We start from the raw sequence: 140,680 nt of genomic DNA, 5'->3' as shown, positions 1-140,680 counted from the left end.
CAAGATTGTGGGTGGGGCTGGGGCAGTTGCTGCTGTTTTGGAAGTGGGGGCCACCGGCTCCATCCCTGCCCATTCCCCATCCTCCTGCAGAGAGCCATCAAGCAGGAATGTAATTTAGGAACTGGCGGTGAAAGTTACATTGCTCCACCTGCCAACAAATATACTAGGAGAGCTGGTTGCCCTCTCCCTCCCTTGTCCTCTATCCCCACCCACACCGGGGAGGCTGTGAGTTGGAGGTGCTAGAAGGAAATGCAGGTGCTTTAACAACATGCAAATGAACTTGTAAATACTTCTCTCCCCTCCCCGCCACCTGCCACCTGCTGCTCCAGGTCCCAACGGTCTCATGTGTTCCCGGCCCTCTGTCCCGGAAATCCATGTGAGGCCCTGGGGAAGGACACTGGGGCTAAACAATTCCCCCAACCCTGCCCAGCCTGGATCTCCCCTCATCAGATATAATCCGAGAGTTTGAGCAGAGTGGCTGGGAGCCGAACCTTGAAGGTGATGGTGGTGGCAGAGAGGAGGACGATGGTGATGGAGATGACGAGGATAATCATAATGGCAGTGGTGGGGGTGATGATGGTGGTGATGAAGGATGTGTCATTGCCTGAGAATGTGTGGCAGCAGTCCAGGCAGATGCGAGTGACGCCCCACGTCCCAGCGTGAGTCACTGACAACACGGGAACCAGAAATTGCTGGCCTGGCCCCTAGCCCCCAGCACTCCAGCCCCTCAGCCCTGTCAGTCAGCTCTGTCTGACAGTCTGGAAAGGCCTTGGAGAGCTCGAGGCCAGGAAACGTGCGGCAATCTCAGTGGAGCGGCCAATCAGAGATAGTCCAGTCTCCAGCTGGTCTGCCCCCATTCGGTGGGACAGGACACCAAATACCCCCAGTCACTTTATTTTCTGCTTTCAGCCTCCCTCTGCTACGGCTCCTGCCACTGAGGCCTATGGCTTGGAAGTGGGGTTGGCATCAGCGCAGAGAGGGATCTTGGAGGGGAACACAATGGCCTTGGAGCAAGAGGTGGGCAGCCAGGAGTCCACCCCGGGACACTCTAGGTGTGAGGATTTCCTCAAAATATTCTGTATGATGTCATTATGCAACGTTGCTAAACTGGCCTAACACAATATCGAAACGTACGTCAGTTGCTTCCGGGTCGGTAAAGGGGAGCCTGATATTCACGAGTGCTGGGAGGGGCCACATGCTCATAATTTATACATGGACACACACACGTGTACAAGCACACGGAGTCCTCGCAGGGTTATTTCAGTCACCAGGACACACAGAGGCTGTGGCAGTGGGACAGCCACCCCTCTCCCACCTCCCCAGCTTTTCCCTCCCTCCATCTCAAGCTGTCAGGGCTGCAGAGACCTGGCAGTGCCCTCCTTTCTCCCGCCCCCAGGGCATGGCAACAGCTCCTGGAAAAGGCCTCGCTCCTTGTGTTCAGATCACCAGCATAGACGTGCTTTTCCAGCCATGGCCCTCCCCATTGGTCCTCTCACTTCTAATAATAATAATAATAATTGTGGTATTTGTTAAGTGCTTACTATATGCCAGGTACTGTAATAAGCGCTGGGATGGATACAAGCTAATCAGGGAGCTCACAGTCTCAACGCCCATTTTACAGATGAGGTAACTGAGGCACAGAGAAGTGAAGTAACTTGTCCAAGGTCACACAGCAGACAAGTGTCAGGGCCGGGATTAGAACCCATGACCTTCTGACTCCCAGGTTGATGCTCTATCCACTATGCCATGCTGCTTCTCGCATGGCATAGGCGGCTGGGGCAGGGGACCGGGGGACCAGGCCAGGCTAGCCAGCCCTTGAGTCCATTCCCCTCCCCACTCCGAGACAGGTGGGCAGAGAGTGGGTCCAGAGGGTCCGCACTCTTTCCTCAACCCTCCTAACCCTCTTGGCACCTCAGGGAGGATCAGCATAAGGTCCCCAAGAGGCAGGGGGCATGGCCACGAAAAGGATCCCCCTCAGGGCTTTTGGGGGGGGGCAGATGGAAGGCCCCTCCTGCCGCTAAGTACCAGACTAAGGAGCTGAGATGGACTTGGTTAGGAGCAGGGTCGGCATGGAATGCAGCACAACAGCTCCCTCCCCAACAAGAGAAGCAGCATGGCCTAGTGGATAGAGCATGGGCCTGGGAGTCAGAAGGACCTGGATTCTAATCCCAGCTCCACCACTTGTCTGCTGGGTGGCCTTGGGCAAGTCATTAAATTTCTCTGTGCCTCAGTTACATCATCTGTAAAATAGGGTTTAAGACTGTGAGCACCCTGTGGGACATGGACTCTTTCCAACCTGACTAGTTTATATCTACCCTAGTACTTAGTTTGGTGCCAGACACATAGTAAGCGCTTAACAAATACTATAAAAAAAATAACAAACCATCCACCGCATCCAGAAGGCTTCCCCAGATTAGGTTGGGTCAAGAGAAGGCTCTTCCCACTTCAACTTTCCTGTCCCTTGTTCCTTGGCCCCCATCACGGCCTCAACATACTGGACCCATCAAACAGAACCTCTTTACCATTGGCTTTAAAGCACTAACTTAGCTCACCCTATCTTACTTCACCTCACTCATTTCCTACTACAACCCAGCCCTCACACTCCACTCCTCTACCTCCAGCTTACTCACTGTGCCCCAATCTAGTCTATCTCATCGCCAGTATCGTTCCCACTTCCTCCCTCTAGCCTGGAACTCCCTCCCTGTCCATACGCAGTAGACCACCACTCTTTCCACCTTCAAAGCCTTATTAAGGTCATATCTCCTCCAAGAGGCCTTCCCTGATTAAGCCCTCTTTTCCCCAGTTTGCTCTCCCTCTGGTTGTCTATGTTCTTGGATCTGTGACCTTTGAACATTTGATATTCGCACCACCCCAACCCCACAGCACTTACTTACATGTCTTTAAATTATATATTATAAATTATTTATTCATATTAGTGTGCGTCTCACCCTCCAGACTGTAAGTTCATTATGGGCATTTGTTAATTCTGTTGTACTCTCCCAAAAACTTAGTACAGTGCTCTGCACATAGTAAGCACTTAATGAATGCCACTGATTAATTAATTGATTGACCCTTGTCAATGGCCATCCCAGAAACCTGGTTTGGGTTGAACCCATCCTGGTCTCTTCCAGGCACCACTGAGATCCTTTCTCGACACCTGCAACCAGAGGACCCCGAGCCTGAGCGGAGTGGGAAGGCAAACTCAAGGATTTGACCACTCCCAGATTTTCCCACAGGAAATAGTTGTTCGCAGGGACAGACTGCCCCCCGCCTGGGCTGGTTGTACCTGCCCCCCATGGTCTGAACCTGCCAAAGCGAGGGTGGGGACAGAGCAAGATTCAGTCGCTTCAGTGGGGGAGGGGGATTACCCTGGGGCCAAAAGGACATAAGGGATCTGGCCTCATTCTCCCCGGCTTCACTGCACCAGAGCTGCCCTGCCAGCCACAGGTGCCTCCCATGATTTGGGCTTCAGGAACTCAACTCTGAGGAGGTTCCTCCTCCACTCTTCCCTCAGCTGGCTGGCCCCATCTTCCTGAGGCTCAAACGCCAGGTAAGAAAAAACCCTCTCCTCCCTGAAGGTTATGGGAAGGAAAAGAAGGTCTCTCCTATTTTATATGTGGTAAAAATGAGGGTCAGAGAGGTTTGGTCACTTGCCTGAGATCACTTAGTGAGACCCAGCAGGATCGGGGTTACCTCTAGATCACAAACCTCCCCTTTTTTCTATGGTATTTGTTAATCACTTACTATGAGCAAGGCACTGTACTAAGCGCTGAAGTAGATAATAAGCTAATCAGGTTGGACACAGTCCATGTCCCCCATGGGGCTCACGGTCTTAATCCTCATTTTACAGATGAGGTAACTGAGAAGTTAAGTGACTTGCCAAAGGTCACACAGCAGACAAGAGGTGGAGCTGGGATTAGAACTCAGGTCCTTCTGACTCCCAAGCCTGAGCTCTGTCCACTAGATCATGCTGCCTCTCAAACCGCATCCAGAGGTTTCTTCTCTCTGTCTGTTGGCCTGTCCATTAGGAGGTAGGAGCCAGGTTCCTGCTTTGGGCCAGAGACACTGGACTTGGACTGTCTTGCCGTCCAGAGCCTAGATCAATTCCTCAACAACATCCACTCTGAGCCACAGAAGAAGCAACATGATGCATGATTCTGGGAGTTTGAAGGTCATGGGTTCTAATCCCAGCTCCGTCACTTGTCTGCTGGGTGACCTTGGGCAAGTCACTTCATTTCTCTGGGCTTCAGTTACCCCATCTGCAAAATGGGGATTGAGACTGTGAGCCCCACATGGGACAGGGACTGTGTCAACCTAATTTGCTTGTATCCACCCCAGTGCTTAGAACAGTGCCTGGCACATAGTTAGCATTTAACAAATATCATTATTATTATTACTATTATTTCAGGAAGTGGACGGCTAGGCAAATGGGACAGACAGCTGGAGGTGGAGCTGCTCTCATCATCACAGAGCACTGAGTACTGTACTGGACACTGAGGAGGGTAAACAGAAGCCAAAAACACATCCCCTGCCTTCCAGGAACTTACAGTCAAACTGGGGAAGACAAGGAGATGAGTGGAAGCTGGGGAAAGCCTCAACTAATAATAACCAGAGTATGGAAAGACAGATAACTGGATAAATAAGGAGAGAGTCTGCCTCCCTCTCTAGATTGTAGCTCCTTGAGGAAAAGGGTCATGTCTGCTCATTTTATTGGACACTCCTAAGTGTTAATACTTCCCTAGTCTAGTATTACAGATTGAGCTAATGAATCACTATACTGTATACTGAAGCGCTTAGGATGACCATACAATATGTGCATAAGTGTTGAAGGTGATTATTGAGGTGACACAACCTTGATTGGAGACCACTGTATGACTGGATGAGGGAAAGAGGATCAATCCATCAATCAATAGTATTTATTGAGCTCTTACTGTGTGCAGAGCACTGTACTAATCACTTGGGAGAGTGCATTACAGAAGAGTTATACAATAGATGTGATCCCTGCCTTCAAGGAACTTATTGTTGGTATTCGTTGGTATTTGTTAAGTGCTTACTATGTGCAGAGCACTGTTCTAAGTGCTGGGAGAGATACAGGGTAATCAGTTGTCCCACATTAGGCTCACAGGTTAATCCCCATTTTACAGATGAGGTAACTGAGGCACAGAGAAGTTAAGTGACTTGCCCACAGTCATACAGCTGACAAGTGGCAGAGCTTACAGTTTAGTGTGTGTGTGCCTGTGCGGGAGTGTGGCTCCAGCGCTTAGAACAGTGCTTTGCACACAGTAAGCGCTTAACCAATGCCATTATTATTATTATTATGTCTCTAAGATGGGTTTGAGTTTATGTGTGAATAGAAGGGCATGGGTATGAATGTGTTCACATGTATGTACGTTTGAATGTGTGTGTGGAGTGTGTATGTAGGTATGGACTTGGGATTGTTGGTGTTGATGTCTGTGTTAGTGGTCAACTATGGGCGGGGCTCATAGTTGGGCTCCACTGGGGCACCAGAGCCTGTGACAATGCCTCCTGCCCACTGCCATCTCCTGGTCCTCCAGTGCTTAGGGGAGCTTCTCCCTATAATAATAATAATAATGTTGGTATTTGTTAAGCGCTTACTACATGCCGAGCACTGTTCTAAGCGCTGGGGTAGATATAGGGTAATCAGGTTGTCCCTCGTGAGGCTCACAGTTAATCCCCATTTTACAGATGAGGTAACTGAGGCACAGAGAAGTGAAGTGACTTGCCCACGGTCACACAGCTGACAAGTGGCAGATCCGGGAGTCGAACCCATGACCTCTGACTCCGAAGCCCAGGGTCTTTCCACTGAGCCACGCTGCTTCCCTATCCCATGGGAACATGGGGGTGGAATCTACCCTGAGAAGCAGTGTGGTCTAGTGCATAAAACATGGGCTTAGGAGTCAGAAGGACCTGGATTCTAATACTGGCTTGACCTCTAGTCTGCTTTGTGAGCGTGGGCAAGTCACTTAATTTCTCTGTGCCTCAGTTCCTTCATCTGTAAAATGGGTATTAAGACTATGAGCCCCATGTGGGTCATGGACATGACTGTGTCCGAACCGATGATCTTGTATCTACCCCAGTGCTTAGTAGAGTGCCTGGCAAAAGTAAGGGCTTAACAAATGTCTTTTTTTTTTTTTAAGTCACCACTATTAGAACTTTTGGGGAGGGTCTGCCTTCTCGGGCTAATTGTAGCCATCTCTGGCGAGAGAAGAAACTGAGGACTGTCCCCAGCTTCAAAATGGGCATAGATTCTGTCGATTCTCACTCACTGTGGTGATTAGAAGGACCAGGAGAAGAGGTGTAGAACAGTCAGAATGTCTGCTGGTGTTATGCCATCAACAGTGGAGGTTTCTGACCAAAGATCCATCTAGCAGTCTTGTCTGGTGAACAGATCCAGTAGAAATCTTGAAATAAAGTGGCTAATGTGGCCATTGTTGGGCAGGGATTGTTTCTATCTGTTGCCAAATTGTACCATCCAAGCACTTAGTTCAGCACTCTGCACACAGTAAGCACTCAATAAATACGATTGAATGAATGAATGAATGACAGGGAATTCCCCAGCAGCTCTTGGATGGTGAGCCTTGTGTGACTGGACAGGGGATAAAGGAATTGAGCTTACAGCAACCTGCAAGTCTGTGGTGCTATGGCACTGCATTAGACTTTGGCAGTAGCTATCCTGTGATCACCTCAACCGTCTGTGGGTCCTGCGCAACTATAACCTACGTGTGGACTCAGAAAAGTGCCGCCCCACTCCCTGCTCTCCATTTCCCAACTGATAGGGACAAACCACTGAACAAGCCACTGATATGGCCATAAATCCATTTCTTCCCCCAGCTCTTGGGCTGTGGCAACTGCTTCGAGGCTCATTTGTCATCTACAGATGTCATTAGAAATAATGATGACGATGATGGTGTGCGTTCATCTACGCTTATGGGTATTTGGGTGCAAGTCTCTAGTGGCTAGAGCACGGGCCTGGGAGTCAGAAGGCCATGGGTTCTAGTCCCGGATCTACTACTTGTCTGCTGAGTGACCTTGGGCAAGTCACTTCTCTGGGCCTCAGTTACCTCATCTGTGAAATGGGGATTAAGAATGTGAGCCCGATGCCGGACAGAGACTGTGTCTGACCTTATTTGCTTATATTCTCCCACACTGCTTAGTACAGTGCCTGGCATAGAGTAAGCGCTTAACAAATATCACAATTATTATCATTATCATTATTATTATTAAGGGACAGTGCATTTTCAACAGGTGTGTATGTGTGTGTGTTCTCAGCAGGGGTGACCTTGTACTGGAGTGCACAGGCTGGGGCCATCTGAGTCATGGGGCCCTCGGTCACTATAGGAAACCCAGATTAGGGAGGTGGAGGTGGTGATGCGGGGTGGCTGGTCCTCTCGTCCCCCACAATCATTGCTCCCTTTCCATCAGGTCCACCCCAGGGCCTCATCTCAGCGACTCAGCTGAACAGTGGCCAAATCCTGGCAGGGAGGGGAAGTCACCCCCCCCATCCCCTTGTCCCTGGTCCAGTGAGGCAACCCTCCCTGCTCCCTCCATAGCCCTGGTGTCCTGGACTGGCCCCATTGAGGAATTAGGTGTTGGGGGTGCTCAGTGAAGGTGAGGAAAGGGGCTCGAGTCAAATTTGGGGTGCCAGGTGCCATCTCAAGCCTCCCTTAGCCTGGCGTCTTGTGCCCATGGTTTCCCTTGTGGCGAGCTGGGTCAGACCCATTCCAAAAGGGAGGTGGTGCAGAGAGGTAGGAGGAGCCAGGAGGAGTGGGAGGGGAGGGGCCAGGAAGAGCCAGGTTCCCAGTGACTCAGCAGCTAGGAGTGGTGAGAAGAAACCTGTGTCCCTACGGCACATTCCTTGGCCCACACTCAGGCTCCAGCACGAGGGTGCTGGTGCATGACTAACACAGGAAGAGCCCAGGCCTCATTCCGGCCTCCACCGGACCTCCAGCCTGGGCCTCATTCCAGTCTCCTCTGGGACTCCAGACCGAGCCTCAATGCAGCCTCCACCAGGCCTCCAGCTTGGGTCTTATTCCAGCCTCCACCAGGCCTCATTTCAACATCCATTCAGCCTCCAGGACTCCTTTCAATATCCAAGAGGCTCCGAGACCTGGGCTTCATTTCAGTTTCCATTATTGGGCCTCCAGCTTCCAACCCAGTATCCTCTATGGAGCAAGCCTCAGAGCTTCCAAAAGGGGCAGGGAGGAGAACTAATGGGGGTTCACATAGAACCTCTGTTCTTTCCCACCTCATCTGGGGACCCAGAGGTGGAGGGAGGCAAGTTCAATTCTGAACCCCGACGTCCTGGTTCTGCCTCCCCTAAACAATCCCCCCAGCTCTGGAAAACTCCAGAGACTTGGGTGCTTCCCCTTGGCCAGTGGGAATCATAGTGGCTGAGGACCACACTCAAAAATAACACAAGCAACCGGCGAGTGCTACATGGGTTCCATAATGATCTCATAAGAATACACCAAAAGACTCTTTATGGAAAGCTACAGAATGTAGAGTTTATCCTCCTAGGTGGATAAATTTAAGTTTCCAGGTGCTCAGTGTATTGTGCCACACACAGTAAGCACCTAGGACAGTGCCCCGCACACAATAGCCACCTAATACAAGCTTCACCCACAGAAGGGACCCAATTTCTCTCTGTTCTCTATACATAGGGCCCAACACAGCAGCTGCGGATGCCGACAATGACAGTGATGATGATAATGATGAAGAAGAAGGTACCCCACTTTGCCAAACCCTAGATTGGGAGGGTGGAAGTATCCTGTACTGATGGATCACCTCTGAGCCAAAGCTTTCGTATCCTGGATGGGAAGAGAGAAGTGTTTGTGCCTCACATGTTCCTCCCTACCCTGCTCACATACCGGCAGGATTTTTACCAGGCTAGTTATAAATCCTCCTTAATGCCCATCTTTTCCAGGAAACTGTCCTAGGCCAATCCTTACTAATTCCGGCTCTCCATTCTCTGCCACCATCCCACTTCAGTCCTGTGAGCATTTATAATTAGGGTCTGTAGGTCTGTTCCCTGCCTGGATCCCGTTGCTTGTGCTGAATTTTACTCTTGGGTTTCCTCTCCCCTTCCTTTCTGACCCAGATCCTTGAAGGCAGGTCACTGGCTGTGATGAGGACCCAAGTCTGTTGCTCCTCTCTCTGAACCGTCCCCATAACCTTGCACAATATGTGTGTGTGTGTGTGTGTGTGTGTGTGTGAGAGAGAGAGAGAGACCTCCATCAGATTGACAGTCCCTTGAGGACAGGAATTCTATCTCTTCTTCCCTCTGTCTCTCGCCATGTCATCTTGAACCCAGGACAGTGTGTGTGTGTGCGCGCGTGTGTGCATGCGTGTGTGTGTGTGTGCATCTCTGCATCCATATAGGGCTCTATCCTCAGTCTGTTGACAGATACCAGCACTTCTCCCCTCTAAACTGTAAGCTCCCTTTGGGCTAGGGAAATGTCAACCAACTCTATTACACTGTACTCTCCCAAGCACATAGTACAATGCTCTGCACACAGTAAGGGCTCAATAAATATGATTGATTGATCTATTTCACACACACACACACACACACACACCCTATCCCCACCCCCAGTAAACCTGGGCAGGTGGAACAGCAGGTGTAGAGCCTGCATGGGACAGGCCAGATTGGGTGGGGCGGGGTGGAGTTGAGGCACCCAAGCCAGCCCAGCCCAGCCCAGTCCACCCTAGCCCAGCCTTGGTTTAGCCCCGTTCCCCGAGGGAGGAAATGCATCTTCAGAGACCCCTAAGTGGTCAGCTCGCTGTCTGGCCTCACCGCGGCATGTGGGGCTGAGGGACCAGACCAGGGAACCCCTGTTCTTTCCCTTCCCCCATCCCGACTTCCCTACCACTCAGTGACTAGGCCAAGCTGTGAGGGAATCCTGGCAGGGCAGGAGCCAGGGGGAAGCCTCCCACTGAAGTGCGGGAGGGGAATGGTCGTCCGATTGGGTCCCTGGTACGAAACAGGTACGCAAGATCAAGACTGCAGCAGGAGGGATTCGAGGTAGACTCACCGACCCTGAGTGTCGGGAGCTGGTGGAAAGGCGGAGCCAGATAGTGGGCGCCTCCTTCCTAGGGGACCTTGTCTGCTCGATCTGGGGAAGATGTCGATCATACCCAGAAGCTGGGGCCTGGAATAAATGAACTCTGAAGCCCCACCGGCCCAAAGTTCCTGTGGGACCGGTTTCTAGGGCTCCCCAAGCGGTCGCTCTGAGGCTCCTCCTCCCGGCTTTGGGGAGGGGCAGGCTCAGGGGCAAAGGGGCCGGGGTAAGGATGAGGCGCTGCAGACACTGCTCCCCTCCGGTCAGGCTAAGGCCCGCGGTCTGCCAAGCCTCTCCACCCAGTGCACCTGGGGCAGTCGAGGTCAGAGCCACCCACGGCGCCTGCACCAGGAGGCAGGAATCTGACTCCGGTGAGAAACCGGCTCTGATCGGCCTGAAACCTGTTCGGGTGGCTGGTTCTGGCGAACTTTCCAGAGGCTGCCCCGTCCCCTGCCTCTGGCCCTGCCACTGTTCACTGTAGAGCAGGACTGAGGCGGGGGACAGAGACAGAAAGACAGACACACAGGCAGACACGCAGAGACATAGGCAGAGACGGAGACCCTATAAGCTGCCTGTGAAGGGGACCAAACTCATCCTGCTTGATGGGGCTTATACATGGTTACGTGTGGGTATAAGGGGCGATTGTATGTGCATCTGTGTGGGTGGTTGTGAGTGTGTTTGGGTTGGTGAGTGTGAGCTTCTCTGTGGATGAGGGGGGTGTGCGCATGTGTATGTGGGTGAATGTGTGTGAATGAATGTGTTTCCCTGTGTGTTCCCGTGGGTGTTTCATGGACTGTATGAGTGTGCGTGTGTGTGTGTTTAAGGGGAAGCAATGTGGACTAATGGAAAGAGCACGGGCCTTGGTTACCTCATCTGTAAAATGGGGATTAAGACTGAGTCTTACGTGGGACATCGACCATGTCCAACCTGATTATCTTGTATCTTCCCCAATGCTACGCACAGTTCCTGGCTCATAGTAAGTGCTTAAAAATACCATTTAAAAAATCAGTCATAATTATGGGACTACTACAGGGCATTATACTGAAGGCTTGGGGGAGTATGCTAGAAGAATCAATCAATTAATCAATCATTTTTATTGAATGCTTAATGCAGAGCACCGGACTAAGTGGTTGGAAGAGTACAATATAACAATATAACACATTCCCTGCCCACAAGTGATCCCTGCCTGCAAGGAGTTTACAGTCCAGTGGGAGGGCTATGTGCTCACATAATGGAGCCTGTAAAATCATACTTACAAAACTGCTGAGAGCAAAAGTGATACGGTGGGGCAAAAGTGAGGAGCTGCTGGTAGGGAGGGCATGCCCTGGGGAGAAAAAAGGAGCCTTGTGAGGTGGGGAAGATGTTGTCTATGTCGGATCTATTCCAGGAGGAGGAAGGGCATGAGCACGTGGTCAGAGAGGGAGAATCGAGAAAGAGGCATGGTGAGGAGAGGCTGGGTAGAATGAAGAGTGTGAGCTGGGGTGTAGTAGGAGAAGAGAGTGGATAGGTAAGGGGGAGAATACTGATGGAGTTGTTGTTAGGTTAGGGGCATGGAGAGGGTATTTCAGGGTAGATACAAGATCATCAGGTTAGACACAGTCCCTGACCCACATGGGCCACACAGTCTAAATCAGAGGGAGGAGGATTTAATCCCCATTTTACAGATGAGGTAACTGAGGCAAAGAGAAATTGAGACTTGCCCAGGGTCAAATAGCAGACAAGCTTGTTGTGAGCAGGGAATGTGTCTGTTTATTGTTGTATTGTACTCTCCCAAGCGCTTAATACAGTGCTCTGCACACATTAAGTGCTCAATAAATATGATCGAATGAAATACGATTGAATGAATGAAATGGTGGATTCAGAATTGGAACGGAAGTCCTCTGGCCCCCAGGCCCATGCTCTAAACTGCCACACCTAATTGACTGATTGAGGGGAGAAGGTGGGGGAGGCTTGTGGTTTTAGGGGGCGAGGGGAAGCACCGGTCCGTCCTCCAAGCTAAGAGAAGCGGTTTCTGGCGACGAGGGGGCGGAGCAAAGGGGCGGAGCAAAGTGGGTTGTCGGTACCTGGGTCTTTTCGAATCTCTGTGCCTTTTCTTGTCTCACTGAACTCTGAGTTTCTTTGTGTCTCTCCGTGACTCTCTGCACGCTGAGTTTCTCTTTCTGTTCTGTGTCTCCGTTGTCCCTGGACCTTTTCTTGCCTCGCTGGGCTCTGAGTTTCTTTGGGTCTCTCCGTGACTCCGCCTTCTGAGTTTTGTTCAATCTACGCCCCTGGGTGTCTCTATCTCTGTACAGAGATCGTTCCCCTTTATCCGCCCGCCACGCCGGTGAAACACATTCACAAACCTAAGCAAAGGAAAAAAAGAAAAGACTTTCGATCCTTTCGTTTCTTTTGCTCCTGTCCTGCCCCAATCCCGGATTAAGTGGCCGAGGGTCGGAAGAGGGGCTACATTAGGAGAGATACGTCCTGTCCAGCGCTGGTCAGAGGACCCGAGAGAGTCGTCATCGCTCAGAGATCAGAGGTCTTCCTGGAAGGGGGAATCGCTGCTGACCCCTCAGACCACGTGCCCAGCAGGACCCGGAGGATGTGGGAAGCCCACCCACCCCTGGGCTACCCCGGCGGTCAGCGGCAGGGCCGCAAGCGCACCTGTCCGGGCTGCCAGGGGGCGGGGCCGGGCCGGTGGAGACCAAGGCGTGGCCGGCCAGGTCTGAAGGCATAAATAGCACCCGGCCCCGAGGAGCGGGGAGACTTCGACAGAGCTTCCGTGGCTCGGACCCGCCATTCCCAGCCCGTCCAGAGTCCAGGCCGGTTAGTGACCAGCCCTCCGGGAGGCAGAAGCGGAGGCACGAGGGGACCCGGCTGAGCCCCTCACCCCCACCCCCACATGGTCTCCAACCGCTGAGCCGCCTTCCTGCCCCATCCCCAGGTATCCAGGTAACTCTCCTCGACTACCGGGCTGGGCGGGGAAGAAGGGGCTGCTTTTCTCGGGGTCCTGTACCCCTCCCGGGCCTGGAGTTAGAGTTGGGGCGGGGGGGGAGGCTCTCACTCTTCCCCAAACCCTGGACTGGTCCGGTCCGGCTTTTTTTCCCAATGGAAATTCCTCATCCTCCCCGTTCCCCACCTGCTGACGTCACGAGCAGACTCACCGGCCACAGGCCCTGCCGTCACGACCGGAGCGGGGTGATTCCAAGCGCGGGAACGCCGGCGGGGGCGGGGTTCCCCATTTCCGATTAAGCGGCTCCGAAGACGCAGAGTAGGGGGACCCCCACACACCCCGGACAGGGACCATCCCCAGGGCTCACTGACTCCCCCCGCCAATTGGTTCCACGGATAATAATGATAATAATAATGATGGGATTTGTTAAGCGCGTACTATGTGCTAAGCCCTGTTCTAAGCGCTGGGGTAGGTAGATACAAGGTAATCGTGTTGTCCCACCTGGGGCTCAGTCTTAATCCCCATTTTATAGACGAGGTAACTGAGACACAGGGAAGCCCAAAGTCACACAGCTGACAAGTGGAGAAGGCGTGATTAGAACCCACTACCTTTTGACTCCCAAGCCCGTGTTCTTTCCACTAGGCCAAGCTGCTCTTCCTCGGGCTTGACCCGCATCCTGAGGGGCAGCCTGATAGCCAGGGATGAAGGGCATTGGTCTAGAGGACTGGGGATGGGGGGCAGAAGGCAGTAGGGGACCTGAATCCTGGTCTTGCTCAGCTCCCCTTCTGGCGGGGCGCCGCCCCCTACCCCCCAGGACCGCGGCGTGGTATGACCTTGGGCAGGTCACTAACTTCTTTGGGCCTCAGTTCCTTCATCCGTAAAATGGGGATCGAGACTGTGCGCCCCATGTGGGGCAGGGAGTGTGTCCAACCTGATTACCTTGTGTCTACCCCAGCGCTTAGAACAGTATTACCCTATTTATTTTGTTAATGAGGTGTACATCCCCTTGACTCTGTTTATCGTGATTATGTTGTCTTGTTTTTGTCCGTCTATCTCCCCAGATTAGACTTTGAGCCCATCATTGGGCAGGATGGTCTCTGTCTGTTGCCTAATTGTACATTCCAAGCGCTTAGTACAGTGTTCTGCACATAGTAAGCGCTCAATAAATACTATTGAATGAACAGTGCTTGGCGCATAGTAAGCACTTAACAAGTACCATAATAATAATAATAATAATTTTTATTAACCATAATAATAACTATTATTCTCCAATTCTCCCGGTCTGCCCCCCGTCCCCCCGACCCCCGTGGGCGAAATGGCTTTGCAGCACTGTCGGTCCCCTTGGCAGTGCCGGGGGGCGGGCGGTTGGACGGGGCAGGAGGAGCCGGCTCAGCTGGTTCCCCCGGGCAGGCGGGAGCCGGGACAGGAAATGCCCGCTCACTGCGGGGCCTGGGGCACTGGGGCGAGGGGCTGGGAAATCTTGGGGGAGGGACGGTGGCCGGGGGCGGGAGGGTAGAAGGGGGGATGGGAGATGCGGACTGCGCCCTAACCTTGCCTCCACTTCCTTTGTGTTCTCTTTTTAGCGGCACCCGCCCCCGCAAACCCACCGGCCATGACGGAACCGCAGCAGGTGTGGCACACCGACGTGCCACCCACCTCGCCCTCGGCCGCGCTTCCCATGATTCGCCTCCCCCAGGCCGCCGGCCCCGGCAGCCCCCAGGACCCCGAGAAGCCGGGGTCTCCTCTCGAGTGCTCCATCTGCTTCACCGGCTACGACAACGTCTTCAAGACGCCCAAACTGCTGGCCTGTTCGCACGCCTTCTGCCTGGAGTGCGTGGCCCGGCTGGTGGCGGCGCTGCCCGACGCGCTGGCCGAGCCCACCGTGCCCTGCCCCTTCTGCCGCCAGCCCACTGCGGTGCCCCTGGCCGGGGCCCCCGCCCTGCCGACCAGCCAGGACCTGCTGGCCGCCCTGCCCCCGCCGCTGAGATGCGCCCAGCCCGTCTGGATGGATGGGACCAGGTTGTGCTCGCAGCCTCCGGCTGCCGGAGGGTCCCACGAGTGCATCTGCGTGGACGTGGGGTTGAGCAAGGCCGCGGTCGGACCCGAGCTCCCCCCGCCTCCTCGGCCGCGCCGGGGCGTCCTGGGCCGCTGTTCGGCCTGCAGCGACTGGAAGCGGCTTGTCCTGATCACGGCGCTGCTCGTCTTACTCTTCTGCATCGTGCTGTGGCCAGTGCAGTGCGCGCTCAAGACGGGCAACCTGCGCTGCTTTGCGCGGCCGCATCCCGCCCCGCCGCCCACGCCCACGACCCTCTCCCTGGACATCCAGGAAGGCTAGGGGCGGCCCGGCCGCTGCGACCCCCGCCCCAACCAAGGCGTGGAGAGGCCAGGCCCAGACTGGACGGTCCCGCCACCCCCCTTCTCCCCCGGGACAGGCCGGGCCGGACTCCATTCACCTGCACTACTGTGACCCCCGCGGCGGCCGGTCCCGTCCGCAGTGACTGCCTCTTGGCTCGCCCCTTCGTCCCTCTCTCCTCTTGCCCCCCACCCCCGCCCCCCGCCCCAGTCCTGAGAAGGAAGGAAAAAGGAGGGAATATTTAATTTTCTATACTCGTTCGTATTTACATTTCATCCGACGCTGCTGTTCTCCACGTGCCCTCGTCCCTTCCTTGGGAGCCCCTGGAGGGGGCACGTTGACCCCGTCCGTCTAGGGACTCTTCGGAGAGCTGGACTCCAGCCTCCGCCCCGTCCTGGCCCTTGGCCTTGCCGTTTCTACAATAAATAATTTTGTACCAAAGACACCCGAGGAGCGGTCCTTTCTGCCCGGGACCCTCAGGCCCCGTCCCCCTCCCCCGGCTCTGAGGGAACGACCAGGTGCGTTTTTCAAGTGAAGAATTCTCCCTTTGGCCATACTCTGGGGCTAATCTGACCCTGCTCTGGGGTGATGATGTCAGGACGTCCACCTGACCGACCGGCTAAACCGGGGATGGAAGGCGAGTTCCTCCATCCGACACCCAGTCCTGATCCCTCTCCCCGCTGCCACCTCGGCAAGGCCGCCCTAAAGCCAGCCCCCAGATGCGACGTGGGTAGGGATGGAGGACCCTCTCTGCTGGAGAGAGCGGGCTGGGGCCCGTTTAATTCTTTCTGTTGTATTGGACAGAGAAGCAGCGTGGCTCAGTGGAAAGAGCAAGGGCTTGGGAGTCAGAGGTTATGGGTCCGAATCCCTACTCTGCCACTTGTCGTGTGGGTGACTGTGGGCAAGTCACTTAACTTCTCTGTGCCTCAGTTACCTCATCTGTAAAATGGGGATTAAGACTGTGAGCCTCACATGGGATAACCTGATTACCCTGTATCTACCCCAGCACTTAGAACAGTGCTCTGCACATAGTAAACTCTTAGCAAATACCAATATTATTATTATTATTATTAGACTCTCCCAAGTGTTTAGTACAGTGCTCTGGATACAGTAAGCGATCAATCCCTGCTCTGCCACTTGTCAGCTGTGTGACTGTGAGCAAGTCACTTACCTTCTCTGTGCCTCAGTTCCCTCATCTGGAAAATGAGGATGAAGTCTGTGAGCCCCACGTGGGACAACCTGATTCCCCTGTATCTACCCCAGCGCTTAGAACAGTGCTCTGCATATAGTAAGCACTTAACAAATGCCAACATTATTATAAATACCATCGATTGATTTACTGACTGATTCGCAATCCTCCGGGGCGTAAGGGAAAGTGCAGCGGGGGCGGCGGTAACGGCTAAATTAGAAGCCCGCGCCCGTTCAATCCTCCTCCTCCTCCCGCGACCCAGGGCGTTGTCCATTGACCCTCTAGATGGCGCCACGAGAGCGCGGAGCCTTCAGAATAATAACGATGATATTTGTTAAACGCTTACTATGTGCTGAGCGCTGTAATAATAATAATGGTGGTATTTGTTAAGCGCTTACTATGTGCAAATCACTGTTCTAAGCGCTGGGGGGATACAAGGTGATCAGGTTGGGGCTCACAGTCTTCATCCCCATTTTACAGATGAGGTAACTGAAGCCCAGAGAAGTTAAGTGACTTGCCCAAGGTCACACAGCTGACAAGTGGCAGAGCCGGGATTAGAACTCCTGACCTCTGACTCCCAAGCCCGTGCTCGTTCCACTGCACCACGCTGTACTAAGTGCTGGGGAAGATACACGATAATCAGGCAGGACACAGTCCCTGTCCCATACAGGACCAAGTCTAAGAAGGAAGAAGAACAAGTATTGGGTCCCCATTTTAATAATAATAATAATGGTATTTAAGCGCTTAAGCGCTTACTACGTGCCCAGCACTGTTCTAAGCACTGGAGTAGATGCAGGTAAGCAGGTTGCCCCACTTGGGGCTCCCAGCCTTAATCCCCATTTTACGGATGAGGTAACTGAGCCACAAAGAAATTGACTTTTTCTAGACTTTTTCTAGACTGTGAGCCCAGTGTTGGGTAGGGATTGTCTCTGTTGCCGAATTTTACTTTCCAAGCGCTTAGTACAGTGCTCTGCACACAGTAAGCACTCAATGAATACGATTGAATGAAAGTGAGTTGCCTAAGGTCACGTAGCAGAGGTCACACAGCAGATAAATGGAGTCGAGATTAGAACCCACGATCTCTGACTCTCAAACCCGTGCTCTTGCTACTAGCCTGCACAGTGCCTATCCCACATGGGGCTCACAGCCTCAATACCAATTTTTACAGCTGAAGAAACCGAGGCTTGGAGAAAAGTGATTTGCCAAAGGTCACACAGCAGGCAAGTGGCAGAGTCAGGATTAGAACCCAGGTCCGCTCTTTCTTACGTCCGGGCTCTTTCCATTAGACCACGCTGCCCACCCCAGGAAGACGTATCAGAGAAACGCTTGCCTACTAGCTACAATGTCGCATCCCTGGAGGGAAGGGACACATGCTAATACTTGAGGGTTTGGCTGTCCGACGGTCGTTACAACCGCGGGGGTTGAGTCGCATGTGAGACAGAGACTGCGTCTATTCCGTTTTGCATTTACCTCAGCGCTTAGCGGAGCGTTGGCACTGCCAAAGAGAAGCAGCGTGGCTTAGTGGAAAGAGCACGGGTTTGGAAGTCAGAGGTCATGGGTTCTAACCCCAGCTCCGCCACTTGTCAGCTGTGTGGCTTTGGGCAAATCACTCCAAACTTCTCTGTGCCTCAGTTACCTCATCAGGAAAAGGGGATTAAGACTGCGAGCCCCACGTGGGACAACCCCATGACCTTGTATCTACCCCAGCGCTTAGAACAGTGCTTGGCACATAGTAAGCTCTTAATAAATATCATCATTATTCTTCTCAAATATAATTGACGGGGGGGTCGGGGCAAATCCCAGGGCTCGGCCCAGATTGCGGAGTCACGGTGAGCAGGGACGGCCAAGGGACTCCTTGTCATTCTTGTCGCCACCGCCCTCGGAGGCTCAGGGAAACAACCTGTGCCCCGGGCCCGGCCTGGGGAATCCCAGCTCCGCGGGCACCGCCAAGGAGGAAGCCTCGCCCTCCTGCTCGGCTACTGCGACGCCCCTCGCCCTCCAGGCACCTCGCTTCTTGGGCGGGGCTCGGGCCAAGCCCAGAGGCCGCTGAGGGCAACAGGAGAGAGGGAAATTTCACAAACCCCCACCCGTCTCGACCAGAGAGGAGGCATGTGCAAAGTTCTCCAAACAGCCTTCCTGGGCTCCCTCCCCCACGCTTTCCCAGGGCACTGTGGCCTAGTGGATAAAGAACGGACCAGGAAGTCAAAAGGCCTTGGGTTCTAATCCCAGCGTCCCCATGTGCCGGCTGTTTGAGCCTGGACAAGTCACTTAATTTCTCTGGGCCTTATAATTGTAATAATAATTGTGGTATTTGTTGAGCACTTCCTATGTGCCAGACACTCTACTAAGTGCTGGGGTGGATTCAAGCAAATCTGGTTGGACACAGTAGCTGTCTAACGTGGGGCTCACAGTCTCAATCTCCATTTTACAAATGAGGTAACTGAGGCACAGAGAAGTAATTTGCCAAAGGTCACATAGCAGGCAAGTGGCAGAGTCAGGATTAGAAGCTAGGTCCTCTCATTCCTACGCCCGGGTAGACTCACTCAGCAGGTCTCACTCAGCAAACAAGTGGCACGGGAATAGACATGCATGGCTCAGTGGAAAGAGCACTGGTTTGGGAGTCAGAGAATGTGAGTTCTAATCCCAGCTCTGCCATTTGTCTGCTGTGTGACCTTGGGCAAGCCATTTTACGTTTCTGTACCTCAATCCCCACTTGCTTGGCACATTGTAAGTGCTTAACAAACATCACAGTTATTATTGTTATCCACTACACTGTGCCTCAGTTACCTCATCTGTAAAATGGGAATGAAGCCTCTGTGCCCCATGTGGGACAACCTGATTATCTTGTATCTACCCTAGCCCTTAGAACAATGCTTGGCATGAAGTAAGCGCTTAACAAATATCACAATTATTATTATTATTATCCACTACACCTTGCCTCAGTTACCTAACCTGTAAAATGCGGATGAAGGCTGTGAGGCCGACATGGGACAACCCTATTATCTTGCAGCCTGATACCTTGTACCTACCCCAGACCTTAGAACAGTGTTTGGCCCATAGTAAATGCTTAACAAATATCACAGTTATTTTTATTATCCACTACACCGTGCCTCAGTTATCTCATCTGTAAAATGGGCATTAAGACTGTGAGCCCCATGTGGGACATGGACTGTGTCCAACCTGCTTGGCTTGTACCTATCCCAGCCCTTAGTACAGTGTCCAGCCCATAACTTCCATTAAAAAAAGGTGGGGAGAGGACCTGCTGGGCCGGCACCTCCCTGGATTCCTCCCACCTGAGCTTCACTCCACCGCCAGAATGGAGAGGCGCAGACCAGTTAGCAGGTGGGGCTCAGAGGACGCTTTCCCACATGATGATGACCAGCTCAGCCGCTTGTCAGTCTGTGACTTTGGGCAAGTCACTTAACTTCTCTGTGCCTCCGTTACCTCATTTGTAAAATGGGGATTAAGACTGTGAGCTCCAAGTGGGACAACTTGATCACTTTGCATCCTTCCTAGCACTTAGAACAGAGCTTTGCACATAGTAAGCACTTAACAAATGCCATCATTATTATTATTTCTTAAGCCCTAACTACATGCTGAGCACTGTTCTAAGCACTGGGTTAAATATAAGGTTATCAGATTGTCCCACGTGGGGCTCACAGTTTTAATCCCCATTTTACAGACAAGGTAACTGAGGCCCAGAGAAGTGAAGTGACTAGCCCAAAGTCACACAGCTGACAAGTGGTGGATGCGGGATTAGAATCCATGACCTCTGACTCCCAAGCCCGTGCGCTTTCCACTGAGCCAAGTTGTTTCTCTAACATCTTCCCCCTACCCCTCTCATCCCTCTTTCCGACAGCCCATCCGCGGGAGTTGGGAGCCCGTTAGACTAACACAGGACGACATGGGATGGCGACTGACACCTTCTAGAGATCAGCCGGCTGCCGAGCTTACAAACTTTTTAATCAAAGTGCAACAAAGTATCGGAACAATCTGCGTGCGCCGCGGGAGCACTGGGCTCCGGCCACGCATGCTCTCACACTCACACATTGGTACTCACTCACGCACTCACACCTCGACCCAAGTCCAGAAGCCCCCTGCTTTCTCCCCCACTCCCGGAGGCGGAAGGCAACTCGAAGCTCTGGGACGAGAAAGCAAAACCACAGTCAGACCACAGCACGCCATGGGGCCGGGGTCAGGGGGCGTGGGGTTAACAGCTGCTGCTCCACGTTAAGGCCCAGCGCCTCCATTCCTGAGGACTCAGTGTCCCCCACGACGCTCTCGCACACATGGAGGGCACAAGGACTGGAAAAGCTCGCAGGAGGTTTTGCAAAAACCTTGAAAAATCTCCAAAGATGCCCACGGGCTGGGCTTCACTCCCCAGCCCCTTCACCAGAGGGGAGAACGGGGTCGGAGGGGGTGGGAGGAAGGGGTGTCATTCCCGGGAATAAGTTCGTCCGGGGTCGGGCCTCGACCGCCTCTCCCCTCCGTGCGGTCCCTCCATGCGGGGCTGAGCAGGAGCAGCGGGAGCAGGCGGTAGGCGAGGCGTGGGAAGGGCAGAGAGCGTAGGCCCCGGTCCTGAGGGCAGGGAGAAGGAAGAGGAGGGTGAGGGAAACCAGGGTTTGGCACTGCACCTTCTCCCCCATTCCCTAAGGGGTCAACTTTCTTCCCCTTCCCTCCCGCTCCTCCAAGTAGCATATAGGGCACTGGATAAACCCGAGAGAGTTGTTTTTTTCTAGATGCTAGCGTCCTCGGCAGGGAGGGCAGATGTCCTAACCCTCGTGGGGAAGGGTCGAGTGGCAGGATGGGGGCCGTTACCTGGAGGCTCTGTCCCGCGGGCCTTACCGCCCCGTGTTACCAGCACCAAAAACCTTAGTGCCCTGCAGGCTCAGGTTCTCGTAGACCGAGGCAGGGTCGTCGTCCATGCTGCGGGAAGGAGAAGGGCAAGGGAAAAACAGAAGGGCCGGGAACAGGGCGGGAAGGACCAGGCTGAGCCGACGTTGACGACTGGAGAGGGGATGCCCTCTGCCCCACGTCCAGCCCCCGGCTAACCCCTGGGCCAACCCCCCACCCGACAAAGCCCCGGACTTTGCTGGGCCCTGGTGGGGACAGTGAAGATTTCTCCAAGCCCCGGAGGGTAGTGCCAATCTTGCCCCAACCGGAATTTGGGGGTCGGGGTTCTGAGCAACAAATAAGGAAGCAAAACCAGAAGGGCGGCCTGCTATCTGTGGGAATATGCAAATATGCAGGCCTCTGCACATACTTGATGTGCCTTTCTCCCACTCTCCGCCCCCTCCCCACAATTCTCACTGCTGAGGCTCCACCCAAACCCAGGGGCTGTCTGACTGAGGGGTGGGCTCTCCCCATACGTCTCCCCTTCCCCTTGGCCCGGGGGTCCTCCGCATCTGCACTCACCCAGCCTGGGCTCGTGCCGGGGGTAGGTTTCCTTTCCCTCTGGCTCTGTCCAGGGGCTGGTAGCGGATGTTGAGGTATTCGCGCTCCTTCCTCTTGCTCCGCTGTGGAGTGGCAGGGAGGGGGGTGATGGGGCGGGATGGAGGACCCAAGATGGGAAGGCTCCGTGGGGGGGTGGGGGGCGAGGCCTGAGTCCCTGAGTCCCGCAAGATCCACCCTTTCCTCTCCATCCAAACCGCTACTTTCTTGGTACAATCTCTCATCATATCCCAACTGGATTACTGCATCGGCATCCTTTCTGATCTCCCAACCTCCTGTCTCTCCCCGCTTCAGCCTATACTTCACTCTGCTGCCCGGATTATCTTTCTACAGAAACGCTCTGGGCTTGTCACCCCCAACTCCCCCAAAATCTCCAGTGGTTGCCTATCAACCTTCACATCAAGCAAAAGCTCCTCACTATTGGCTTCAAAGCTCTCCATCACCTTGTCCCCTCCTACTTCACCTCCTTTCTCTCCTTCTACAGCCCAGCCTGCACACTCCACTCCTCTGCCACTAACCTCCTCACGGTGCCTCGTTCCCACCTGTCCCGCCGCCCAAGTCCTATCTCTGGCCTGGAATGCCCTCCCTCCTCACATCCGCCAAACTAGCTCTCTTCCCTCCTTCAAAGCCCTACTGAGAGCTCACCTTCTCCAGGAGGCCTTCCCAGACTGAGCCCCCCTTTTCCTCTGCTCCTCCTCCCCATCACCCTACTCCCTCCCTGTGCTCTAATCCCTTCCCCACCCCACAGCACTTGTATGTATTTGTACATATTATTCTATTAATTTTACTAATGATGATGCTTATATATCTATAATTCTATTTATCTGTTTTGATGCTATGGATGCCTGTCTACTTGTTTTGTGGTCTTTCTCCCCCTTCTAGACTATGAGTCAATTGTTGGGTAGGGATTCTCTCTCTGTTGCCGAATTGTACTTTCTAAGCGCTTAGTAAAGTGCTCTGCACACAGTAAGTGCTCAATAAATGCGATTGAATGAATGAATGAAAGGTGGGGAAGGCCCGAGCCTGAAGCTCGCTCACCTGCTCCTCTTCCAGCCTTTTTCTCTCGGTCTCGATGAACTGCTGCAGCGCCATGTAGACAAACTTGTACTGTGCCTCGGTCTGCACCATGCCCGAGCGCTGCCGCCGCACCATCTGGATGGTCTTGGGGATGTCAATGTCGCAGTCCAGTCCTGGGGAGCGGAGAACCCTTGAGGAGGGTGCCCAGGGAGAAGCTCCCGGCGCCCCCCCTCTGCCCCCAGGCTCCAGGAAGGGAAAACCCACCTGACCTCTGGGATACGGGCAGCAACTGGGGGGGTTAGGGGAAATGAGACAGCTGGGACCCTGGCGGAGTGGGGGGGTCAGGGCAGTGGCTGGGGAAGGGGCAGGGGCTTGGCTGGAACCACTGCAGGGTGGTGGGTAGGGGCTTTGGCTGAGGAGAGGTTGAACCAGTGTCAGAGTGAGGTGGGCCTAGGAGGGGCAGGATGGGAGTCCCAGACAGTGGTCAGCAGTTCCTGCTCTTTTTAAGACTGGCTTGTGGCAGCAGAAGGGCTTCTGTTCCTTCCTCCCACCCACCCCTCTCGCTAGCCAGTGTCAGGGGCCCTGGGGGGAGCCTACCTTGCCGGTGGATCACATCCACTAGGATGTCGATGACAATGATGGTTCCCGTCCGTCCTATGCCCGCGCTGAGGGTTGAGGCGTGTGAAGAGCTGCCGTGGCCCCATCTCCACCCCCGCTGAGGCCCCTCCCATAGATGGGGTGCGAGACCAAGCCCCCAGTAGCCCTGCAGACCCAGTGCCAGGAAGGCTCTTCCCCAACCCCACCATCACCCCCCCATGTGGTACCCGCAGGCTGTCCCCAGGGTTCAGCACCCACAGCTTGGGCAGACAGGCACGACCTTAAGTGGCCGACCAGAGGCTCCCGGGGGACTGAAACCAAGAGCTGACATCAGAACTAAGGTCGGGGTTGGGATCAGGGGCCAGGGAGAGGTCTCAGAGGCCCCACGAGCTGTGGAGATTTGAGCCCTGCCTGCGCCTTCTGTCTACGGCCAAGCTGGCCCACCTGCAGTGGACGATGATGGGGCCAGTGTTGACGTAGCCCCTTTGCGCCCGGTTCACTTGGTCCAGGAAGCTGAGGACGCCACCTGGCTCAGTGGGCACCCCGTGGTCTGGCCAGCTGAAGTACTGGTAATGTTTCACCTTCCGAGGCTGCTCCTCCTGACCAAGTACAAGTGGGTCAGCCTAGACACTCCTGGGGAGGGGAGTGCTGGCCAACAACACAGCCCCTGCCCCACCAGCCCCAAGACACCAGACCACAGGGAGAGTTGTCTAGCCTCCCAGCCTCCTCCTCCAAGACCCAGAGCAAGCAGGCCTCTCCCCTCCCTTTTCAGGCAGTCAGCCCAACCCCCTCCACTCCGTTGAAATCTCAGCAGGAGAGAGGGGCCAGATCCCTGCAGCACAGGGCCAGGAGGACGGATCTGCCAGTAGAGGGACAGATCAGCCAGTCGAGCGACAGTCAGTCGACAGCGTGACCTTCTCTCCTAGGGGAGGGTGGGTGTCTGGAGTGTCCAGAATAGCTCCAGGGGCCCGGGGAGGTAACCCAGGTGTGGTGGGGAGAGGGGCTCACCCTATCCGTACGCCTGATCTCCAGCTCCCGCAGTAAATAGCCCTGTGCTTCACGCTCTTCTGTATTCCGCACACAGATGCATCCAAACTCCTTGCTGGAGTCTCTGTCTGGCCAGTAACGGAAACACTTGTTCTGGTGGGAGATGGGGGAGGGGTACAGATTAGACAGGCCCAGCCTCAGGTGGCGGGGGGGAGGCTCCCATTGGTCCCAAAGCAGGATGTCTTGGGGGACAACAGCTCCATTACCAAGAAACAGAACTAGGCCCTTCTATGAGGGCCCAGGGAATTGTCTATACAAAGGCTAGGAAAGAATAGTAGAGGGTACCACATTCCAACAACCAGCCTGAGATTTGCATTTTGGCTATGCCACTTGTCTGCTGTGTGACCTAGGGCAAGTCACTTGTCTTCTCTGGGCCTCAGTTACCTCATCTGTAAAATGGGATTAAGACTGTGAGCTCTGTGTGGGACAGGGACTGTGTCCAACCTGATCAATTTGTATCTACCCCAGCACTTAGTACAATACCTGGTACATAGTAAGTACTTAAATACCATTAAAAAAAAAAAAAACCCACCACTTCTTTTTTTTAAACCAATGTACCTATGTCCTCCATTTCAGACTTCGCATATGGCCTCCTGGTCCCTATGGTGCCTTTGCCATACCCAGAGTCCCATGGGGCAAATGGGACTGGGGGTGGGGGAGAGATGGGGGAAGGAATGGGACAGAGCAGGATGGCAGGTAACCTGACTTCTCCCTGCCTGTGGTGTGAGGGGAGAGCACCTCCCTTGGGGAGAGAAGGCCCTTCTGATCCTTATTCATCTACATCCCAAAATCCCACTGGGGAGAGGTACAGCTCCAGGGATCCAAAGATGCTAGGAAAGGATGATCATGGGGAGACCAACACAAAAGCTCCAGTCTGGAGCCTGATCCGGGAAAGAGTCCAAGAGTCTTAGGCTCCAACCCCAATTCAGGCCCAGCCTACTCTGTAACTGTGGGCAAGACACTCATCCTCTCTGGTCTCATCCTGTACAAAGGGGAGAATCCTCCCAAACCTACCCCTATCCTCGCCCCTGCCTCTCCCCCAAGGGCTGTGTCAGCACTAGGAGACCCTCCAGGCCACCCCACTGACCCGTCCACGCTCCATCTCCTTGGTGGTCATGACGATAACGTGGCAATTCTCCTGATACACCATGGCCCAGAAGTCATTGACAGTGGTCTGCAGGCAACCCTGTGTGGCAATATACACCTTGTCCTGCTCCGAACTCTGCCCGTCTTCGCCAATATTCTGAAAAGAGGTGGGGGGGCGGGGGGGAAGGGGAGAAGTTCATTCATTCATTCAATAGTATTTATTGAGCGCTTACTATGTGCAGAGCACTGTACTAAGCGCTTGGGATGAACAAGTCGGCAACAGATAGAGACAGTCCCTGCCGTTTGACGGGCTTACAGTCTAATCTCCGTCTCTTGGCCCAATGGCCACTAGTCACTAGCCTCCTTCTCACAGGGGGAGAATGTCATCTGGGGAGTCATGATATAAAAATACTTCTCCTACAAGAGGCCTCCCCCTACTAAGCCCTTATTTCCCCTACTCCCTCTCCTTTCTGTATCACCCTCACACTTGAATTTGTACCCTTTTTTTTAATCCCACTCTTAGCACTTATGTCCATATCCATAATTTATTTTAAAGTCTGTCTCTCCCTCTAGACATTAAACTCCTTGTGGGCAGGGACTGTGTCTACCAATTCTGTTCTAATGTCCTCTCCCAAGCTCTTAGTACAGTGCTCTGCACACGGTGAGTGGCAAATTAATACAGTTGATTGATTGAGTGGGCTCCCGGCCCCAATATCCCCACAGAGAGACCAGTCCCCACTCCGAGATAGCTGGGGAGTGAGAGACCCTCATGTGATCAAGGCAACTCTAAATGATTCCATGCTTGCCCGGGGAGAAGTGGGGAAGTTAATACCAAAAGGCTCTGAGAGAAAGAGGCTGGGGGGGACTGGGTTTCTGTTCCCTCTGGAAGAAGCACACTCACTAGCTCCATTATTTTGGAAGTGGGGAGCTCTGCTGCAGAGGGCTGCGGGAAAGGGGTTGGTGTTGAGGACCCCTGACCTTAGGTCACTGCCAAATTATTCCAGGGAAAAATGGCCCCTCCTTTTCCCTGGGCTTCTCCGCAGCACCTCCTGGTCCCAGGGCAGGGCAGGGTCTCAGAATCCCAGAACCATACCCCAGCCCCTGCCCCCACCCTTACCTGGATGTAGTTGGCGTTGATGTAGTCGGCCCCTGGCACCCTGTGGTCCACCTCCTGGAGAGTCACCCGCGTCGTGTCAACTGGGAGAAGAAACCTCATGATTTGGGATGGAGGATGGGAACTGGGGGTGGTAGCTGAGTGGGGGTAGGGGGGCACAGGACCTGGTTTCAGGAACCTCCAGCCACACCCCCTCCCCATGGGAGTAGTTTGGGATAAAAGGAAGGCTGTCGGGGGACCAGGGCTGACAGACATCACCAACAGCTAATGGGAAAGATGGTGTTTGAGGCAGAGGTTCTCCGTTAGAGCCTGGGTTGAAGGGGAGGGGAGCAGGGGAGGTGGCTGGAGAACAAGGAAGAGGGTGTGGAGCTGGAGGAGGAGGGGAAATCGTACATGGGAGGATGTTCTTGTAGCGGTTCTTGGCCTTGTTCTCCGGCCGCTGCCCCTCCTTACGTGGGTACAACAGTTTGCACTCCTGCTGCTGCAGCATCTGTCAGGGGAGGAAGCAATGGTGTCCAGTGAGGAAGGGGCCTGTTTCCTGAAGGTGGGGTCTGCAGAGAGAGGGGCTTGTTTCCTGGGGGCTGCATCTGTGGAGGGAGGGGTCTCTCTTCCCTGGAGCATGAGAAGGGGCATAGGGAGGGAGGCGCATAAGTGGTGAGGGCACAGGGAATGGAGGCATGACTCCAGTACCATCTTCAGGCCTCTTATCCCCGTGTTGCCTCCCACCATTGTGCACAGGGGGACGCAGGGATTGTCCCAAGGTCACTCACTACATCTGGGGCAGTCCCAGAGCAGTGGCACCCAAGCCTATTTCCCTCCCCCTCTTTCCCCACTCCAGCTCCAAACTGGGGTCCGCCCACTTAGGTGCAGAACCTAGCCCAGCTCTCAAGGAGGAGCTCCAGGGCCTGGGGTTCTCCTATCCCCAGTTCTCCAGGCTCAGGCTGCCTGGCCTCTGTACCTCAAACTCCTCCCAGAAGCCTTGCTTGGCCTTCTCGCTCTGATCTGCCGTCTTGTTTAGCTCCTTCACCCGGTTCTCGATGTTGGCCGCGTTGATCCGCGTGGCGTTGAATGGCTGCAGGGAGGGGCATGCAGGGGGTCAGCCAGCCCAGGCAGCCCTGCTTTCCCTCCCCACCATAGTCCCTCTGCCCCTCACCATGGAGCCTCCCATCTTTGAGCAGTTGGAGCTCTCTGAAGTCAACCTGACCAGCCCCTTGCCCCCACCCAGATGTGGGCAGCTCTCCTCTTCTCCAAAGAGGACTCAATCTATCAATCAATCAGTGGTATTTGTTGAGCACTTATTAATAATAATAATGGCACTTGTTAAGTGCTTACTATGTGCCAAGCACTGTTCTTAGCACTGGGTTAGATACAACTTAATCAGGTTGAACACAGCCGCTGCCCCACATGAGGCTCACAGTCTTAATACCCTTAAGACCTTAATACAGTCTTTAATATAGGAATTTATAAGGTCTTATATAAGACCTTAATACAGTCTTATTGCTATTGTTCTTGTCTGTCCGTCTCCCCCGATTAGACTGTAAGCCCGTCAAAGGGCAGGGACTGTCTCTGTTACCGATTTGTACATTCCAAGCGCTTAGTACAGTGCTCTGCACATAGTAAGCGCTCAATAAATACTATTGAATACCCATTTTACAGATGAACTGAGACCCAGAGAAGTTAAGTGATTTGCCCAAGGTCACACAGCAGATATGTGGCAGAGCCAGGATTAGAACCTAGGTCCTTCTGACTCCCACGCCTGTGCTCTATCCACTAAGCCACGCTGCTTCTCGGATGAGGATGGTTTCCTTAGATTGACCTCTGGTTTATGGGCCCAGCATATTGTATGCAGAGCACACTACTAAGCACTTGGGAGAGTACAACGTAACAGAATTGGTAGACATTTTCCATGTAAACACATACGTAGGGAGCCTGTCATTTTGGGGACAATTAGGGGTGTAACAGGTTGTTCAGGACTAAGGGGCCATAGAGATCCAACTGGGGACTTGTTCTAGCCCTTCAGATGCCTTTGGGTCAGATTGGCAACTCAGAGTGAGTGAGACTGGAAGTCCTGCCCAGATAGCTGTGGGGAAACAATAGCTTCTCCGTACAGCTGGGATTCCCAAGGGTACCAGCCCCCATTGCCCCAACAGCTGGGATAATAGTAATAATAATATTTATAGTATTTGTTAAGTGCTTACTATCTGCCAAACACAGTACTAAGTGCTGGAGTAGACCCAAGTAAATCAGGCTGGATGCAGTCCCTTCAAAATCTAAGAAGTAGGGATTAGGATTTAATCCCCATTTTACAGATGAGAAAATTGAGGCTCAGATAATTTACATGACTTGTCCAAGGTTACACAGCAGGCAAGTGGCAGAACAGGATGAGAGCACAGGTCCTCTGACTCTTCTTTCCACTAGGCCATGTGGCTTCTCAGCTGGTGCCTTCAGATCTCTTAGAGTACCAGCCCCTATCACCAGAGCATATCACTCCCAACTTCACAACTTTTTCATCACCTAATAATAACAATGGTATTTGACAAACGCCTGCTAGTTGCCAAGCAAATCAAGTCAGATGTATTGTATTCTCCCAAGCACTTAGTACTATGCTCTGCACACAGTAAGTTCTCAATATATACCAGTGATGTATTGACTGGACATAGTCCCTGTCCCACAAAGGGAGGGAGAACAGGTATTTAATCCCCATTTTACAGATGAAGGAATTGAGGTCCAGACAAGTTAAGTGACTTATACAAGGTCACCTAGCAGACAAGTTGCAAAGCTGGAATTAGAACTCTGGTCCCCTGAATCTTGGGCCCATGTTCCTCACTAGGCCACACTGCTTCCCTCTTATGTAATTTATTTTCATATCTGTCTCCCCCTCTAGACTGTAAGCTACTTGTGGGTACTTGTTGCCCTGTACTCTTGCCAGTCCTTAGAACAGAGTATACAGGAAACACCCAATAAAACCATTCATTAATTATGTATACATCATTATATCCAATTACTTCCTTTTTTCTGTAATTTCTTTAAAAGTCTATCTCTTGAGCTAAATTGTAAACTTTTCAAGGGCAGGGATTGTACTTCCCTAAGGGCTTACTTAGTACAGTGTTCTGCACACAGTAAATGCTCTACAAATACAACCGGTTAATCAACTCTTCTGCAACATAGTAGATGATCAGTAAATGTTATTAATTGATGGATTGGCACCGGCCCCCATTATCTGCACAGTTGGGAACCCAAGTGGTAGCATGAGAAGCAGCTTGGCCTAATGGCAAGAGCATAGTATGGGGAATCAGGAGATCTGGATTCTAGTCCTTATGCTGCCATTTGCTTACTGTGTGATCTTGGGCAAGTCATTTAACTTCAATCAGTGGTATTTATTGAGTAGTTACTATGTGCAGAGGCTTGTCTGTGCTTCAGTTTCCTCATCTCTAGAATGGATGTCACCCCACTCCTCAAAAACTCCAGTGGTTGCCCCTCTGCCTCCACACCAAATAAAACTTCTCACCATCGGCTTTAAAGCACTCCACCACCTTGCCCCCTCTTACCGCACCTTGCCTCACTTCTCTCCTCTACAACCCAGCCCGCACACTTCACTCCTCTAGTGAGAACCGAACCTTCTCAGTGTATCTCAATATTGCCTATCTTGCCACCAACTCCTAGTCCATGTCCTTCCTCTGGCCTGGAATGCCCTCCTTCCTCAAATCCAACAGACAATTAGACAATTACTCTCCCATGACTTCAATGCCTTATTGAAGGCATATCTCCTCCAAGAAGCTTTACAAGACTAGGCGCCACTGTTCCTCATTTCCCTTCTGCGTCTGCCTTAATTGTTCCCTTTGCTCTTGCCCCCTCTCAGCCCCACAGCACTTGTGTTCATATCTGTAATTTTATTTATTTGTATTTATGTCTGTCTCCCCTGCTCTAGACTGTAAGCTTGTTGTGGGCAGGGAATGTGTCTAATATTGCATTGTACTATCCCAAGCACTTAGTACAGTGCTCTGCACACAGTAAGCACTCAATTATATGATTGAATGGATGAATGAATGAGTGAATGAGATTAAATGCCCGTTCCCCGTCCTGTAGTCTATCAGACCTAAGTGGGGCAGGAACTGATTGCAATTGTATTTGCTCCAGTGTCTAGCACAGTGCTGAATGCACAGCAAGCATTTAACAAACATCGCAGTTTTTACTCTGATTAGGTATTGGCCCCCATTCCCTGACCTCGACCTTCCCCTCAGGAACCTTATCCTGATGCTAAATCCAGATACCCCCTCCAGGTTTTTCCTCTTGTAGACTGAAAGCTCCTTGTGGGCAGGGAATGTGACTACTAACTCTGTTGTACTGTACTCTCCCAAGCACTTAGCACAGTGCTCCACACGCAGTAAGTATTCAATAAATACCATTGATTGAAGCCCAGTCCCCCTCCCCACAAACAGCCTGTCTCTGCCAGCTCCCACCAGTCTCTCCTTAACCTTCTCCTCTCCAGACCAGACATCCGGGGATTGGTGGTCCCCGCAACCCCCCAGGCCAGCAAAGTGGCTCCCCCGGCCCACTACCCAACTCCCAAGTTACCTGTTTGAGGTGAACCACAGCTCCTGACTTCTCCACCATCGGGTTCTTTTTGTAGTGCTCCACCAGGTCTGTGAGTGTGTCGAACCGCTCCCCGCCTCCCACGTCATATTTCCCATCAGCCTGGGGGGATGGGGCAGTCACTTAGGTGACCCCAAGTGCCCAACCTTCCACCCCCGCTCGGCCTCCCAAGTGCTCCTCCGCGACGCGGTCCCCCACCTGGAAGCGGATCATGACGTGGGTGACCCGGGCCTTGCGGTCCCCTGTGTCTGTCCTGTCCTCATGCGTCAGCACGGAGAGCACGAAGTCACCTGGTTTGCTCTGGCTCTCGCGCACCAGGAAGCTGCCCGCCTTGCCCTTCTCCGTGAGCAGTTTCTCTGCCTCCTTGCCAAACAGGTGGCCATGGTACCACCTGGCCAAGTGGGCGGGGGTGAGGCTCAGGGAAGAGCCGGACCCCGGGGACACACAGACACACACCACCCTCCCCCCATCCTCACACACACACACACACACACACACACACACAGAGTTGTAGTAGTAATAGTATTTATTAAGCATTATTGTGTACAGAGCACTGTATTAAGTTCTGGGGAAAAGAATACATACAAAGCAGCGTGGCCTAGTGGATAGAGCTTGGGTTGGGAATCAGAAGGACTGGGTTCTAACCCTGGCTCCGCCACGTGTCTGCTGTGTGACCTTGGGCAAATCACTTAACTTCTCTGGGCCTCAGTTACCTCATCTATAAAATGGGAATTAGGATTGTTAGCCCCAAGTGGGTTAGGAACTGTGTCCAACCTAATTACCTTGTATCTATTCCAGCACTTAGTACAGTGCCTGGCACACAGTAAGCTCTTCACAAATATCTTTAAAAAAAAAAAAGGTGGGAATTGGACAAGGAACTCACAATCTATGAATAAAGGTTTGGGAAGAGATTGGAGACAGGCATATCAGGAACATATGGGACAAAGACAAATACAATTTACATGCAAACACACACACACATGAAGACACACCACCCACACATGTACACAAACTTAGACTCACATCCCACAGACCCATACACACACACACACACACACACACACTGCAGTCCTCTTATCAAAATAGCTCACCCTGGATACCACCCACTTTGGGTTAATATGTATGTGCTCTTTGGATTCCTACACCCCCATCCTACACCCCCACCCCAGGCTCTCCTGCTCTCCAACACCCTGCACCCTGTGCCTCTGTCCCCTCTGCCATGACTGGATAAGACTGGCTTGCCCCTGGTCAGGTTGAGCTCCCAGCTGCAGTCAGCTCCTTGCAGTACTCTTTGTCTGGACATGTGAGAGAGGCTCATAGAAATCTAGTTGGGGTCATGACCTGCAGTGACCTACCACGACCCTCAAACCTCATCAGCAGGCACCCGATGGGCATGGGATGCCAAAGCAGCAGTGATCCGAGGCTATCAGACTGCTTCCACCCAACCAAGGACTTGGCCCATCACTGAAGTAGCCCCATGCCTAAGAGATATTCTCCCAACCACTCTGGAGAGAGGAGCCCCTTAATAGCAATAATAATAATTATTATAATAATAGTGGTATCTGTTAAGCGCTTACTGTATTCCAGGCATTGTACTAAGTGCTGGGGTGGATACAAGGAAGTCAGGTTGGACACCGTCCTTGTCCCATCTGGGGCTCATAATTTTAATCCCATTTTACAGATGAGGTAACTGAGCCACAGAGAAGTGAAGTGATTTGCCCAGAGCCTCCCAGAAGACAAGTGGTAAAGCTGGGATTAGAACCCATAACCTTCTGATTCCCAGGCCCCTGGTCTATCCACTATACCATGCTGCTTCCCCACTCTCCCTACCACTCTGAAGCGGGGAGCCCCATGCCTCAGAGACACTCTCCCAACCGCTCTGGAGAGGGGAGCCTCATGCCTCAGAGATATTCTCCCAGATGCTCTGGAGAGGGGAGCCCCAGGGCCCAGAGACACTCTCTTAACTTCTCTGGAGAATGCCCCAGAGACAATCTCCAGCCACTCTGGAGAGGGGAGCCTCATGCCCCATGCCCCAGAGACACTGGAAAGGGGAGCTCTGAGCGGCATGAGCAGCCAGCATGGGTGACTTCTCCAGGCTCCTCTGCTGCTCTGAGTCTTCATTAAGAAGCAGCATGGCCTAGTGGAAAGAGCAAGGGCCTGGGAGTTAGGAGACAAGTGGCAGAACCCGGATTAAAACTCAAATCCACTATGTGACCTTGGGCAAACCACTTATATGGTGGTATTTGTTAAGCGCTTACTATGTGCAAAGCACTGTTCTAAGCACTGGGGGATACAAGGTGATCAGGTCGTCCCAAGTGGGGCTCACAGTTTTAATCCCCATTTTACAGATGAGGTAACTGAGGCACAGAGAAGTTAAGTGACTTGCCCAAAGTCACACAGCTGGCCAGCGGTGGAGCCGGGATTAGAACCCACGACCTCTGACTCCCAAGCCCGCGCTCTTTCCACTGAGCCACGCTGCACTTAACTTCTCTCTGCTCACTACCTCATTTGTAAAATGGGGATTCAATCCTACTTACTCCTACTTAAAGTGTAAGCCCAATATGGGACAGGAACTGTGTGTCCAACCTGATTAACTTGTATCAAACTCAGGGCTTGGTATTGTAGGCGGTTAACAAATACCGTTATTACTATCGTTATTACTCCTCTGGTTTCGGGCCACTGCCCCTTGGTCACATCCCCTCCTTATCTTGCAGTTCTAAAAGAGACCACTAGATGGTAGCTGTACCTTGTCTGCATGTGGGTGGGGTAGGGCTGAGAAGGAGGCGATGCCCGGGAGGCGAAGGAGAGCGAGAGGGGTCGAAGGAAAGGTGGGCAGGGCATGTGGTCTGCCAGTTCTGTTATAGTACTCCTCCAAAGGTTTTTTTAGTGCTCTGCATAAAGAGAGCACTCAAATACCACTGACTGATTGATCAATCAGCTCTCTCTGTCCAACCTTACCTCTCTGACCTACTACTACAACCTAATCTAAGCACTTCACTCTTCTAACACTCTCTGAACCTTGATTTCATCTATCCTGCGGCCAATGTTCTCTCTATAGCTTGAAACTCCCTTCCACTTCATATCTGACAGTCCACCACTCTCCCCACCTTCAAAACCCTCCTAAAATTATATCCTAAAGAGGTCTTCCCTAAACCCTCATTTCCCCTCTCCCCGTATTACCTTAAGCACCTTGATACTCACTCTAGCCCCAGAGCACTTATTTATGTATCCTTATACTCTACTATACTCCCTATCTGTCATTTTTTTAATGTCTATCTGTCTCCTATAGATTGTAAGGACCTTTGTGAGCGAAGATTGTGTCTATCAACTGCACTGTATTGAATTTTCCCAAGCACTTAGTACAGTGCTCTGCACACAGTAAACACTTAATAAATACCATTGATTGATCCTCAAAAACCTCCAATGGTTGCCCATCCATCTCTGCATCAAGCAGAAACTTCTCACCAGTTAGTTTTAAGTCACTTCATCAATCCTCTTTCCCTTACTTATTTTCGGTTCTTTCATTAAATACTCCTGATTAATGGATGGAACCTCCCTTGGGTCAACACTGATCAGGCTTTCCCTAAGCTGTCAGAAACAGAGCTGTTTGCTGAGAACTACCACCGGCGAGAACCCCAAGATAGACAATCACTCGCTTCACAATTCACTCAGCGGACAGTGGGCCGTGTACCTGTTGACCAATCACTGCCCCCCACCTCGGCCCACCCTTTTCCACTCTAGTGGACTCCACCCTTGCCAGGCACTGCCCAACCAGGCTCTGCCCACCTCTCCGACGTGGGGTCCTGGCAATTGAGGGGGAACTTCAGCTCGATGACGTCGCCGTTCTTCTCCCGCAGCAGCCCTTGTTGCTCTGTGTAGTACTGCACCAGCTCTGCCAGAGTGGCAAACTTTTCCCCGCCATACAGATCATAGTAGTCCCCCGTGTTCTGGATCTTGATATGGGTCACCTCTTCATTCCGCCTGGAGGAGGGGCACATGCAATGTGGTAAAGGGGCACACACATCACGGAGGAGGGACAGGCATATTGTGGAAGAGGGTCCATACGTCATGAAGGAGGGGTACACACATGCTGGAGGAGGGGCACATATTGTAGAGGAGTGGGGGTTGCCTTGGTGCAGAGGATCAGAAAGGGCATTGCTGAGGGACTGATGGAGGAGGCGAGGTGAAGAAAGTACGAGGACTATTCTCCCCTGGAGGAAAGAACCAAGATGAACCCCCTCAGGTGCCTCTTGGGAAGACAGGGAGCAGTGCTTCATCTTTTACACTTCTCCCCTCCCCCATTCCTGAGGACGGCACTGCCCCTTCACTGCCCAGCACAAAGACGTCTTAGAGCCCAGCGGCCCGGGAGCCTAGGGGTTGAGGGGGAAGGGCACAGGAGACAAAGAATCAGAGAGGAAAACTTGAGTCACAGATCAGGGTCCCACCAGGGGTCGGGGATCAGGGCTTCCCCCAGTTCCCCCCAAACAGTCAGCCATTGTCCCCGCTCCACTTCATCTGCCCGCAGGAAAAAGTCCCTTCTGGGAGCCAAGAAGGGTCCAGACTGAGGCTGGGGGAGACTTGGCAGCTGGCTCCCTGCAGGTGTGTGGGTCGTGGCTGGGGCTAGGCCTTGGGCTTCTCTGGTTCAGTGGCCTGGGCTTGCCCTCGCCTTAGCATGATCACAGTGAGACGGCAAGTCTCTGGGGTCTGGTGAAAGATGGTCACTCTCCAGCCCTCATTCTGGTCCTGCCCCTTATCTCAATCCCTGTCCTCCCAGTCCGGCTCCTCAGCCCAGCCCCTCAAGTCTGGCCTCTCATCCAACCCACTGTCCCCCCAGTCTGGTCAGTCCCTCAGCCCAATCACTGCTCCCCAGTCCAGCCCCTCAATCCAATCTCTGTCCCCCATCCTGATCCTTCAGCCCAGTCCCTATCCCCCAGTCTGGCCCCTCAGTCCAGTTCCCTGCCTTCCTGTCTGGCCAGCCCCTCAGCCCCTCTGGACTGACTGCCCCCGAGTCCAGCCCCTTGGTCGAGTCCTAGCCCCCAGTCCAGGCCCTTGGCCAAGCCCCTGTCCCCAAGTCCAGCCAGTCCCTCAGTCCAATCGTTGCCCCTGACTCCAGCCTCTCAGGCCAGTCCCTGCCCCCAGGCCAGTTCCTCAGCCAAGCCCCTGCCCTCCAGTCCATCTCCTCAGCCAGGCACCCACCCCCAGTTCAGCCAGCCCCTCGGCCTAGGCCCTGTCCCCCACCTCCAATCTGGCCGGCCCCTTAGTCCAGTCTCTACCCCTAAGTCTGGCCCCTCAACCCAGTCCCTACCCCAGTTGGATTGCAGAAAGAACTACGGAGGCAGCGGCAACAAACAGGAAACGCCTCCCACTCCCAGCTCGACCAACTGGGGAGGGAGTGGGGGGTGTCAGTTCCTGACAGAGATGCCCCTGACCCCATAGAAGTAATTATTCTTTCCTCACTCCTCCCTCTGCAAGCACCCCCTTCCAGGAAGTGGCTTGGGGCTGGGGGGACCTGGAAGGCAGAGCTTTCACGAGTGTCTCTCCCACCCAGGGTTAGGGGACTCACAGACCCCCAGCCTCCGCCTCCACCTCTAGTGCAGCCCAGGGCAACAATTTAGCAGCCAGGTCCTCTACAAGCCTCGCTAGGACTCACCAACCCGCAACCAATGACAGGGAGATTCAGTTGACCCAGACGTCTCCCCCTTGACCAGATGGACCCACTCGCAGAGTGTTTGGGAAAGATCTGATAGGGAGGTGTGAAGGGAAGAGGTGTAAATAGGGGCTAGATGGACACTCGAGGTCACTCTCCATGGGTAACAAATTGTCTCTGGTAAGACCAAGACCAAACTGGTCATATGCATGGATCAGGGTCAGGCCAACCCTGGGAGTGGATAACCAGGACTGTGAAAGACAGGGATGGGGGCACAGGCAGAAGCCAAAGTGTAAGGGGGGAGGGTGCTTTCCCAGAGCAGAAGCCATCGCATAAACCAGGAAGGATGCTTTCCCGGGACTGAAGCTGATGGATAACTGGGAAGGACACTCTCCTAGGGCAGGAACAAATGGATAACCGCGGAAGGCACTTTTCTGGGGCCGGAGCTGATGGATAACCAGGGAGGGCACTTTTCCAAGGCAGGAGCCAGTGGATAACCAGTGCTGCTCCTGACTGATCAAGAGCGGAGACCCAGCAGCAGGAGAGATGCCTGGCTCTGCTTTCAGGCTGTGGGGTCATGGGGAGAGAGTACATGGCTGTGGGCCAGAACGCCTGAGCTCAGAACCCAGCATGGGTGTGATTTGGGGTGTGTGCCCACCCTCTTTGGGTCTCAGTCATCTTATCAGGCCAGTGGGGGAAATGGTCATCCCCCACTCACAGTTTGCAAGGAGGACTACACCCGCCCCTGGATGGAAGAGGTAGCCCTCTCCCCTGTCCTCAAACCCACCTGTCAGAGAGGGTAAGGACCCCCAGGATGGAAGAAGCAGATCCTCCCCCCTCCCATCCCTGCTGGAAGAGCCCCTTGCCTCACCTGATGGAAAGGGTGAAGTCCCCTTGGTTGGAAGAGGTGTCCCCTCCCCAACTGGAAGAGCCCCCAGCCCCACCTGACAGAAAGGGTGAGAACCCTCTGGATGGAAGAAGTATCCCCTCCCTCTTGCCCAACCCCAGCTGATGGAGAGGGTGAGAACGCCCTGGATAGAAGAGTGTCCCCTCCCCCACCACCCACTGGAATAGCCCTCAGCCCCACCTGACAGAGAGGGTGAAGTCCCCCAGGCTGCTCTTGCTTGGCCGTGCCAGGAAGCTGCCATGGCCTCCACGGGTCAGAAGCAGTTTCTCAGCTTCAATTCCGTTGATGTTGGGGTGAAACCACCTGTGAGCAGAGTGGGGAAAACAGCAATTAAATGGTGACTGTAGTCCCGTCCCCTCTGGCTCGGGATCAGAGTGGTCCACCTCCCGAACCCCAACTCTCCCTCCCCCTAACTGGAGCCCCCTTGAAAGGGGCAGAGGAGACGGGGAAAGAGTAGCAAAGGTTGGGAGGTTTTTTGTTTTCTTTTGTTTTTTATGGTATTTGTTAAGCACTTACTACATGCCAGGCACTGTTCTAAGCACTGGGATAGATACCAGCTAATCAGGTTGGACTCTAGACTGTACACTCATTGTGGGCAGGGAATATGTTTGTTTACTGATACATTTTACTGTCTCCAGCACTTACAACAGAGCTCTGCGCACAGTAAGCACTCAAAAAATAAATTGAATGAACACAGTCCATGTTCCCCATGGGCATCACAGTCTTAGTCCCCCTTTTACAGATGGGGTAACTGAGGAACAGAGAAATGAAGTGACTTGCCCAAGTTCACACAGCAAATAGTGGAGCTGGGACTAGAACCCAGGTCTTTCTGACTCCCAGGCCTGTGCTCTATCCACTAGGCCATACTGCTTCTCCAGGTTGACTGGAAATTAAGTTTCCAGCCTGGCCCCCGGATCCCGGCCTGGGACCAGCCCACCCCTGCTCCATCCCATTTTTCCTGAAACCGTGAGGCCACTGAGGCACTTAAGAGCTGGCCCAGGGCAGCCAGTCCCAAGAATCCGACCTCGGTTCCTATCACCCCCATCCCGGTCCTCTGCCCCCACTCCACCCCCAGCATCTTCCAGGAGTGGAAACTAGGCTCAAACGGAATTTACTTGAATGGGAGGGGAAGGGGGCGATGTCACCTGCACGTGTGGAAACTCATGGGTCCCGGGCAGCAGCCTCTGGGGTTTCCCTTTTCCATGGTTTGCATTTTATTCACATTTTCCACCGGCGCCCTGGGCGTTGCCCCATGTACCCTGTCCCTTGCTCTTTCCACTCTGCACCATCTGCAGCGGCACTGTCCTGAGGCCCAGCCCCATGGGGAGCCGCCTGGCCCAGGTGGAGTGCAAAGCCCGTTCCTTGGACCACTTAACTGGGTCCCAACCCGCCTGCCCCTTCCCCACCACTGGACTGGGGAGAACCTGCTGGGCTCCTTGTTCGAGTTGCCCCATGTGCCTACCACACCGTCGTATTTTACTCTCCCCAGCGATTGGTACAGTCCTCTGCAAACAGGAAGTGCTCAGTGAGTATGATTGATTATTTGATTGAATTGAGAGGTGGCCAGCAGCAGCAGGAACAAGAGATGGGGCAGCTCCTCTGAGCAGTGGTGGCCGGTGCCCCCTCAACTCCCAGTTGAGGGGTGAAGACTTTGTTCCCTACAGCTGTCTGGGCTGGACTCCCAGTTTTGCTCACCAGGGTCTCCTTCTAGACCTGACAGTTTCCAAAAAGCCCTGGACAGATCCCAAATCAGGTTTCTGCCTTCAAAGTGCTGCATGGCTGTCCACCTGACAAAACTCCTCACTATTTAACAATTGTCTATGTAACAAAAACTCCTCACCATTGACTTTAAAGCACTTAATCACCTTGCCCCCTTCTATCTCACCTCGCTACTGTCCTACTACAACCCAACCCGCACACTTCGTTCCTCTAATGCTAATCTTCCCACTGCACCTCCATCTCTTCTATCTCACTGCTGACCACTCGCCCACATCCTACCTCTGGCCTGAAACACCCTCCCTCTTCACATCAGAAAGATAATTTCTCTTCCCCACTTCAAAACCTTACTGAAGGCATATCTCCTCCAAGAAGCCTTCTCTGAATAAGCCTTCCTCTGCTCTTCTCCCACTCCCTTCTGCGCTGTTCTTACTTGCTCCTTCATTCATCCTCCCTCCCATCCCCACAGCACATATGTATATATCTGTAATTCATTTAATTTTTATCTATTCATTTATTATATTAATATCCTCCTGCCCCTCTAGAATGTGAGCTCATCACGGGCAGGAATGTGCCTGTTTGTTGTTATATTGTACTCTCCCAAGCGCTTAGTATAGTGCATTGCACACAGCAAGTGCTCAATAAATTCAAGAATGAATGAATCAATAGCCCACCTTCCCTCCACTTCCAAGATCCAGACATTTTCTTTCCTGCTAAGGAATCCTAATCCACCCCTTGCACCATCTGTCTCACTGGACTTCAGGAGTAGAGGGGACCAAGGGACAGAGAGGGACTCTGGGCATAAGAATTGGGCTAGAGGCTAGCCCTGTCAGCCTTCTAAAACAGCCCTGCCTATCTAGCCTTGAAGGACTGTGGTCACTGGGAAAGGGAGGGGATAGGCATGGGGGTAAGCCCACATCCTGCTTCTGGCCTGGATCGTCCTCCCTCCTCACATCCGACAGACAATTACTCTCCTCCCCTTCAAAACCTTATTGAAGGCACATCTCCTCCAAGAGACCTTCCCTAACTTAACTGCCCTGTCTATTTCTCCCACTCCCTCCTGCGTCAACCTGACTTGCTCCCTTTGTTCATCCCCCCCTCCCAGCCCCGTAACGTGGCTCAGTGGAAGGAGAAGGGGTTTAGGAGTCAGAGGTCATGGGTTCTAATCCTGACTCTGCCACCTGTCAGCTGTGTGTCTTCGGGCAAGTCACTTAACTTCTCGGTGCCTCAGTTACCTCATCTGTAAAATGGGGATTAAGACTGTGAGCCTCATGTGGAACAACCTGATTACCCTGTATCTACCCCAACGCTTAGAACAGTGCTCAGCACATAGTAAATGCTTAACAAATACCAACATCATTATTATTATTATTATTATTACGTACATATCTGTAATTTATTTGTATTCATGTTTGTCTCCTCCCCTCTAGACTGTAATGTTGTTGTGGTCAGGGAATGTGTCTGTTTATTCCTGTATTGTACTCTCCTAAGTGCTTAGTACAATGCTCTGCACACAGCAAATGCTCAATAAATACAACTGAATAAATGAATGAATGAATTTTCCATTTATTGCACTGGGGAAAAAAGAATAAACTCCTCTCTCTTCCCTTCTTCCCTCTCCACAGAGTGCAGGGTGGCTGGAACTAGAGGGTCCAGAATTTGGGGTAGCCTCAGTGACAAGTCATCAATTATCCATGGTTGATCAGTGGGTACTTTGTCCTCCGCGCCCAGCAGAGCTGCCAGGGAGCACCCCCGGTCCCCAGCCCCCAGCCGGAGATGTTGTCAGGGCCCCGCTCCACCCCCCTGCTGGATAATGGGTTTCGAGGGCGGAAATGAGTCAAGCTGTCTTGCGGGGTTAGCGCTCCGCAGGCTCCGGTGGCCCCGGCTGCACCGAGAGATGAACCTGAGATTGGGGTGGCTTCTGCCTGGGTGACTCACCGGCGCCCTCGCCCCGGCGCCCTCACCCCGCCTCACTTCTCCCCAAAGGCTGCAAGTGGAGACCGCCCCTCGCCCTTGGGGATTCCAGAACCGGCACCTGCGACTGCCCGGATAAACAGTGTTGCTGCTGCCCCTTCCTCCCCCTCTACAAGCATTAAGGGATGGTCAAGGGTCACTCTCCCTGCTGCCCTCCTTCCCCCGGCAAACGCTGGCAGACCCACAGTCACGTGCACAGCACACCCAAAATCTTAGGACAGAGCATTTTTGTTCAGGGCCTCTCCAGCCAGGCCCTCCACCCCCAAAATCCCCTTCCCCCAATTAGGCCCATAGGTGGCGGCGGTGGCGCCAGGAGGCATCTTCTCCTTCCCCAAAGCAGCCGAGCCGCCCCCGGACCGGCAGATGACCGAGCCGTGCAGGGTAGACATACAAACAGGAAGTTTAGTAAAAACACAAACAACCCAGCACCCCCCATCCTCCACCACACACACACACACACACACACACACAATCTGGGGCTGGGAGGTGGGCTGATCATAGAATCTGGGTCCCCTGAGCCATGCTAAGAAGTCTTCCTTTCAGGATGGGGGGTAAGGGGGATCACGTTCACATGACCCCAACTCCAGGTCACACTTCCCCTCCCTCGCCCTGCACGCTTTCACCCTCTCTACTGGCCACATGTACACTGTTACCAGTGGCAGCTCAGGGTGGGATGGGGAAGAGAGGGGCAGGAATCATGGCCCGGGAAGGAAATTTCAGCAGAGGAAGAGGAGGCTCAGGTCTGGAGCAGAAGCGAGTCCGGTCAGAGAACAGGCCTAGACTATGGGCAAGCGCTATAACAGGAAGTCCCCTCCCACGTTTTCACAGTGCAGCCTGAACACAACTGTTTTACCCATTTGGAATAACCAAAACTCTTCCCATTTCCCAGGCCAGAAAACCGAGCCTGGGGAAGGTACACACCCTAGCGATCACATGGCATAATTTGGCCACAGGGAGATTGGTCTGAACCCTGAGCCTCCCGCCCCCACTTCCCCAGGTCTAGGACTCTCTCCCTCTCTCTCTCTCTCAGAACCAGGAAGTCATTGCATGATTGGGGAATGATGCAATGCCTTTCATGCCATCTTGCTCCCTGTCCACTTTCTGAGCCCCAGGCTCCCCAGTCCTCCCTCATCATCACTAAAGCAGTGTGGCCTAATGGAAAGAGCACGGGCCTGGGCGTCAGAAGATCTGCGTTCTAATCCCTGCTCTGCCACATATCTGCGGTGTGACCTTGGCAAGTCACCTCACTTCCCTGTGTCTCAGTTCCATCATCCGCAAAATGGAGATTCAATGCCTGGTTTCCCTCCTACTTAGACTGGGAGACCCATAAGGGACCTGATTACCTCGTATCTACCCCAGCGCTTAGTACAGTGCTTGGCACCTAGTAAGCACTTAATAAATACCACAATTATTATTATTATTATCATCAGTTCCCCAGGCAGCCTAGCCAACCAGCCAAGCCAGGGTTTTGTCCTAAAGGCCCTATCTGAATGGACAGGCACTGTCTGCAGGTGTCCTCAACCCCCCTCATCCCTCTCCCAGAGATGGGATTTGGACTTCTTCTGCCAAAACCTGGAGCTGGTGCTGGCAGGAAGTTGCAAGAGGAGGAGGAGAGGAAGGAGGAGGAGGAGGGGGTGGGAGTAAATACATTCATTGAGCGCTTATTGGGTCCAATGCTTTGAACTAAACACTTGGGGAAATACAACAGAAGACCATGGAGATCAGGAGCCAAATAAATTAAAAAATTGTGGTATTTGTTAAGCGCTTACTATGTGCAAAGCACTGTTCTAAGCACTGGGGGATACAAGGTGATCAGGTTGTCCCACTTGGGGCTCACAGTTTTAATCCCCATTTGACAGATGAGGTAACTGAGGCACAGAGAAGTTAAGTGACTTGCCCAAGGTCACACAGCTGACTAGCGGCGGAGCCGGGATTAGAACCCATGACCTCTGACTCCCAAGCCTGTGCTCTTTCCACTGAGCCACACTGCTTCTCTGAATGCTCATGGAATCTTTTCTTACAGGGACAAGACATGTGAGTAATCAGTGAAGTCAGTCAAAGAGGGACAACGTTCCATGACAGACGGCCCCCGGCCATCTCTGCCTCTCCGTCTTTGTGATGAGGACCTGGGAAGCCCAGACTGCGGGTCAGCCCTTGCATGCAGAGTCACCTTTGTGGGAGAAGACGTTTGAATGGAGTTTAGGGCTTTGGAACCCTTGAGGCCATCTCGAAAGGATGAGATCGTTCAGGTGACCAGTTTGACCTTTCTCCAGATGGACGGAGAAAACTCCCTCCCCAACAGGAGGCAGGAGCCGGGGGTGAGTTTTCATACACTTTAGAACGTCAGAGATTTTCCTGGACTGTTGAGTGAGGAAGGCAGGAAGGGTGGGTGGCCGGTTTGGGGGGGAGGAAATCACGGTGCCGTGCAAAGAAATCTTGCGTCACTGTTTAAGGTACTTTCTGGGTCGGACTGAATTGTGAGCCCTCTGAGGGCCGGGATGGGGTTTGATTCTGTTTTTACGCATGTCTCTAAGCAGCCAGCACAGTGTGACATGCAGTGTAAGTGCTCACTCAAAGGTAGCAGTGACAACAGGACAGCAGACAGTCCGGGAGTGGTTTGGGTCAAGCCAGGGGCAGGCTCCGCCTGGGAGGATGAGCAAGTCTGGGGCTTCCCTGGCAGTGCCTGTCCATCTGTCTGTCTGTTTAGCCTGTCCCCCCCATCCCAAGAAGGGGAAAGGGCATAGGGATGGTGGGGGAGGAGGTCCTCAGGGAGTTGATGGGGGAGAGGCCAAGAGATAGTAGCTGGACAAGCTTCTCCCCAGGAAGGATATCGGGGGGGGGGGGGGGGATGTGGGTGTGGTGTGTGTGTGTGTGTGTGTGTGTTGGGTCAGGGTCCAAAGTGGTTAAATCCACCCACTGAACACGGCCCTGAGAAGCCCTGTGTAGTCCCACTGGGACTGGTCATTCTCCAGTAGTCCAGCCCCACTCTCTGCATGAAGAGGAAGGGGCCAGACAAGTGCAAAGGACTACACCCTGATGAACATTAGTATGGGTCAGCCTGGAGCAGCCAGAGACCCCCAGGGGCCTCCGCCAATCACCTTTTCTGGTCCTGCCAGCCCTTTCCAGGAGACCCGGAGCATAGGCAACTAAATTAGCTGCAGAGACTTTCTGCTTGGGGCACCATACCTGGCCCATCTGGGTCCCCTTGGAAGAGCTGTGAGACCTATTTCTGTGGGGAATCCAGGAGATTTTACCAGCAGAGGGGCTATGGATGTGGCAGAATGGGGGGGTTACTTTCAAATGATGCCCCTCCCCCTGGACAGCAGGGGATCAGGGTAAACTGAGGCTTTATTCTTTGGCTTTTCTGTCACTGGGCCGGGCTGGCCCTGCCTCTGCCTGTAAGGTCCGACTCGGGCCATGGGGTCCGGTGACTGGATAAATTCCCCACCAGCCTGAGTCACAGTGTCTAACTGGGCTGGGTCAGCCAGGAGGAGGGTACATTTGACCCTGAACAGCCCAAGCAGATGACTCCTGGGGCCCAGGTTCATTAACCAGAGAAAGGGGGCTAGAGGCGTAGGGCTCGGCAGCTTATTCCTTGATATCTGTCCTCTAGACTGTGAGCGCTCGTTGTGGGCAGGAATGTGTTTATTTGTTGTTATATTGTACTCTCCCAAGCATGTAGTACGGTGCTTTGCACCCAGTAAGTGCTCAATAAATATGATTGAATGAATGAACACCCATCAGGAAATTTTTGATCTCAGTTACTGGGGAGTTCCAAATGGGAGCCCGCCTGCCCTTGGGGAGGAGTAGTGGGATGGATCAACCTCTTCCCAGACCCTGTTCTGGTAAGATCCACCAGCATCAAAAATAGGGCCCAAAACAGAGCCCACTGCTGGAGGAGGGAGGCTGGGGACAGGACCCATTTCAGTGACCGATGCTTTCCCTGGCTAGAGAGGACCTGAGTCTGAGTCCCTGGCCCTTCAGCCCAGTCCCCAGTCGTGCGGTACCACTGAGAATTCCTCCAGAGGCAGCAACCCAACCTGAGCAGCAGACCAGACTCCCCCTTGAGTGACCTGGCACCTCCTTCAAGGGTTGGTTAATTCTGTATAGTGTTCAGGCCAGGTGAGAAACAATCAGGAAGGGCTCCGTGGAGGTGGCACAGGGGAGGGCTTGGGAATATGGGGGCAGGGCAGGGCAGGAGCCAGTCAGGGTGAAAAGCATTACAGTCTCGAACTGGTGGGGTGGAGGGTCGTTAGCTCCTGGCCGGGAAAGGACAGGGCTGTCTTGGACAAGGGAGCTCTCTGGGGAAGCTGCTACACTGAAAGTCCGGATCTGGACAGGCCCTGGTGGCCACAGAGAAAATCTAGATCAGAAAAACTGCCGGCCAACAGGCAGCTTAGCCTTAGAATGGGGTCCCACCTGTAGTCCCGCTCCCTGCTTAGGGAGGCTGGCTATTTGTACCAGCCGCGTAGGATGGACGCCTGCCTCAAGACCTGGGACAGCCGGGGGCGGAGTGCCCGAGTCACTCATTCTTACGGAAACACAGTGTAGGTGTCGGTGGGAGGAAGCGCTACCGTGTGGACCTGCATCTGGGCACAGAGCCTGGCCAAGATGGGACCAGGTCGAGGCTGGTCAGGGACCCAGGATTAAATGCTACTATCAGCCCTGGTCCAGGGGGTGGTCAAGGGTCAGTGACACCCCTGGGCTCTGGTGGGAGGGCTAGGGGAGGACCTGGGGAATGTGTCTGCTTATTGTTATACTGTACTCTCCCAAGCGCTTAGAACTGCAACCTGCACACAGTAAGAGCTCAGTAAATACGATAGACAGACTGACTTGACAACAGCAGTCCAGGGCAAAGCAGAGGGCTCAGGCCGCTCATCTCTCAGGGGACAGTTTGGGTCTCCAGCCCACACCCTGAGTGGAGATCAGCCAGGCACATCCAGCAGAAACAGACGGACACAGAGTCAGGAGTAAGTTCCGGGGGCAGCGTCTCGGACACCAGCACAAGCAGTAAGAAGCTCCTGGCCCCGTTTCCGGTGCCGTTTAGAGGGAGTTTCCTCCTGCCTTTAGTCCTCGGGCAGGAAGCCTGGTCCAGGGCTCGGTCAGCTCCTGGCGCCCCCCACAGCTTCCTGCAGCCTGAGCAGGGTGGGGGAAGGGGGTGGCCGGTGCGGAGGGGCACAGCAACATGTAGCCTGACCCCTCCTAAGCAGCTTCCAACCAGCCCTTCCATGCGGACCGCTGTTACCAGGGTCCTCAAGACCCAGGAAAAGGATTGAGATGCCCTCCCATCCCCCACAAAGGACAGGGGTGGTGGGGGCAGGCAGGAACCAGTGGTTCCGTCCGAAGTCAGATGGGCAGGCGGATGGGCAGGCTGGTGATCGAGACCCCGCCCCCATCCCCCTCCAGCAGCTCCCGGCAGGAAACACATGTGTCCTCTCCGCCGGGGGAGAGGGCGCGGCGGCCGTGGAAGGCGGTGGGGAGGGGGCGGGGGGCAGAGATTCGTCCGGAACCCGCTCCATTGTAGCGGGGGAAGGGAGAGTCAGGGGCCGGGGGTTGGGGAGAGTGGGGACTAGAGGCAGCTCTGAGTAGATGGGGAGAAAGAAGGTGCTTGGGAGGGAGAGTGAGAGGCGATGGCAGACCAGGGCCTGAGTCCTTCAGTCCAGCCCGTCCCTGACCCCGCGCAGCTGCCATCCCTGGAGGCTCCAGGAGCGGGACCGGGAGCGGAGCAGAGCGGGCACCGCCCTTGAGTGGAGAGAAAACCAGTCCGGGAGAGGAAAGCAGGTCCCGTCCCCCTGGGCTTCTCACCCTCACCACCAAAACGGGCCCAAGCCTCGGCCTCCAGGCCCAGCGACTTCCAGGCCGCGGGTCCCGGACACCCACAATCTCGGGGGGCAGCACCCGCAAGGAGGGTTGGGTTGCGGGGCGTGGGAGTCAAGACCCCCTGTCTGAGTGGCAGGGTCCCCAGGCCTGGTGGGAGGGGAGATGGGGGGATGAGGGGGTACGGAACCGACCATCCAGGGGCTGAAGACCTCTGACCTCAGGGCCGCCCTTTGCTCCCAGGGTGCTCCCCTACCCCCTGTCCCCATCGGTTAACTGGCGCCAGCGGTCCCCTATCTTCTTCGAGGGACAGAGGCAGCAATTGAGGCCGCAGACCCCCACCCACTTCAACTCTAAACTGCCGGCCCAGACCATTTCCTTCCCGAAGGCATGAAGGCCTCGATATGGGGCCTGAGTCTTGGGGCCGAATGGGACAGCGAGTCCATGGGCCGAGTGGGGCAGGGAGGGACTAGGAACGGCTCTCCACTGATCCTGGGAGTGACGGAGGTCGACTCCATCACGACTCCTCCCTAAGTCGCCAACAACCCCATTCTCCCTTCCTTCTCCCGGTCGCCGGTATGCAACCCACTCCCCTCCCCCCAGGAACGCCGAAGGAGAAACTGTCTATAGCCTAGCCGGCGGAACAGAGATAGGACCGCCCAAGAGGGCGACAGTCCGAGCTGAAGGCGGGGAGGGTGGAGGAGTCCTAGCGTGAGAAGCGCCCACCAGCTAGTGTAGACCCCAAACGGGTGTCGACGCCACCCAAGGCTAGGGGGCAAGGCGAGAGACAGGGCGGTGGGTCAAACCCAGGCCGGCCGGACCGGTGGGAGGTGGAGCTAGGGGCTGGGTTGATTGACAGGCCCCTCATCGGCGTCCGATCCCTACCGAGTACCTCTGGTTTTCATGCTCGGCGCCCCAAGCCCCAGCCAACGAGGGGAAACTCCGGAGGGCTTCCCGGCAAGGCTTGCCCACTCGGGGGGCCGCTTTCTCTGCTTGGGCGCGCCCGGGAGGACCCGAGCCGGACCCTGTAGCGGACCCGCTTCACAAACAGGCACACCGAGGCAAGGTGGTAGGAAACGGACCCAGGTCCCGTCCTGGGGTCCCGCAGCTGCCGCCGACAGGAGGATGACTCCTTTGGGAGGGATCAAACCCGCGCGGCCAGGGCTTAGCGGGGCCGGTCCTACCCCGCCCCTGCCCAACACTGATCCCGTGTCCCGGTATCCAGAGGTCACAGATGCCCGAGGCGCGTCCCCCACGGGCAAAGCGGAGATCTGATAAGTTAGGACTCCCGTAATCAGGGTGGGAAAACCAACGCGCGCTCCCACCTCGATTATCCTGATTTTTCTCCCCTCTCTCAATTCTCTGTTTGATCCCTGGTGTCCCGGTCCCCCAGCCGTCGGGAGGGGAGCCCGGGCCGTGGGGCTGGGCCCTGCGGGAGGAGAGGATGGACGCCGCGGGGACGGACACTCACCTGCGGGAAGTCATGTCCGCGCCGCTCCGCCGTCCGCTGTGCGCTCCGAACTCGGGTTGGGGCCGGGGCCCGGCACGCAACTCAGTCCTGGAGGTTAATCCCCGCCCCCCCACCCCCCTACAAGGGCAGACCCCACCCCACCCCCCACCACCCACCCCCCCCAGGGCCCTACATGGGACCGCAAACCACGGGGTTGCGTGGGAGGCCCCACCCATTTATCTGGGTCTCGCAGGTCCCGTCCCTGCTCTTAAAGGGCCCGGGCCTTGCTCCGAGCCCGGCTCCGACGGAGCGCTGTTACCTGGGCAAGTTCTAGGACTTGGAGGGGAAGCGATGGGGAGACAGGAAGACAGTGTGGCTTAGTAGAAAGAGCGCGGGCTTGGGAGTCACAGGACGTGGGTTCCGATTCCGACTCCCCCACCTGTCTGCTGGGTGACCTTAGGCAACCCACTTAACTTCTCTGTGCCCCAGTGACCTCACCTGTAAAATGGGGATTAAGGCTGTGAGTCCCACCTGGGACAACCTGATTTCGTTGTATCTACTCCAGCGCTTAGAACAGTGCTTGACACACAGTAAGGGCTTAACACCTACCATAATAATAATTATTATGCCCTGCCCCTGCACCCCGGGGCAGAATAAAGCTCCGAGCGTGAACCAATCAAAATGGGGCGGAGGGCTGTCCGAGGGAAGTGATCGTCGGGCAGGAGAGGACCCCCACCCCCGCTGCCCCTCCCTTTGACCGGACCCGGCCTCGCTCTACCAGCCCGAGGGTGGAGGGGTGCATACACTCGCCCCCCCCCCCCCCCCGCCAGAGAATGCGCCCCCGGCCCTCCCTCCTCCGTCCGGCTATTTTTAAAGCGGTTCTCGCTATCATTTCCTAAATATACCGACCCGGGCCGAGCAGACCCCCCACCCCCGGGTCAAGACTAGCGCTCATCCCGCCGCCCCCCACTTTCCCCTCCGGAAACCCCCTGCTCCTTCCCTGCTCGGTGTCTTGCCGGGTCTCGGCCCTGGGACCGGAGGCGGAGACCCCACGTGCTGAACCACTGGTAACGGTTATTCTCCGGCCTTCGCCCCCGGACCGAGACGGAGCTACGGCCCCGTCGGGGGAGCGGGGAGGCTGAACTCGCTGCACGGTTGGGGGCTCCACGGGCTGTGACCCGGGGGAGCTGCGGGGAGCTGCAGAGCAGTAGGGAGGCCGGAGGACCGAGGGACGGTGAGAAGATGTTGGGTGTGACGGGGGCGGGGGTAGCCTTGTTTCCTTGAGCGACCTCGGAGGTGGAATTTGCACCCAGAATTTCCCCTCCACTTTCTCCTTCCCTCCATTTTTGGGACACAACGAAAATGGCCAGGTTTGTGCCACCGGATTTAGTGGATCAACTCCTCGCACCCGCCCCTAGGCCACACTGAACGGGCTGGGGTGGGAGAGGTATTATTATTATTATTATTACTACGGTTTTATTGTTATAGAAGGATAATAACGCAGTATACATAATGTATAATAATAATAGTTTAGCACTTACTGCTCTAAGCGCTGGGATAGATATTTAGGTTGGACACAGTCCCTGTCCCATGCAATAATAATAGCATTTGTTATGTGCTTACTCTGTGCCAGGCACTGTTCTAAGTACTGGAGTAGATACAACACAATTAGGTTGGACACAGTCCCTGTCCCACATGGGGCTTACAGTCTAGATACAACACAATTAGGTTGGACACAGTCCCTGTCCCACATGGGACTTACGATCTTAATCCCCATTTTACAGATGAGGTAACTGAGGCAGTCCCTTTACCACATAGGGCTTACGGTTTTAATCCCCATTTTACAGATGAGGTAACTGAGCCATACAAAAGCTATGTGACTTGCCCAAGGTCACACAGCAGGCAAGTGGCGGAGTTGGATGCAAGTGGCGGAGTTGGGTTTAGAACCCATGACTTTCTAACTCCCAAGCCCATGCTCTATCCATTACGCCACGCTCAGTCTAGGTAGGAGGGAATCCCCATTTTCCAGATGAGGAAACTGAGGCAGAGAGAAGTTAAGTGACTTTCCCATGGTCACACAGCAGACAAGTGGCGAGAAATAGCATGTTCTAGTGATAAAGGACGGCGCTGGGAGCTAGAAGACCTGGGTTCAAATCCTGGCTCCACCACTTACTTGCTGTGGGCAAGTCACTCGACTTCTCTGTGCCTGAGTTTCCTCAGCTGAAAAATGGGGATTCGGTACCTGTTTTCCCTCCTACATAGATTGTGAGGCCAATGTGGGATGGAGACTGTGTCCATCCTAACTAACTTGCATCTATCCCAGAGCTTAGAACAGTGCTTGAAGTAACGTAAATGCTTAACAAATGCCATAAAAAAAGGCAGACCCGTTATTAGAACCCAGGTCCTCCAACTGCCAGGTCCCTGCTCTTTCCTTTAGGCCATGCTGCTGCTTCTTGCGCCACCGAAGCTGATAATGATTTCCGAATCCCCAGCCCTGAGGACTCAGAGATGCCTTAGCCTTTTTCCCAGACCCAGCTCCTTTTCCCGGCAAGCAAGCTCAGCAGCCCCAGGGGACTGGAGGAACGGCAGATCAACCACAAGAGGATGAGGGGACAGTGAAGGGGGCATCGAGGTTGAGACTCGGCCCAGAGGTCAGACAGGAATTGGAGAGGGGAGGAACGCACAGTGGGAGCGGGGGTGGGATGTGTGGGTGTGGGAGGGGGAATGGGGAGACCCAGGCCTCTCTGCTCCCCTCCTGGCCCATAACCTCTGTGATCTGAGGGTTTATTCCGTCTCCAGCCCTGTCCAGAGTTGCAGTTTCTGACTTCCAGCTTCCTGCCCAGCCCAGACCCCACCCTCATTCCCCTCCCCGCCCCTTCCCCCTTCCCTGGGGGCTTTCCCAGAGCTTGATTTTTTATTTATAAACCCAGCTGTTTACTCTCGCAGCAGCAGGGCTAGTTCTGCCCCAAGGCATCAGATGGCCTGACCCTTCCTGAAGCCGCAAGGTCTCAATCTGAGGCAGAGGGAACAGGACACACTTGACCCAAGGGGACCACTCCCAGGCCCTGCTCGGGCCAAAAGGGGGATCAGCGGCAGACATAGGCTGGGCAGACAATGGCTCGAAGCCTGCTTGCCACTCACCTTAAGGGTGTGTGGCAGGATAACTCTGGTCACCAGGTGGGCAGGGGCAGGATCAGACCTCAAGGTTAGCAGGACCATCCCTTGCATCCCGCCTCTGACCAAGATGGCATCACCACCCAAAGAAGCAACTTGGCTAGTAGAAAGAGCATAGGCCTGGGAGTCAGAAGACCTGGGGTCTAATCCTGGCTCTACCACTTGCCTGCTATGTGCCTGCCCTTGGACAAGTTACTTCATTTCTCTGTTTTTTCATCTGTAAAAATGGGAATTAAATCCTACTTTTTCCTACTTCCTGTAGACTTTAAGCTTGTGGTGGGTGGAACGTGTCTACCAACTCTGTTAAATTGTATTCTCCCAGTAATAATAATAATGGTATTTCTTAAGCACTTATTCTTTGCCAAGCACTGTTCTAAGCTTTGGGGTGGATACAAGCAAATTGGTTTGGACACAGTCCCTGTCCCACATGGGGCTCACAATCTTAATCCCCATTTTACAGATGAGGTAACTGAAACACAGAGGAAGTGAAGTGACTTGCCCAAGGTCACACACATGGCAGAGATGGAATTAGAACCCAGATCCTTCTGACTCCCAGGTCCATGTTCTATCCACTAGGTCACGCTGCTGCTCAAGAGCAAGAGCTTAGTACAATGCTCTGCACATAAGTGCTCAAAAAATGCATTTGAGTGATTGACTGATTGATTCTTAGATTGTGAGCTCCATATGGGACAGAGACTATGTCTGGCCTGATCATCTGATCACCCCAGGCTTAGTAAGGTGCTTGGTAAGCTCTTAACAAATACTATTAAAAAAATTAAAATCCTGCCTTTCCCAGTCTTCCCGAAAAATGTGTTTAAGCGAGTGGGGATGGGTGGCTTGCCATTCCTCCCTCCAGTTCCCACCAATGTCTGTGATCAAGTGTACCACCCCCTCCCCCGCACCCCCCTGCAAACCTTAGGCTATATACTGATTGGAACGAGGAGGCTGAGTTTTTCTGGATACCCGCCAAAAGTCCTGGGTTGGGCATGACCTACCAGAGTTCATCCTATCCATCCTCCTGCATCCAAATAGGACTGTCCCTGCTTGGGGCCCAATTTCCCATCTCTGCCAGATGGGAAGGTGGAGGAGCGGGATCTGGCATCACGCTCCACACCCTTGCTCTGCCCAAGTTTCCAAACTTTATTTCGCAGTGATTGACAAAGACACAGTTAGTAACGGTTACATCATGCTGGACCCCACCCCACCCCCGGGCCAACAGCGGGACCCCGTGTCCCGGAGTCTCACCTGAGAAACATGCGGCCGCGTGGACGAACTGGAAAATATCCCCCCAAGATTCCACCCACCCCCCACCCTGGGACTTCCCTTAAAAACTGACCCCTACTTCCCTGTCCCTACCCCAGCTGCCACTCGAGGAGAACCCTCCCCTCTGCAGTGGGCCCCTAACGGGCTGGATCTGGGCTCTGACTGCAGACTGAGGGGGATTTAGGGTTTCACTTTAATGGGCTATCACCATGCCCTTACTGGGGGTGGGGAACAACCACAGAAGTGGCGAGGTTGAGAGGGATTTTTCATGGGAAACAGGGTCTGGCTAAGGGGTAAAGTCAAGGGGGCTAGTTGTAGCCCCTCGAGGGCTCCCTGAGCCTCGATGACTGAGAGACATCAGTGTCTGGCCCCCACTCCCTCCCCTATCATCCTAGAGTTTGGTGCTTCCCAACTCCCAGGGGTGGGGAGGGTCGCTCTGCTTGAAGAAATAGGCAGATGTGATTATTGTAATTACTCACATATCCACCACCTCCCAGCGGCCAGCACTTTCCAAGCCAAAGCCCAGGCACAAGAGGGATGCTGAGGAATTGCTCAGGCCGAGACCAGCCCATCAGGGCCCTCAAGTCGGGGTGAGGCCAGGAAGCGGGGTGACTGGTGGTGAGCAAATACAACAGTAACCTTCTTGCGGGCCCTAGGGTTAGCAGGGCTGAATGGACTGAACATGCATGTAGACACATGTGAAGGTGGAGAAGGTGGGAGGGGGAGAGGGAGTTGGGATGGGAAGAGACAGGGTGGCTTCTGCCTAGTCGGGCACATTGTGGGCAACAGCAGCTCTGGCTTTGGTCCCTACATAGAGTCGCTTCAGAGTCAGAGAATCAGAAGGCGTCTCTGGGGTCAGGCCAGGTCAGGCCAGGTCAGGTCTCCGTGAGTTCTCTAGCAGGCTGGGCTGCAGAGGTGGCAGAGGTGGGAGTGGCAGGAGCATGGCAGAGAAAGCTCTCTGCACTGGGTTGATTTCCCCCATCCCTGGGGGGTGGTAGGAAGGGGCACAGAGGGGAGGGGGCTTTAGCTGCAACAGCAGGGACAAGCCAGGTCGGGCTGGGGCACGTCTGGCTAAAAATAGATGTCCCAGCTGCTGGGCTGAGGACTGGGTCTAGTGGAGGGAGGGGGGACAGTCAGCCCCTGCCCCCATCAAATGCAGAGAGCTAGGACCTGGCCGGGTGGAGGGGGGTCAGGGTGGGGGCCCTAGCTCTGAAATGGTCCACACGGCCCCGAGGGTTGGGTGGGGATGGGGGGTTAAGCAGTGCATTAAAAATCCCCAAATACAGTCAGACTCTTACACACATAAATTACAAACACAAATCAGAAGGGGACAGAGGCCATGGGAAAGGAGCGGAAGGAGGGGTGAGTGGACCAACTGGCTTTCTGGCTACCCCCACCCACCCCGCTTCAAGCCAAAGGGGTTGGGCTGGGGTCGGACGGCCACCTCTGAACACCAGATGGAAGCGAAGGCCGTTGCCATGGTCGGCCCAGCTACCTCCCTCACCCTTCCTGGGGTTGGGGGCAAAATGGAAGAAAATGGGACTTGGAGAAGGTCGGGGAAAGCCCCACGGAAGAACTTCTGCTGTCCCCTGTGTCCTTGATGTCCCCTTGCAAACTCTGGGAGCTTCTCCTGCGGGATGAATCTCGCTGGCTTCCGTCCTACCACGGCCCCGGAAGTCCCGCAGCCAGGGTCAAAGGTCAGAGGTCCCACATAACCCCAACTGCCCCAGGCGTGCGGGTGAGGGTCCTCTGTCTCCAACCCATGGGCAAATAACAAATGATATAAAAACAAGCAAGAGTTTACAAAAATAGAAAATAATTACAGTAGCCGGTGGTGGCGGCGGGGCGGGGCTGGGGGCTGGACGGGGGATGGGGGCCCAGGCCAAGGGCCGGGCGGGCGCTATTTGGCTGAGCACTGTAATATCGTGGGCTTGTTCACGGCGTCACCCACCAGGTGCAGCTCTCTGCCATCCACCAGCACATCTCGGATGCAGCCAATGTAGCCGGTGCCATAGGCCTTGGGCAGCCTGTGGGTGACGGTCAGCTTCTCCACTCCTCCTGGAGGGGGCAGGATGGGGGGCATGAGAGTCAGTCCAGACACTAAGGTTAAGCATCTGGCCACTGTCCCCCGGGATAGGTGTGTCTGTTCTGGAGGTCCGCTGTCTCCCTCCCTCCCCAAACCCTGTTCAACCTGTCTTCTTAACCCTTCACCCCCCAAAACCCCCAAGCATCTCACCCAGCCACAGGGCCCCGTCCGTGTCCAGCTGGGTGGCCCCCAGCGGAGAAGAGCCGGTGATGGGGGCTTCATTGCCGACCTGCAGGGTCCCTTCCCTGTGTACCCTGTACCAGAAGGGAGGGGAGAGGGAGGATGGAGTAACCCCAGCACCCACTGTACCCCTCCTCTTCCTCCGGCAGCAGCTACAGCACCATCTGCTGGACAGAGCTGGAATGGCACCAGGAGCCCTACCAACCCTCCTCCTCACCGACCCACCCAACCCCCTTCGCCGCCCTTCCCCATTCCTCCATCCCCAACCAAGCTGTCCAGCTGCCCAGCCTGGCCACCCTCCTGGACAGGGCCTCCGGCATCTTAGCCACGCCGGGCATCCAACCAGGCCAGGCCAGGCTTGAAATAGTGTCTGAGCCAGTGGCCTGGGACTCCCCCTCCCATTCTTAGAACGTGGGATGGGCATGACTGCACTGGCACCCCCACGTGCTCCGTGGCATCTCCCTCCACCATCCCCGCCGGGTCGGCAGCTGACCTGTGAGCCTTGACCCGCACCCAGCGGTTGGTGTTGACTGGCACCGTGGAGCGGAGGACGACAGGCTTGGAGCCGAGGTCGTAGGACATGTGCAGGTGGCCATCAACGATGGCCAGGGCGATGTAGTCGGCCCGCTCTGTGGCCTTCCCACTCCACAGCACGAGCCCCTGGGTGGCCTCCGTCTTGATGCTCAACTCGAAGTGGTTGGCCTGCAGGGCCTTCTCACTAGAGGTTAGGGGTTGGGGGATGTGGTCAGGGGACTTCCGAGGAGGAGGAGCCCAGGGACAGGGCCTCAGCCCCTTGGCTCCCCTATCTGAGATTCCCCACCCCCAAGCTGCAGGGAGAAGTGGACTGTTCTTCTCAAAGTGGTATTTGTTAAGCGATTACTAGGTGCCAAGCACTATACTAAGTGCTGGGGTAGGTACAAGATAATCAGGTTGAGCACTTCGGGCTCACAGTCTACATAGGAAGGAGGACAGGTGCAGAGGAGTTAAGTGACATGCCCAAGGTCACACAACAGACAAGTGGTGGAGCCAGGATTAGAATCCAAGTCCTCTTTCCATTAGGCCACGCTGCCTCTTCTGTCAGAATAATGGGGTTAAAGACCAGCCCCCCCCAAAACAAGCTCTCCAAAACTCATCCCAGAACAAGGATGTGTGTGGGAGAGGGGGGGAGAAATTGGGTATCAGGATCACATCCAACTCCGCCACGGCCTGGAGCCCACTCCAAGAGGAGCTCCTCCCCTCATACAGTGCTCTGCATACAGTAAGTGCTCAATAAATACCACTGACCATTTGATTGTCCCTACCCTCAGAGAGTATTAGCCTCCTGAACACCCCCCCACCCCCCACACAAAGACTTAGAGCCCCCATCAGCTCCTAAGGGACACTACAGCACCCATGGTCCAAGTCCCCGCCAAGGGTCTCAGAGCTGAGCATCTGAGACGGGCAAGGAGCAGGTGGCGGGGGGATCCTTGCTCTCGCTGAGGTAACACTTCAGTCCCAGGCTCCATCCCCTCCACCCCACTCCCACATCCCAGATCTTGGGGCTATTGGAGCCTGCGAGCTGGGTGCCTCTTAGAGCCAAAGGCCCAAACCACCCAGAGATGTGGAGAGTCCCAGAGGCATGTCAAGAGATACAGAGGGAATGAGACACAGCAACAGAGGCAGAGAGATGCAGACACAGTAATAGAGATAGAGAAGCTGAGATTCAGGCACACGGAGGCAGAGAGCTGCAGAGATAGAGAAGCTGAGAGAGTCAAACACACAGAGGCAGAGATACAGACATAGTAACAGAAGCAGAGAGTTGCAGAGATGAAGTAACAGAGATGCATAGACAAAGAGAAGCAGACCGCAGAGACAGAGGCAGCAGAGAGATGTGGTGGGTCAGAGCACCGCGGTGGGTGAGGAGAGGGGTGGGCAGAGGTGTTTGGCCAGAGTGGCAGCCTGAGAGACTCACCTGGGCTCGCTGGCTGAGCCCGAACCAGCAGGACTGAGGCGCAGGGAGAGAGGCAAGCAATAAGCGGAATAGAAATAGCCGGCCAGCGCGGGGAAAGGGGAGGATAGGCAGCAGGGGAGGGTCTCTTGTCCTGATGACCCCACCCTTTAGCTGCTGAACAGGGGACAGTGCTGGGAGCTTCATCGAGACCTTTAGTCCACATCTGCGATCATCCAGTCCAGTCCTGTGCCTCCAGTGGAAAGACCCCCTCCTTTTGGCCTAGACCTATGGGATCCCTTCAGCTACCAATTCCCAGGGAGAGGGGCCACGAGCCACCTCGTTACCTGGCCTGACACCGGGAAGTCCTCCCTGCTGTCTAGCCTAAGTCACTTCTTAGCGGTCTCTGCCTCTCCTTGCCCCATGAAGAAGGTTTGGATGACCCTCGGCTGCAAACGAATTGGGTGAGTGGGTGGGGGCCCCGCAGCGACAAGCAGGCTGCTCCACTGCACTCCACTCAACTGGGCAGACATATACTTGGCCCCCGGTCCTTCCTGCAGCAACCTCCAACTCAATCAGGATTGACAGGGTGGAGGGCAGGGGACACATAAGCCCAACACACACACACACAAACACAATAGTTCTTGATATGAACTTGAAGACTCCAATGACAGTGAAATTCACTTATAGGTAACCCCCTACACCCTTCCCTCCACACACATCCATTCAGTCCTCTAGACTGTAAACTTGTTGTGGGCAGAGAATGTGTCTACCTACTCTGTTGCACCATACTCTCCATAAGTGGTCTGTAGAGTGCTCTGCATGCAGAAAGCACTCAATAAATGCCATTGATTGATCAATGCACATACAGAACAGTTCTTGATACGTAGCTGAAAACACCACTGACAGTGAAATTTCTCCTATAGGTGCACGCATACACACACACACCTACACACACATGCTTGGACTACCTCTGGGAAGAGCAAACAGTCAGTGCTGTGGGGTCCATGGTGTCGGGATTTCCCTGCCTAGCCCCAATTCTTTCGGTCAAAACAGGGCTCCCCAAACCCAGCCTGGCCCCCAACAGCTATGTCTGCAAGAACTGAAAATGAGCCAAATCAGCTAGGAGTTTGGGGGCCTTTCCAACCTCAGATCACTGTCCCCCAGGGCTCAGGATCCACCCCTCCCTGACCAGGCACCAACTCAACCTGGAGATATAGACCTTGGCTTGCCCTCCTCTCTTCCGAAGTTTCCGGAGGCCAGGGGAGGAACCAGGGAAAGGACCCTCTCCTCTAAAGACCAGAAAGGGTGAGTCAATGGCCTAAGATCACTCAGCACTTCAGGAAAGGGGATCCCCTTCCTCCCCCATACCCTGGAGCCTTACAACACTTGCAGAAAACAATCCCTAGGGCCTGATCTGAATCCCTCTTGCTGTAGCTGAACTTCCAGCCCCTCACTTTCATCCACCCCGATCCTCTATGCCCTTTGGTTCCCTGCCAGATGTTGTCTACACTGCCTGGTGGCTCCCCCCAGTAACCAAAAGGATAGCTGGAGCTACTTACGCTGGGATCTCATTGGTCAGTTGGCTTGGAAACAAAGAAACACACAGTGAGGAAGCACAGACACACAGAAAATGAACAGAGGGACACCAGGAGGTGGGGGTAGACTCCACAGAAATGGAAAGGATAATAATAATAATGGTATTCGTTAAGCGCTTACTATGTGCTAAGCACTATTGTAAGTGCTGGGGTAAATACAAGGTAATTAGGCTGCCCCATGTGGGGCTCACAGTCTTAATCCCCATTTTACAGATGAGGTAACTGAGGCACAGAAGTTAAATGACTTGCCCAAAGTCACACAGCTGACAAGTGGCAGAGCAGGAATTGGAACCCATGACCTCTGATTCCCTAGCTCATGATCTTTCCACTAAGCCATGCTGCTTCTCATGGACTAACTCAAGGATGGACTTACTCAGGAAACAGGAACCCTCACTCTGAACCCACGACCCCACTCCCCCATGGGTATGGGGTGTTGGCCCCTCACAAGTGCCTGCCAGGAGCCCTTGGGCAGGTTTGGGATGGCAAGACAACCCTAACCTCTGATTCCTGCCCCCAGGGCCCGAGTGCAGAGAGAGGTGATACTGGATCAGAGAACCCTCTGCCTGGGCACAGGATTTGGTGGTCCTGCCAGCTTCTCCCCCACCCTCCTCCTTCCTTTCTGTGCTTACAGAGTGGGTGAGTAGCTATTTGCCAGCACAGGCTACGGAGCTCTCAGAACACAAGACTGGGAGCTCCAAACTGAGTCCTGGGCAGGGGCAGGAATTGGAACAGGGCCAGGGCTGGGCAGGGACAAGCATGGAGCAGGGCAGGGCTGGGGTATGAACAGTGTCAGGGCCTGGAGCAGGGGTAGGGACAGGGGCAGGGGGGCCTGGCTGGGGTGGAACAGGGCCTGGGCTGTGTCAGAGGATGGTGAGATGGACAGAGGGCTGGACAGAAGGACGGAGAGGCAGGCAGAAGGTCGGTGCAGGGGTAGGGGCTGGAGGACACAATGGGGAACAGCCCGGAGGCTGGAGAGATGGTGGCAGTGTGGGGATGGGGGAGTGGGAAGGGGCCAGGGTTACCTTGAGGTCACCGCATTGTGGTACTCGATGGATGTCCGGCCATCAAAGGCAATGGCCTCTGGGTCTCCGGCTGACTTCTCAATGAGCACTGGGAGGGGGTGGAGAGTCAGTCAGTCAATCGTATTTATTGAGTACTGACTGCGCACAGAGCACTGTATTAAGAGCTTGGGAGAATACAATATAACAAAATAACAGACACATTCACTGCCCACAACAAGCTTACAGTCTCGGACAGAGACTGACCGAGGCTGAGACGGTTCGACAGCAACACAGAGTCAGAGTGGAAGGGGGGCAAAGGAAGTGAGTCATTTAGTCAGGCCAGGCGTGGCTCAAGGCTAGCTATCTTTTGTGACTGTGTGACCCCATGGGTGGACAGTTGATTCCGAAGTTAGACGAAGAGGATAGGGCCTGACTGCCCAGAGGTCAATCCACCCATCTGCCTCAGAAGATTAGTCACTCAGTCTACCCTTGGGGAAGATGAAGATCAGAACCACACTCTTCCTGGGTCCCCCTGGCCAGTTGCAGCCCCAGCCCCAGCTCCAACCACTCCAGCCTCCTCACCCAGTCCCCCCGGCCCAGGCCCACAGAAGATTAGTCACTCAATCTTCCTGGGTCCCCCGGCCAGTCGCAGCCCCAGCCCCAGCTCCAACCACTCCAGCCTCATCACCCAGTCTCCCCGGCCCAGGCCCAGCTCCTGGTCCACCTCTCACCTTGTTCGCAGTGCCCCCCCGAGAAGCCTCTCAGGCACTGGCACTCATAGGTGTCCAGCCTGGGAAGGCACAAGCCACCATGGTGACACGGCTGGCCCGGTGCCCGCGTGCAGGGGTGTCCATGGAACTGGGAGACTGCAGCAGCCGCCTGGACATTCGCCTTGGTCAGCAGCGGGATCCCCTGGAGGGAGATCTGGGGGGGGCAGGAGCGAGGGGGGCTCACGTTTAGAGGCCCCTGCCCCTGGATGATGCACCGCCCAAAGATAACCTCTGGCCGCTGGCCCCCTGCCCATTGGCAGATACTTACCCATTGGATGGCCCCTTGGAAGCCAGAGGATAGGGCAGCTGCCCGGGCCAGCTGGCTGAAGTCTGGGGCGCCCCCCACGAATAGTGGCTCCTTCAGGTTCAGGGACGTATGGGGTACCTGTGGGGAGGAACCTCAAGTGAGGGGAGGCATGGGGGGGCCCAGCGCGACCAGATCCCTCCTTTCAGCCTGCTCTGGCAAGGTGGATGGCTGTAGATTGGGGGGCTTCTTGGGGAGGGGGCAGCCCCTCAGTCAAGGACACACGGTCAGGGAAGCCTGCCCCCTCTTCTCCCTCCAGCCAGTGAGCACAATACATTTTCCCTCTCCCCCCACCACAGTTCAACTGTTGGGGTGGGGGTCTGCAGAGCCCCCTTGCTTTCAGGGCACAGTCCACCTCCCACCCCAGTGCCCAGCTTGTGTCCATACTTATGCCCACCCCAAACCCTCCCTAGTGCCCCAACCCAGGGGCCCCATGCATCTAGCTATACAGCTAATTACACAGAAAGGGTCAGAAATGACTGGGTGGTGATGGAGTCACTGTAAGAGCGAGCGAGATCACAAAATGGGGTGGGAGGGGGAACAGACAGGCACAAGCAGTGGCTACTCTACAGACCAGAAATGGCTGGTGGACGGGGTGGAGGGGAAGTGAGGAGGGGACGGAGACAGCGATGAGGGGAGGGGCAGGCAGGGGGGCATACTTATCTGTACCTTACGGGATTTCTGAAATCCAGGACAGCGGGGAAACATGACATTGTGGGAAAGGAAAGAGAGCAAGAGATGGGGAGAGAGGAGAGGAGAAGAGGAGGGAGGAGGGGAGAGGAGAAGGGGGAAGAGGAGAGGGGTTGAGGGCAGAGGAGAAGGGGAGAAGGAGAAGCAGGGAGCAAGAGGGTGGGGGAAGAGAAAACAGATCAGTGTGTTGGTCCAGCAGGCAGGGGTGTGGCAGAAAGAGTTCCCAGGGAGGGGACAGAGGAAGTAGGGGAGGAGGGAGGCAGGCAGGGACCTAACTCCTGCCCCCTCCATCCCACCTTCCTTCCCAGCAGGCCTTAGACAGGAAGAATGTGGGAAAGGCCACAGGGAACCAGCGGCATCAGAGGGCAGGGTAGGGTGGGGGGGTCCCGGGCCCTGGGGAAGGGGACTGTGAGGCAGGAGAGCAAAGGGGTAGGAGAAACTGCCCAGAGCAGGCATCAGGCCAGGCCGGACCCAAACAACCCAGGAGCCTGTTTCCAGCTCCCAGTCCCTCGGGCCCCCTATCCCCACCCCACCCAGGCCCCAACCCCACTGACAGCCTCCCCCAACCCATGATCGCTGAACCTCTCGGTGGGGGGTAAACAAATGGACAGACCCCACCAGGACTGACCGGTGACTCGCCCAGGACTCTCTCCCCACCGTTGACCCGCAGGACACCCTTCCGGTCATTCCTTTCCAGGGAGACGCTGGTCCAGGTGTCCAGGGTGATAAGCTCCCGACTCCTGGCCAGGGAAAGAAGGGGTGAGCGACTCCCCCCACACCCCCGGTGGAGGCACGACAGGGTCCCCTTCAGTGACCGGGCCCCAAGCCCTAAGGGCAGGGGTGAGGGTAGGCTGGCTCACCGGATGACGGCTGTCCCTTTGCCCAGGTCGTAGCGGAACTCTAGGTGCCCGTCGTGTAGAGCCAGGGACACAAAGTCTCCCCGCCCATCCGTCCGCTGCCCGTTGTAAAACAGGAGGCCGCTGGGGCTCTTGGCCAGAAAGATGACCTCCATTTCCATCTTCTTCCTGCACCATCAGCCCGCCCAGCAGTCAGAGGTCATCCCTTCAACCCTGCCTCTGTGCTGGATGCCTCCCCCGGCCCGGTTCAGCCCAGTTCAGCAGGGTCCAAGAGGTGAGGTTTTCCTACTGCATCTTGCAACTCCCATGTCCTCTTCCCCGACCTACTTCTGCCTGGGCCCCTTCTAGCCACTGGTTGGGGAAGAAGGGGGTTGGGTCACTCACCCCACATCACCCCCAAAGGTGTGAAGCCCTTTCAGCTCCAGGAAGGAGAAGCCATTGAACTGGGGGAGGAAGGGTGCAGTGTGACCCAGCTCCTGGTCCTGGTCTGTGACTGTAGAAGGAGTGGACATCACGGCTGAAGTCAACTTCTGCTTGCCCAAGGTAGGCTTCTGTTTGAGCCCGCTGTCCCCCACCCCATCACAATAATGGCCCCGGAGCAGCTTCTCTCTGCCCCCGGCCCCATCATTCATGCCCCACCACATCCCTCCTAAGCCCCTCATCCTCCCGTCAGATAACACAAGGACCCCTCTGTAATTACCCTTCCTGGGTAATACTGGGTCTCTTTCCCTGTCCGCCCTCTTCGCCCCCACCTCCTGCCCCGGTGATGCCAGGACCCACCTGTCTGGCAGAATTCACCCTCGCGCCCCATGGGGCACTTGCACTTGGCCCCTCCGTCAGGCAGCACTAGGCAGGTGGCAGCTCCGTGGCAAGGGCTGGGCTGGCAGGGGTCTCGTTCATCAGCGCAGGTGGGACCTGGGGGTGGAGGCAGGGGCATAGGGGAGGAGGTCAGTGCGACCGAGGCCCCTCCCTGCCCCTTCCCCTCTGAGCAGCTGGCCAGGGTCTGACAGGCCACCAAGCAAGATCAGTACTAGGTAAGTGGCAGCTGAGCTCCACCTCAGCAATGGCTGTAGGGATAAAGTGGCTGCACCCTCACTGATTCTCACTGATTCATGTGAGACAGTGTCCCTGCCTCCTCCTGCCTGGTGCCCCACTGCCAGACTCCTTTGGCCCTGACCTCACCCCTCTGCCCCGATGTAGTCGGGCAGTCAGGCTCCTTTGCCCCTTCCCTTGCCTTACTCCCATACCCCTGCACTGGAGTAGCCAGGCAGATAGGGTCCCCCGTCCACCCCCCACGAATCCCCCCGGGGTCTTGCCCCACCCCCACACCTGTATACCAGGCAGACAGGAACAGTGGATTAGCAGCTTCCTGAATGTGGCAGGTGCCCCCATGGTGGCAGGGTGAGCCCTGGCAGGGGTTGTCCCCACACTGGCCCAATGCTGGAGCCATAGAGGACATCACTGCCTTCTTCCTGCAGCTCGTAGCCCCGATCATTCACATCCAGCAGGCGGACACAGCCCTTGAGGCCAGCCATGGCCGCCGTGCGCTCAGACACCCTGTGTGGAGATGGGACAGGTGGGCTCAGTGGGACCCAGGCCCCCAGCTTCCTTTCTCTTCACCAGTCCCCTTGGTGAAGCACCAAGGCAGCAGCCCTTTCCCTCCCCCAGACTCACACGGCCAACTGGTCAGTTGGCACCCCGCCCACAAACAGGTCAGTGTCCAGGTCCAGGCCGTCGGTGCCGATGGGACTCTCGCCGGTCACGGGGGGCTCCCCATCCACAGATAAGGACCCACTGCGCCGGTTCCGGCTCACCACCAGCTGGTGCCACTTGCCCAGCTCCACAGGTACCTTGCTGGTTACCGTGCCTGTGCCCGACCCTGTGTTGAACCTGTGGGCAGACAGGAAGGAGGCATTTGGGTTGAGCATGGAGGGGGCCTGAGAGAAAGCTGAGTGGGCATGGGGATGCTGAATGGGTACCGGCGGCTCTGAGTGGGCATGGAGAAGGGAAGATTGAGTTAGCATGGAGAGGCTGAGTGAGTACTGGGGTATGGGGTATGGGGTGGAAGCGTAAGGGCAACCCGGAGCCAGCCCTCCCTGTCCCACTTCCCCGTGCCCAGCCGCACCTGAGCTCCACAAAGCCCCGCACCAGCGCTAGGGAGATGAAGTCTTTGCCCCGATTCTGCCCGTTGTACAGCAGGAGACCTTGCGGCTCCATGGCCCGGAACTCCATGGCCACCCGCACGGTGTGGTAGGCACGCAGAACCCGGAAGGCCAGGTACGACTGGCCACCGAAGGCCGGGATCGAATAGTGCACAGCTGAAATGGGAAAGGAGGTCTGCAAAGGCTCAGATGCTCCCCTTGCCTCCTGTCACTGAGGGTCATCAGGGAGGCAAGCCCTCTCTCTCCCACTGGGTGGGTCAGTACAGAGATCCCCCCCCTCCGTCCCCACAGCCACCCACCTTGCTCACAGACAGCACCCCCCCAACCGGCTGGGCAGTTGCAGGTGAAGTCCTTGTCCTCGTTGTGGCAGGTGCCCCCGTGGAGACATGGGTGCGAGTCACAGGGCCGAGGGGGCGACCGGCTCGTGGCAGCTAGATGGCGGGGGGTGGTGGCGGCCGGAAAATGGCCCGGGGACAAGGCCCGGGGAGTTCCCGGGGGACGGGTGGTCCGATGAGAGCTGGTGGTGCCGCTGGCTGTAGTGGTGGCCGTGGTGGTGAAGAGTGTGGGCACCCAGTCTGAAACGGGGGGGGTGGGGTGGGGTAGGTATTGGATGGTGCCAGAGCTGAGGTGGAGGGGAAGGGGGAGGGTCTGGGCAGGAGTCTCTTTGCCCAGCATTCCCTCTGATCCCTGAATTCTCCCCAGAGAACGGGGCAGGGAAGTGATCCTGGAGGTCTGGCAGGAGTCACTGGCAGCTTCACCCAATTTCTGGGGGGGCAGGAGGAGCAAACAACCCACTCAACCTCCAGGGCAATGCAGGAGGAGGAGGGTTGGATGCAGCAGAAGAAGTTGAGTTAGACAACAGGGAGGCTTTCCTGATCTTAGGGGTGGGTTTTGTTTATTTTTATGGTATTTGTTAGGACTTACCAAGTGCTAGACACTGTACTAAGTTCTGGGGTAAAAAGAGCAGTATGGCAATCAGAGGACATGGGTTCTTCCCCCTGCTCCACCACTTGCCTGGTGTGTGTGCTTGGGCAACTCACTTAATATTTCTATGCCTCAGTTACCTCATCTGTGATATGGGAATTAATACTGTGAGCCCCCCATGCCTCATGTACAGTGTCATTTTTGTTTCTTTTTGTGGTATTTGTTAAGTGCTTACTGTGTATCAAGCACTAAATGCTGGGTTACATACAAGCTTATCAGGTTGGACACAGTTCCTGTCCCACATGGGGCTCAAAGTCTAAGTAGGAGGGAGTAGGATTTTACAGTTGAGGTAACTGAAGCACAAAGAAGTTAAATGACTTGCCCAAGGTCACACAGCAGACAAGTGGCAGAGTCGGAATTAGGACACAGGGCTTCTGACTCCCAGGCCCCTGCTCTTTCCACTGGGCCACATTGCTTCTCAACATGATTAGGTTATATTTATCCTAGTGCTTAGTACAGTGCCTGGCACAAAGTAAGAGCTTAAAAAATGCTATTTAAGAAACGAAATAAAAAACCGAATAAGGTTGGACAGTCTCTGTCCCACATGGAGCTCACAGTCTTAATCCCCATTTTACAGAGGAGGTAACCTAGGCACATAGAAGTTAAGTGATTTCCCAAAGTCAAGCAGCAGACAAGTGGCGGCGCTAGGATTAGAATCTAGGTCCTTCTGATTCCCAGGTCCTTGCTCTATTCACTAGACCATGCCGCTTCTCAGGGATTTAATAATAATAATAATGTTGGTATTTGTTAAGTGCTTACTATGTGCCGAGCACTGTTCTAAGCGCTGGGGTAGACATAGGGGAATCAGGTTGTCCCACGTGGGGCTCACAGTCTTGATCCCCATTTTACAGATGAGGGAACTGAGGCACAGAGAAGTGAAGTGACTTGCCCACAGTCACACAGCCGACAAGTGGCAGAGCTGGGATTCGAACTCATGAGCCCTGACTCCAAAGCCCGTGCTCTTTCCACTGAGCCACGCTGCTTCTCCGTGGCTTCTGAGGAGACCCCTCTCCCAGACCTGGTGTTGGGGTTGAGGGAGGGACATCCAGCCTAAAGAGATAGTAAGCGCTTAACAAATACCAACATTATTATTATTATTATTATTATTATTATTAAAGACGGGGATGGATGAGATTTCTCAAAATTCTGTTCTGACCAGGGTCACTGTGGGGTCAAATCCCTGACCAATGGCTCTACCCTACAGCCAGCCCCTTTTGGCATCTCTTCTGAGTCTTCACTGGCCCAGAGCCAGACATGGGCAAAGGAGGGGTGGGGGACAAAAGGAAAGGGAAGGAGGACAACCCCCCTCCTCAGAAACACTTCTGTGGATCTGGGGGGCCTGGCCCAGGGCTCTGACGTCAAGAGCCCTGGATGTCTTTAATGCAGGGCCAGAGAGTTTGTGGGAAAGTGGGTTGGGGGAGCAGGTTATGGAGGGAGGGGGGTGGGTATGGAGGGAGGGAAGCAGGTCTGGGAGACGGGAGCGGAACTAGGGGAGGGGAATAAGTCTGGGAGCAGAGGAAGGGAGCAGGGCTTGGGGAGGGGGCAGGAGCAGGACTGAGGGCTTACCAAAGTCCATGAATTTCACGTGGTCTTGCTGTGGCTTTCTCACCACAATGGCCTTCTTCTTGGATGTTCTGATCTGCTTGAGCAGGGCTCGAGCCACATCGGGGGCAGTGAAGGTTGTGGCTGGGGAGATGGACAGAGTGGGGCAGAATGAAGCTACAGGGATTGCAGGAAGTGGCCTATGGCCCCTCCCCAACTCCAATCCCTCAACCAGTCAGCCACTGCTGGATCAGTGGTCCTTCTCCTGGGGCGGGTACTCACTGGGGTCGAAGTGGGCATCCACTATGGCACGGACAGAGCCGCTTGGCCCCAGGTCCCGCAGCCGGACACTGCGGAAGTCTTTCTTGACGTCCGAGTTTCGGAAGAGGTCATCAAGCTGTGGTGCAGATGTCCAGGCTGAGGGTCAGGGCTGGTCCACAACCCGGGTTGGCAGCCCCCATGAGGCCCCCAGGTTTTCTGGACCCCTGCCAAGGGCCCTCCCTCCCCCAACCTCCATGAGTCCCTGAGCCCACCATTGCCCTGCTTTGCAGAAGTGGGGAAAAGCAGGAGAGGTACTGGGGAAAGTATTCAGACCCTTTCCCAAGTCTAACTTACATCCCTTCCACTGCAGGCAAGGAAGAGTGGTGGTATTGGGACCCTGGACAGATGCAGGACTGGGAGTGAGAGTAGGGGTAAGGGAGGGCAAGCGAGGGATTGGGCCAAGTAAGGGCAGGGGCTGGAGTGGGCCAGGCCAGGGGCAGAGTTTGTGGCAGGGCATGGGCAGGGGCAGGATGTGGGATGAGGGCAGGTACTGGATCAGGGTAGGGGCACAGGCATGGGCAGGGGCAAGGTCTGAGGCGGAGCACCGGCTCACCGCGCCCTCAATGCTCCGGGCTGTCTCTCCGAACAGCTCGGACTTGGGGTCCGACATCTCCTGAGTGTAGAACAGTTCTTGTCCCTCCACCTCCTCCAGCACGAGGACCCCTGGGAACACCTTGGTGGCTGCAGGGGACAGGATGGGGTCGGGGGGAGAGGCCATGAGAGCCCTACCGGACACCCCGGCTCAGCACTGACCTCTGACCGGCCTCTCCGGGCAGGGGCAGAGATGTGGCAGCAACATGTCATGGGGGTTAGTGGATGGCTCTGGTGGGGACATGGAGGGTGTTATTGACAAGGGAGAGGGTGGGGCAGGGGGATACCAGACTGAGTCCTCTGTGCTCCGGCCGGCACCGCCGAACCCCCCTGGACTGGCTGGGCGACAAGAGAGAAATGTTAACCAGAACTGCCGGCCTCCACTTCACCCCCAGGTGGGGGCAGGAGGACGGGCTGCTCATGCATCCAGTGCACACGTGGCCACGCACATGCAGGAATAGGACACACAGGCCTCCCCAGGCACACACATATACACACCAAGGCCCACCCAGCCCAGAATGGCTCTCCCGGAGACCTCCCCTCCAATCTGGCCCTCCACTCACCTCTCCAGCCCTGCTCTGCCCTGGCCCAGGAAAGTGGAGCCTCCTGTGAGCCAGGCGGCTGTGCCAGGCATCGCAGGGTAGAAGAGAAGCAAAGAGACAGGGCAGGCGGCTCTCATCCTGGCAGTGCCCACTAGGAAGTGGACGGGTGGGGGAGAGGACCATCCCTCTTCCCCAGGGATCTGTGCAGTCAGAGCTCTAGCCACTCCAGGCCTGCCCGTCCCGCCCTCCCTGTCCCCCCACCAAGTGCGGTGTCCAGTTGGACCACTCGGTCAAGGTGAACACACCCTCACCTGGGCAGTTGGTCCCCTCGGTGTCCACGGCCACTGTCTTGCCATCTGAGCAGCAGCCCAGGGCCGTATTGTAGCATGAAGCCCTCTCGACAGCGGGCGTGGGCACTGTCCTGCTCTCTTCTTCCCTCTCCTCCTCTTTCTCCTGCCCTGCTCCACAGAGGTCGGCGGGGGGAGATGGGTGTCAGCATGGGGAGTTGCCAGGGGTTCAGGCTAACTGCTGGGAAACTGGGAAAGGTAGGTGAGGCCCCTGGCCATGAGGGGTCTGGAATGGTATGGGGATGGGCAAGCACAGGCCTTCGCCAGAGCAATGACTGGGAGGGTCATGGATGGCCTGAAGGTGCCCACATAGGCTTATCTATTGACCGAGGCATCCCCTCCATTCTCCTCTTGCCAACTCATAGGCATAGTCCTGGCAAATGGCACCAGGTTTTGGGGCCCAGACTGCTGTGGTCTGGGTGGGGGTCTGGAGGGGACCAGGCCCAGCCTCACCTGCAGATCCCATCCCACTGGTCTCCCGGTCGCCACTTTGTTCCTCATCTCCACTGCCTTCCGCGCTGCCTGACTCCGACTCGCTGAATGTTGGTGGTGGGGGCGGGGTCAGTACCATGGGAGCACTCAGGGGAGGCCGAGCCGTGGTCCGGGCCTGGGTGGGCAGCCGAGCCGTGGTCCAGGCCGGGGTGGAGGGCCGGGCTGTGGTGATCCGTCGGGTGGTGGGCCATGGATGGGGAGTGGTCCCAGGTGGTCTGGTCCTTGGCACCGTAGCCCCTGGCTCTGGCATCCTGGGCTCCGCTGGGGGCTCAAAGTCCTGGGATGTGGGTCTCGGGGCCCGGGGGTGGGGCTGGTCTGGGGGCTGTGTGAGCAGAGCTATGGGTACGGTTGTGGCTGGTTGTGTGGGCACAGCTCCATGAGTCACAGATTCTGGAAGAGACACAGGTTGGGGTGTTTCACAACAGGAAGGAATAGGGTTAGGTTTGGGGAAGACCACCTTGATAGAGAGGGGTGGGAGTGTCCAGAGTGGGGACTTGGGGACAGGCTGGAAGAGGGCAGAAGCAGTGGATAGAGCAGGGGTCTGGGAATCAAAGGGCCTATTTTTTTCTTGTTTTCTTTTAATAAATATGGTATTTGTTAAGCATTTACTATGATGTCAAACACGGTTCTAAGCCTGGGGTAGAGAAAAGTTAATTAGGCTGCACACAGCCCCTGCCCAAATGAGGCTCAGAAGCTAAGTAGGCGGGTGAACAGGAGAACTGAGGCATGGAGAAATTCAGTGACTTGCCCAAATTCACACAGCATGTAACTGACAGAGCTGGTATTAGAACCCAGGTCTCTGACTCCCAGGCCCATGCTTTTTACATTGGGCAACACTGCTTCTCATCCTGGCTCTGCCACGTGTCTGCTATGTGACTTTGGGGACGTCACAATTTCTCTGTGCCTCAGTTACCTCATCTGTAAAATGGAGATTAAGATGTGAGCCCCATGAGGGACTGGGACTATGTCCAACCTGATTATCTTATATCTACCCCAGAATTTAGTACAGTTCCTGTCACATAGTAAGTGCTTAACAAATATCATTAAAAAAAAAAAAAGAAAGCGAGAGAGAGAGAGAGGTCATCCTGCGTGGAGACAGGCAGTGGAAGAGACAGAAAAGATCCTTAAGATCCTTTCCAATCATTGAGGCTAGGTAGAGATGACTGCACGGGGCAGAGGCAGGGGCCAGGGGCAGGAGAACAGGGGAAAGGGACTGGGAAGAAACCTTCCCTAATTAAGCCCTCGTGCTTATGAATGTATCCATAATTGATTTTAATTTCTGTCTCCCCCTCTAGACCCCAAGCTCCTTGTGGGTGGGGAATGAGTCCATCAACTCTGTTGTATTGGACTCTTCCAAGCATTTAATAAAGTGCTCTGCACACTGTAAGTGCTCAATAAATACCATTGACTGAATGACTGAGGACTGGACCTGGGGGAGGGGGGTAAGGGGCCAGGAGCAGGGGGCCAGAGGCCTAGGGGTAGGGATCTCTGGCTGGAAACTTGGGACTCTGGAGGACAAGAGCTGGAGGAAAAACCATGTAGCCCGTGTAGCACCCTGCCACCTGGTCCACAGGGAGGGATGGACTCCTGGAAGGTAAGGAGGCACTCACCCTGGCACTGCCCCAGGTGTTTCACAGAGATCTCCTGCCCCTGGCGGCATGCGATGGTCTGCAGCTGGCATCGGTCTGCATAGGTCACCCCATCTGAACCACAGACCTGGGGGTGTGGGGACCGAACGCAGACAGCGGGGTTTGCCCCGTCCTCTCTGGCAACTTGGCCTGACCCAGCAGGTCCCCCTCCCCTGACATCAGAACCCCCCTGGGCTCCCCCGGCTGACCTTGGTCACGTTGGGCTCCGGGCAGAGAGGTGATGGGCAGGAACAGTGGGCAAAGCCATCGACCTCCACACAGGTGGCCCCAAACTTGCAATTCAGCTCAGTGCAGGACTTCGGGGCAGATGGGTCTTAAGGAAGAGTAAGGCGAGACGTGGTTCGTGGCCTGTAAACTTGGGAGCGCCTCAGCCCATGATTACTGCAGCTATACCCTCCATCCCCTACCCCCCGGTCAGGCTTACAGGAAGCCCCAGCAGCACCCACCTTCCTGGCAGCCACTGGCACCCAAGGCACTGCCATCGGAACACTGGTTGCACTGCATACCCGTGACGCCCGCCTTGCAGGAGCACAGGCCAGTCATCTGCTCACAGTCATCCCGTACTGAGCCCCTCGGGGAGCAGTTACAGGCTGTGAAGGTGAGAAGCGGGGCAGGCGTGCACGCACAAACACACACACACACACACACTCATGAGTGGCTGGATCTTGGGCATACCCATCACTGGGGAATCCTGGGGCACAGGCAGACAAGCCCTCGAGTGGGGAAAGTCCTTGGGAGTCTGGGGGTCAGTTGACTGTTTGACCTGACCTGGCAGCCCTGCTTGGTTTTGTGGAGCTGGGATGTCCCAGGCCCACCTTCCTTCACCCACCCCTCCATCCCCTGCCCAGCCCTTCTGCTCCCGCCACACAGTGGCCCCCCTCCCTGAACCTTTTCGCCACTCCGCCCTACCATCCCAACCGCTCTGCCCGGCCCCACCTCCCGAACCCCCCACCCAGATCCTCAGCTCATCTAACAACCCTGCTCTTCTGCCTGGCCCCACTCCCGGCCCTTCCACCGGACCCCATCCGGAGGGCTGTGTCTGGCCCCGCCACCCCCACCACAACCTGAGGGCATCGGACATACGGGTGCAGCCGCTGAGCCCTTCGGTGACGATGCCTCGGAAGTTCCAGAATCCCGGCTCGCAGCGGTCGCAGCGGGGGCCCCCTACGCCGGGCCGGCAGGAGCACTGGCCTGAGGTCGGGTCACAGACACCCCCGTAGGAACCATACAGGTTGCACTGGCAGCTGCCTGCAGGGGACAGACAGACAGATGGACAGAGAGGCTCTCAGGCCTGTCCCTGTTGACTAGGGTCTCGGAACCACAGGAGTGGCAGTGGGCAAGGCAGGGGACTAAGCTCTGAGGAGGGGATACTGGGGTCCAACTCCATCCCTTCCCAGCCTTAGTTTCCCCATTTGGAACCAGTTCTCAAGGTAAGGGGTGGCATGGCAGCAAGAGACTTAGGGTGAGTGTTGGGGAGGAATGGAAATACAGTCTTCTTGCTGGCACATGGTTCTGACACAGTAGGGGCCAGGGAGGGGATACCTCTCTGTGGACACAAGGGACCAGGGAGGGGACACCTCTCTGTGGACACAGGGGGCCAGGGAGGAGACACCTGTCTTCAGGTCTAGTGGCCCCACCCAGCCTCAGGAGGAAGGGGAACAAGCTGAAGGACCAGGGGCCTCACTTGGACAACCGGCCAGGCCGACGCCCAGGGCCGCGGTGACACCGTCCGGGCAGCAGCCATACACGGTCTGAGCGCAGGGCAGCACGGGCAGGGGCAGGGGTGGGGGCGACGTGGGGGAGGCTGTGGAGGGAGACATGCCATCACACGACAGGCACACATGGGAACTTCCCATCTACCACCGTCCATCCTGGGGGGCCTCGGAGGAGACCGGCCTCTAGCCTGGCCCCTGGTCCCTGGCACTTGCCACCATGGCAGGCCCCTCACCGTGGCAATCCCCATAACTGCAACAGCACACCCCCACCCTGCCACTGCAGCAGCTCCTCCTCGATGCATCCCCTCCCTAGCATGGCAGGTCCCCTCACCCTGAGAGCCCCTTAACAGCAGCAGCCCCCACAACCATGGTAGCGCCCCCTTCACCCTGGTTGCCCCCCTCACCCTGGCAGGCCCCTTGGGCAGTGGCATAAAGGTCCAGCTGTCTCTCACAACGCCTCTTCTTCAGCTCACACTCGTTCTCGTATGTGACACCATCAGAGCCGCACACCTTGAAGGGGGAGAGAAACTGAGCCCAGGGGTCGGGGGCGAGTCAGGGGTTGGGAGTGGAGGCCGGGGGTCGGGGGTCAGGCATCGGGGCTGACCGGACTACGCAGAGTGGTCTGGCAGGAGAAGTCACAGATGCAGCGGTCATCCTGGTCCTCCGCGTCCTCATCCCACAGGCCCCCAAGCCGCCGGCACCGTTCCCGCTCACACTCGCCCCCGTCACCGGAGCCAGAGCCCCCTGAGCCGCACTCTGAAGAGAATGTGGGGAACAGGGGAGTAGCCATGGGGAGCTCCCGCCTGGCTGAGTTCCCCGCTACCAGCCCCGAACACCTGAATTCCTGGCCTCAGCCCTAGGGGAGGGGAGTGAATCCTTAGAGTGCTGGAGGTGGATGAAGGACAGAGACCCCTCTCGGGAGGGGATCAGGATGTCCCCCTCCCCTCTCCATCCCAAAAGTAGCCTTAGGGCTGGACTGAGGAGTCTCAGTGTCTCCAGCCGCCTGCAGGGGGAAGGGTCAGGGGTCAGACAAACAGCCCTGCGGTCCCTGGGTCAGGGCAGAGAGCAGACCTGGCCCAGCACCAGTCCCAGCCCCACCCCACCTTCCCCTGGGAGGTGCTCACCATCTTCACAGACCCCCGCCTGGGCCTCCTCAATCTTCTCTGCCCGACGGCAGGCAGCTGCCCGCAGCTCACAAGCACTGGAGTAGGTGACCCCATCACTACCGCACACCGGGGAGGGCGCCTGCCCTTGGGGGTCACAGCGCGGACACTCGCACTGGCCGTCCACACATATGGCTCCGAAAGAGCAGACCGTGGCACCACAGGTCTCTGGGAAGCGGGGGAAAGCAAGAAGGCTCAGGACCACCATCAGGGAGTCCTGCCCTGGACCAGGGCCACTGCCAGAGTCAGGGCCATCTGCCCTGGATCAGGGCCACTGCCAAGGTCAGGCCCGTCTGCCCTTGGTCAGCAGTCAAGTTGATTTGGCTGAAACTGTACAGGACTGGGAGAAATTGGATGGGGGAGGAAGAAGGGGTTTAGGGGAGGGGGTCAGGGGCCAGGGACCAGGGGGCGGGGGACCCTGGGGCAGGGGTGTTAAGGAGGGGCCAGGGGCCTGAAGCGGAGGACCCAGGGACAGGGGCATGAAGGAGAGGGGCAGGGGCCAGGGCAGGGGTATGTGCTCACCACAGCGGCCCTGGGCCACCACCCGAAGTGGGGTCTGCTGGGTGCAGGCGTGGACATGCAGCTCACACTCGCTGCCGTAGGTTTGCCCATCAGAGCCGCAGACAGGCTGGGCGGAAGGCACACACTCCGTAGGGCAAACGCAGCGCCCAGTCTCTGCTTCACAGATGGCACCAAACTGGCATGACCCACAGCGATCTATGGGAGGGAGACTCTAGGGTCATGGGGGGCAGGGTTCTCCAGGGAGGAGCAAAAGCAAAGAGGCAGAGGGATGAATGGGTTGGGTGGTGACTGTGACCCCTCTCCCCCATCCACCTGAAATCCTGGGGAGGTGTTTCATACCTCCAGATGGATGGGGGTGAGCCGTTCTCAACGCCCCGACAGCACCCCACTCCAAGTTCACCCCTTTTCTTTCCCCACTTGCCAACCCACACTGTGTGTGTGTGTGTGTGTGTGTGCGCGCGCGCGCACGTGTGGCACCTGTGATCAGTGTGTTCATGTTGGTGTTAGTGATCATTTTCTTTATGAGAGTATGTGTGTGTATGTGTAGGGAAGGAGGGGGAACCGGACGCAATGGACTGACCACAGGCCCCCCGATTCTGGATGCGGATCTCCTTCTGGAGGACACAGGCCATGGCGGTCAGCTCGCAGGCACTGCCATAAGTGAGGCCGTCGGAGCCGCACACAGGGTCATAGCGCCCAGGACAGCCCTGCGGGCACTCGCACGTTGCTTGCCCGTTCTTGACCACACAGCTAGCCCCGAATGGGCACTCGACATCAAGGCAGGGGCTGGGAGGGCCCTGGTCTAGAGGCAGAAGAGAAGAGCAGGGTCAGACTGAGCCCTGGGAGTTCCATCCTCCCACTCCAGCTTTGGCTCTGCCCAGTCCAGCCCAGCATAGTCTGGCTGTAGCCAGGGCGTGAGGGCACTGGGGGCTTAGCAGGGATGGAGGCTTGAGATTGCGGGGAGGGAGGGGGTGTTGCACTGAGGGTTGCTGGGCTCCATTGTCCTGAGAAACTGCTGCTTGTGTATGAGAAGCAGCCCTAGTGTCCTGCCAGAATCCAATTCTGGGAAGGAGAGGGAGAAGGGAAGCGAGAGGGACACCTGGGGCTTGCTGCAGGCAGGACAGAACGTCCAGCTTTGGGCAAGCTGAGCTTCTTGGGGTTGGGGGATGAAGTGAGGAGCCTGTAGGGGAGGTGGGGAAGAGAAGGAGCCAAGAAGCCGAAGAGGAAAAGTGTAAAGGGCAGAGACAGGACACAGTGACAGAGGGGTGATATGTTAGACTGACAGAGGGCACAAGACACCCCTGAATTTTCCCCTCCCCTTTCCCCTCTTCTCTGCTAATCCATCCGACAGGGATCCAGGAGCTTCCCACCAAACCCGGCCAAAGCTTGGAGGAAAGTAGGGCAGAATTGAGGGTTTGGCACCTTGGGGTGCTCTGCCTCAACCTGGGAACATCCTTGAACTGCCCTCACCCCTTACCCCATTCCCCAGCTGTGTGTCTAATGTTAAAAGGTGGGAAAGGCGGAGGTCTGGCCCACAGCAGCAGGGCCTGTCAGAAGGCTGGGGGCGGGGAGGGGTTGGGGGGAAAGCTCGCCGAGGCCGAGGAAGTGCCGACCTCTGGCTGAAGATGCTGCAGCCGGGGTCGGGGGAGATCTGCGGGGCAGCACCTCAGTCTTCCCTATGGGCTGGGCTGGAAAACACAAGACACAGACCAAAGAGGAGAGGAAAGAGGAGACGAGGCAGAAGCACAAAGACATGGACTAATAGACAGGGAGACAAAGAGACAGACAAAGAGACAGAAGGCAGGCAGAAAGAGAGAAAGATGCAGACAGGAAGACAGAGCAGGGACAGAGAAGCAGAGTGGATAAACTGAGGCAGAACTGGGGAGACAGAGCAGGGACATGGATTCAGAGCAGAGACAGAGGCAGAGCCAGGGAAACAGAGCAGGGACAGAGGCAGAGCCAGGGAGACAGAGCAGGGACACAATGGCAGAGCAAGGGAAACAGAGCAGGGATACAATGGCAGAAACAGGGAAACAGCGGGGACACAGAGGTAGAATAGGGAAACAGAGGAGGGACATGGACTCAGAATAGAGATCCAGAGGCAGAGCCAGGGAGACAGAGCAAGAAGAGACATGGAGCAGGGACACAGACACAGAGACAGAGATGCAGAGTGCGCGTGCTTTACTGAGATCTCTCCACTGCGTTTTGCCCTGCCTGACCCCATTTCTGACCACTCCCAACATGAAGATCGGGGCCCACCTGCAGGCCAGGGGCCAGAGGGGGGACAAAGACCCAGCGTGGTTTGTACTGCTGCCCTGGCAGGATGGGATCTGGCCATGCTGCCCCCCAAAAAAGCTCTGTGTCTCACTCGCTTGTTGGCCAGAACCATTTGAAGTGGTGAAGGCTGCAGCAGCAGCCTTGAGGACCAATCTTCCAGGAAAATTCCCAAGACTTGGAAAGGGTTCTGCTCCACCCACCCATCCAGTGCTGCCCAAGCTCTCTGGCCCCACTGGGAGCTGGAGGGCAAGAGAGAGGCTGGCAGAGGCTAGTTAGAGCTGGAACTCTGAATGAGCTCCCAAGGCTGGGGTGGGCAGGATACAGGACAGGAAGATAAGGGCAGGGACACTCACTCTTGAGACTCAAAACCCTTTTTCCACCCTCCAGTGGTCACTACAGGTGTCCTGTTTCCAGAGGGATCATCCCAGCTGAGTGCCCACAGTCTCTCCCCCCATGCCTGAATGACCAGTCCCCTCCTCTCCCCTCCCTCTGCCCATTCCCTCTCCCGAGACCAGCCCAGCCCAGCACGCACAGGTGGAAGGGCAGACAGACAGATAACCCCTCGGCAGCTGACTACTTACAGAGATGCAGGGGTCCACAGCCGCATCCGGGGCTGCGTGGACTGGGGGGTGGAAGGACGGGGAGGGGGGTGGGAGAGCTGTAACGGGGCAGGGGGAAGGAACGGGGGACAGGGATGACTCATGGATGTGGATGGCATGTGATGGTACCCAGAGAGGCAAGAGAGTCATAGGAACAACACAAAGTAACATATTTAGACATACAGACAGTCAGAGGGGTCACAGAAGCCCCCTAGGTTGGGGCAGGACCCAGGGCTGGGGTCGGGGGCGCCAATAGGGTCACAGCAAGGGGCTGGCAGGGGTCAGAAAGAAGGAAAGGGCCAGGGCGGAGGGCCGGGGCACTAGTCAGGGAAGAAGAGGGTGTGGGGGTGGGCAAGGCGGCCAGAGCCTGCTCTTACCACAGGGGCCATCATGTTTGACGGGGATGGCGATGCGTTGGGCACACTCGGCACGCTGTAGCTCGCACAGGTTGTCAAAGGTGCGGCCACCATGGGCACAGAGCGGGCGGAAGGCGCCGTCGCAGACGATGCGGTCGCAGGAACAGCGGGCGCCTCCACGGCGGTTCAGGCACACGGCATTGAAGGCACAGGGCTCAGAGCACTGGTCTGGGAAAGAGAGGGCGAGGGCTGGAAGTGGGGAGAGGGGGCACAGGGGCCAGGCACCCCCACCCTGGAACTGCTGGAGCCCCACCGAGGCTATTCCCTTGCCTGGGGCTGGGCTCTGGGCGGAAGGCTCATGGAATTAGACTGAAGAAGTTCAAGTAACCACTGGCATCCTGCCTCCCCCACGAAGTCTTCCAAGAATCTCCAAGACTGGGGAGGTGGGAGCAATGGAAAGGGACTAGGGACAAAACAACCCCATCCCCTATGATCCTCTGCAGCCCTCCCCAAGGCCCTGACTCAGCTTATCAGGTCCCAAATGCTCTGTACTCTGCACACAGTAAGCGCTCAATAAATACAATTGATTGATCTGGATGGGCAAAACTCTACCATAAATTCCTCCCCTACAAGTCCCAGGAGCCCATGATGACCTTACTCTCATTGGCTCCTGCGGTCACTGGCCCCAGAGAGGGTGGACTACTGGCAGACCTCCTCTCTCTGCTGTTTTGAGGAGAGGATGGGGATATGATGAGGCATGTAGGGGGGACTGGAAGTTGGCCCCCAGCCCTGACCCCTCACCTCCCTAAGCCCAGAGCTGATTTCCTTGGTTCCAGGAAAATAGGAGCCCGGAGACCACAGCCTGGCTATGCCTCCACCCCCATCTGATCCCCAACCAACCCAGATCTCTTCCATCTTATGGCTGGCACCCCCCACCCCCTCATCCACATGGGCCCAATCTCACTTAAAACTGGCCCAGACCTCCCCAGCCTGCCTGGCCGTGGTCCCACCCATCTTGCAGTTGGCAAACCCAAACCCCTCTCCCACCCGGCTCCAGCCCTGCCCACCTTGAGGCTGGCACGGCCCCTTGCGGACCCTGCGAATCTCGAAACCGCGCAAGGCCCCCGTCCTTCCCATGGCACACTCGCTGGCATATGTGACACCATCATCCCCACACACCGGCTCCCGCCGGGGTGGGCAGCTCTCGGGCCGCAGCAGCATGGCAGCGTGGCGTGTGCCAGGGTCCACCCGGCACACACGGTTCAGATCATTGAGGGCACCATGGCATGGGTCTGTGGAGGCAGGGAAGAGGCTCCAAGCAGGATCAGTTTGCCCCCCCCATCCCTAGGCTCATCTCCTCTCTACACCACCTCCCAGCCCACAGCAATCTCCTCTCTTCCAACCCCCACCCATTTCTTCTCTGCCACTCCTCCCCCATGTCAATCTGCCTTCTGCCACCCCTCCATCCTGCCCACCTCCCGGTCTGAAATCCCTGCCGGACTCCAGGAACCCACAGGGTCCCCTCCAAACCCCCATTCTCCCGGCTCCAAATAAGGATCTTTCTTGGAAAGCCAGGCATCCTTTCACCCTTCCCACAAGGACCGAACGCTAATGACCAATGGGTGACACTCCCCCCGCCCAACCAGGGCAGAGAGACACTCACCGCAGGGTCCATCAAACTTCTTGAAGATATTCCGGTGGTGGGTGCAGGCGTGCAGGCTTAGCCGGCAATGGCTGGGGTAGTCCTGGCCATCGCTGCCACACACTGTGCCTGTGGGCACGTCGTCGCACGACGCTGGGCACAGGCATCTGGCTGACCGCCCGTCAGCCGCGGGGACGCAAGAGCTGCCGAAACTGCAGGACACGCTAGAGCATGGGTCCTGGGAGCCTGGGAACATGAGTGGGGTGGGACACCAATGAGAGCAGCAGGAGTTGGTGAGACCCCCAAAGGGAAACCTTTTGCCAGCCCTGTCCCAGTCCACCCAGGCTCCAGGAGCAAGAGTTAGGGCAGTAGGAAGAGGGTGTGTGCGTGTGCATGTGTGCCTGTGGATGGAGCCCAGGCCTAGAAGTCAGATGGACTTGGGTTCTAATCCTGGCTCCGCCATTTGTCTGCTGTGGGACCTTGGGCAAATCACTTCACTTCTCTGTGCCTCAGTTACCTCATCTGTAAAATGGGGATTAAGATTGTGAGCCCCCATGTAGGACTGTGAGCTCGTTACCGGGCAGGGATTGTCTCTGTTGCCGAATTGTACATTCCAAGCTATTAGTACAGTGCTCTGCACAGAGCAAGCGCTCAATAAATACAATTGAATGAATGAATGACTGCATCCAACCCGATTTTCTTGTATCAAGCCCAGTGCTTTATACCATGCCTGGCACATAGTAAGCGCTTAACAAATAGTATTATTATTATTAATATTATTACTATTATTACACTCATGCTTGCAGGGTTGGGGACAAACTTGGATGAGGATAATGGGAGATGGGGGGGAGGGTGTCTGGGGTCAGGCCTTAGTGTGTGCCAGACCTTCTCCTCATGGGGTCAGGGCTCTGCTTCCCCCTCCTCTCCAGGTAGCTCCTACACCCCCCTCCCACCTCACCACTCACCGCACGGCCCTTTGCTGATGACCTTGATGCGCCGTTGCTGGGTGCACTGGGCCCGGTCCAGCTCACACTCGTTGCTGTAAGTGGAGCCGTCAGAGCCGCAGACTGGGGCCACCACCGGGGCACAGGGACTTTTCCTGCACACACAGGCTGCCTGGGCCGGCTCCGCCACGCTCCGCTCACACACCGCGCCGAAGCCGCACAGCATCCCCCGGCACGCTGCGGGGACCGAGCATGACGTCAGTGGGGTCCGGGGTCAGGGGTTGGGGATGGGGAGCAACAGGGTCAGCAGGATCAATGAGGCAGGGGGCAATGGGGGTGGGGGGTAGGACCAGTGGAGAGGGTGGATGGGCACTAGCTCCTAGGCAGGGAAGCCATGCTGCGAGAGTGCGCGCATGTGCACAAACACACACACATACACACATGAACACCCACCATGCCCTTGACCCACCACTTAAGAAGCCTGGCCAGACCAGAGCACCTCCCAGTGCCACCCGGGCATACAATCGTTTCTCAATCATTTCTCAACTCCAGCACCGTTTCCCATGGGCCCTGGCGCCAGCCTTTGCCATTCCATCCCAGATGGCGGGCCCCATGCCAGCAGCAACACTGACCGATGGGTTCTGGGGAGGTGGTCACCAGAGACTCCCCTACTCACTGTCTCCAGTTGGGGGCTGGGGGCAGTGGCGCCTCCTTATGGAGTAATATCCCCATTCATTCATTCATTCATTCATTCATTCATTCATTCAATAGTATTTATTGAGTGCTTAGTATGTGCAGAGCACTGTACTAAGCACTTGGAATGTACAATTCAGCAACAGATAGAGACAATCCCTGCCCATTGACAGGTTTACAGTCTAATCCCCAGACCTTGAGGGACAGAATTGTGATCCCTGCGGGCACTCAGGTCCTCCTTATGGGGTAAATCCCTCAGACCATGAGGGCCAGAATTGTGACCCCTGTGGGCAATCAGATACAGCCAGATGAGAAAAGCTCATCACTTTGACTGAGGCTGGTGGTGCCAGGCTGAGACCACAGGGCAGGGGAGGAGAGGCTGGGGTGGGACCCAGAGGAGGGGCTATGGGTGGTCCCCACCAGGGCCCCTCCCATCCCATGCACTGGTCTCTGGGGCCCCTCCCATAGGCAAGGTGGACTGAGGGACAGGGGACAGAGTCCTCCTTTGAGCCAAAGCAGCTTGGGGCCTGCCCAGATGAGGCCAGAGCAGTACTGGCCACAGGGGCGCATACAGAGACACACAAATTCACTCAGAATCTCTCACACACACAGTCATCCACACTCACACATACAAACACAAGGAGTCAGGAAAGCAGCTCATTCCTTCCCCTTTACCCCCTTGCCAGACACGGGCCCTCCCCCCGACTCACCAGGCAGCCGGTCATTCTGGAGGGCTTTGAGGGGAGAAGGGAGAAGTTGGGGAGGGGAACTGGCCGGACAGAGTCTATAAACTGCAGCCCAGGTAGAGGCCCAGGATTAGCTCTAGTCCTCCCCTCCCTACCCTGATGCTTAGCTATTCTCCTCCCTACCTGAAAACTCATAGAATTTCCCAGTCAACAGCCCCTGCCCAGCATAAGCTTACCTTCTATAGGTCCCTGAGTCTCACCTCCCTCCCATTTCCCTCTAAGGTAAAAGTTCACTGTGGGCAGGGAACGTGTTTACCAACTCAGACTGAATTGTCCCAAGCAATTCCATTATACCGTCCTCTCCCAAGCATTTAGTACAGTGCTCTGCACAGAGCAAGCGCTCAGTAAATTGATCTCTGACTCTTTACTCCCACCCTTCACCTTGTCTGGAACTCCCATGCTCTTCAAACCCACCAAACCAAGTAACTCTTCATCTTCAAAGCCTCCTACAAGTTACTTCTTCTAGGAGGCTTTCCTTCCCAGGATTGGATTGATTTCCAATCTAGGAAGGGCAAGGCATTTCCACCAATCACAGGGGGCACTCAGGCGTGGACTGTTTCATTTATTATCTTCCTACCTTTGTTATTTCTATTTGCATGTTTACACCTCTGGCTCCCATTGCATTCAGACCACTGGACCGCTCTGCCTATCTCCCCGCATTAGCCCAACTGTGCCTTCTATTTTTATCAATGCTTTATGCTCAGCAGGCACTCAGGACAGTGACCAGCCCCCTTTAGGTGCTTAATAAATACTGTGCAGAGGGAAGGGGCCTAGGGAGAAAGCTGGGGTGTGGGGGAGGGCGACGACACGGCGATACATGGGAAGGACAGAGACTTCTGGGTTTTGTGCACAAGAGGGGAGCAGGGAGTCCATTAAGGCCCATCTGCTTGGCATTAGATTGACCATGAATAAATAATGGCCATGAGGCTGCCAGGGTCCTTCCTTCCCTCCCAATCACCCACCCACCGAACCAGGACAGGAAGGTCTATTGTTCCCCCTCCTCTCCCCCACTTAATGAACTCAAATGGGGTTGGGGGGAGAGGAAGGAGTGCAGTAACATGAATGGAGACTCCCCCTCCCCTCTCAAGGCCACTACACCCACTGAAATAATGCTGTGAAGTGACTTGGGGTCCTGGCCTGGGGTTGTGGAGATGGGGCAGGGGTGGGGGGTGGAGGGGGTGTAAAAATTCCAAGCAGGGAGGAGAGGCAAGGGGAGATGGGGGCTGGTCCGGAGGAGAAAAGTGAGAAGCGGGAGGACCTTTTGCCAAGAAGACAGATCGGGTCCCTCCAGTGGGAATTTGTCAGGTTTGTCCCACTCCCTGGCCAGCACTGCATCCCTCTGGAACCCCTCACCCCTGCCTCAACACCTCCCCAACAAGGCTTCCTGGGGGAGGCAGGGAGGGGAACCTGGGATCACTCCCTGGCTCCACACTGATGGAGGAGATGAGCAGGCAGATGGACGAGCAGATGGGAGGGTTGACAAGAGCAAGAGCTGGGAGGGCTGACAGGGCTGGGCTGGCTAACAGACAGGGCAGGGTTAGCTGGTCAAGGCCTGGTGGGCCAGTCAGGACTGAAAGGTCTGATGGTCGAGAGAACGGGGGGGGGGGGGGGGGGGGGGGGTGGCAGGGGGAGGCAGTGGGAGGATACCTCTTTAAGCCCCACCTCCCTTTAGGGCTCACTGGCTCACAGGGGGTGAGTGCTGACAGAGAGAGATGGAGACAGAGAGACAGAGAGACAGATGAATGGACTTGGCTGTCCACAAACTCTCCAAAGGAATTAATGGGAATGGTAGGGGGGAAGGGAAGGGAATGGAGGGCCATTAATGTACTAATCCCCAAAAGAGTCAGGGCCATTAAACCGATAATCCCAGGCCCCACCTAAACACAGGATGATAATTCCCTGGCCAGGCCAGCGTCCCCTACCGGCCAGAAATAATCTTGCAGGAATGGAAAAATGCCCATGCATCCACCCCATAAGGACACTTCTTCCCCATCTCCCAACCATGGCCTAACAGGTCCATGTCTACTGCATCCCCAGCGGGTCCCATTGTAGAATGCCTGGGAGAATAGCTCCTCCTCCTTCCCTTCTTGCCAGCAGGAGCTGTCCTCCAGCTGTGCCCACACCTGGGTAAGGGACAGGCCACCTATAGGGGGTGGGGAGAGGGGCGCTACAGGAAGGAAGAGGGGCAGGACCACTCCGATGGCAGCAGTCCCCAGCCAGCCCAGGCTCAGAATGCCCAATTGGAAACCAACTTGGACCCTCTCTAGAGCAGCCTGGAAGGGAGTGAGCCAGCCCTGGGCAAAAAAAAAAAAAAAAAGTTGGTATTTGTTAAGCGCTTACTATGTGCAGAGCACTGTTCTAAGTGCTGGGGTAGATACAGGGTAATCAGGTTGTCCCACATGAGGCTCACAGTTAATCCCCATTTTACAGATGAGGTAACTGAGGCACAGAGAAGTGAAGTGACTTGCCCACAGTCACACAGCTGACAAGTGGCAGAGCAGGGATTCAAACCCATGACTTCTGACTCCCAAGCCTGGGCTCTTTCCACTGAGCCACGCTGCTTCTAAAGCTCTGCCCTGGGATGCCCTGACTGCACCAGTCTCTCTTCCAGGAAGCTTGGCAGGGCAGGAGGCAGGAGGGCAGGAGGCCCAGTGAGGGGCAGGGGAACTAGTGAGGGGCAGGGGGCCCAGTCAGTCCAGTTAGGATCACAAGGTCCAGCCAGTGGCAGGGAGCCCAGCGAAGTGTAAGGGATCCAGTGAGGGGCAGGGGGCTCAGGGTGGGGCTGGGGGGCCCAGTATGGGGCAGCAGGCCTAAAACAGATCAGAAGTTTCTCCCCCTGATGATAGGTCACAGGCCAGGCCAGAAGTTTGAACCTGGGATGGGGCCCAGCATGGGGCGGAGGGCCAGCCCAGTGAGGGGCAGGGGGCCTAGCAAAGGAGAAAAGGTCCAGAGAGAGGCAGGGGGCCCAGCCTGGGGCAGGAGGACCAGTGAGGGTTGCAGACCACAAGTTCCTCCCCCTGACAGGGAGCCAAAGGCTACACCAGACCTGAGAACCCAGTATGGTGCCCTGCAGGTAACCAGGGCCCTCAGGACCCTTCCTGTGAGGCATCTCTGCACCTCCGGAATGGTGCTGTGTTGCCATGGAGAAAGACCAGCACTGCGTTGGCATGAGCAGAGGAAGACGCGGTCTGGGCTGTGAGGGGAGGGGATCCCTGTTGGTCAGAGACTACTGGGTGGAGTGGAGTGGTGAGGGGAGAAGAGGCTTTCCCTCCCACCCCTGCTTTCCCTCCCACCCCTAGCCCCTGACTAGACCCCAACAGGTGAAAACAAAGCCCATTTTGGGTGGCCCCTGTCTGGGTCTCAGCTCTGCCAGTCTCATACAAGTCCCTTCCATTCCAACGGATTCAAGTTGGGAGGGATGGTGGAGGGTCAGAGAGGGATTTCCTGCTCTTCTCCTGTCGTGGGGAGAGTGCTCCCTCATTGTGAGCAGGGAATGTGTCCGTTTAGTGTTATATTGTACTCTCCCAAGCACTTAGTACAGTGATTTGCATACAGTAAGCACTTAATAAATATGATTGAATGTGTGGTTGGACCACCCCAGACATCAACCTTCCTCAGGCAACATGGCCCCTTCGATCTTCTGAGGGGGGACTGACCTAGTCCCCAGCCCTGGGTTCTGTCTGGGTCCCACGCCTGGGTCACAAGCTTGGCTCTGCACCTGGCCTTGTGTCCCTTGTCCACCTTGTGCTTTGCTTGTGTCCACGCCCAGCCCTGCACCTTTATGTGCCCGTGTGGGGCCCTGAGCCCTGCCTGGGTCCTGTGCCTCTGGCCTTCCACTGATCATTCTGGAGACTCCGCCCTGGTTCCCCTCAGAACTCCACAGCCCCAGCCGGGATACTCCTCCTCCAGTCACTTGGACCCATTTCTTAAAAATAATAATAATAATACCTGTGGCATTTGTTAAGTACTTACTGTGTGCACTGGGTACTGTACTAAGCGCTTGGGTGGATACAAACAAATTGGGTTGGACAAAGTTCCTGCCTCACATGGGGCTCACAGTCTCAATCCCCATTTTACAGATGAGGTAACTGAGCCCAGAGAAGTGAAGTGACTTGCTCAAGGTCACACAGCAGACATGTGGCAGATCTGGGACTAGAACTCACAACTTTCTGACTCATAGGCCCATGCTCTATCCACCTTGCCATGCTTAAAAGGGGACCCTGAGACCAGGGACTCAAGGGATGAGCTATGGGGTAGGCATGTGGGCTAGGACATTCTGGGTCCCTGCTCTCTACCAACCCATTGACAGGATCCCCCTCCCTGCTACTCCTGCCCCCAACCTTTTTGTCCCCTATCATTCTCAGGGCCCCCTCTTCCCTTAGCCTTATGTTACTCAATCAGCTCACTTCCCTCCCCCTGTTTCTGGAGTGTGTGTTTATATGTTGGGGTTGCAGAGTGTGTGGCTGGGAAATTTCATTGATTTCCTCCAGATAGAATCCAGCTCACTTTGGGAACTCCTGGTAGGTGGAGGGCAGGATGGGCACTGAGTCAGAAACTCTTAGCTTCTCCCTCCTCAAGGATCTGGAGTCCTGGGGCATTTGGCAGAGTCCAATAGGTCACCCTGTCGTATCCCCTGCCTATAGGCAAAGTGACCCCTTCTCCAATCCTGGGAAATGAGGAGTGATGGGGTCAGGGGGAGGAGGGTCTCTCTTGTTCTGATGGTCCCTAGGGATGGAGAGTCCCTTAGAGGGGTCCAGCATTGTGTCCTAATGAGAAGAAGCACAGCCTAGTGGAAAAGAGCACTGGTCTGAGAGTCAGAGGACCTGGGTTACAATCCCTACTCTGCTGTGTGGCCTTGGACAAATCACTTCACATCTCGGTGCCTCAGTTTCTTCATCTGTAAAATGGGATTCATTGCCTGTTCGCCTGTTCTCCCTCTTTAATTAGACTATGAGCCCCATGTGGAACAGGGACTGTGGCATTACCCCGTATCTCCGCCAGTGCTTAGTACAGTGCTTGGCACACAGTAAGCACTAACAAACACCACTATTATTATTATTATCAGTATTATTACTATTATGGAAAATCAGGCTTCTCCCCAGCCAAGTCCCATCCCAAACAGGGCTCAGAGAGAGTCTGAAGGCAGTCTGCAGACACACAGCGAGATGATGACAGATGAGGTGCCCAGCTACCCCAGTCCCCCAGGCCTAGATTTAGGGGGAGACCCAGAACCCCAGGGGGAGGGGGAGGGGGAGGGACAGAGCATATAACCCAGCCTTCATCCTCCTTGACCCAGAAGCATGGTGTAGTGGCAAGAGCAAGGGCTTGGGAGTCAGAGGACATGGGTTCTAAACCCAGCTCCTCCTCTTGTCTGCTCTATGACCTTGGGCAAGTCACTTCACTTCTCTGCCTCAGTTCCCTCATCTATAAAATGGGGGTTAAGACTGTGAGCCCCATGAGGGAGAGGGACGAGATTTGCTTGTGTCCATGTCAGCGCTTAGTTGAGTGTCAGGCAAAAGTAGCACTTAACTAATACCATTATTACCATTACCCTCCAAATTGGATTAAACCCCCACCCCACACTCCTCCTGGTGAAGCAGGAAAAATTCCACCCTCCCCGCTCCAGGCTCTCTACTCCTGTCCAAGCTCTGGCGTCACTCAGAGGAAACCAAGACCCCCAGCCCAGCCCAGATTCCTTAGAGGCCTCATGAGCCCCCCATCCCCAGCCAATGGTAGGCCAGTTCTCAGACCTCTCACCGCCCACCCGCAACTGCACCCTGTGACCCTCCCCTTGTTTCCCCCAATCCAGACCAAGCCCGCCCATCCCCCCAGCTGCTTTCTCCAACCCCTACCCCAATGGGAGGTGCCCCCACACTGCTCTTGCAGTCCCTCCCTTACCAGCCTGTCCTGCCAGGCCCCAGCTGACCCATCTCCCCACCCACCTGCAGGCCCCAAACTCACCATCCGGCGGGGGTGGGGGAGACTGGGTGAAGTGGTTCCCAGGCTTGTCTGGAAGGAAAACACATCGATGTTAAGGTTTCCAGGATTTGGGTGTTCCCAGCCCCTTCTCCACAGAGTTTCCCCCAACCTCCCTTCCCCACAAACTCAGTCCAAAGCCCTTCCCACCAGGCCGTCCCCACCCCCTCATCAATCACTCCTGACTCAGAAGCACCCCATCAAACTGACCTCAAGCCAGGAGAAATACTCTTTCTTCCCCAAGAAGCCCATCCCCAGAACAAAGTAGAAAGGAAAGCATTTTTATTGCCTGAAGCCTGAGTTCTTTCCAGCCCTGGGGGCAGGCTCAGACTCCCACCCCCAGGTACGCCTTCCTCCTCTTTCCCCTTTGCCGAGTGTCAGGACCACAGGCCCATGTCCTGGGATGACCAGGCTGGAGTGGCCCAATCAATAGCTTGGACTTAGACCAAGGACCCTAATTCCTACTCTCTGGTAGGCCCATATGAGCTCCTCACCCTGTTACTGCTTCAGTTTCCCCACAGGAATGAGAAGCAGGCTGGGAGTCAGAGAACCTGGGTACTAATCCCAGCTCTGCCAGTTGCTTGCTGTGTGATCTTGGGCAAGTCACTTAACTTCTCTATGCCTCTGTTTCCTCAACCATAAAATGGGGATTAAATCTTACTCCCTGTATTTAGACTGTGAGTCCCATGTGGGACAGTGACTGTACCCAACCTGATAAACTTGTACCTACCCCAGCACTTAGAATAGTGCTTCACCCATAGTAAGCACTTAAATGCCATAAAACAAAACAAACTACCCTCCCCATCTCCAGAGGATGAGAATCCCAGCCCCTTGGAGAACCAACTCTTTTGGCTACACCTTGCTCTCCATTCTCAGGGAGAGACCCAACCCATACTTCTAACCTCCTCCCTCTCCCTACTGCAGATCATCACCACTACCACTCCCGATTGCAGACCAAGGACAGGGTTGCCGCCCACCACAGGGAGGACTGATATGTGAGGGAGGAGGGGGGTTGTTCAAGCCAAGGGAAATCAGCATTACCATCACCACTACCATCATCACCATCAACTTTGTCACCATTGTCATCATCACCACCATAACAGTTCTAAGTTTTCAAGGCACACAGAGCCTGGTTTCTGGGTTCCATGCCAAATAGAGCAGAGACCTCCCCTTCCCCCCTCCCCCCACCACACAGAGCCTGGGAATCCCCCACGACAAACCTTAGCAGCAAAGAAGTTGGGAGGGGGGCAGCCAGACTGTCACATGCAGTTCACTGGGACCACCCCAGACCTCCTCTGCCCCCACCATTTCCACCCAGGGTAAAAGACCACCCCCCCCCCCAGCTCCGGCCGGGGAGGACTCAGCCCGGCCCTTGTGTGGACAGCCGGCAGGACCCGGCTGGGAGAGCCCGTCCCAGGCTGGGGCATGACCTACAGTTGTTGAGGAAGAGCAGCACGGCGAAGCCCAGGGTGGAGCTGGCCAGTAGGATCAGGCAGACGTTGCAAGGGATCATAAAGTAGCGCACCACGAGGGACACCTGGTGCTGGTACAGCCGATCCCGCTCCAGGCCGGCAGGCAGCATCGCTGGGTACTGACATGCAGTCATGGCCCCCGGCATCCTGGCCCCCGGCATCCTGACCCCCGGCATCCTGGCCCCCACCCGCTGCTCTGTCCCTGGGAGGCAGCGGGGGGTGGCAGAGTTCAGAGAGGACGGGGCGAGCCGGTCACCCACATTCTGTAATCTGGTCAGAGGAGGCAGAGGCACCAGTCCTGATTGCAAAGTCAGGAAAGTTGGGGAGACTTGGAGGGCGGTCTCAGGGAGCCGGTGGGGAGGAGAGGCACTAGCTGCCCTGGAGACCAGGGTCCTTCAGTGCTTCCTGCTTCTCTTTCCTGAGGCATAAAGAGTTGTGTCCCCAAAGGAGGGGGCACCAAGCATAGGTAGGGGGTGAGCTTGCAATAGTGTTTGAGCCCCCAGCCTCTCCTCAGACCCCAGATGCGAAGAGCCAATGTGGGAGGGGGGTGGGTCTGCCCTGACCCTGCCGATGACCACCTTGTCTGTCAGTTCCGGGGAGCAGAAATCCAAAAGCTGCACCTGGTGTCGAGTCTGGCAGAGATCCCAAGTCCTCAGTAGCCGTTGGGTAGCTGCCACCTCTGGCAGCTCAGACCCGGCCGGTCCTTGGTCGAGCCCATAGTGACCCACCTGCAATAGGCCGGCTGCACCCCCAGCCCAGGGTCTAGCCCGGAATAGTCCTTCCTCCGGCCCTTCGAGCCTCGCACCAGGCCTTTCTCCAATAGCCCACACAGAGCGGAGAGGAAAGGAGAGCAGGGGGCAAAGGGGCTGGAAGGACAGCAGGGTCTCAGACAATCCAATTCTTGATCTTCTGACCGCTGGGATCTTGCCGGCCGTGACCAGGGCCCCTCCAAGAGCGTCTTTTCCTCAGCTGAGAAAGGTTTGGGGGTTGTCTCCCTGAGTGCAGTGGCCAGGGGGTGCTCCAGTTAGGAAGGGGAGAAAGGTGGGAGGCTCCGAGTCTGAGCAGGAGGGGGGAGGGGACTGTCTAGGTCCTGGCATGAGGGTGGGGAGGTGTTGGGGTCGGGGGGAGGAGAGGTCCCCAAGTCCGATCAGGAGTGGGATCGGGTCGGGAAATTTCCAAGTCTGGGTGGGAAAAGATTGGGGGGGGAAGGTGGGGGGAGTGTTCCAAGTCCCAGAGGGAGGGGGATAGGGTGGGGTGGGTTTCCGAATCCAGGCAGGAATTGGATATGGGGGCGTTTCAAGTCCGGGAGGGTGTGGGATGGCGGGGTGGGGGGGGGGCTCTGAGTCAGGAGGGATTGGGGTGGGGGAGGGGGAAGCTGAGCCCAGATGGGACAGCCGGGGTGGGGGGCGTCTCTGCGTCCAGAAGTGGGGGAGGTCTCTCTGTCTCCCCAGCCCCAGCCAGGCCGCCGCTCCCGCTCCCCCACCCGGCCAAGCGGGCAGGTTCCCGGCTGCGATGCGGGAGGAGGCGGTGGCAGCTCGGGGGGAAACAAGGTGGCTGCTTTCGGTGGCAGAAGGCGGAGAGGGAAGCGGTGGAGGTGGTGGCAAAGCAGGGTGAGAGCAGCGTTTCCTTGGGCAGCTCCCGGCCTCCTCCTTCCCGGGCTCCTTCTCCAAGCGGCAGTGGTGGTGGCGGCGGCTGCCGCGGCGGGCGGGGGCGGAGGCCGGAGCCGCCAGACAAAGGAGGGGCCTGGGGAGCTGTTCCCGCTGCCCTGGGGGACCAGAACCGCCGGAGAGCGAGCAGAGGGCGGGGGAGGGGATGGAGGCCGGGGTCCTCATCCCAGTGCACGGGCCGTGGGGGAGGGACAGAAGACACCTGAGTGTCTGGGGACATGCCCCACCCCCCAACACCCCACTGCCCGTCATGGAGGGGGGACGTGAAGGGAGGGAGAAGACGGAGGGAAGGGGGAGGGGGTCTGTGCCTGAGCCATCCTGGGACTGTGCCCGCCGATTCCCCCCACCTGCTGCTGCCTGTGTCATTGTGTGTCCCCCTGGGTGTGTCGTGAGTTTGAGTCACACAGTGTCACTACATGCCATGTGTATGTCACTAGAGTGTGAAAGTCACAGTGTGTATGTTATCCATTTGTCAAAAGTGTGTGTAATGAGTATCAGTGAATGAGAGTCATTGGGTATGTTTATGTCATGCTTGTGGGTTTGACAGGGTGTGTGTATTTGTGACCCGCATGCGTGTGTGTGTGCAGGCGTGTGAGTGAGAGAGATTAGTGTGTCTGTGATTTCTGATTCCTCAAGCCCAGGCGCACATCCGCCTAATCAGGAACTCCACTGTGTGTGTGGAGCAGGGTCAGGAGAGGGCAAGCAAGGGGGTGTAGCCAAGGACCAGCTGTTCCCAGCCCCTGGGGGCCGGGGCAAGTGGGGGTCAGGGGGCCGAGGAAGCTCCTGGCAGCAAAATCCTGAAAGGAACCAGCCCAATGTCAGTTCCCCTGAGCCGGGTTTCCCAAACTCAAGTTACCTTGGGTGGAGGTCACCCTCTCAGCCCTCCTGCCTGGTTTCCAGAAGGGCTATTTATCCCCAGGGCTCCCTGCACCGTCTATATCCTAAATCCAATTCCCTTTGCAGTACATCAAATATGCAAACTCAAAAATGCAAATGAATCATATGCAAAATGAGGGCGGGTCCCCCGGGAGGGTTCGAGATTCGCGCTCCTAGAGAGCCCTCTAGAGGTGGGAGGCTAGAGCGCCCAGTCAACCCTCTGCCAGCCGAAGAAGAAGACCGGGCTGGGACGTGGCATAACTGGGCTTGCCATTTAACACCGAAATAGTTTCAGACGGGGTTCGCTGCTCTCGACGAGAAAATGATAGGCAACTTGCAGCCTGGCATAACCACAATGCTGGTCCAGTCTCCTCACTGGTCTTTCTCCTCTAGTCTCTCTCCTCTTCAGTTCGTATTTCACTTTACTGCCCAGATCACTCTTCTAAAATGTTCCACACACCTTTCCCCACTCCTCAGAAACCTCCAATAGTTACCCATTCCTCTCCACATCGAGTAGAAATTCCTGGCCACCTGTTTTAAGGCACGTCATCATCTCTCTCCTGTATCCCACGGCACCCTCGTTCATACTCTACATTCCTCCTCTATTGCTAATCTTCTCACTGTACCTCAATCTCATCTATCGTGCTGCCAGCCTCTCTCGCCCATCTCCTACCTCTGGCTGGCATGTCCTCCTGTTGTTGGGTAGGGATTGTCTCTATTTGTTGCTGAATTGTACTTTGTAAGTGCTTAGTACAGTGCTCTGCACACAGTAACCACTCACTAAATATGATTGACTAAAACTTCTCACTGTGCCTTGTTCTCGCTATCACAACCCCTGTCTATACCCTGTCTGGAACTCCTTTCCCTTTCACATCTGACAGATCACAGCTCTCTCCCCAGCTTCAAAGCCCTTCTGAATCACATTATCATCGATGGAATTTATTGCGTGCTTACTGTGTGCAGAGCACTGAGCTAAGCACTAGGGAGAGAACAATACAAGAGTTGGCAGACATGTTCCCTGTCTGCCAGTTTACAGTATACAGGGGAAGAGAGATACTAATATAATTTATAATATATAATTTATAGATATGTACATAATCATATCTCCTCCAGGAGTCCTCCCCTGATCAATTTTAAGTCTCCCCTGCTTATATCCTTCCCAAATGCCACTACAGCCTTTCTGAGACACCTAGTAGTAGTAATGGTATTTACCGAGAGCCCCACTGGGTGTAATGCATCACCTAAGTTCTCACAGTCTTCCTTAGCCCTCACAGGCATACCTTACATGCCCAATTACTTAAACACTAACTCATGTTATCACCTTCTCCTACAGATAAGAATTATCTGTATTTTAGTGTTGGTCTCCCTACTGGATTTTCCCATCCTCGGATGGGTAACCTATACTTTTCTTCTGATGAACTCTCCCAAAGCCTGCATAAGCATTCACTCCACAAAAACTGTCTATGCACTTGGATCTGTACCCTTTTAAGACCTTGATATTCACCCCACTCTCAACCCCACATAACAGATATACATATCTATAATTTATTTAATGTCTGTTATCCCCTCTAGGCTGTAAGCTCCTGGTGAGCAGGGAGCAATAAGCGTTCAATAAATACCACTAATTGATTAACAGCAGAGTAGGAACCAAGGGCAAGGGGAAAGAGGAATAGGTGTAGATTCCTCAGCCCCTTCCCTGCAGTTACTTATGTCTTTGAATCCTCAGGTCTAACCTGAATCCTTCCTACAGAAAGGATAAGAAGCAAACTCTGCCCCCAGCTCCTCCACTCCAGACTCTGCTAGGCCAAGGGGAAGGGGGGATTTCACGGTGGTGGGAGAAAAAGCCAGAAACCCAGCTTTCCCCCTCCTCTGTTGATGTCTGCATGAGACTCTTCCTGGCCCAGTCCAGCCCAGCCCCTCCCCACCGCCCACATCCCTATTCTTGGAGATGGAGAAAAGGCCCAAGTTTAATGGTTTCAGCAAAGCTTTATTCAGCAGAACCACTCTCCCACTCCAGGGATCCCAAAAGGGGTGGGGATGGGGAAGAGCCCATTGAGGGCAGGGAACCTGCCTACCAACTCTGTTTTTTTGTATTTTCACAGCGCTTAGTACTGTGCTCTGCACTCAGTAACCACTTAATAAATATGATTGACTAAGGGGAGGGGAAGCTGATGGCGAGGAGAAAGGGGAGCAGGGACAAAATTCAGCCCCCAATCTACTTGCTCAGCCCTTGTCCAGTCACATAGCACCCTGCGGGGGTAGAGGTCATTCTAATAATGTTGGCATTTGTTAAGCGCTTACAATGTGCAGAGCACTGTTCTAAGCACTGGGGTAGATACAGGGTCATCAGGTTGTCCCACGTGAGGCTCACAGTTAATCCGCATTTTACAGATGAGGTCACTGAGGCACAGAGAAGTTAAGTGACTTGCCCACAGTCACACAGCTGACAAGTGGAAGAGCCGGGAGTCAAACCCATGACCTCTGACTCCGAAGCCCAGGGTCTTTCCACTGAGCCACGCTATTTGTATTGATGTCTGTCTCCCCCTTTACACTGTAAGCTCACCGTAACCAGGGAATGTCACTGTTTATTGTGGTGTTGTACTCTCCCAAGCACTTAGTTCAGTGCTTTGCAATAAGCACTCAGTAAGTATGACTGAAGGAATGATTGAATGCCCTGCACACCATAAGTGCTCAATAAATCGTGGCTCAGTGGAAAAGAGCCTGGGCTTCAGAGTCAGAGGTCATGGGTTCGACTCCTGGTTCTGCCACTTGTCAGCTGTGTGACTGTGGGCAAGTCACTTCACTTCTCTGTGCCTCAGTTACCTCATCTGTAAAATGGGGATTAACTGTGAGCCCCACGTGGGACAACCTGATTCCCCTATGTCTACCCCAGCACTTGGAACAGTGCTCTGCACATAGTAAGTGCTTAACAAATACCAACATTAATTACTTAAATACAACTGAATGAATGCAGTTCTTCCACGGTTCCCACTCTCCGCCTGCTACGCGGCTCCTTTCGTGGGGCAGCAGCGACCCCTGCCAGCTTCTTATGAAAATGTCCCCTGCCCAGCTCTGAGAAACAAGGCCCATGACCCTGCCAAGGCTCCTGGGGGCGACGGGGCATATCTCGGCTCTGGAGTACAAGTCCTTTACCCTGGTAGAGAAGGGGCAATGAAGCAGTAAAAGCAGCGTGGCTTTGTGGAAAGAGCACTGGGCTGGGATTCAGTAGAACCTAGGTTCTAATCCCAGGTCTGCCACATATCTGCTGTGTGATCTTGGCTAAGTCCCTTCACTTCTCTGGGCCTTAGTTCCCTCACCTGTAAAGTGGGGATTAAGACTGTGAGCCCCACGTGGGACAACCTGATTATCTTGTATCTACCCCAGCGCTCAGAGAAGTGCTTGGCACATCGTAAGTATTTAACAAATACCATAATTATGATTATGATTAAAGGGAGTGGGCCTCGAGGTTGTGCCTACGCCTGTCTGATGGGGGATGCTAAAGTCTCCTGACTTGCCTTCTGGCCCTGTCCGACCCGGCAGTACCCGAATTAGCCACAGGGTGGCACGGGAACACTGTGAATTCTTGCTGGGCAGAGGAAGGGGCACCTTGGAGGCGATTTTGGGGAGGTCTAGACCGATCATATTAGGGATGGCCAAGGTTTGGGTTCTGGCCCGGCCAGGGGACCTCCCAAGTCTACCCTAAGCCTGAATTTTTAAAATGAAAAAATGCCACTCTGCCCTCTCCTCCCCAGCCCCTAGAGCCCCCCATCTGCAGACCCTGCCCACTGAGAATTCCTCCCAGGATTCACAGCTACCAACATATCTGGCACCACTTCCAAGAACCCCAGGGCCTGGGATTCTCAGAGGGAAGGGATAGGGCAAGGCAAGCTGCCAGGGCTTCTCCATTTACATACCCACTTCTCTTCTCTCTCCCTAGAGAGCTTATCTGTTTTCACAGCTTTAGCTATCGCCTTCATGCAGAGGACTCCCAAATCTGCCTCTCCAGCCAAGGCCTCTCCCCAGCTACCCAAACCCATGCCTCCTCCTGCCGCCATGGACATCTCCACTTGGCTGGCCCACTGGCACCTCAAACTCATTATGCCCCAAACTGGCCTCATCTTCTCTTCTGTTAAGAGAGGTGAAGCAAGTTTAAACATTCCTCCCCCTACTTTCCCCAACTGTCAATAACACCTGACTCTCCCTGGGGCCAAAACCAGAAACTTCCTCAGGGGTCATTGTGCTCCACATCCACATCCAACTCACTGCTAAAATCTGTTTTTCCTCAAAAATATCTTCTGGATCTGCTTCTTCCTCTCCTCCCACACAGGCTGTAGCCTGGTTCAAGTGCTTGTCATTTCATGGACTATTTTACTGGCCTCCTTGATAGCCCCCTGCCTCCGGCCTCCCCAACTTCAGTACCTACTCCACACTGCTGCCTGAATCATCCTGACAATTTTGATATTTTTTAAGGGCTTATTATATACCAAGCACTGTGCTAAATGGTGAGGTAGATAGCAAGTAATCAGATCAGACACAGTTCATCATGTCTTAACCGGGGCTCACAGACCAAGTAGAAGGGAGAACAAAAGTAGCGTGGCCTAGTAGATAAAGCATGGGTGTCGGACTCAGAAGGACCTGAGTTCTAATCCTGGCTCCTTCACTTGCCACCTTGGGCAAGTCATTTAACATCTGTGCCTCAGTTATCTCATCACCTCTAGCTTGTAAGCTCACTGGGAGCAGGAAAGGTGTCTGTTACATTGTTATATTGTACTCTCCCAAGTACTTAGTAGAGTGCTCTGCACAAAGAAAGCACTCAATAAATATGATTGACTAACTGACTAAAATGAGGGTAAGACTGAGCCCCATGTGGGACAAGGATTGTATCCAACCTGAGTAGCCTGTGAGTATCCCAGCATTTAGTACAGTGCCTCGCACATAGTAAGCACTTAACAAATACTATTTAAAAAAATGTTTAATCCCCAATTTCAAAGATAAGGAAACCAAAACCCAAAGAAGTTAAGTGACTTGCTCAAGGTCAAACAACAGTTAAGTAGCAGAGCTAGCGTTGGAACCCAGGTCTTCTGACTCCCAGGCCTGCTCCTTTTCCACAAGGCCATGCTGCTTCCCTCTTCTCTAATCCCTCCAATGCTTGCTTATCTCCCTCTGTAGCAAACCAAAACTCCTTATTATTGGCTTCAAGGCTCTCCATTTCCTCTGACTACTTTACACACCTACTCCTCAATGTTAGAACTCGGCCCTCCCCACCTTCAAAGCCCTCCTAAAAACCCACCTCCTCCGATAAGCCTTCCCTGACTACCAGCACCCCAAATGAAATCAACACATCAGTTGCCTCTAGCACTTGTGTAATTCTTTATACCCATCCTCTGCCCTTCACAACATAACTATACTCCAAGACCATTTAATGTATTCTGACTCCACTGTTGATAAATATGTTTATGTCAATCTGCCAGTCTGAAGTGTAAGCTCCTTATGGGCCAGGAATGTGGTTAGTACACTGCATGGCAACCAGTGGGTATTCAATAAATATCATTTTTTTGTATTGGTATTCGTTAAGCGCTTACTATGTGCCAGACACTGTACTAAGCACTGGAGTAGATACAAGTTCATCAGGTTAGACATAGTAACTCATTCATTCATTCATTCAATCGTATTTTATTGAGCACTTACTGTGTGCAGAGCACTGTACTAAGCACTTGGAAAGTACAATTCGGCAACAAATAGATACAATCCCTACCCAATAATGGGCTCACAGTCTAGAAGGGGGGAGACAGACAACAAACAAAACAGCATCAATAGCGTCAATATAAATAAATAGAATTATAGATATATACACATCATTAATAAAATAAATATAATTAAAAAATAATAAATATATAAACAAGTGCTATGGGGCGGGGAGAGGGGTAGAGCAGAGAAAGGGAGTAGGGACGATGGGGAGGGGAGGAGGAGCAGAGGAAAAGGGGGTTCAGTCTGGGAAGGTCTCCTGAAGGAGGGGAGCTTTCGGCAGGGCTTTGAAGATGTGAGGAGGGAGGGCATTCCAGGCCAGAGGTAGGACATGGGCCAGGGGTCGACGGCGGGACAGGCGGGAACGAGGCCCAGTGAGGAGGTTAGTGGCAGAGGAGCAGAGTGTGTGGGCTGGGCTGTAGAAATAGAGAAGGGAGGTAAGGTAAGAGGGGGTAAGGTGATGGAGAGCTTTGAAGCCAATAGTGAGGAGTTTTTGCTTGATTCAAAGGTTGATAGGCAACCACTGGAGATTATTGAGGAGGGGGGGTGACATGCCCAGACGTTTCTGAAAAAAGATAATCCGGGCAGCACAGTGAAGTATGGACTGAAGTCAGGAGAAACAGGAGGTTGGGAGGTCAAAAAGAAGGCTGATCCAGTAATCCAGTCAGGATATGAGTGATTATACTAACATCCCACATGGAGCTCACAGTCTTAATTCCCCATTTTAATAATAATAATTGTGGTATTTGTTAAGTGCTTACTATGTGCCAAGCACTGTTCTAAGTGATAGGGTAGATACGATTTTTATGTCAGTCTACCACACTGAAGTGTAAGCTCCAGGAATTTGCTTAGGACAGTGCATAGCAACCTGTGAGTACTCAATAAACATCACTTTTTTGTGGTATTTGTTAAGCACTTACTATGTGCCATGCAATGTACTAAGTGCTGAGGTAGATACAAGTTGGTCAGGTTGGACACAATCCACATCCCAAGAGGGGCTCACAGTCTTAATCCCCATTTTCCAGATGAGGTAACTGAGGCCCAGAGAAGTTAAGTGATTTGCCCAAGGTCACATAGCAGATAAGTGGCAGAGCCGGCATTGTCTAATGCCTAATGAGTGAAGTCTAATGAGTGAAGCCAAGTCTAATGAGTGAAGCCTAATAGTGCAAAGCCAAAAGGCCTAATAGAGCATCCCCTCCTGGGCACTCTATGGCCACTGCCTGCTATTTTGACTCCAGACCACTGTCCCTGGCCTCAGAAACCTAGTGGCGTGTCCCTTCTCAACTTTGGAATTTGAGGATCAGGACCTGGAAGGCGCCATCACTCAGGACCTTCAGCAGGCCTTGAGGACTCCCAATTTCACCATGACCTCCCTGACCCTGATCCCTGCTCACCTCATCCTGTCCTCCTCTCTCACCAGCACCCCAAACCATCCAATCCCTCCAGCTCATCCCCTTCCCTCTAGACAGTAAGCTCGTTGTGGGCAGGGAATGTGTCAGTTTATTGTTGTCTTGTACTCTCCCAAGTGCTTAGTACAGTGTTCTGCACACAGTAAGCACTCAATAAATACGATTCAGTGAATGAATGAATCCAACTTGCCCCCTCCACACACCTCTGCCTGAACGCAGCCGGTGGGACTTCTGCTCTTTCATGGGCCACTGCCTCTTCAATATCATTTATTAGTATTATTATTATTATTCTCCTGAACATTTTTTTCATTCTTTTTTTTCCCCACAGTATTTGTAAAGTGCTTACTATGTGCCAGACACTCTACTAAATGCTGGGATAGATAACAAGATCATCAGGTTGGATACAGTTCATGTCCCACATGGGGCTCAAAGTCTTAATCTCCATTTTACAGATGAAGTAACTGAGGCACAGAGAGGTTAAGTGACATGCTTAAAGTCACACAGCAGACAAGTGGTGGAGCCAGGATTAGAGAAGCAGTGTGGCTTAGTGGAAAGAGCACGGGCTTTGGAGTCAGAGGTCATGAGTTCGAATCCCAGCTCTCCCACTTGTCAGTTGTGTGACTGTGGGCAAGTCACTTAACTTCTCTGTGCCTCAGTTACCTCATCTGTAAAATGGCGATTAAGACTGTGAGCCCCACGTGGGACAACCTGATTCCCCTGTGTCTACCCTAGCGCTTAGAACAGTGCTCTGCACATAGTAAGCGCTTAACAAATACCAACATTATTATTAACCCAAGACCTTCTGACTCCCAAGTCTGTGCTCTATATACTAGGCCAAGGTGCTTTCCACACTCTTCGCCACCTCCAAGACCTGCCTCTCCCAGAATGACAGTGTCTTTCCCCTCTGCACTCCCCAAGGGGGCCTCAACTTCTCCCGCCCTCCTACCAGGAACCCCCTCCCCGATCAAATCCCATGGACCACAGCTGTCCCATCTACTTAAAGACTTTCTGAAATCACATTTCCTCCAGGGGGTCTTTTCTGAGCAAGCTCTAATCTCTCCAGTGTCTATCCCCTGCAACTACCACTTCTGCACTGCCATATTCTCAAGCTCCCATAATGTACATTTATGTACATCTCTTACATACCTTATGACTTAATCATTAACTTATATAGTTAAATCCTTTTCCTTCTTCCTCCCACTTTAAAATGACTGTAGTGTCTGTCTTCCCCACCGTAACCTCCTTGAGGGCAAGAATCAGGCCTACTAATAATAAAAATTATGGTATTTGTTTGCACTTACTATGTACCAAGCACTGTTCTAAGCACTGGGGTCGATACAAGGTAATTGGGTGGGACATAGTCCCTGTCCCACATGGGGCTCACAGTCTTAATCTCCATTTTGCAGATGAGGTAACAGGCCCAGAGAAGTGAAGTAACTTGTGCACGGTCACACAGCAGACAAGTGCCGGAACCAGGATTAAAATCCACGTTCTCTGATTCCCAAGCCCATGCTCTTGCTACTAGGCCACGCTGCTTCTCAACTAACTGTTGTACTCTACCTAGTGCTTAGTTCAGTACTCTGAATACATTAGATGCTCAATAAATACTTCTGATTGACTGATTGCTGATTTTACTGTCCCAAGTGCTCAGTACAGTGCATTAAACTCAGTAGGTATTCAGTATATTTCATAATAGTACTACTCCTCACTCCCCTCTGGATGCCCCGAGAAGTAGTAAGGCATAGTGGATAGAGCACGGGTCTGAGAATCAGGTCACGGGTTCTAATCCAGGCTCTGCCACTTGTCTGTTGTGTGACCTTGGGCAAGTCACTTCACTTCTCTGTGCCTCAGCTAACTCATCTGTAAAATGGAGATTGATGCTGGGAGCCCCACGTGGGACAGGGACTGTGTCCAACCTGATTTTCTTGTTCCCACCCCAGTGCTTAGTACAGTGCTGGAACATAGTAGGCACTTAACAAATACCACAATTATTATTATCATTATTACTATTATTATGCTCTCCCTAATCCCCATTCCCTCTCAACATGTCCAGAGGGCTGGGCGGCCCAAAAAACAAGCTGGGCCAGGATGGTGCTAGGGGCTAGAGGGTGCTATCATGACCACTTTCCAGGTAAGTAACGTGAAGGGTCACATAATAATTATGGTATTTGTTAAGTGCTTACTATGTGCCAGGCACTGTACCAGGTGCTGGGATGGATACGAGCAAATCAGGCTGGGCACAGTCCCTGTCCCACATTGGGCTCACAATCTTGATCCCCATTTTACAGATGAGGTAATTGAGGTACAGAAAAGTGAAGTGACTTGCCCAAGGCCACACAGCAGACAAGTGGTGGAGCCTTAGAACTCATGATCTTCTGACTCCCAGGCCCATGCTCTATTCCTAGGCCATGCTGCTTCCCCTAAGTGTTAGGGCTCTAAGGACAGGACCCTCCCCTGAGGCTACATTCACACATATAAGCAAGCACACAGGAGGACAGGGCTTACACAAATGCAGGCAAGCACAGCCCAGAGGAAAGAGCAAAGGCTGGGGAGTCAGAGGATCTGTGTTCTTATCCAAGATCCACCAAGCACCTGCTGTGTGACCTGGCCATTTAACTTCTCTGTGTCTCAGTTCCTTCATCTACAAATTGGAGATTCCTTACCTGTTCTCCCTCCTAGTTAGACATTGAGCCCCATGAGAGACCTGATTATTTTGTATCTACCCCAAAGTTTAGTATAGTACTTGGCACATAGTAAGCACTTAACAAATACCACACACACAGACATAGAGACAGAGGCAAACTCACAAGCACACATGTGTGCACAACCAATAATAATGATAATGATGCTATCTGTTAAGTGCTTACTATGTGACAAAGCACTGTTCTAAGAGCTGGGGTTAATCAGGTTGGACATAGTCCCTGTCCCACATGGGGCTCACAGTCTTAATCCCCATTTTACAGATGTAGTAACTGAGGCACAGAAGTTAATGGACTTGCCCAAGGTCGCACAGCAGACAAGTGGCAGAGCCAGGATTAGAACCCACAACTTTCTGACTCTCAGGTCCGTGCTCTATCCATTATACCATGCTGCTTATTGGGGCATCCGGGGGAGTACAGCACTCAATAAATACGACTGAATGAAATATGACGGAATGAATGAAGTGGTGGAGCCAGGATTAAAACCCACGTTCTCTGGCTCCCAGACCCCTGCTCTATCTGTTAGGATACATTGCTTCTGGTGGGGACAATGGCACTGGCTGGAAAGAAGCTCAGGCCCTCCCTGGCCTGGCCAGGCCTCTGCCAGCTCCACTGACCAAGCCATGTTGCCCCAGCCAGCTGGGCGGGAGGCCAACTGACCCCCCTCCGTCATTCCTGACCTTTCACTCTATGCCAAGGCACCGGATGAGGCATTGGAAAGTTGTGCTTTTAGCAGCTGAGAGTGGGAATTGTGAAACAGTCCCAGGCTCTGTTTGTGTATATTTGTGTGTTGGGAGTGAGGGGTAATGGCACCTACTGACCTACTGAGTGTCCACTGCATGTGATGCACTTTACTAAGCTCTTGGCAAAGTACAACATGAGATGTGTTCCCTGCCCACTCAGAGTTTACACTCTAATAGGAGAGACAGATAAATATTTACAAACAATGTGATCAGACTAAACAAACAGTACAAGCTGGACTGTAGAAATGATTATACTTCTGCACACAAGTGCTTGGGAGGGAAGATTGCCAGTCTATCTCGGTCCAAGCAGGATGGAGTTAATCAGGAAAGGCTTGCTGGAGAAAGTGGGATTTTAGGAGGGCTTGGAACATGAGGTTAAGCGTATAGGTGAACAGATGGCAGAGAGTGAGTTGAGAGCAAGATCCAGTTGGAAGATGAGCTTGGGAGGAACCAGGACAGAGATGGAGAGTATGAAGTGAAAAGAGGAGGAAGGGTGCAGGGCATTGGTGAAGACCTTTGGAGATGAGCAGGAGGAGTTTGTGTTGATGTGGAGGGGCAAGGGAAGCCAATGAGGAGTGGACAGATGGGTACCATGTGGCACCATGCAACACCAGCAGCATATAGTCTAGATGGAAGGGGGAGAGGCTGGAGGCAGGGAGGGTGGTAAAGAGGACATTATAATAAATAGTCTAGCAGCACTAGAACAAGAGTTTGGACCAGGAGGGCGGAGCAGTTGGGGTGGAGATGGAGGGCAAATCCAGAAAATGTATATGGAGAATCAACAGGATTTAGCAATAGACTGGATTGAGAATGAAAAACAAGGAGTTGGAGTCGAGGAGGACACCAAGGTAGCTGTCTTCTTTGATTAGGGGGATGGTGGTGTTATTGATGGAAATGAGAAAGTTAGGAGGAGGAGTGGGATTAAAAGGGAAAATAAGTAATTCAGAATGTCCGTGTGTGTACATGTGCGTGAAAGGGGCTGTAATACATGTCTACTACTATGTCTGTGAGTGCAGGAATGTGCCTGAGTGCGAAAGTTTGTGAGTGTTGGTGTAAGTGCACTAGAGGGTATAGGTTTGCAAGTGTATCTGTGTGGGTATCAAGTGAGTGTTTGGGAATGTTTGCAAATGTATCTGTGTGAGTACACAAGTCAATTAATGGTATTTATTGAGCACCTACTGAGTGCTGTACTAAATGCTCGGGAGATACCAGAGTTAGTTGATATGGTCTCTCTCCTCAAGGAGTTTACCATCCAGTGGCAGACAAACACTAAATAAATTACAAGTAGGAGGACGTAATAGAGAATAAAGATGGGTTTTTAAGGGCTCTCGATTGGTGGGGTAGAGAGTGCCCAAGTGTTTAGATGGCATGGAAGTGCTTAAGTGGCAACTGGGAGGAATATAAACTGGGGAGATTATAAATTAATTAGCAATGACCCCCTGGAAATGTGGTTTCAGAAGGGCTAAGAGTGATCTGTTGGATGTGAAGGGGGTGGAAGTTCCCAACAGGAATGAAGGTGTGAATGAGAAGTAAGTGGAGGGAGAGATGAGAGCAAGGCACAGTGAGTAGGTTAACCCAAGTGGAATGAAAAGTGCCAGCTGGGGTGCAGTGGAAGAGAATGAAAAGGAGGAGGCGAAGGGCTGATTGAATGCCTTAGAGCTGGTGGTCAGGAGTTTCTGTTTGACAGAAAAAGGAATGGATAACCAGCTGTGGTTTTTGAGGAGTGGGGAGGTGTTTGTGGAATGATGTTTTAGAAAGATAATTCAGGCAGAGGAGTGAAGTGTTGACTGGAGAGAGTACAGATTGGAGGCAGGGAGGTCAACGAGGAAATTGATGTCATCCTCGAACCAGGATAGGACCGGTATGGAGGCCTTTTGTATGGAGAGGAAGGGACTGATTCTGGAAATGTCATGGAAAAAGCACTAACAGGATTTAGCAATAAACTGAAATGGGAGCTGAAAAAGAGGGAGAAAAATGCCAAGGTTAATACCTCCAGAGATAGAAAGGACAGTGATGTTGTCAACTGTTAAATGGAAGAGAGAACATGGAAGGGAGGAGGAAGAATTCCCTTTGGGACCTGTTGAACCTGAGGTGACAGCAGCCCATCCGGACAGAGAGGTCCTAGAAGCAGGCAAAAAGCAGCGTGGCATAATGGAAAGAGCCCAGGTCTGGGAGTCAGAAGGACCTGGGTTCTAACCCCAGCTCTGTCATTTGTCTCCTGTGTGTCCTTGGATGAATCACTTCACTTCTCTGTGCCTCAGTTCCCTCATCTGTAATATGGGAATTGAAACTGAGCTCCATATGGGACATGGACTGTGTCCAAACTAATTGGTTTGTATCTACCCCAGAGCTTGGTACAGTGCCTAGCACATAGTAAGCATCTAACAAATACCATTTTTTTAAAAAGGAGATTGCAAATGTATCTTTGTGGGTATCAAGTGAGTGTTTGGGAATGTTTGCAAATGCATCTGTGTGAGTATGCAAGTCAATCAATGCTATTTATTGATCGCCTACTAAGTGCTGTACTATATGCTTGGGAGAGTATAATAGAGTTGTTGATGTGGTCTCTGCCCTCAAAGAGTTTAACATCCAGTGGCAGTGACAAACACTTAAATAAATTACAAGTAGGAGGAAGTAATAAAGTATAAAAATGGGTATTTAAGTGCTATCGAGGGGTGGGGTGGACAGTGCCCAATTGTTTATTTGGCATAGAAGTGTGACTGCAGAGAGGGAGAGAGGTCAGAGCTACTGAGGTCATCTCCATAGAAGTGGCAGTTGAAGCCTTGGGAACAGATGAGTTCCCCTAGGGAGTGAGTGTAGACTGAGAAAAGAGGGGGACTCAGAACAGAGAACTAAGGAATGGGAGGCAGAGGGGGAACTGATAAAGATCAGACAGAGATATAAGAGGAGAAATGGCAGAGAACTATATCAGAGAAACCGAGATTAGATAGTGTGTCCAGGAGGAGGGAGGGGTCCACGGTTTCATGGAAAGCCGAAATGTTGAGGATTAGGACAGAGCCAAGTGGGTTAGATAGGGTCAGAAGGAGGTCATTGGTGACTTTGGAGAGAGAGAAGGGGACAGACACCAGACTGGAGAAGGTCAAGAACGGGGTTGGAGTCAAGGAAGTGGAGGCAGCTGGTTATACAACTGGCTCAAGGCGGTTTAGACAGCAGTGGTAGGAAGGAGATGGACTGATATCTGGGGAGTGCAGAGGGCTTACAGAAGTTTTTTTTTGGCATAGGGATATGTGAACATGTTTGAAGATAGAGAGGAAGGAACCATTAGGCAGTGAGCAGTTGAAGGTGGTGGTCAGGGAGGGAAGAAGAATGGGCCCATGTGGTTTTAGAAGGCATGGGGTCGGAGGAACAGTTGGAAAAAGTAGAAATGTCTATGTTTCTGTTTCTGAGAATGGATCTGTACATCTGTGACTATTATGACCAATATCCAAGTGCATGTGCATTAGTCTCTGTGTACCTGTGTGTGCAAGTGTCTATAGACAAGAGAGTTTGTTCTTGTGTATGCATGTGAGTCTGTGGATCTGTGTGAATGCATGTAAGAGTAGTCATTCAATGGTATATATTGAGTGCGTGTGCACAGCACTGTTCTGAGTGCTTAGAGTATCTACGAGGATGTGTGTGTCTGTGTGAGTCTGTATGCATCCCTCTCTCTGTGTGGGCAACTGAGGGCTGGTGTCCAATGCCTGGTAAGGAGCCCAAAGTCTGGGCGGGCAGACCGGGAGGCAGGTGGACAGAGGCCAACCAGACTGGCGGGGAGAGGGAGAGAGGAGAAAGGGAAGAAGGAAAGAGAGAAAGAGGGGGGGGGAGGGAAAGGGGGAGAGTAAAGGGGAAGACGGGGGGGAGAGTAAAGGGGAAGACGGGAGGGAGAGCAGGAGGAGCCCCACCCAAGCAGGCAACAAAGGGGCATTGAACTGGCAGGGTCTGGCCAGCCCTGCACCAAGAAAATGCTTTGGGGGCTATGCCCCCCACTTCCCACCCCCAAGCCCTGGGTCCCTGGCCAGTGGTGAAAGAGTTTTATGGAGCAGAGAATAGGGCTGGGGGGGAGGGCGAGCAGGAGGGTGGGAGGGAATGGGAGTTTAAAGCATCAGAAATATTTTGGGATTTTCAGCTGGGCCTGCGTCATTCCAACCACTGCCTGCTCCAGGCCATATGCTATACCAAACTGAAGGAACTTAACCCGGTGACCTCCGGGGTTGACACACCCAATAACATGCCTATGGGAATCCAATCCCATGGGCACATGCACCACACACACATTCAAAGACACACCCATGCAAGCCTCCCCTTGTACATGCCATCAGATTTCCACAACAATAATAATAATAATGTTGGTATTTGTTAAGCACTTACTATGTGCAGAGCACTGTTCTAAGCGCTGGGGTAGACACAGGGGAATCAGATTGTCCCACGTGGGGCTCACAGTCTTAATCCCCATTTTACAGATGAGGTAACTGAGTCACAGAGAAGTTAAGTGACTTGCCCACAGTCACACAGCTGACAAGTGGCAGAACCGGGAGTCGAACCCATGACCTCTGACTCCAAAGCCCGGGCTCTTTCCACTGAGCCACGCTGCTTCTCTTAGGAGCACACCTCTCCACCCCCCACCATGTTCCTTTTCCACCCTGGCAGATCCCCTCCACCCCTTGTCACCCAGCCTTGGGAAGGCAGAGGCTGCCTGGCCACCGGACAGGGAGCAAGGACCTCTGGTCCCTTCCTTCACCCCAACTTCTCTTCTCTCCATCCTCCCTGTCTCCCCTATCCATCTCTGGGACCTAATTCTCTCTCTGGTCCCCACAGACATGGCAGCAAAGTGGCTGAGTGGAGCGAGTGGGGTGACCACTGCCTGAGGTGAATTGGGGGGCGGGCTGAGTTAGGAGGTAGCTGAGGCTTGGGAGCGGGGGGGGGGGGGGGGGCGACTCTCTTCCCCCCCAGGTCTGCCCCCTGGGCAGACTGCCAACCAATGTCCAGCTAAGCCCTGTCCTGGGGGAGGGGGGGCTTTGGGGGTGGGGGAAGGGTTGGAGATTCAGGTGTGGCCAATCCAGGGCTGGGGTGGGGGTGGGGGGGAGGGAGGCTATGTCTACGCCTGGCTTAGATCCCCATCACCATGGCAACGGCTGGGGTTTTCCCAGGCAGAGGGCACTGGGAGGGGGGAGGGGAGGGGGCTGCCAGCAGAGAGAGCACAATGGCTCCAGCTCCAGCTCAAAGGGGCGGAACCAGGGACCCCCTTCCCGCCCGCCCGCTGGGCCAGGGCCGTTTTTCCCGGACCCTCCGTAGTGGAGAAAAGAAAAAGGGAATCGGCAAAGAAGGAGCCATCACTGGACTGGACAATACCACAGCGGGGGACTCCTCTGGTCCCAGACCGTCTGCGTCTCTCTGTCGTGCAAGCACACACCCAGGGACACATATACCCTGGAACTTGGACACACACACACACACACACACACACTCACACACACACAGAGCCACCCCTGAGATGGGGCTTGGGCCAGGAGAGGGGCCAAAATATTCCCATTAAAGTGGTGACACAGACAGAGATGGAGATGAGAGAAGATGGGCAGCAAGAGCGCCAGATGGAGAGCTGGGGGTCCATGGGCTCAGTCAGCCGAGGACCGCACAGTTCAGCAGGCTCCTTGAGATGTGGCCTTCAGCGGCTCCCAGGGCCCAGGGACCACCCCATATCCCCAAACCCCACATGCAGTCTATATATGGGTGAGTCCAAGAGCCTACCTCAGTGAATCTCTCTTCCCCCAATTAGTACCTCAGCGCCTGTGGGCCAACCATAAGCATATGTCCTCATACCCCCTTTTTTTTTTATTGTGCCAGGCACTGTACTAAGCGCTGGGGTATAAACAAGCTAATCATGTTGGACACAGTCCATGTCCCATATTCATTCTTTCATTCATTCACTGTAATAAGTGCTCGAATGGGGCTCACAGTCTTAATCCCCATTTTACAGATGGGGTAACTGAGGCACAGAGAAGTGAAGTGACTTGCCCAGGGTCACACAGCAGACAAGTGGCAAAGCCGGGACTAGTTTTCCCAGGTCCTTCTGACTCCGAAGCCCATGCTTTTTCCACTCAGCCACATTGCTTCTGTAAGGGTCAGCTCACATATCTACTATATAAGCTCCCACTCACCTACGTGCCCAAATTGCCTTCTTCCTCCTGATTTTAGTGCCAGCCTCAGTCAGATGCTGAAAGTACCTTGAGGGCAAGTAGCATGTTTCCTAACTCTACCATTCTCTCTCGGGTACTGGCTACAGCACTCCAATACAGCACTCCAAACATGGTCATCAATCAGTGGAAATTACTGAGCAAATACTTTCTGCAAGCATTTGGGAGAATATGATGCAAGTGGTAGACATGATCCCTTACAGTCTAAAGGAGGAGACAGACATTAAATTACAGGTAAAGAAACAAATGAGAAAAAGGATATTGAGATGTTCATATCTGTAATTAATTATTTATATTGGTGTCTGCTTCTCCCTCTAGAGTGTAAGCTTGTTGTGGACAGGGAATGTGTCTGTTGTTATATTGTACTGGCCCAAGTGCTTAGTACTGAGTTCTGCATACAGTAAGCACGCAATAAATATGATTGACTGATTGTGGGCGTGGAGGGAGTACCTATGTACTTAGAGGATAATAATAATAGTAATAATGATGGTATTTGCTAAGTGGCTTACTATTGTGTCAGGCACTGTACTAAGCGCTGGGGTGGATACAAGCAAATCAAATTGGACATAGTCCCTATTCTTCATAGGGCTCACAGTCTCAATCCCCATTTTACAGATGAGGTAACTGAGGCACAGAGAATCGAAGTGATATACCCAAGATCACACAGCAGACAAGTGCTGAGCTGGAATTAGAAACCTTAATCTTCTGGCTCCCAGGCCCGGGTTCTATCCACTACACCATGCTTATGATGTGATGAAGTGCAACAGGAGAGAAAAGAGGGTAGCATTTAATAAATACAATTGACTGATTGATTGGAAAGCCCACCCCTCTGACTCAGGGCCAAGACTAGGTGCCTGCTCTCCATCCCCTGATCCCTCCTTTCACCAGTATGAGGCCAGCTCCCCCAACTCCCCCAGCTCCTTTCTCTCAGCTCCAGAAGTCCCAACCCTTGTGGAGAGAGGTTGGAGGGGGTGGGATAGCAGGAGGAGCCTGAGAAGCTCTCAGCGAGCAGGCAGTGCAGCCAGAAGGCTCGGGGATAGGGCCAGAAGTGGCTCCAAAGCACTCAGTACAGTGCTCTGCACACAGTAAGCGTTCAGTAAATATAACTGCCTGATCTACTACTGGGCCAGGGGCAGGGCCAGGGTGGATGGGACCAGGGGTAGGGGCGGGCGGGCGGGCCAAGGGGCTGTGCTGGCATCCCCATTCTTCAGATGAGAAATCCTGTCCCTCCGCACCCCCTACCCTTGCCCAAGGGCTGGACTGTCGGCCAAGCCACTGCCCGTGTTGGCAAGATCACACGGCCACATGGGGTCAGTTACAGCCAAATTACCCGGCTCATTTGGGAGCTAATGAGGCAGGGGGAGTTGGGGTAGCAGTGAGACCACTGCCCCCCATCCCTCTCCCCCTCCCCTGCAACCCGCACACAGGCCCAGAATGGAAAGCAGCTGTGGCGGAAACTGCTTGTTAGTGATAATTTGCCATGAGGATTTAAGGTTTCCCCTGGAGCCCCCCTGCACTAGGGATACCACTGTGGTGGTGAGTGGGTGGGAAGGGAAGATGGGAAGAGAAGATAGGGGACCAAGGTGGGAAACTGGGGGGGGAAGGGGAATTCTCTGCCAGGGAAAGGGGAGGCTGGGGGTAAAGTTGTTGGGGGATATGGGAGATGTGAGGAAATTAGGCGTTGGGGGGTATTGGCCCCTCCTGACCCCCTGGGACTCCCCCACCCCTGGCTTCCACAGCAGGACTCCCGTCACTAAGCCCAAAGCAGACCTGACCCGGCTCTTTGCCTGGCGCCAGGGCTGCCTGGCCCCTTCTGTTTGGGCAGAGGGCCAGGCCAGCTGCTGCCAGGCTGGAGAAGAAAGGGGATGTTGTGATTGGGTCAGGTCAGACCAACCTTCAATCCCCCCACAGGGGTCCAGGGCCCCCACGGGTGGAGTTCTGCCAGCCGGGGGCGGGGGGAGGTCAGAGTTGGGGGGCTAGACCCTGGACCACCAGCTCTAAATGGGTCAGAGCCCAATCCTGGATGATTATCAATGGTCAGCAGCCTCTGGGTCATCCCATCCTTTCCCCTACCTCTAAGCCCCTTACTCTTCCCCTCCCTCCCCCAAAAAAAACAACAAAAAAGAGGACCTTGAAGACACAAAAACCTGCCAGATTCAATTCTGTGGGTGTTTAAGTTCTTAGGGAAAGTGGAGAGGAGGGGAAGAATGGAGTTCTGGGGTTGGGGGAAGGAGGTCTAGTGGATAGAGCAAGGCCCTGGGAGTCAGAAGGACCTGATTTCTAATCCCGGCTCCCCAAATTGTCGGCTGTGTTACCTTGAGCAAAGTCATTTCACTTCTCTGTGCTTCAGTTACCTCATCTGTAAAATGGGGGTTAAGACTGTGAGCCCCAGGACATGAACTGTGTCCAACTTGATTGGCTTGTATCTTCCCCAGCGCTTAGTACAGTGCCTGGCACATAGTAAGCACTTAACAAATACCCTGGGAAGGAATCCGTCGGGGGAGTTGCCCCCCAGTGCCACAAGAGGGCGCTAAGGGTACATAGAGAATGTGGTTAATAATAATAATGTTGGTATTTGTTAAGCGCTTACTATGTGCAGAGCACTGTTCTAAGCCCTGGGGTAGACACAGGGGACTCAGGTTGTCCCACGTGGGGCTCACAGTCTTAATCCCCATTTTATAGGTGAGGTAACTGAGGCACCGAGAAGTTAAGTGGCTTGCCCAAAGTCACACAGCTAACAAGTGGCCAAGCCAGGGTTTGAACCCACGACCTCTGACTCCAAAGCCCGTGCTCTTTCCACTGACCCACGCTGCTTCTCAAGGGGAGTTGGGACTCAAGGCTAGGGGAGTTGGGGGGGGGGGTCATCTGGCCCAGGGGCTCCACTGAGTGGGGCGGAAGACTGAGAGGAGAGTGGGGAGGGGGCCTGAGGGGAGAGTGGGGAGGGGAGACAGTTAGGTCCCTGCTGTGGCCCCTCCCAAATGCTCCCAGGTCTCTCTGGGAGATTGCTCCATAAGACCCCAATTCTGGGGTGGCCTTGGGGAAGCCCTAGGTTACCTGAAGTGAGGGTGATGGGAGAGCTGGAGGTGGATGGATGAGGTCTGGGATCTGTAAGGCCAGGAACCTTGATGCCTCAGAGACAGAGAAAGACTGTCTAGACTGTGAGGCAGTTGTTGGGCAGGGATTGTCTCTATCTGTTGCCAAATTGTACATTCCAAGCGCTCAGTACAGTGCTTTGCACATAATAAGCGCTCAATTAATACGATTGAATGAATGAATGAATGAGAGACAATGACCCAACAGCAGAGAGAAATGGAGGAACAGTGACTAGTTCAGTTAGCTATGGTATTTGTTAAGTTATTAAGTGCCAGACACTGGGGCAAGTGCAAACATCACAGATCAAACACCGGGAGCTCACAATCTAGGTGGAGGCAGACAGATAAAGACAACAGTAACAATGGACTGGAAACAATAACAAGCAACAGAGCTTAACAAAGCAAAGACCCTAGGCAGTTTTCTGGGCTCCCCTGTCCAGTCTGTGGACCTTATCAGAGGGTGGAGAAGGCTCAGGGAAAGGCAGGGAATGAATGGCCCAGTCACACAACAGCTACCACGGGAGCCAAGGGGCCAACAGGACTTCCTTCCGTATTTCTTCCTCCCTCTAGATTGTAAACTTCTGCTCCCTCTAGATTGCAAACAACTGTGGGCAGGGAATGTATCTTCCAACAATACTGGACTTCATCAAAAGCTGAGTAAAGTGGTCTGTATACAGTAAGTGCTTAATAATTGCAATTGATTGATTGGTACCCTGTGTCCAGGTGAGTTTTCGGGGTAGCAGGCAGCAAGGACCCAGGGCCGGATTCCTCCTCTGCCAAACCTGGGTCACATTCATTGGATTGTATTTATTGAGCACTTGCTGTGTGCAAAGCACTGTACTAAGCACTTAAGCCACATCTTCACAGACAAGACTGAGACACAATGGTGCTGGGGGGTGGGGTTCCTAAGGTTCCCTCTTTCCAGTGGACCCTGCTCAGCAGTTGCCCCAGAAATGGGAAACTAAAGGTTCATCAGATTCCTCCCGCTGCCTCGTAACCTAGCTAAGGCATCACCACCTTGGTCCCTCATCCTGGGCTTGGTGCCCAGCCACAAAGTTCTTCCTGAACTCCCTCAAACCGAAGTCCCTCAATCCTCGATCACCTCATGGGGGTCAAGCCCCGGTGAGACTGGCTGCCAGGTCTATTCTTCCCAGATATGCACAGACCGCCTCATCCCCCTCAGTCTTCATCCAGCCCCCAACGTAGTCCCAGGTCTACTCCCAACTCTGACGCAGGCCTCAGTCTCAGCTCTCTTTCCCCAAGAACTGGCCCAAAACCCAGCTGTCCCCCAACCCAGCCCTCTCAGGACTCCTATTACACAGGACACTGATGTCCCGATGTGTGTGCCCAATTAGAAGGGAGAAGGTGGAGGATGATATCAGCTCATGCCAGCCTCTCCTCCCCACTCCCCACAGCAAAGTTGGAGCCTGTCGGGACCAGTGAAGGTGGACGGTGTTCAATGAGGAACATTTCCTTTGGCTCTGCTGTGGATCTGGGGGTCTGGGGGCTAGAATGGGCTGCAGGTGGTGGGGGGCTGCCACTGGCCAGAGCCCAGCTTGAGGTACAGTGGGGATCCTGAGCCAGATGGGCTGATGGAAGGCTCATCCCCTGGCTTCTGCTCTGACTCGTGTCTAGCCTTTCCAAGCCCGGGGAAGAGGGTGTGGGGTGAGGCCATGGGAGGCTGATGGCGGACTGGCCCCACCGCAAAGCCCAGAATCAGCCAGAGGACTCACCCTCTGCCCACAGCCACGCACGCAGACATAACCCCAACCACCCCCATAACCACACAATATGGCCTCAGTTCACCCAGCTGTGCTACAGCTCCCGTCCAGCCTGGAAGCCCTTGGAAATACGTCTCCCTGACCCTGAGTTCATGGTGGAAGGGGTCCCAATTGGATGGGGGACTGAGTCTCCCTCAACCCCCTCCCCACTGTCTGATTCCCAGGCCCTGGAGCTCCAGAGTGGACTCAGGTGGACTCAGGCCAGGGTGGGGGTGGTAAAAGAAGGAGCCAAAGGGAGGCTCAGAAACTCCTGGGAGATTTTCAGCAAGTAAATTCCTGAAACTCAAGTGCCCTGAAAGTCACCATGGGGCCAGCCAGGCGGAGGAGGAAAGCTGTGGGGGGGGAAGGGGGATGGGGAAAAAGGGGGGAAGGTCAGAGAGGCAGAAACCTCTACCCTTCCCCAACACACACTAGCCCAGCCAGAGGGGATCCTTCCCACTGGCCAGATGAGGACATTGAAGTCCAGAAAGTGAAGCCCAAGTTCAAACAGCAGGAAGGGGTGGGCCAGGTGTCCAGTGCCCTCCCCCAGGGTGCCCCATTTAAAACCAGCCCCCCTTAATATCTCTGCCCAAGACACAATGGATTTGAAACAGTCTCTCAGGAGATACTCTGCTCTCTACAGGAGTGCCTCTGCCCCCCAACTTTGGACAGCACCTCTTATTATGGTGGCCTCCTCATGTCTCTCCCCGTGTCCCTATCCATCCCCTTCGGCCCCATAACTCTATGACCTCTATGAAATCTCTGGAAGCTAGAGCCAATCCCCCTGCCTCCAGGCAGGACAGCTCCTCCCCTGAGCTTAAAGGCCCAGTCTACACCAGTTGTCTCCCCCGCCCCCCTCAACGTTCCTCACCCTCGGCACCCCGCTCTCTGTACCTGACCACTCTCTGAATCTGACCATGCCTGAAACCTTCCTCATTTCTAGCCTGGATGCTGCAACTTTTGCGAGGATGAATGATCATGACTTGTAAAACTTCTGCCTACTAAATTCCTGGCACAGTGCTCAGCACACAGTAGGTGCCTGGTACTAGGCTCTGCATCTAGTAAAGGCCTGGTAGTAATACTAGTAATATAATGTTTGTTATGCATTTACTTTGTGCCCAACACTGTACTATGCACTAGGATAGATACGGTTTATGCAGATCAGACATAGTCTCTGTCCCATATGGGGCACACAATCTAAGGGGGAGGGAGAGCAGGTACTTAATCCTTATTTTACAGATGAGGTAACTGAGGTACCAAGAAGTTAAGTGACTTGCCCATGGTCACACAGCAGGCAAGTGGCAGGAATCAGAATGAAAACCCAGGTTCTCTGACTCCCAGGCCCATACACTTTCCACTAAGCCTTGCTGCTTCCTTTGACACCGTGGTCTGCAGGCAGTAGGGGTCCAGGCCAGTACTGCATATGCAATAGGGTCAGTTTAGTGCTCTGCATGCTGTAGGTGCCTGGTCCAGTGCTCTTCCCACAGCCTGTGTCTGGTATAACACTCTAAGAGAGTGCTCAATGCTGCTCAGGGGGTGACACACCTGGCAACTAGCAGGGTGTGAATGAGCATGCCTCTGGGGCTACCTGTTCATACCCTCGGGCCCCACCTAGTCTTGGCTGGCCATCAGGAGTCTGGGTGCCCAGGAGTCCTACTTATCTCGGCTCAGCTACCAGGTTTTCCCCGGGGCACCTGAGCAGAGGAGGAAAGGAGGGGGAATCCCAGAGGCCTGCCCGGCCCGAGGGAGGGGCCACCCTCTCTCTCCGTTTGGGAAAGGGCTGGAGGGTCAGCAGGCCTCCGCGGGAGACGCGATTCAGCTCTTTGATGTGGCCTGGGGCCGGAGGGGGGGAGGGGCTGGGAGCCCAGCTGACCCCCCACAGGCCCGGATTCAAATAAAGGGGAGGGGAAGGGAAGGGGACACAGCTGCAATGTTTCCGGGAGGGACAGGGTCAGGGTCACAGCAGGAGGGTGACGCCCCCCCCCCCCCCCAACTCCCCCCAGTCCGGGTTTGGGCAGGAAGCAGAGCCCGACCCCACCCACCCTGCTCCGCCTGCAGCTCCGGGGGGATGGAGGAGACGCCATTTCCATGCGAATGGACTGGAGTCTGGGAGGGACTGTGCGTCCCACCCCACCCCATGGTGATGGTTTGGGGTTACCATAGCAACCCAGTCGCTTTCCCCTTCCCCTGAGGATGTTTGGGAAGTCCCTGGGGTGGGTGGGGGGACTGGCCATTGCTCCCTCTAGTGGGGAACCCTGAACCGGACATGACCCCTCTCCAGAACTGGGGGGGAGAGGAGGACTAGGACGAGACCCCAGAAAAGGGTAGCCGTGGCCTAGCAGATAGAGTGAGCGCAGGCCTGGGAGTCAAAAGAACCTGTGTTGTAATCCCACCTGCCCCACTTGTCTGCTGTGTGATCTTTGGCAAGTCACTTCACTTCTCGGGGCTTCATTTACCTCATCTGCATTAAAACTTCATTAAAGCTGAGCCCCATTTGGGATAGGGACTGTATCCAACCTGATTAGCTTTATCTACCCCAGCGCTTAGATCAGCATCTGGCACATAGTAAGCACTGAACGATACCATTAAAAAAAGGGTAGTCGGCAATGGTGGATCGGAGGCAGGAGCTTTTCAGACTGCAGGATCCTGACCCCAACCCCACTCTCCACGGGCTGAGGGAGCTGGAAATGGGACTCAGGAGTCCTGCTACCCATCACCTCACCTAAAGCAGAAGCCAAGGGTGGGGCACCAGTAAAGGCAGCAGACAATAATAATAATAATTATGGTATTTGTTAAGCGTTTACTATGTGCCCGTCACTGTTCTTAGCACTGGGGTAGGTACAAGACAATTAGGTTGGACACAGTCCCTATCCCACATGGGGCTCAGTCTTAACCCCCCTTTTACAGATAAGGGAACTGAGGCACAGAGAAGTTAAGTGACTTACCCAAGGTCACACAGCAGACAAGTGGTGGAGTCGGAATTAGAGCCCATGACCTTCTGACTCCTAGGCCAGTGCTCTATGCTTAGGCCATGCTGCTTCCCCAAGCTTCCCCAAGACTTGAGCTCACACACACACCCCCACCTCGAAACACTCACCCACCCACTTCCCATCCATGAACATCAAAGACAGAAGAAGCAACCCCTTGGGTCTTGGTGGGGATTAAACTGAGCTCTTCCTTGAGGCGGGGGATTGGCCCACAAACAGGCCTCCTCACCCATCTGGGCCACCGCCCGAGAGAGGGGTATCCCGTGACTGCCGTTTTCTGCCTTGATACCCGAACAGCACAAAGCCCCTTTCTTCCCCCCCAACAGGGGCCCCACGGCCTGGAGCTCCCACCCCCTCCTCAAAGAGTTCCCAGCTCAATAGCAGGGAGCACAGGCAGCCCTGGGCAGGGGACGGGGGAGGGGAACTGAGGGAGAAGAGGGGGATTAAAGGGCTGGGAGAGGGGGAAAGGGGTCTCATTGACAGTCAGGGCACGGCCGGGTGGGTGGGTGGCGAGGACTGTGAGGATGGTATAGGGAGGCGAGGTGGGCCAGGCCAGGCCAGGCTGCTGGAGTCTGGCTAACCCCTACTCCGACCCCCCACCAGGGCCTCCTTTCAGGAGGCCTGAATGGCTCACTCTGGAGGGGTTGTATTGTATTCTCCCAAGCGCTTAGTACAGTGCTCTTCCCATAATAAGCACTCAATAAATTCTGTTGATTGATAGACTGACTGATTGGGTAGAAGTTGGGGTAGAAAACAGGGCCTGATCCAGGGCTCCTAAGTGGGCTGAGGTCGGCGGCCGCGTAGACCCAGCTGTGGCACAGGGAGTTGGTGCCACTGAAAGGGTGGGAGCCACTCCACCAGCTTCGACCAAACCTGGCATGTGCCACCCAAGCGGGTTTGAGGTTAGGAAGGAAGGGGAGGGGGAAAGGGGGCATAGCCAAGATGTCTAGGCTGGGGTCAGGGCACTCTAGCCGCTGAGGAGGCCTGCCTGTCCTGCACCTCCACAGAGTTGGCCAGGGAAGGGAGAAAAATAATAACAATGGCATTTGTTAAGCTCTTACTATGTTCCAGGCACTGTACTAAGTGCTGGGGTGGATACAAGCAAATTGGGTTGGAAACAGACCCTGACCCATGTGGGGCTCACACTCTCAAGCTCCATTTTACAGATGAGGGAACTGAGGCACAGAAAAGTGAAGTGACTTGCCCAAGGCCACACCTCAGACTAGTGGCAGAGCCAGGATTAGAACCCATGACCTTCTGACTCCCAAGGTCTGGGCTCTATCCACTACACCATGCTACTTTCCAGAAGAAGAAGGTCTTAGGGCAGGGAGTCTTGCACTCCCGGTGCTGCTGCCCCAGGGCCTGCAGACTGCGTTTCCAGCCAGGACAAGCGGGTACACACTCGCACATGCACATGAGTGTGCCAGCTGGGGCAGAAAGGACCCGGCTCTGCCTCTTTCTCCCTCCTGCGGAAGCCTCGGTCTACCCCACTGTCGGTCACCCCAGGGGTGGGGACAGGAGCCTCAGCCCACCCGCTCACTGGTCAGGACAGACTCTCCCAGGAGAAGCGGAGAAGTGGAGGCAGCTCCTGGGCTCGGCCTGTCCTGACCTGCCTGACCTGCCGGTGAGTAGGGAAGGCAAGATGGGGAGGGACTAGGGAGCCGGAGGCCAGGGAAAAATTGACAAAGGTGCAAGAACTCCACAGCCCTCCCCACCCCCACCCCGTGCTCAGGGAGTGTGTACACACAACAATCTACACAAGAAACATATCGGCAAGCACATGAACTCGTTCCCAGACACAGTTATAGATGGGTATGTCCATTAGAAACATGAGGACACATATACAAGTGTAGACATCCAAAGGCACAATAGTTATGCTCACAAGACACAAAGTCCCACACACAAAACCAAACCCATACCCTCACTGGCTTCTTTCTCCCTCTCTGGCATAGGAGGACCCCAAAGTGTCAGTTGGCTCCCACCCACTAAATTCCACACTAAAGGTTAAGTAAGGGGAGGGGAAACCAGGGCATGTTAAGAACTGTTTCCTTCCCTCTGGCTCTCTTGCTTTCTCTCCCCACTGGAGTTGGGCAGGCTGGGAGGAGGGTGTTCCTGATGTATCTTGCCCCTCCCCCTGCAAACCTTCCCTTTTGGTAATAGTCACCCCAGGGCAAGGGAATACCAGCCCCGATCCCCCAGAGTGCACCTGCCCTGCTCCCCGCCCTTCTCAGCTTCTGGTTGGGATAGGGACCAGATCTGCCCACCAGCTACAGGCCAGAAGTGTGGGGTCTGAAGTAGCTGAGGCCCCATGCTGACTAGAAGAGACTCGCCTGGTCAGATGGCGAACCGATTAGGAAGGGGGGGGTCCCCACATAAGCAGAGAGGAGAAGCCCCTGCAGGGAGAGAAATGAGATGGGAGGAAATTGGGAATCCTGGGCCTGGATAGGACAGGGCAGGTTGGACATAAGCAGCTTCCTCGACCCAACAGCAAGGCCCCCAGAGGGTGGCCTAAACCCCTCCCCCAATATCACAGCTGGTTTAGTGGGCTGGAGGGTGGGGGGAGGTTTCCTGTCTCTGTTTCCCAGCCAGTGGGGGGCATTTTCTGTAGGGGGTGGGGCTCAGAGCCAGGATGGGAAGCTCCTGGGGTCCAGCTGGGGATATTTCCTGGACACCACCCTCACCCCACTCCCCTGCCTGTGAGAAAGCCTTAACCCTCATGCCCCAGACCCCCTGCCTGCTGAGCGGGACTGGGTGGGGTCACAGCCACCATCGCAGCATCCAAAGAGGACCTCAGCCCAGGGCCCAACTCACTAAAGTTAGTCCACTTTGGCTAGGGCATAGGGCTGCTTCTCCAGCCACAGACTCCACTGATTCCCTCCCTTACAGCAGGGCCAGTGAGGCACAGAGTCACACTGGCAGGGCACCCATGTCAGGCCAACCCCAAAACTTCCCAAAGCACCTCTATACCTTTGCACATTTAATCGTTTATTCAATAATTTTATCCCAAACAATTTTATTTGTATTACTTCCTGCTAGACCCTGGTTCTTCTCCTGTTCCACTTCTTATAAATTCTTGTCTAGTTGCCCCACCCACTTTAGACTGTGAATTCCTTGAAGGCAGGAAACATTAATTTACTTTTGTTGTAATCTCCCAAGTGCTTAGTACAGTGCTTTGTACACAGTAGGCACTTAATAAATACCATTGACCTGACAGATCCAAGGACCAGTGGTGCATTCCGGGTTATTAAGTCAACAATGGAGGATGGGAGTTTGGGGTGTTGGACTGTCCATGCTAGGTCACTGCAGGTAAGCAGCATGACTTAATGGATAAGCACATGGGCCTGGGAGTCAGAAGGACCTAGGTTCTAATCCCCACTCTGCCACATGACTCCTATGTGACCTTGGGCAAGTCTATTAACTTCTCTGTGCCTCAGTCTCCTCACCTGTAAAATGAGGATGAGAGTCTGAGTCCTAGGGACTGTGTCCAACCTGATTAACTTGTATTAATCCCGTGCCTAAAACAGTACCTGGCACATGGTAAGCACTTAACAAGGACTATAATAACAATAATTATTATTATTATTATTAAGTCAGGGATGGAGAGGAGAGTCAGGGTGATCTGGAAAGTAACCAGCACACAATAATAAGAATTGTATTTGTTCAATGCTTACTGTGTGCTAAGCACTGTACTAGGCGCTGGGGAAGATAAATAAGTAATCAGGTCAGACACAGTGCTAGTCCCACATGGGGCTGAGTAGGAGGAAGAACATACACACTGAATTCCCATTTTACAGATGATGAAAATGAGTCACAGAGAAGTTAAATGACTTGCCCAAGGTCACACAGTATACAAGTGACAGGGCTGGGATTAGAACCCAGGTCCTTCGACTCCCAGGCCTGTGCTCTTTCCACTAGGCCAAGCTGCTTCTCACACACCTTCCACGAGGATCTTCCATGTATCCTGGTACTGAGCTGGGAAGACCGAGGGGCTGACCTAAGGGAAGGGAGGTGATGACCCAAATCTGCTCCCTAACTAGCTCTGCCTCCAGCAGCCTGTGCCAAACTGCAGTTCATGGGCCAGAGGGCTAGGGACGGGACATCAACGTAGGGCTCAGGAAACTGTCTCTCTGGGCCCCATTTGTTCCTTTCAAAAGGAAACTGGATCTCCACTCCCGGGGCCGGACAAGGGCCTCAGTGTCCTCACCCAGCCCCAGCCTGGCCCAGCCCCTGGACAACCCAGGGGTGGGGCTGGGGGCGGAAAGGATACTCTGCAAAGGGGAAAATTTCCTTAACATGACCCACTGCCTCCCTGCAATGGCTGACCCTGTCTCTGCATCCCAGATACCAGATCTTGAGAACATGACAGACCGCCCCCCTCCCCAGGGACAGAGGACCCCATTTTAGGAAACTCCTTTACTCAGTCACCCCAAAACCAGACATATCTATCCACAGGCATGAACACCAGGAGAGCCAGAGGGTAGGAAATCCCAAGTTTCCCACTGCACCAGCCTCCCCTTCTCTGGGCTCATGTGCCACCTTCTCCACCCCACCTCTCAGGGCATAGATTTGGGAGTGAGGGCCTGGATGTATCCCACTGGGAAACACACCTCCCCCGGCCCTTCAAAAATTGAGTCTGTGGTCTTGAGCTCTTCCCTCCCCCTGTGGGGAGGGGCCCAGGCAGGCGGGTGGGCGGGCAGCCCCACCCCTGACAGCCCTCTGCTCCAGGCCTGAGGTTCCTGGGTGTATTGTCGAGACATACCTGCTCGCGCTATGCCAGGAATGCCGCCCTGGCCCCAGGCCCAGCTCTGTCCTCCAGAGGAGAGATTAAAATTCATAAATCAGCCGGGCAGGGAAGGGGTGGGGGGGAGCAGACAGAGCCGCCTGCCTCAGAAACAGGCACCCTGTCCCAGAAGAGTTAAATCCCTGGGGAAAGGGGAAAGAACAGGAGCTAGCTGTGGTGCAAAAAGAAGGCAAGGAGTTAAATTTGATTTCTGCTGCTTCCTCCTCCTCCTCCCCCTACCCCTACCACACAGCTCCCACTGACAGAGATACCCCCAGGAGGGCAGAGACAGGCAAAGAGATTCAGAAGGAAAGTTTCTGCTGAGCTTCTTTGTTATGGTATTTGTTAAGCACTTATTATGTGCCAAACATTGTTGTAAATGCTGGAGTAGATAACCAGGTAATCAGGTTGGAGAGAGTCCCTGTCCCAAACGGGGCTCACAGTCTAAGAAGGAGGGAAAACAGGTACTGAATCCCCATTTTACAGTTGAGAAAAGTTAATTGACTTGCCCAAGATCCCACAGCAATTAAATGGCAGAAGCAGGATTAAAACCCAGGTCCTCTAAGTCTCGGGCCTGTGCTTTTTCCACTAGGCCACGTTGGGTGTGTCTGTCTGCCACCCAGCTCCCTGGGGATAAAGGGAGCACAACCCCTGGCCTTGAGGCCCCAGGGAGCATCCACAGCACAACTGCAGCCACCTCTGGAGTAAGGCAGGGATAGGCCTGCTCAGGAACGTAGACCCAGAAGATTTTATTCTTTTTGAAGTGGTATTTGTTAAGCACTTACTATTTGCAGGCACTGTACTAAGTACTAGGATAAGCTATAGGCTAATCAGGTTGAACACAGTCTATGTCCCATGTTGCTGAATTGTACTTTCCAAGCACTTAGTACAGTGCTCTACACACAGTAAGCACTCAATATATATGACTGAATGAATGCATGTAGGCCTCACAAAGTTAATTCTCATTTTACAGATTAAGTAACTGAGGCAAAGTAGACAAGTGGCAGAGCCTGGATTAGAAGCCAGGTCCTCTGATTCTCAGGCCATGCTACTTCACATATTGGGAGGTCAATTTAGTTTGACAGGCAGTCCAATAAATAGCCAGTGAAAATGGTGCTCCTCAATGCCACCTCCTATACCCCGCCTTTCCACAGCCCTGGGAGGCCACGACTCCCTCCCCCTTCCTGCTCCAGTTGATTCCCATCCCTGACTCTGATCCTGAACTTTGCCCTGGCTGTCTTTTGGGAGTCCCCCTAGTGTGAAGGTGGAAATGTGAACTGGATGTTGGGGGCTCCAGGCCAGAAGACCCCCATGCCAGGGTCTCCCACACCAGGGTCTATTCTCACACCAGGTACATTTGCTATGCAGAGGTCAGAAGGGAAAGGTCAGAGAAGGGAGATTTGCCACTTCTGACCCAGGCCTCTCCTCCCCCCACACCCTGATGAGTTGCCCTGGGAAAAATCTTTCTCTAGGTTGAGGTCAAGAACTGGGGGAGGGCCTGGCTCATAAACTAATTAGGTCAGGGGGAGGGGACAACAGGAGCAGCTGAACCACCCCCACTACTATCTCCTCCCCACCGGACTCTGGGAGGCTACCAAATCACTGAGGCTTCCTAAGTGTCCATGGGTCCCTTCATTCCAAAGAGCAGCAGCAACAGGGCACAACAGAGAAGGGGGATGGGGCTGGATCAGATTCTCTCCACTCCCTCGACAAACACCAACTCGAGGAATGCCTCTCCCTGACCTTCCCTCTCTGTCTCTCCCTCCCCGTCCCCAGGCCACCTCCATTGGCTCTTTCCCTACCTGGTAATTTCTCTCCATCCTGCCGAGATCTCAGCTTGAGGCAGAGCCCACTTTGAGAGCCCTCTTTGAGGGGAGATGAAGTTGATAGGGAAAGGACCTGAGAAACTGGCCCTGTCCACTAAACCCCTCCCCTGGGGCAGAGGAAGCAGGTTTCCAGGAGTGGAGGGCAGTTTGTTCCAAGCCCCAATCCCCACAGAGACCACCCAAGACCTGGAGTTTGGAGTAGCCCATCCCTGATCCAGGCCCCCCAAAGAGGATTCCTCCTGCTAAGGTTTCCTCTGGCTAATTAGTCACCAGCCCCTGGGTGGAGGAGAGTCAGGACCCAGGGTCAGGCCTGGGTCCTCATCCTGGAGTAACAGAGGAGGGGGTAAGGATAGGACACCCATACACTGACTGGGTTTCAGCTAAGCAACTCTCTTCATCTGGCACCACCTGCCCTTCCCAACCGTGGTGCCCCTTGGTTAATGGAAAGCAAATAGCCCCCACCCTGTTGCTAGGAGACTAGGAGAGCCCATGGGGAGGGCTCTGACACCCAGGAATCTGTGGCGGCAAGGGGTGGGGGAGGGGGGAGACCTAAAAGCACCAAGAACTCTGAGTCTTCTCCAGCCAGGGGCACGTGCAAGCTTGTAACTCACTCACTCATCTCCACTCCAAGCCCAGGAAGCTAAGATTGGAGAGGCTAGTGGGAGAGCAGCAGGAGGAAGCTTGCAACACAAAGACCCCAGCCTCATAACAGAAGCCAGAAAGGCTACAGGACTCATCTTTCCTCAACCCCCCGACCATCCCTCCCATCCTTCCATCCCCCATTCCCAACCCCTGCTTCAACTTCTCTAAATAGTGTGTGCATGTGCATGCATTTGGGTAGGGGCTGGGGACGGGGGACGGTTGGGGGGGGGGGAGAGAACGATGGGGAAGAGGAGACTTATGATTCCATTTCATTTCTGCCCTTGCTGCCTCCTCTCCTAACCTGGGTGGGGGGAAATAATGCATTTGCACAAACTATTTGGCCCCCAGCTCCTGGGGGAGATGGGGGCCAGGCTAATCTGTGAACATGGTGGAGGCTGGGGGGCTAGAGGAAGCCCAGGGCCAGTCTGAGACAGCGAGTCCAGTTGAACACCACAGCACCTTGCTGGCTGTCGGGGACACCTCTTTGATTTAGACAACCTCATGGATAGTTGGGGGGTTGGACAGGGTGACTTCTTCAGAGTCCCCCCCACACACTCTTCAGCTCATGGACCTTTGGGTCCTCCCCCACTGAAAGGACTGAGGGGGATGGAGAGGGCAGAGGGAGCTGTGGAGGATCCCAGAAAGAAGCCCCCTCCTCCTCTTCCTGCCAGACCCCGCCTCTCCCAAGCAGGAAAGCAGAGTACCCCCAACTTCCCCTCGCATCCCTTCCCACACCAGCCAGGAAGAGTCTGGGATTGGGGGGGGGGGGGTGTCACAGACAAATGTCCGGGCTACAGCTTCCAGCAAACTTTCTCACCCTCCAGATGATCCAGATGGGAGGGGAGAAGGAGAGAGGTGGTTAGGTAGGGGAAAGGGCAAGGTGGTTAGGGAAAAGGGCAAGTCAGAGCCATCCCCATCCCAAACCTCTTTTCTGGAGGGGAGAGATAGGGGGATTTGGAGGAAGACATAGAACCTAGGACGCTGCCCACCCCCAGCTCTCCCCAAGGAGGGGCAAGGACACCTGGCCTGCTGCTCCCTCCCAGCAGAGGCAGGACCATGGTCTTTCGCCTGATGGGATTGACCTATGCTGACTGGGGTATCTCTTTCTGGGTGTGTCACTCTCCTGGCCACGTGGCCAGCTCATCCCCTCCCTGACCCCTACACCTCTTGCTCTCTCTCCATGACTCAGCCCTGCCCAGTCCCAGACCAGTCTGGCATGATGTGCATTCACTGTGCGGATACAAGGGAGATTTTTGACCCTTTGGACCTCAACCAACAGGAGATACAGCTTCAACCTGCTCAGGCCAAACCTCGGGATTCGCCACCCGGGACCATCCCCCAATCAGGCCAGCCTCCTGGGAACTGGGAACACCTTCAGGACTCACTCCCTCAGGACCCATCCCTTGGGCCCATCCTCAAGACTCTGACCCCCTGAGACCACCCTTAGGACCCACTTCCTAAGACCCACCCCTGGGAACACCCTCAGGAATCACCCCCTACCAGGACCACTCTTGGGACCCCCACCCTACCCCACAAACCCACCAGACAACCCCATACCCATCCCCTAAAACCCACTTAATTAGGAAAGGGCTCCCACAGCCCCACACCCCTTCTAGGAAAGCTGTTGCATCTGAGAATGGCACCTGCTGGTTCTAACTAGGTGACCACCCTCCTTGCTGACCTATCACCTACTGACCATTCTACTGACAGGCAAGAGCCGGGTGATTCACTTGGCTGTGTGGGGACCAGACCCATCAATCTTTCTCGAGCTCCCTTCTCCCTAGACGCACCTACCCCAGAACTGACCTCAGGGAACCTTGGGCTTGACACCCACCCCAGGAATATCAGACAGAGGAGTTTCCTCTGGTTTTCCTTTTCTGCTGCTGCTGCTGAGGGGGAGAAATCCCCCTCCCCAAACTGAGCCCCAAGCCCAGGTCTGGCACATCTGGGACTGACTCAGACAGATGTTTCATCCTCTCAGTTACAGGGGAAACGGTTGCAGTCTACACAGTCCACTGGATCACAGTTGTTCCTTTAGGAATAGTGAGACGACATGGTGGCCAGCACAGTTGTACCTATACCCTTCCCAGACCTTAACCCTATACCACCAGCACAGGAATCCGACACACCTTAATCCAGCACAAACCATCCCACACCCCAACCCTATACCATCAGCCCAGATTCTACCACTTTAGCCCAGCATAAATAACTCTAGCTCCCAACCCTATCCCAGGATAGAACCCCTCCCCAAGACTTATAATAATAATGTTGGTATTTGTTAAGCGCTTACTATGTGCAGAGCACTGTTCTAAACGCTGGGGTAGATACAGGGTAATCAGGTTGTCCCACGTGAGGCTCAGTCTTAATCCCCATTTTACAGATGAGGTAACTGAGGCACAGAGAAGTTAAGGGACTTGCCCACAGTCACACAGCTGACAACTGGCAGAGCCGGAATTCGAACCCATGACCTCTGACTCCCAAGCCCAGGCTCTTTCCACAGAGCCACGCGGCTTATGCCAGCACAAATCACCCCAGCCCCCAACCCTATCGCAGCACAGACCCCGCCCCCACCCAGCCTTAGTCTAGCACAAACCATCCCAGACCCCAAACCTACCACCACACAAACCCTCCCAACTGCAGCCTTAGCCCAGCACAAACCACCCCAGCCCCCAACCCTACCTCAACACAGACCCTTCCATAAAACCTTAGCCTAGCACAAACCATCCCAGGCCCCAACCTTATCCCAGCACAGGACCACCCACTGCCAAGTCTTATCTCTGCACAAACCATCTCAGACCCCAACCTTATTGCAGCAAAGACTGCTCTCCTCCCAGCACAGCACCCTCCCCACCCTTTCTCTCCCTAATAACTCTTAGGGATCAGTTCCAATTCTACCTAGAAACCTAGGATGCCCAATGACAAACTCTGGGCTCAGGCTATTGGAGGAGAGGTGGCCCCCACTAGGGACATGAGTTTGTCAGGGGCTCTGCTGAAAACCAGGTCCTCAACCCCCAGCTACCAGAGGGTCCAGAGAAGGGTCGGGTTGGGGGAGGGGGAAGGAAGGACAGAGAGGAAGTGGCTGAGGGGGAGGAAGCGGCAGAAGGCCAGGAAACGTCAACAGGCTCAGGGTGGATGGGGTGGTGTCTGGTCTGTCTCACAAGGCTCTCACAGCTGTGGAGCCATGAAGGAGAGGCTTTCAAATCCAGCTAGGGAAAGCAATCAGTGACAAGGCGGGTGTCCTCCAGTCCCCACCCTGCTCAAACCCCTGACCCTGCTCATCACCTCTAGGTCCTCGCAGCCCAGCCTAGGGAACAAAACCCAGGGGCCGGGACCCTGCCCCCACAACTCCTGCCATCTTGGACCCTAATTTTCCAGTTTTATTTTCCAGCAAATTCCAGCAATCACTCAAGCCTCAGGCTGGGCCAGTGGCTGGCAGGCCCAGGGCCGGGGGGCTGAGAGGTGACCCTGCCTGCCCAGCAGCCTGGTACCCACCCAATTGGTTAGTCCACTCACCCTCCACGCAGTGTTCCACCTCTTCCAAGTTCCGCAGAGTGATCCGCAGGAGGCTGGAGTTGAGCTTCAGTTCATGCCTGTGGTCGGGCCACACGGTGCGGGGCACGGGGTTCACGAAGAAGATCCGTGTGTCCCCAGTGGATACCTGGTTGTCACAGATCAAGGGATCTCCAAAGCCCCCGATGACCACCTTGTTGCCCCCGTCCAGCAGGATCTCGTGAGTCACCACATCCTTGCCCTTCAGATAGCGCCAAACCCGCACCTGGGGAGAGAGCAGGAAGAGAGATCCCCACCCCCGGTATCAGCATCACTTTGAGGGGGCTGAGCTCTCTGAGCTCTGTTTTTCCCACTCCTCCTCGGTCTCCAACGGATAAGGGGACACTGAGCTATGGGAAGAGCAGATTGATGTGGAACTCTGACTCCCAGGACTCTGGGAGAGAAGCCCCCTCTAGACTGTATCTCCCCTCTAGACTGTAAGCTTGTTGTGGGCAGGGAATGTGTTTATTGTTACATTGTACTCTCCCAAGTGCTTAGTTCAGTGCTCTGCACATAGTAAGAGCTCAATACTTATGAATGAATGAATGAATGAATGAATGAATGAATGAGCTGGGAAGAGATAGCCCTCCCACCTCCACCCCAGCTCTGGGAAACAGGGTGGGTTCAAAGGTCAGATTCACCCCCGCCCCATGACCTGAACAATAATCAGCCCATTTTCCCTGCCCACCAAATCCTGCCAGAGGCCTATGCCTCTGGCTCTTCATTCTTTCCACCAGTTCCCTCCCCACATGTCTGGGACAGATTAACGCAGGGATTTTAGGGGCCACAAAAATCAATCCATAATTATATGGACGAAAATAGAGATTTAAAATGTATGATCTGTGATTGAGGTGTACAACAGCGGTTCTAAGAAATAGGCTATTTGAATTAAAGCTGTATTCTACAAATTTTAAGACTGGAAATATAGCCACTGGGTAGTTAAGCAAAGGTAAACTTAGTATAAAGATAGTAGCCTCGATGGCAGAATTGTGTTCTTTTTGTTTTACATTATTTTTCATTGCTCCTCAAACCAAATAGTCCCGACTCATAGAAAAGTGAATCTGGGATTGTGTGAGATGGGATGGGGAGGAAGTGGGGCCGGGGCGGGGGGGAGTGCTGAACCTAGAAAAAGCCAACATCTCTCTGCTGGATTTAGCCATCTCCTCAGTACCCTGCACTCTCTTTTGCCTCCCCACCCACTAGGGATTGGAGAGGGTGAGGTGATGCACGGAAGCACAGCCCGACGACCGGGTGGGTTCAACGTGCTCCAGCTTGAGAGTCCCCCATGTTCTTCTCCAGCAGAGAGCAGGGTCTTCCCTTCCCAAACCCTATGCTGCCTCAGGATGGGGTCCCCAGAGAGGAAGGAGGGAGAGAGGAAGGAAAAGGGTGGGGGAGGGAGAGAAGGGGAGAGGATGAGACAGGGAGAGGGGGAAAGGGAGACAGAGAGCTGGTGGGGGGGGATACCCAGGCTGGGGACTGCTCAGAAGGGTTGGTTTTAAATGACTGCCCTGCTGCAGGGAGAGGACTGGGTGGGCTACAGCTGCAGGAGGGAGCGGAGGGCTGCGGGGGAGGGGGCATGGAGATTTCCCCCAAGCAGATCCACACAGTCAAGTTCAGGCAACTCCCCACTCAGGGAGTCGTCCCCCCCCACCAACATCCCTGCCTAAGGCCATCCCGGATAATGGGGATCCCGGGATGGGCAGATCCTCGGTTTGGGGGAGGATCCCAAGGTACCTTCCCTCACCAACCCTCCGTGAAGCTCGCCCAAGGAGGAGGGGCCTTCGAGGAAAGAGGAGGGGGTTTCCAGGTGAGACACCTGGCGGGTGCGGAGACCCCGGCAGCTGCAGTCCCGCCCGCAGGCAGCCGCAGGGCTCGGGCTCGACCAGCCTCGTGCTCCCCCTCCTCCTCCTCCTCCGCAGAAAGTGCCAACAGAAATCTGGCGAGGTCGAGCGAAGCCAGACCACTTCGAAGAGCAGGATGACTGGGGAGAGGGATGGGAAGGGATAGGAGAGTAATGAGCAATTCTCCACCCCACCTCCCCAGTCGGAATCTGGGAAGGGAGGAGGTGGGGTGAGGTCTCTCCAGTGAGTCCTCGTCCGGCCTGCCCCACCCCAACGTGCCGCAGAAATGCCCCCTGCCGGGTTCGCAGAGGACGGCTGCGCCAGACCCCCTAGACCACCGCCCACCCGTGATGAGGGGCTGGATCCAGGCAGACGCTCCGCCAAACCACCTGCCCTGGAAAGAGACCCTCCATTGCCTCGGCTCCCAAAACACACACACACACACACACACACACACACACCCCCAGGGGGTAGAGGGCTGGTAGAACCCGAAAAGGTAAAGAATAAGATAGCAGGCCGGGCATCTCCGAGCTCCCCCTAAATCTGCGAAGGGGCTCCCAGTACTCACAGATTTCCTTCCAGACCCGTACTCCAGACAGCAGGCACACTTGCAGGCCCATCCAGACCTGCAGTGCGCACGCACACACACACACACACACACACTCATGTGCAGACATGCACACACCAACACAGGAAGAGACACTCACAGTCTAGCACTCACACTTGGACGTGCTCACCTACACATACAATAATAACAATAATGTAATTTATTAAGTACTTAGTATGTGCCAAGCACTATGATAAACATTGTTGTTGATACAAAATAATCAGATGGGACAAAGTCCCTGTCCCATATGGGGCTCGCAATCTCAGAGGAAAGAAGAACATGGATTTTATCAACATTTTACAGAATAGGAAATTTAAGCACAGAAAAATTAAATGAATTGTCCCAAGTCACAACAGGGTAGAGCCGAAACTAGAGACCTGGTCTCATGATTCCAGTCCCCTCCTTTTTCTATTAGACTGTAGACTGTGCTGTCTTCCAGAACATGTAAAGGCAAACTTGAACATACAATGATGCCAACGTAGAGAGAATTACATGTAAATATGCAGATCTCCATGCACAGTCCTGCATACTTGGACATGCAGGCATGAACACACAGTTATATATGCAGACATATATACTCTTACAGACATATATTTACATGCTTGTACAAACACATTAACTCACATGCAGTCACCTGCAGTTATTCACATGCGCACTCATCTGCAGACAACCATGCCCAGAGGAACCCCCACCACCACCACCACCACCACCTCACAGTTCTATGGATGTACAGATATCCTTAAACGTATTCATTCATGCATGAACACTCCAGGACACACATATACCCACACCCACACTCTCACACAGATGGAGATCCCCATCCTGCATTAGCCCAGGAAGTTCTGGCCCTTGGTTCGGGCTCTTTGTCCATGAAATTCACCAACACAGAGCTCCTGGTGGGTTCATCCAGGCTGGGAAGAAACATGACCTAATGGAAAAAGGCTGAGTCTGGGAGTCAGAGGCCTTGGGTTCTAATCCTGGTCCTACCACGTACTGGCTGGGTGACGTTGAGCAAGTCACTTCTCTATGCCTCAGTTCCTTCATCTGCAAAGTGGGAATTCGGTAACTGATTTCCCTCCTACATAAGACTGTGAGCACTGTGTGGAACCTGATTATCTTGTAGTGCTTAGGACAGCACTTGGTACAGCACTTAACAAATACCACAATTACTATTATTAAACTGCCCCATCCTCCTAGCCACCCTCGGCCAAAGAAGTGAGGGTCCAGACCCTAAGGTGCTGCCGGATTTGAGGAGTCATTTTGGGGTTCCAGACTGTAAACGCGTTGTTGGTGGGTAACATATCTACCAACTCTATTGTACTGTACTCTCCCAAGTGCTTATTACAGTGCTCTGCATACCGTTAATTGCTTATGAAATACGATTGACTGAGTGATTGACTGAAGCTCCCAGTCCAAACCCTGAAAGTCTGGCAGGGCGGGGCCGCTTAAACTCGGTCCAGAGTCCCCTCCCGCCCCGCTCCATCTTGGGGCCGGGAGTTGCCGAGCCGCCCTCCGGGACTACAGCCAGGCCCTGAGAGCTTGGGTTACATCCCCGGGATCTGAGGGAGTTCCCCTCTGCCTTTCTGAACCGGTTCCCTGGAAGCTGGGACCGATTCTGTCCCTAAAATGCGTCGGGGAGAGGATGGAGCGGGGTGTCCCGAGGTGCCGCCCATTTCCGCCCCGCCCGAGATCTCCCGCACCCTCTTCTCTTTCTCCGGCCTCAGGGCAGGGAGGGGAATCTCGTCCGGTTTCCCAGCGCGGCTCCCGGGAGGGTCTCAAACTCTTAAATTCCGGCCCGGAGGCGGGAGCCCGGCAAAATGCACTTGTCCCTAAGGAAAGTTCAGAGGTCAAGGAGAGCGCAGCCCTTTCCCCCATGTCCTGTGTCCCCTCATTCATTCATTCATTCATTCAATCAATTGTATTTACTGAGCGCTTACTGTGTGTATAGAACTGTACTAGGCGCTTGGAAAGTACAATGCAGCAATAAAGAGAGACAATCCCTGCCCGCAACGGGCTTACAGTCTAGAGGGGCAGGAGACAAACAACAAAACAAGGAAACAGGCATCCATATAAATACATAGAATTATAGATATATACATAAATCCTGTAGGGAGGGGGGAAGAGCAAAGGGAGCGAGTAGAGGTGACGAGGAAGGGAGAGCTGAGGAAGAGGAAGTTTAGTCTTGGAAGGCTTCTAGGAGGAGGTGCGCCTTCAGTAGGGCTTGGAAGGGGGTCCCTTTCATTCATTCATTCATTCGATCGTATTTATTGAGTGCGCACTGGGTGCAGCGCACTGTACTAGGCGCTTGGGAAAGTACAACTAAGCAAGGAAGAGTGACCACCCCTGCCCACGACAAGGTCACAGTCTAGAGTCCCATGGCCCCTCTCGCCCCCTGGTCGGCCGCTCCGGCTGGACCTCCCGCTTGGCTGCAGGAGGGAGCCCACCTATCCCGCGTACCCCGCTTCTCGCCCGAGGAAGAGCCTCCGGACTGCGGAAGTAACTTTTCCTCCACCCGATCCTCCCCTCACCTCCCGCTCCTCTGGCCTGGAAGTCGCCGGGTCCCCACTGGAGACTATAAAAAATAATCCTTATGATTATGGTGTTTGTTAAGCGCTTACTATGTGCCAATCACTGTTCTAGGCGCTGGGGTAGATACAAGGTAATCAGATTGTCCCACGTGGGGCTCACAGTCTTCATCCCCATTTTACAGACGAGCTAACTGAGGCCCAGAGAAGTGAGTTCATTCTAATGTAGATATTTGGTAAGCGCTTACTATCTGCCGATCACTGTTCTAAGTGCTGGGGTAGATACAGGGAAATCAGGCTGTCCCATGTGAGGCTCACAGCCTTAATCCCCATTTTACAGATGAGGTAACTGGGGCCCCGAGAAGTTAAGCGACTGAGTCGGCTTGCCCAAGGTCACAGAGCATTCAATTGGCGGAGGCGGGATTAGAACCCAGGTCCTCTGACTCCCAAGCCCGGTGCTGCTTAAGACACACACATACACCCGGTCCCACGAGGCCCCCACCTTGCAGGAGTAGGTGAGATGGACGGGGTCCACGTTGAGAATCTCCTCCACCGTCCCGGTGAGCACCACGTTGGCCTCCTCCTCCCGCAGCTCCAGCTCCCGCTCGGAGCAGGTCCCGCCGCAGCCGTGGAGCCCCAGGGCCGCCGCCACCGCCGCCGCCAGCAGCAACCGACCAGCCAGGAGTCCGGGGCCCGCCGGGACCCGCCGCCCCGGCCCCTGCCCCCGCCCCGGCCCCTGCCTCTCCATAGCGCCCAGCTGGCACCGGCCCGCGCACCGCCTGCGGGAGAGCGCGCACCGCTCCGCTGGACGCGGGCCCCGGGAGAGACGGATACACAGACAGAGACACCGAGAGAGAGAAGGAGAGAGAGAGAGGCGGAGGGAGGGAGAGACGGACCGAGAGAGGGAGGGGCGAGACCAGTCCCGCCCCCCGCAGCCCCCGCCCCCGGGCAGCCCCCGCCCCTTTGCCCGCGGCGACCAACAAAGCGCTCTGCGCCCAGGCCCCAAGGAAACCCAGGAGTCCGGAGAAGGGGCGGCTCGGACACTGGCTCCTTCCTGCGCGTCCCCTCGGGGCCGGAGGGAAAGGGGGATTGCAACCCCTCCAGGGCTGGAGAGACGCCCCCCGCCCCTCGCCCCCCCAGGAAATGCGCCGAAATCTGGTTAATGGATAATCCGAAGGCGACGTGACCGGACTTCCGAAGGAGCGGGGGAGGGGGAAGGGGCTCTGCTCCCTCTCCAGGGCCTCGCCCCCAGGGATGCCCCAAAGTGTCGCACTGGGGATAGGGGGGTGGGTGGGGGACGGGGGAGCAGCACCCGACCTCGCTCCCAGGGGGAGGGAAGCGCGCACGAATTTTTTCGATGTCAAAAGTAATTGTGGGAAATGAAAATGGGGCGGGGGCCGGAGGGGTAAAGGACAAAAAGACAGTAGCAGCATGGCGTAATGGATAGAGCACAGGGCTGGGAGTCAGAAGGTTCCGAAATCCCAGCTCCAACACTTCTCTGCTGAGTGACTTTGGGCAAGTCACTTCACTTTTCTGGGCCTCAGTGACCTCATCTGTAAAGTGGGGGTTGAGACTTTGAGCCCCACGTGGGACGGGGCTGTGTCCAACCCCATTTGGTTGTATCCATCCCAGCGCTTAGTACAGTGTCTGGCACATAGTAAGGGCTTAACAAATATCACTAGTAGTAGTAGTAGTAGTATATTAGTAGTACTTTAAGAAGCAAGCGTGGCTTAGTGGAAAGAGCATGGGTTTGGGAGTCAGAGGTCACGGATTCAAATCCCGTCACTGCCACTTGTCAGCTGTGTGACTTTGGGCAAGTCACTCCACTTCTCTGGGCCTCAGTTCCCTCATCTGTAAAATGGGGATGAAGACTCTGTGCCCCACGTGGGACAACCTGATTACCCTGTATCTACCCTAGCGCTTAGTACAGTGCTTGGCACATAGTAAGCACTTAACAAATACCATCATTATTATTAATAGTAAAATAATTATAGTAGTATTCTCCAGTGAACTCAGTCTGGGATGCGTCGACCAGTCGTTGGGTCCCTAAATTCCGAACGGCTTCCCTCGACGACCCTTCCCTCCCGACAGCCCCAGCCCGGTTTCCCCCGGTTCCCAGATTTAGGGACCAGATTTAGGTCCTCGAAACTTTCCAGTTCTGCCACACAGGCCCAAACAGCACAGCAGAGACAGGTGGTCTGGGAGAGGCGGGGAGGCGGGTGGGAGGGAGGGCAGGGGCCCTGCAGGGGAAGGGGCGGGCTGCGGGGGAGGGGATGCGGCTGGGAGGGACGTGACAAATGCTGGGCCAGCTCGTCGTCGGGAGTGCGGAGGTTGCGGGTCTCGGGGGGCGGCGCAGAGAGAACGGAATAGAGAGACCCGGTTTGAGGGACTTTCCCTCTGCTAGAACGCTCTCAGATCCGGGTGGAAACCCGGTGGGAGGGGGTTGGAGGTCCAGCCTAGACGGCTTTGGGAGGGACAACGGGGGTTGGGCGTGGGGTAGGGACCGGTCCTCACCGCACCTCGAATAATAATAATGTTTATATTTAATAATAATGTTGGTATTTGTTAAGCGCTTACTATGTGCCAAGCACTGTTCTAAGCGCAGGGGTAGATACAAGGTCAACAGGTTGTCCCACACGGAGCTCACAGTCTTCATCCCATTTTACAGATAAGGTAACAGACAAGTCACGGAATCGGGATTAGAACCCATGACCTCTGACTCCCAAGCCCACGCTCTTTCCCGACTGGGAGGGACCCGAGGGTCAGAGTTGGTGGAGCGAGCATCATTCGGGGAAGCAGCGTGGCTCAGTGGAAAGAGCCGCCGCCTGTCAGCTGTGTGACTTTGGGCAAGTCTCAACTTCTCTGTGCCTCAGTTTCCTCATCTGTAAAATGGGGGTGTCTTAAGACTGTGAGCCCCACGTGGGACAATCTGATCCCCTTGTATCCCCCCAGCGCTTAGAACAGTACTTCGCACATAGTAAGCGCTTTACAAATGCCATTATTATTATTTCTACTGAGCTACGCTGCTTCCCCAATTGTTGCCCGCTCCACCAACTCTGACCCTCGGGTCCCTCCCAGTCGGGTCGCCTCTGCTCCCAAGGCCCCAGGGTGGACATGGAGGGCAGATGCCTTTGCGGGGAGAGGTTGGGACACGGTAGGCGGGGGCGGGGTGACCCCACCCAGGGGCCGCCGCCGGACCCGATTAGACTGTAAGCCCGTCAGAGGACAGGGACTGTCTCTGTTACCGATTTGTACATTCCAAGCGCTTAGTACAGTGCTCTGCACATAGTAAGCGCTCAATAAATAGTGTTGAATGAATGAATGATGCGGGACACGGATTGGCGCTCTGGAGAAAGGGCGCCACCTGGTGTTCCAAACGCACCGATGCCCGCCCTGGGGCCGCCGCCTCCTTTCTGCATCCTCTGTGTCTCCTCCCCACGCCTGGCGCGGGCCGCCCATTAGAGAGGCGGAAAAACTGAGGCTGAGAGAACCGGGAGCAGAGTGACTTAGTCCAGACCTGGACTGGAGGCCCTTCTGCGTGATGAGCATTGGTGGTTCGGTGGTAGAACTCTCACCTGCCACGTGGGAGGCCCGAGTTCGATTCCTGGCCAATGCAACCTTATTTTTGAAGCAGCGTGGCTCAGTGGAAAGAGCCCGGGCTTGGGAGTCGGAGGTCATGGGTTCGAATCCCGGCCCTGCCACTTGTCAGCTGTGACTGTGGGCATGTCACTTCACTTCTCTGGGCCTCAGTTCCCTCATCTGTAAAATGGGGATTAAGACTGTGAGCCTCACGAGGGACAACCTGATTTCCCCGTATCTCCCCCAGCGCTTAGAACAGTGCTGTGCACATAGTAAGCACTTAACAAATACCAACATTATTATTATCCTGGAAGCTGTTCAATCACCTTACCTCACCTCGCTACTCTCCTACTATAACCCAGCCCGCACACTTGGCTCCTCTAGTGCTAACCTTCTCACTGCGCCGCCATCTCATCTATCTCACCGCCGAACCCTCGCCCACGTCCTGCCTGTGGCCTGGAACCCCAAGCCCTCCTCAAATCAGACAGACAATTACTCTTCCCCCCACTTCAAAGCCTATTGAAGGCACATCTCCAAGAGTCCTTCCCTACTAAGCCCAACTTTCCTCTTCTCCCACTCCCTCTGCATTGCCCTGACTTGCTCCCTTTGTTCATCCCCCTTCCCAATCCCTCAGCACTTATGTACATATCTGTAATTTATTTGTTTGTATTAATGTCTGTTTCCTCCACTCTAGACAGTAAGATCCTTGTGGGCAGCTTACTGTTGTATTATACTCTCCCAAGCACTTAGCATGGTGCTCTGCACACAGTGAACACTCAATAAATGCGAATGAATGAAAAGGGAGATCTTGGAATCTGAACTGGCCACAGTCCTCCTCAATCCACAAGCTTCCAGTCATTTCACTGCCCGCAGCCTATTTCCCTGCTCTCCTGATTCTGCCGGCTAGCCGGCCACCACCCACCTGCCTGGGAATTTCCTTTTTGTGCCTTGGCGGCTTCACCGATGATTCCAGTAGCTCTCTGGCAGCTGCTAATGCTCAGCCCGCAGGCTGCTCAGCCGCCAGCCCAGATATTGATTTCCAATAAGTAAAATCTATTAATGATATATCGGCGGGCCTCGAGGCCAGGAGGGAGCTCTGGCTTCAGTCAGGTGGAAAAGAAAATAGGGAAGGCAACTCCTGACTTAGGACAGACACCTCAGCCATGCCTCCCCCGCTCAGGTCTCACACCCCAGAGCCCCAAGCCCAGCTCTGACTCCCTTCCCCAGACCTCCCCAACCCATATTGCTCAGTAGCCCCACCTCCCCACCCCATAGTTGATTCACATCTCCAGACCCTCTGGCCTGCTCCACTGGCTCTCTCCCCATTGGCTCCCTCTTCACCAACTCCCTCATCATCTTTCCTCTAGACTGTAAGCTCCTTGTGGGCGGGGAATGTTTCTATTATTATAGTGTCCTCTCCAAAGTGCTTAGTACAGTGTTCTGCATACAGTAAGCCCTCAATAAATATGATTGACTGACTGACTTTCCTTCCCTACCACTCCCTCCCCACCAGCTCTGCCCTACTAGCACCCACCCCACTGCTCCTCCCCACTAGCTCTGGGCCCTCAGTTCCCTCTCTCCCTTCTGCTCCTTTCCTTCTAGCTCCCTTCCCTCTAGCTCCCAGACTACTGCTCCCTCCCCACAAGCTTCCAGTTCACTGGTCCCTCCTCATCATCTTCCAACTCACCACTTCCTCCCCACCAGGCTCCTTTCTTACCAGCTCCCGGACCACTAGTCACTCCCCACCAGTCTCTCCCCACCAGCTCTGGCTTCACTCCTCCTGCCTTATTGCTCCTTTCTCATCAGCTCCTTCCCCAGCCCTCCCTCCTACCAGCTCCCAGCCAACTGCTCCCTCCTCACTGACTCTGGCACCACCAATCCCTCTTCACCAGCTCCCTCCCAACCAGCTCTGGCCCCGCTGCTCCCTTCCAACTAGCATCCAGTCCACCACTCTCTCCCTACCAACTCCCAACACACACCACTCCCTCCCCACCTGCTCCCAGCCTATTGCTCCCTCCATATAATATTCCTCCCCATTCCTCCCTTCCCATCAGCTCTCAGCCCACTGCTCCCTCCCTCTGCCCCCAGCTTTCTCCTTATTGTTTCCTCTCACAGCTCCCTCCCAACCAGACTAACTCCCTCCCCACAGCTCTCTCCTCACCAACCATAACCATAGCTCCCTCCTCCCCACTTCTCCCTCTAAGCCAGCTTCCACTGCTCCTCTCTATCGCTGCCTCCCCATTGCTCCCTCCTCTCACCTCCTTTCTCATCAGTCAATCAATCATTCATATTTATTGAGTGCTTACTGTGTGCAGGACACTATACCGTGCACTTGGGAGAGTACAATATAACAGAATTTGTGGACAGGTTCCCTGCCCACAATGAGCTTACCTACTAGAGAAGGAAACAGACATTAATACAAATTATGGATATATACACAAGTGCTGTGGGACTGAGAGGAGTGAGTAAAAGGATCAAATCAGAGAATGCAGAAGGGGGAGAAAGAAAACAAAATGAGGGCTTGGTCAGGGAAGAAGTCTTGGAGAAGATTTGTCTAATTATAAATATGAGGTAGGAGAGGGCAAGGTGGTTGAGTGCTTTAAAGTCAATTATGAGGAGTTTTTAATGCAGAGATGGATGGACAACCACTGGAGGTTCTTGGGGAGTGGGGAAACATGGCCTGAACATTGCTGTAGAAAAATGATCTGGGCAGCAGAGGGAAGTATGGACTGGAGTGGGAGAGAAAGGAGGGAGGGAGGTCAACAAGGAAGCTGATAGAGTAACTGAGGCAGGATAGAATAAGTGCTTGGATTAATGTGGTAGCAGTTTGGATGGAGAGATAAGCATAGATTTTAGCAATGGTGAAGGTTGAAACAATAGGGTTTAGTTAGTGATAGATTAAATACGTGGGTTGAATGAGAGAGAGGATTTAAGGATAATGCCAAAAATATGGGCCTGTGAGACAGGAAGGGTGGTGGTATTGTCTACAATGATGGGAAAGTCAGAGGGTAGATAGGTTTTGGGTAGAAAGATAAGAAGTTCTGCTCTGGGCATGTTAAGTTTGAGGTGTAGGCAGGACATCCAAGTAGAGATGTCTTGAAGGCAGGAGAAATTGTGAGACAGCCAAAAGGGAAAGAGATCAGGGCTGGAGAAGTAGATTTGGGAATCTTTCGCTAAGAGGTGGTAGTTTAGCCATGGTAGCGAATGAGTTCTCCAAGGGAGTGGGTGTAGATGGAGAATAGAAGGGGACCTAAAACTGAGTCTTGAGGGATACCCACAGTTAGGGAGTGGGAAGCAGAGGGGGAGTCTGCAAAAGAGATTGAGAATGAGTGGCCAGAGAAATAGGAGAGCCAGGAGAGGACAGTGTCAGTAAAGCCAAGGTTGGATAATGTTTCCAGGAGAAGGGGATAGTCGACAGTGTCAAAGGCATCTGAGAGGTTGAGGAGGATTAGGATAGAATAGAGGCCGTTTGATTTGGCAAGAGGGAGATCATTGGTGAACTTTGAGAGAGCAGTTTCTGTGGAGTGAAAGGGATTGAAGTCAGATTGGAAGGGTTCAAGGAGAGAATTGCAGGAGAGGAACTTGAGACCATGAGGGTAGACAACTTGCTCAAGGAGTTTGGAGAGGAATGATAGGAGGGAGACGGGGTGGTAACTATAGGAAGTTGTGGGGTAAGGAAGGTTTTTCTAGGATAGGGGAAACATGAGCATGCTTGAAAGCAGTGGGGAAGCAGTCATTGGAAAGCGAAAGTCAAAGATGGCAGTCAGGGAGGGAATAAGGGAGGGAACAAGTGTTTTGATGAGATGCAAAGGAAAGGGCTTTGGGATCAGATGTGCAGGTAGAGGGGGTGGATTTTGAGAGAATGCAGGATATTTCCTCTTGAGATATTGCTGGGAAAGATGGGAGAGTTGAAGAAGGGGTAGGATGAGGGAGGGACTGGAGAGGAGCAGGGGAGATTTTAGGGAGATCGTGCCTGATAGTTTCAATTTTTTCATTAAAAAAATGCCAAGTCATTAAGGGCAAGGGATGGGGGAGGGAGGTGGTTAGGACGTTTGAGTAGAGAATTAAATGTCTGGGACAACTGGCCAGGGCAAAAGGCAAGGGTATTGATAAGGATGGAGTAATAATTTTGCTGGGGAGAAGAGAGGGCAAAGTTAAAGGATGAACTTGAGATGGATGAGGTCAGCCTAATAACTAGATTTCTGCTGGCATGAGGGTTTAGTCAGGGAAGGCCTCTTGGAGGAAATGTGCCTTCAGTAAGGCTTTGAAGGTGGGAAGAGTAATTCTCTGAGGAATATGAAGAGGGAGGACGGGCATTCCAGGCCAGAGACAGGATGTGTGCGAGCATGGCCTTAGTGGATAGAGCACAGACCTGGGAGTCAGTAGGTCATGGGTTCTAATTCTGGCTCCATCACTTGTCTGCTATGTGACCTTGGGCAAATAGCTTAACTTCTTTGGGCCTCAGTTCCTTCATCTGTAAGATGGGGATAAAGACTGTAAGGACAGGGGCTGGTCCAACCCGACTATTTGGTATCTACCTCAGTGCTTAGAACAGTGCCTTGCAAGGACCACAGTTGTTATTATTATTATGATAGATAAGACAGAGGT

General features: G+C 54.5%; 3 protein-coding genes and 1 non-coding gene across 4 annotated transcripts; 2 read left to right on the top strand and 2 right to left on the bottom strand.

The window, feature by feature from the left end:
- The first annotated feature begins 14,603 nt into the window (after positions 1-14,603).
- RNF223 (ring finger protein 223) lies at positions 14,604-15,592 on the top strand. Its single transcript, XM_029066649.2, has one exon. The coding sequence runs from the start codon at positions 14,624-14,626 to the stop codon at positions 15,344-15,346; it is 723 nt and encodes a 240-aa protein (XP_028922482.1). The 5' UTR covers positions 14,604-14,623; the 3' UTR covers positions 15,347-15,592.
- Positions 15,593-20,477: 4,885 nt separating this feature from the next.
- On the bottom strand, positions 20,478-49,100 carry LOC100086381 (tyrosine-protein phosphatase non-receptor type 11-like). The gene is made up of 16 exons (XM_029066790.2): positions 48,991-49,100; positions 38,193-38,315; positions 35,245-35,439; positions 31,657-31,849; positions 31,441-31,560; positions 27,824-27,937; positions 27,259-27,355; positions 26,869-26,948; positions 25,753-25,908; positions 24,627-24,758; positions 24,063-24,217; positions 23,619-23,686; positions 23,043-23,194; positions 21,969-22,069; positions 21,372-21,479; positions 20,478-21,131 (listed from the first exon to the last, which is right to left on the bottom strand). Exons 1-15 carry the CDS (start codon positions 49,002-49,004, stop codon positions 21,395-21,397), a joined length of 1,785 nt encoding a protein of 594 aa, XP_028922623.1. The 5' UTR covers positions 49,005-49,100; the 3' UTR covers positions 20,478-21,131; positions 21,372-21,394.
- A 4,162-nt stretch (positions 49,101-53,262) lies between these two features.
- AGRN (agrin) lies at positions 53,263-133,364 on the bottom strand. Its single transcript, XM_029065172.2, is given in 41 exon segments — positions 53,263-55,464; positions 55,643-55,746; positions 56,166-56,390; positions 57,624-57,656; positions 59,162-59,185; positions 60,220-60,307; positions 60,930-61,122; positions 61,237-61,353; positions 61,942-61,953; positions 62,591-62,702; positions 62,823-62,987; positions 63,204-63,312; positions 63,600-63,734; positions 64,157-64,179; positions 64,181-64,254; positions 64,256-64,376; positions 64,494-64,709; positions 64,945-65,137; positions 65,281-65,556; positions 67,532-67,651; positions 67,790-67,904; positions 68,382-68,509; positions 69,273-69,419; positions 69,762-70,190; positions 71,411-71,516; positions 71,638-71,762; positions 71,896-72,039; positions 72,533-72,697; positions 73,134-73,253; positions 73,569-73,674; positions 73,769-73,920; positions 74,289-74,495; positions 74,850-75,044; positions 75,430-75,651; positions 78,103-78,309; positions 79,149-79,373; positions 79,745-79,969; positions 80,689-80,904; positions 88,068-88,115; positions 127,485-127,746; positions 132,996-133,364. Coding segments are annotated over 41 exon segments (6,288 nt in total). The 5' UTR covers positions 133,242-133,364; the 3' UTR covers positions 53,263-55,306.
- A 2,674-nt stretch (positions 133,365-136,038) lies between these two features.
- Positions 136,039-136,109, top strand: TRNAG-GCC. Its single transcript has one exon. It is a non-coding gene; the product is annotated as a tRNA-Gly (tRNA).
- Positions 136,110-140,680: the final 4,571 nt, after the last annotated feature.

This window comes from Ornithorhynchus anatinus, chromosome 5, assembly GCF_004115215.2.
Source record: "Ornithorhynchus anatinus isolate Pmale09 chromosome 5, mOrnAna1.pri.v4, whole genome shotgun sequence".
NCBI lineage: Eukaryota > Metazoa > Chordata > Mammalia > Monotremata > Ornithorhynchidae > Ornithorhynchus > Ornithorhynchus anatinus.
Note: the sequence above shows the minus strand (reverse complement) of the source record. Positions and strands in the feature narration are given on the sequence as shown.

Excerpts from the sequence above, each read along its gene's own strand:
- RNF223 (XM_029066649.2), top strand. The coding sequence starts at position 14,624 with ATGACGGAACCGCAGCAGGTGTGGCACACCGACGTGCCACCCACCTCG.
- LOC100086381 (XM_029066790.2), bottom strand. Across the intron at positions 31,850-35,244 it reads CAGGACCCCACGTCGGAGAG|GTGGTACCATGGCCACCTGT; the intron begins GTGGGCAGAGCC and ends CCACTTGGCCAG. Across the intron at positions 24,759-25,752 it reads AGGAGATGGAGCGTGGACGG|AACAAGTGTTTCCGTTACTG; the intron begins GTCAGTGGGGTG and ends ATCTCCCACCAG.